Source organism: Corvus moneduloides, chromosome 3 (assembly GCF_009650955.1).
Source record: "Corvus moneduloides isolate bCorMon1 chromosome 3, bCorMon1.pri, whole genome shotgun sequence".
NCBI lineage: Eukaryota > Metazoa > Chordata > Aves > Passeriformes > Corvidae > Corvus > Corvus moneduloides.
Window position 1 is genome coordinate 95,564,244 of NC_045478.1, and position 134,260 is coordinate 95,698,503.

General features: G+C 38.4%; 5 protein-coding genes and 2 long non-coding RNA genes across 14 annotated transcripts in view; 4 read left to right on the forward strand and 3 right to left on the reverse strand.

Moving 5' to 3' along the window:
- Window positions 1-2,056: 2,056 nt before the first annotated feature.
- ABCG8 (ATP binding cassette subfamily G member 8) lies at window positions 2,057-15,157 on the reverse strand. The gene is made up of 13 exons (XM_032102851.1): window positions 14,851-15,157; window positions 13,392-13,496; window positions 12,485-12,641; window positions 10,388-10,626; window positions 9,847-9,979; window positions 8,514-8,783; window positions 6,536-6,701; window positions 6,355-6,447; window positions 5,835-6,034; window positions 5,649-5,725; window positions 4,043-4,310; window positions 3,390-3,517; window positions 2,057-2,917 (listed from the first exon to the last, which is right to left on the reverse strand). Exons 1-13 carry the CDS (start codon window positions 14,899-14,901, stop codon window positions 2,780-2,782), a joined length of 2,025 nt encoding a protein of 674 aa, XP_031958742.1. The 5' UTR covers window positions 14,902-15,157; the 3' UTR covers window positions 2,057-2,779.
- On the forward strand, window positions 3,759-12,112 carry LOC116441206. Its single transcript, XR_004238955.1, has 3 exons — window positions 3,759-3,945; window positions 5,284-5,336; window positions 11,915-12,112. It is a non-coding gene; the product is annotated as an uncharacterized LOC116441206 (long non-coding RNA).
- Window positions 15,158-15,177: 20 nt separating the features above from the next.
- ABCG5 (ATP binding cassette subfamily G member 5) lies at window positions 15,178-31,579 on the forward strand. The gene is made up of 13 exons (XM_032102852.1): window positions 15,178-15,488; window positions 16,103-16,224; window positions 16,673-16,809; window positions 17,012-17,110; window positions 18,053-18,185; window positions 19,524-19,663; window positions 20,928-21,057; window positions 23,605-23,818; window positions 24,068-24,273; window positions 25,094-25,232; window positions 28,195-28,380; window positions 30,010-30,122; window positions 31,259-31,579. The coding sequence occupies exons 1-13, from the start codon at window positions 15,367-15,369 to the stop codon at window positions 31,453-31,455; spliced, it is 1,938 nt and encodes a 645-aa protein (XP_031958743.1). The 5' UTR covers window positions 15,178-15,366; the 3' UTR covers window positions 31,456-31,579.
- A 1,478-nt stretch (window positions 31,580-33,057) lies between these two features.
- Window positions 33,058-53,397, reverse strand: DYNC2LI1 (dynein cytoplasmic 2 light intermediate chain 1). 3 transcript variants are annotated; one of them, XM_032102854.1, is made up of 13 exons: window positions 53,280-53,397; window positions 52,321-52,444; window positions 51,137-51,171; window positions 50,678-50,747; window positions 50,511-50,599; window positions 48,215-48,401; window positions 45,705-45,773; window positions 44,303-44,380; window positions 42,731-42,807; window positions 42,311-42,381; window positions 41,801-41,898; window positions 40,514-40,642; window positions 33,058-33,662 (listed from the first exon to the last, which is right to left on the reverse strand). In XM_032102854.1, exons 1-13 carry the CDS (start codon window positions 53,291-53,293, stop codon window positions 33,594-33,596), a joined length of 1,110 nt encoding a protein of 369 aa, XP_031958745.1. In that variant the 5' UTR covers window positions 53,294-53,397; the 3' UTR covers window positions 33,058-33,593. The 3 variants fall into 3 exon arrangements, with proteins under 3 accessions (XP_031958745.1, XP_031958746.1, XP_031958747.1); XM_032102855.1 differs by having other exon boundaries at window positions 40,550-40,642; window positions 53,280-53,393; XM_032102856.1 differs by lacking the exon at window positions 53,280-53,397 and adding an exon at window positions 52,749-52,834.
- Window positions 53,398-53,438: 41 nt separating this feature from the next.
- On the forward strand, window positions 53,439-57,295 carry LOC116441205. Its single transcript, XR_004238954.1, has 2 exons — window positions 53,439-53,781; window positions 56,061-57,295. It is a non-coding gene; the product is annotated as an uncharacterized LOC116441205 (long non-coding RNA).
- On the reverse strand, window positions 55,686-110,807 carry PLEKHH2 (pleckstrin homology, MyTH4 and FERM domain containing H2). 6 transcript variants are annotated; one of them, XM_032102844.1, is made up of 32 exons: window positions 110,728-110,795; window positions 110,287-110,422; window positions 109,733-109,848; window positions 106,307-106,436; window positions 91,926-91,988; window positions 90,763-90,912; window positions 90,240-90,323; window positions 88,691-88,772; window positions 86,803-86,985; window positions 84,465-85,462; window positions 83,377-83,452; window positions 82,825-82,919; window positions 82,030-82,174; window positions 79,751-79,887; window positions 78,543-78,653; window positions 78,198-78,284; window positions 77,517-77,675; window positions 77,178-77,258; window positions 74,831-75,010; window positions 73,926-74,034; window positions 73,711-73,823; window positions 71,428-71,607; window positions 70,446-70,543; window positions 69,796-69,973; window positions 67,981-68,136; window positions 66,505-66,602; window positions 65,984-66,125; window positions 65,106-65,251; window positions 63,410-63,539; window positions 62,422-62,508; window positions 60,606-60,743; window positions 55,686-59,375 (listed from the first exon to the last, which is right to left on the reverse strand). In XM_032102844.1, exons 3-32 carry the CDS (start codon window positions 109,759-109,761, stop codon window positions 59,193-59,195), a joined length of 4,548 nt encoding a protein of 1,515 aa, XP_031958735.1. In that variant the 5' UTR covers window positions 109,762-109,848; window positions 110,287-110,422; window positions 110,728-110,795; the 3' UTR covers window positions 55,686-59,192. The 6 variants fall into 6 exon arrangements, with proteins under 6 accessions (XP_031958735.1, XP_031958737.1, XP_031958736.1 ...); XM_032102846.1 differs by lacking the exon at window positions 109,733-109,848 and having other exon boundaries at window positions 110,330-110,422; XM_032102845.1 differs by lacking the exon at window positions 109,733-109,848.
- Window positions 110,808-118,746: 7,939 nt separating this feature from the next.
- THADA (THADA armadillo repeat containing) overlaps window positions 118,747-134,260 on the forward strand; it is a 161,268-nt gene continuing 145,754 nt past the window's right edge. Inside the window, 17 exon segments of the mRNA XM_032102842.1 lie at window positions 118,747-118,834; window positions 120,196-120,290; window positions 120,704-120,834; window positions 121,549-121,697; window positions 121,845-121,877; window positions 122,413-122,461; window positions 123,356-123,546; window positions 124,235-124,329; window positions 124,610-124,830; window positions 125,756-126,447; window positions 127,081-127,232; window positions 127,370-127,525; window positions 128,735-128,857; window positions 129,804-129,927; window positions 131,379-131,527; window positions 132,367-132,577; window positions 133,973-134,108. Of these exon segments, the coding sequence (XP_031958733.1) occupies window positions 118,762-118,834; window positions 120,196-120,290; window positions 120,704-120,834; window positions 121,549-121,697; window positions 121,845-121,877; window positions 122,413-122,461; window positions 123,356-123,546; window positions 124,235-124,329; window positions 124,610-124,830; window positions 125,756-126,447; window positions 127,081-127,232; window positions 127,370-127,525; window positions 128,735-128,857; window positions 129,804-129,927; window positions 131,379-131,527; window positions 132,367-132,577; window positions 133,973-134,108 (2,780 nt within the window). The 5' untranslated portion in view covers window positions 118,747-118,761.

The following is a 134,260-nucleotide window of genomic DNA, read 5'->3' on the forward strand; positions in this document are numbered from 1 at the left end:
AAGTCCATAACATTGTGCTGGCCCTGTGGAGTGGGCAGCACAGTGAGTTTTGGGCAGTGTCTTCCTTGTGTTGTTTAGTCTTGGTATTGAGATTGTCGTGGACTACAGCAACTCTGGTTATACTGATACAGGGAGTGCAGGCAGGAGGGCACAGTGCTGCTGGAACAGGGATACAGTCTAAGGAAAAGGAATGGCTACTCTCAAACTTGGAAAGCAAAGTTCAGTTATGACTTCTAGCCTTCATTGGAGCTCGTGGGAAGACTTCTATTGCCCCAGCAGCCATTTGCTTTTGCAGCAGCAGCTCCACTATGGAAGTGTGAGCAGAGGCCAAGGCATGCAGCATGACCTTCACTGGCTGAGGGGGGCTTCTTTAATAACTTGCATTATTTGCAACTGCCAGCAGTGCGAGTGGGGCAGGTTGTGTGTCATCCACCCACTCTTCCCTGAGCTCTTCTCTGTACACAGCCCCACGGATGCTATTGTTAGGCATGAACGCTAATTGCTGGTATTTCAAGGCTCCTACCTTCTTATTGCTAAAGCCTGTAACAATAATCACAGCCTATATTCCCCATCTCTCGGCATCAAGGAAACAAGATATGATCATAGGCAGTGTGCTAATGTAATTGTAGTATATAGAATATGAGCTTTCTCTATGTAAACAGAGGCCTGGCCACATCCTATGATAGCTCTTCCCGCACTCCGCACGCGGGTGTTCCTCAGCTCACCGCTCAAGTCCCCATTATGGATACATCCACCCTTGTCATAACACCACCTCTGAAACACTCACACCGTTTGGTCCTGCTGCATAATGGTAAGAGGGTGGAATATTAAATTGAAAAAGGCTGTTTAAGTAATGTCAGCAGCCTGACTAATTTCACAAAAGGAAGGAAATTCAAAGTTAAGGCTATGGTGTATTCTTATCTAGATGCCTGAAGATTTCTGTGCATGACAATATGCCCCTAAAATTCAGAGCTGTCCCTTATGTCTTTAATTTCTCCCATTGTGTCGCTCCTTTTTTTTTATTAAACATCAAAGTGAATTCACAACAGAGAGTCAGCCTAGAATTTAATCCTCTAAATACCTTGAAAATAGAGGTTTAGACTAGAAGTACCAATATATACCCTTAAAACTTCAGTGTAATATAAAAGAGATTCTAATCACAACAGATCATTACAAAGAAGAGTAAACCACTTTAAAAAAAATTAAGTGTCTTAAATATAATAAAAAGGAATAATTAAGAATCAAACAGGAAGCTGCTATTCTGACAATTTAATGATGCTGAATTGGACTGAAAGAATTGGCTTTGCCACTAAAAGGCAGTGAAAATCTGACAATTTCAAAATGGCACTAAGATCAGATCAAGTGGGTTTTTTTGAAATCAAATGCAGCAGAACCAGAAAGAAATGGTAGAATTCACCTTAGAAGAACCTTGGAGTGTTTTGGATTCCTACTGCTGCCTGGGGCTGAAGAACTTATTTTATCAGACCTGCTTAACATCTTTAGACCAGGGTCTTCCTGGGAATTTATTACCACATGGAACCTGTGGAAAATAATGTGACAGTCATAATTGCCAAATAGAATAACAAAACATGGTTGTTCTTTCATTCCTATTTCTTAAACCAAGAACAACCAAACCTCAGGATTTACATAACAGTATCTGGGAGCTGATTACACTAGGAGTTTTCCACTGTGTGCAACATGCAAATGAAAGTCAAGTAGACAATTTGCTTTGAGTTTCTGTATATAAGAATAGATAGGCATCTCAACGTTTAAAAGCAAGCAAGCTCATCTTACAAAATGCTCACAGCAACTGCACACATAATTTGTACATGCACTTACCATGACTCTGTGAATCATGGCCATTTATTTACTGATACTCATTTTCTGAGCATAACTAGGTGCACTATGACAAGCATTAATAGGTTGCATTGTTAGATTTTTAGTTCCTCAGGGGCGGGTTGGTGTCTTCTACATGAGAACTTTAGGAAGCAAACTTGGCAAATTGCTATAATTTGTATTGCAGTGGAGAAAGACGTCATTAATAGCAATCAGTTGGTATATTGTAAAAATAAATCCAAGAAGGTGAGACAATTTTATTTGTTACAAGATATCATCTCTACAGTGAGCAAATACCTGTTTTGGGCATCATCAGCATATTACTGGAACACAAGGGCAAAGCTTTAAAACACAGAAGTAAAGCTATAAAACACATAAGAAATTAGAACACAGAGTGGTTAACAATTGTGTTTTCCATCCTTGCATGTTCTCCTGAAGCACTTGTGAAATCTTCTGTGTTGCTTTCCTCTGTTCTTAACGTGTTAAATGTCACACATGCCACAGAAAGTAGTGGTTTGATCCTGCTCTCTTTTAGCCCTCTGAATTAAGTACGTGATCATTTTATGTTCAAACATCATGGACTAAAACATCAGCTATTATTAGAGTGCGATGGGTCCTTTTATACCGGTGGCCCATAGCTCAGACTGTTTCCAGATGTGCAGAACTCGTAAGCGGCTTGTCACTCATGAGACCCGTAGGTGAAGCAAACAAAAACCCCAAAGCCCACCCCGACCGCAATCCCAGGCTGCAGCTCCGGTCCGTGGCAGGCTCCCGCCCGCATCCCGACTCCTGGAGTTCTGCTGCCATCCTGTGGCAGCCGGGCTGCCGGCGCCCCCTGCTCCTGCCTCCTGCGCTGCTCCTGGGCGTTTGCGGGGCACCCACCGGGATCCTTGTTCCCCTGCCTTCCTGCAAGGGAGGCCGTTACCTGTTGCCTCCGCTGCTCTTACCAGTCTTGAGTTGATTTCTGCTTGATAAAGCGCAGGGATAAATAGTATAAAAGCAGGAAGCTGCAAATGATGCCAGTGACAACGAGGTAGCTCACGTAGAGAGGGTGAGAGTCCAGGTCCAGAGACTGAGTGATCTATAATGACCAATAACACAGAATTAGGAAAAGACACAAAATTTTCGTGCTGGATCTGTGAACTGTGTTTTATGTGTGAGCTTCCCTGGCCCTTGCTGCCTTTCCCGTTTTCCAGCTTAGGTGTAGCTTCCAAGGTGGTTTGATAGAGGGTTGCAGCTACTCTATTCCTATTTCAGAAGAACACATTTCAGCTTCTAAACAATTTCAGCAGGTGCATAGTTGGGGCTGGTGTAGAAAAGACTTGCCCTTTATTATTTTGGTTTTTTCTCTTCAACTAAAAGAAAGGCATAGAAGGAGTGACTGCTGTAAGGCCATCTTTAGGAACAAATTTACAACCAAGTGTAATGCAATTTCATGTGTTGATTTTGCAATTGCCAAATTTGTGGCCTACACCATCTATTGTATGACAGGCATATAAATAGCATTCCAATTGCTTATCAAATGTGCGCAACAATTTTTATTACTGACTTACAAGCTTCCCTGGTATTTGAAAAGTAGTGTTTCCAACAGTCATTTCATATGTGGTGTCAGTGAACTGAATTTGCATCATTCCTTGAAAATTCCATCTGAGGAAAGAGATCTTTGAAACCCAGAAAGGAACTGAAAAAGAAAATGAGGAAAATTGATGCACACACAAAACTTGAGACCTCGAATACTTGCTGTGCTGCTGCCAAATACAACAGGTTTGTCTCACTACTTGACAGCCAGAGGCTGTAAACATGTAACAATTTATTATTGGACAAAATGGCAGATATACTTTACATAGTTACGTGGAGACAGGAACTGAGGAGTTAGCTAATATCCATATCCATCAAACTCCCCCTGTCAACCAAGTCTTCCTGGAGCTCCATCTTCATCTTTTGAATACAATTCTTTTTACTGAAGAATTTAGCAACCACATAAGAATCAAGCCTTTTTCAAGTGCTTTTTTTGACCAAACTTCTTGTTGCCTCATTTTCAGGTGGAGAAACTGATGTAAAATGAATGACCTGACTGCACTGTCACCATCCAAGAAGATAATTACAAAGGTAAGAATAAAGCTGAGTTTTCCTGCACGTGACACACTGTCACTGATGAAAGCCATTGATGTTTCATTTTGGAGAAAAGGTGGCAGCTTTGTCTTACCTGTCCAGAGGCTGTCCAGGCTTATCACAAAACCACCACTCAGGTAGAATGATGTGAAGAGGACGTTGCCAAAGAAGGCCGAGAGCTGTAACGTCGGCAGCAGAGCTGCCACCCAAAGTGCCATGGCACGGGCACTGTACACAGCCAGCCACACTGACAGGAAGTTCAGCAGGAAATGTTCCAGCTCAGGAACAAGGTTTGCCAGCCAGTAGATGGGAACCCCATAAATGATAACAAAACCACAGTGTTCTGGGAGCTCCCCCAAAATCTGTTTGGGAAGATGAAAAAGAATATACAAAAAGAGAGAAAAAGGTGAATGATAATTACAAAAATACATGAGATGTGCCTTAATGTACTTATGGACTATTTATAAAAGCTATAGGAAATACTCCCTTAGAATGCAGTCATCTCCCTGTTAGGGGTTGTCAGTGACATGCAAAAGCAACCCACAACAGAAACAAATCCTTGCTAGTTTCTTCTCCAGTTGTGACAATGTCTATAGCTAATTGTTAAATGGAGAGTATTCTTGTTACAGATTAGATGTCTTGTTTTGTTACAGGTTTGGGAGCTTCTAAAAATGTAAGACGCTTTTGGTGAGAACTGGTGTGCTTGATAACAGCAGTACTGTTACTGACTCATGGCAATTGAATGTTTTGTCCCAATTTGGTTGAAAGTAGTGTGAGACCAAATTTGAGACAAATTTGGCTGTTGGTCCCTTCCCCACCTTGTCCCAAAGGCAGTCCAGTTAGCAACTTGATTAGTTGTAAAACAAAAGCATGACTGGGGTTTTCTCAAATATCTAAGGAGTATATGGAAAGTATTAGTTCCTCCAAACAGGGTTGCTACTATCCTCTAATACTAAGGTTGTAACAAATTACATCGATTTCTCTGTGAATAATGTGCAATCTTTGTGACACAATGCAAAGAATATTTTTCTCTGGCAACCACTAATAAGCATTTAAAACCTTGTGCAGAAATGGAAACCTAAATTACAGATGCCATGGCAGGCAGAACTCATCTAACATCACAGAGAAGGGATTATTCAAAACCCTTGTGAAAAAGCGAATGCAGTTTTTAAAAAGTTCTAAATTTAGTTCTAGAAACTGTGGCTCTTTGTGCATGTAACACATTTTTTAGCTCAGACCAATAAAGGCCCAACCAACTACTGGAAATATCACAGCGTTTTGTCATTTCTGTTTTACCTTTGCTTTAGCATTTGATACGAATGTTTTGTTTTACAGATCAAGATACGTAAGCAAACTTTCAGAGATGCTTCAGTGAATTAAATATGCAGGTATGTAAAACCGTCTAAACCCAGAAATCTGAGTCTGAGATTTCTCACATTTTGGCCAAAGAACCCAGTGAAAAGTTCTTCTTTGGCTTTTCTGGTGTGGGATCTCAGCCATGACTTATGGCAAAGATCTAAAGTAGTGTGAGGCTTAATCTATTAATACTAAGGAAGCAAGACTGATAGCCTTAGCTGGCACACACAAAAGAACAAAGTCTGATATGAATGTGATTATTTATACAACAAGGCTTTGGTTTGCTTGTGTTTTTTAATGTTCAAGACAGCTGTTTGTATTTCCTGGCAACAAAACCAAATTACCTTAGCAAAGAAGTATGGGCTAACAGTGTACATTCCACCTTCCAAGTCATGATAAAGCATTGCCCTTTCTGAATGACCTGCAGGGTAGGAACAAACACAATGGGTTGTATTATTAAGTTTAATTTTTTTCATAGATTTAAGAATTTTTTGATTCCTTATAGCATTTACAAGAAGACTGACACTTACATTTGGCAATAACATCCAAAATTACCGTGAATGGGATTAGGGCACCTATCATGTACAGCAGTGCTGTTGTGTCACGAATAGAGAGTCCGTTTTTTTCATGGCCATAGTACAAAAATCCAATTAATAATGACATAAAAAGGGCTCCAAATCCATGCATTAATAATGTTGAAAGATCTCTGAAGTCATTGGAGACTTGACGACTAGGAAAACAGCAATATTGACCGTGAGATATTATACTTACTAATGCCAGTTATATTCAGATACATAGCCCCAAACAGTGTTAAAAATCAATCCTTGGAACTTGCTGGCTTTGGCTAGGAGAGGGGTTGGGCTCCTTGTTTCTGTAAAGGATTTTACCTCATCAAACCTATGAAGCACCTATAGCCACAGAGTATTTCAGGTCTAAATTGCTGATAGGCTGAAGGAGGACAACTGGTGTGGGACATTCTGTGCTTCTTTCTGATGATTTGAAATATAAATGGGCATGATACATAACTGTTTATGCTGAAGATAAGTTTACCTTAATAATATAGTGAACTGCTTTAAGGCTCCTGGTAACTGATCACTTGAATGGTGAGGCATATTGATAGCCTCTTCTGAATTTAAATGGGCCCTGCCCAGAAGAAAAAGAGAGAAAAAAATAAATTAGCACAAGGTGTAGCTATTATTCCAGATCTTCTGTACGACACTTTTTTCTTTACCTCTGCTTGCTGACTGTGGTCTCAGCATTGTCTCCTTTAGTAGCTTTCCATAAGAAATCATCAAAATGTTTGACTTTTTCTAGGAACAAGTTGGCAAGAACATTTGCTCTTTTTTGGCTTTCCATCTCCTTTTCTGCAGTCTGTTTATCGATACTGGTTAAGTCAACTGCAAGACATTACTTGATGTGAGTCCATGTGCTATAGAAGAAATAACTTTATGATGTGTTCAGAATCAGGGATTTCATTGGGAGCAGACAGTACAACCTGTGTACATGCATTAACTTACAACAGTTCAAACTTTATCAGTTATTTTAGGTAATTAGAGATGAACAGATTGTTAATGTGTATGCTTCTTACCTAGTCACTCAATGAATCACTGAGAGATTACAAAATTGCTTATTATAATATTATAAACTACTATTTCAGATTTTTCTAAATTTCATAGTGCCTTGAGAGCAGTGCTGAGAAAAAATAGGCATGTAGGCATGTAGGCATTTACAGTGTTTTATGTGACTTTGACTTAAATCATGTTTTTCTTCATCTGTAAAATTATAGTTATTGTCTTACTTGTATCTTACAGAGGTGCCATAAACTTTACCTGATACTAAAAAGTCTAAAAGGGATATTATCTAAGGACAACATAGTCATACCAATAATAATTGGCTTAGCTTTTTTTGTTTTTTAATCTAAACTTACAATAGTATTTTCCCATGCTGACCTTCAGTGTAGATTGACAATATCTGATGTTTTACAGAAGCTTTCTGAGAGAACTATCACTGGCTGATCATGTCTGTTCAGCCACTCTTAGGAGGAGTCCATCAGAAATTCCTTGCAATCTGCCCTATATCTTCCCTTCTGCCCTGATCTCCTGTTTCTCTGTCAGACATACAGCCAGCACTTGTTTGTTTCCATCAGGTGCTCCCTCTTGCTGTGGATCCTCTGCCATCCTGTCCTATTTCCACATTCCTGCTGCCCCTATTTCCTTACTTTTCCTATAGGTACTGACTGTGCATACCATTCAATGATCTTCCACCTGCCTCTTTGCCCTCCCCACCTCCATGTCGCAGGGGTTTGTCTCTGTAACCAAGGGCTGTAGCTACAGGTTTTCCCAGGACTGCCTCTCATTCTCCATTCCCATACAGGGGTGCTGCAAGCCTTCCCCAAGGCTGTGCTTGGCTGAGGACTGCTCTGAACCTTGATGATGACAAAGGTCTTTTTGTGGGGCTTGACACCAAGGTTAACTTCTGTTTATCCCTGCAACAGCTGGCACTGCCTGCCACACAGGCACAGCTGAAGAGGTTACTCCAGAGCATTATGGTTGTCTGATGCCTGGCCAACTTGAGTGCAAAGACCTAAGGGCTGGAATTGAGCCAGCCTCTGTTAAGAGATTTCTGCCATCAGATTAACAGGGGCAGATTCCCTTTCCACGTTGCAAAAACCAGAAGATGAATGGATTTGAAACCACGTAAACTTTCTTGGAGGAGTAAAAAGATTGCTGATTTGGATTAGCTTTTTCTCCCTTCCAGTGTGCTCTGTAGGGCAGCACTCCTCTTTCCTATTACTTGTTCCAGGTTTGTCTGTGACTAGGGAAACTAGCCTCTACATTTTCTTAACTGAGAAATCAGAGAACTGTCTACAGAAAGCAGTTGTTCAGTTTACCTGTGTCTTTCCCACAGAAGAAGTTTCAACCAGATAAGACATGGGGATAATTATGCTAAATATGTGGACCAGTTACTGGATCTGGCAGGCTTAGAAGGAGCGTTTTTTAAAATTAACTTTGTCTCTACATCTTGTTTTTGTTGCATTTCCTGTACTGACAAATAAGGATCCTATAAAAACTGAACTTGCTGCAATATTGATTTGAGTTAGTCCTAAGGAATCCCTAAGACAGTTATGGTTAATAAAAATCAGTGTTAGCTAGACACTTATGAAAGCAAATGGTTTTATGACATTTTTTATGACAGTACTTGATACTGACCATAGAAATCCGCAGGATTGCTGTACCTTGGGCAGGGATAGCCTAGTTCTGTGAAATACTGGACCATGTCCTTAGCTGTTCCACAGTAGGCAGTGAGTCCAGAAGTCATCAGAAGAACCAGATCAAACAGCTGGAAGATATCTGACCGGGGCTGATGAAGTGAAAGAAGAACCAATCTGTTTCCTCTGGCCAGTCTGGACAATGTTATCACAAGGTTATGTGCAGTAAAACTGTCCAGTCCAGATGTGGGCTCATCAAGTATGAGTATTCCTGCCAAAGACAGTATTAGCTGTGGAAAGCAGCATGTTTGCTTTGGAAAGTATATTCTATGTGAAATGGTGCTAGTGCATGAAATTTCACTCATTATTTTTAAAGAAAACATAATTTTTTTTTTACTTCAGCACATCTATTCCGGAGCATCACTTCTTACAAAAGCAAAAAACTTCTGTTTTCCCCATAACTACAAAAATATAACTTTATACAAGCAAAAAGTTTTCAAATCCATTTCCTAGTGAAAAAACTGATGCGAAATCTTGTTCGACAAGAGGCTCAGTCAAGGTTAGCAGTGCTTTTGATATATATAAGATCAGAGAGGGGATTCCATCCTGCAAAATCAGCTGTGGATGTAGCCTCATGTTTTGCTTCTACTGAAGATAGTGGAAGTTTCTAGTTTACCTGCAACATGAACCAGCCATGTCAGTGAGTTGCACAAGACTGCAATGACTGACTATACAGTCAAGAAAAACACCTTTACTGTTAATACTGGACATGTAAATGGGGGCTGGGTCAGAGAAAAGGAAAACAATCTCCAGGTTAAAATAGGTCAGCAGCCTTCCAAAGTAACTTGTGGCATGTGGTCAGATAAAATCCAAACTCTTATACTGATATGCACAAATAAGAGCAACTTCAGGCAACCTTGAGTTATGTTTGTGGTGGTGGTTATTAGAGAGTGATGAGTGAAGGCTCCTGTGGAGCTCTGCCTTTGTCTGCCTCCACTTTTCCATTGGCAAAGGTGACTGAAGCAAAAGTGTGTCAACTGCTGAAACACTCTGTTTACAGAATTATTCCTGTAATAATTACAGTATTATCTGTGATCAGCACTGATTTCAATAGAAGCAAATGGACCAGCAGCCAGTCACTGACTGCTGTGGAGAGGCAGCCTCTGGCAGAGCGTGCTACAAGGCCTGTTAAGTGTCCCGAGTATGAACTCCTGAAGCTGCCCCAGGGGCAACTGAGTGTGTGGCTCTTCCCTGAAAGCTTCCATCTTCATGCAGTGCCCTGTTATGCCTGAGTGGTGTGTGGTGGGCCCCAGGAAGGTGTGGGTTCTGCTCACCCGGGTTCCAGAGCAGCTGCACGCCGATGCTCACCCTGCGCCTCTCTCCCCCGGAGACGCCCCGCAGGTACTCGTTCCCCACCCTGGTGTTGGCGCACTGCCGCAGGCGGAGCTCTGCTATCACATCTTCCACCTGCGGGGATCCAAGGGTGACAGGCGTCAAGCAAGAGTTCATTTGCACATCTGTGCAGACATAAAACTGAAAATAGGATTAATTTGGTTAAAATTCATCTGGATATTTCAGTGCTAGAGACACTTGAAAACAAATCTTGATTTTAGAGATAACATTAAAAAAGACTCAGCAATCAAAAATTTAGTTAGTCTTTCAGCCTCTGTAATGCTTTCTCTAGATTGTCATTTTTTTTGAGCTTTGGAACAATTGCTGGTTTCTATCTTGAAAGATGAAAAAGGTTTATAATTCATAATCTACATAAAAAAATGCCAGATTAGCTGTTCTGACTCCAAACACAGAGGATCTCTTGGATAATTCCTGTCAGACACATTTTTGACAACTTTATTTTTTTTCCAACAGCTTAATTACCCTTTTTTTCCTTTGTGAGTCTGAAAAAAACTTTGGAAGGCGCAGTTTGGCAACGAACAATAGTGTTTCTCTGACAGTCAGGTGGGGGAGCAGCCGGTCATCCTGCCGCACGTGTGCGATGCATTTCCTAACGAGCTGGGGAGTGCTGGGTTTGTTGTTGATCATGATTTGGCCAGACTTGATTTTGCCTCCATGATCCCGGCAGGTTATCACGTCAAGCAAGGATGTCTTTCCACCAGCTAGAAAAATAACAATTGAAAATTAATTTCCAAGGGATGGTTTTGAAAAGTGATCTTGTCACAGACAGAGAAGTTAAGGAAAAAAATATTCTTCACCAACCCATTCTGAAGTTTTCCCAAAGTCAAAGAGACAGGATCATCTTCAAAGAAAATAGTGACTATAAGCTCCTGTTCAGGAAATCTCTCTCCTCTGGAATGGAGTCTGTGATTTCAACCCTTGTCATTGCTCAGCAGAATTGGGTAGTTGGGCATTGAGGATGGCTTCATGAACACAAGAAGTGTCTCTTATCTCTTTGGTAAACTCTTTCAATTTTGAAACAGAGGTGAAAGGTGGTGTCCTGCCCTGGCTGAAGGGCTGACACTCAAATGTTCAGCAAGAGCTTTCTTTGTTGGAGGGATTTGTGAATTCAGAAACAGCAGCTGCATCAGCTGAATGACTTAGGCATTGAATGATTATACAGACAATAAGAACCCTAATCATGATTGAAATAAAAATTATTATGACTTAAATAAGACAAAAAGTCATTTAAATAATTAAGAAAAGCTGGCTCATACCCAGAGGTAAGAAAAGTAAAACAATGAAAACAAAACCTGATTTGGAGTTAAACAGCAAATGAATTTCTCCGTTTTGTTGTATGATTCTGTATGTAAACACACAGAACTCTCTTATGATTAGATGTCATTTATTTCTAGTCTCCCTGTTGAAAGATTAACTCCAGACTTGCTTCTTAATACATACATCTTAAAAAAGAAACCCATCCATCTGTAAACCACGTATTGCTCTGTTTAAGAGTGACATATTGATTGCCATTGACAATGTGAAACCCATCAACAGTTTAATCCATTTTACTAAGGCATTTGATGAAATAGATGATAAACAGCTTTTGAAAATAGTTTGACTAGTTTGCTGAAAGGGGTTTGTGCTCAGTATATGTTACCTTACAAAGATGCTATATCTATAACTCAGTATGTTATTTCATCACAAAGGTTTTCCTTTTATTATCAGGAGAATTTCTAAAGTACAGCTTCACTTACATTACGGATATGTGCTAAGGAAAAATTCCCATGGCAATAGGGAAGAAAACACTTTTTTTCGAAATAAAGTTAGAACTTCTTTGGCAAATATGCCTTGCCTTTGAGAGAGAGAGAGCATCTTCACTGAATCACTGAGCCAACCTGATGTGAGATTCTAGTGGAGACAGAGCATGCAGGTTTTTACCTCCCAAGTATGGTACTTTCTACTTCAGTTTAACAAATCCTATTTCTACTTCTTGTCCCCCTTGACCAGGCCCACCAGAAAATGGAAGAAAGAAGACAAACCCTGGTGTAATAAAGCAGTAACCCCAGACAGAAGAGGAACTATCTTCTTCTCTGTAAGTTTCTATTAATTAATGCAAATGCAATATTTTATCCTATTAGAATTGTTTCAGTCCAAAAGGAATTCCTGCTTATGGCTATGCAAGTTGGCACTGATCTTTCTTATGGGGTCTGGCCTCATTTGTTTGCTGTCTAAGTATGGTCTGCAGTTGGCCTGTTTTGAATCTGAGCCATGAAACTGATTCATGTCCAGCAGATCTAGGGCTGCAAAGCCACACTCGTAACAATACCCCACTACACCTCAGGAAACAAAGAGCAAATGTGTACAGGCCATAACAAAATCAGGTTTGAAAATAATTTACTTTTTTCCCCACCTAGTATCTTTCTTTGTTTCCTCATTCATCCTGTCACTTTAAAAATGTATTTTAGTTACAGAGCCAATAGTTTTTGTCCCAACTAGATTGTGACTGCAGAGTGCTGCTCTTGATTGTGTACATTTTATCTGAGAGCTGGTCATATAATGAAATGTGGTTGCTTTTACCAGTGCTTCCTATGATTGCTAGCATCTGACCACTTCGAACTTTTAGATTCAGATTTTGGATTATTGACACGTGGGAACGGGGATCTGATTTCCATGTCCATGGCATTTTCATCTGAGCGAGGTTCTCATACCAGGGAATCTGGGATGCTGTATTAACCTAACAAAGAAAGAAAGAAAGAAAGAAGTCCTTTCGATTCAAGCAATAAATTACTTAGCAACAAATACATTAAAAGTTACAAAGTTACAAGCAAAGTGTATATTAAAATATTATTGTTCATCTTCAGAAATGCATAGAAGGAAGTTATTTTGCAGCCACCTATGGTTTTCATGACTTGCTTCTTGTTCTGTTAATCACTAAAGCTACCTCTGTCCTTTGTTACTTTGGTAATTTATTGCCATTGTAAATTTTAAATGTTTCAAGCTTTAAATATAATTTGAAATTCCGTGTAACTGAAAATTGTGAAATCTTACTCAGATGCCATGGTGAGAAGGAGATGAAAAATTTCACTGGTTCCTTGCAATCCTCCTTGTTAGTCGTCATCTCTTTATCCCCTTCCACATACTCATTCTTGCCAGCAAGGGCTGCTTTCCTCCCCAGCTGAACAGAAAGTCCCTCAGCTCCAGCCCTCAGAGGAATAATTTTGCTCAAGACTGAAACAAACCAGAGCCTGGAAACAGATCTCTCTTCCTGTCTTATCCCTTAACTTTACTGGATGTATTTACAATACAGGGATTAGTCTGCTGTCAATATTGCAGCCAAGAGTGTGATTCTGCTCACAAACCGACTGTGCAACAGTTGTGTTAACTTTTTCAACTTTATCTATCTTTTAGAATGGCTTGGGTATAGAAACAGGCATTGCTGGATATGCTTCCTGCTGAAGGGAGGTGTATAAATGACAATTTTTACCTGGTAGTTGAGTTCCTTGACCTCCAGAACATTTGATTTTCCACTGTATGTGAAATATAGACTGTTATCTTCTTCAGAGTGAAAAATAGTATCCTGGGTCTTGGTCTGAAAAAGTTGTTTAGGTGGATTACAACAGTTAATTACAATAACTAAAGTGCTGCTAAAGTCCAAGTTTAGAAAAGATGAAGCGCAAAGGGAAATACATTTATGGGATGTAACAGGATTATTGATGAGTTACTGTAGTGCAAAAGTCTGAAGGGTTGAAATGAGTTATCAGTTATCTGTTAATCAGTGAGAAACGTACTTTGTTCTAGTGACGTGTGATAGTCAAACATGCTGTGTTGTGCTTTTCTAGTTGCTTTCAGTTTAAAAGGGAAAACTTTCAGAATGGAGGTAAATGTCATGCCACTACAAAGATATTGGACTCTTTTTTTTTTGAGGAAAAAAGATGTACTACTTCAGCAGTATTAGTCTACTGAATCAAAATGGTGCATATTGTAATTGATGAATTATGGCAGCTACAAATTAAGGTTCACTGGAATTATGTCCATTATTGAATTCCACACGGACTCCTCAACTTGGAGGCTTTATGAACAAATAGGTGTGCAGCCACTAGTGCAGTCTCTTTCTCCTCTTCAGTTAAAATAACAAGAGTCTACTTGGCTTGGTTAACCTCTTGCATACAGCTGCAATTACAAAGTCCTTGCTGAGGCAGCTTTCTGGCTTTGGGTTTAGCTCTGTGTGCATGCCTGCAGCTTTTCTTCCAGCCAGCCATATCTCTCCCACAACCCTGTGCTTTTCCTACTTGTCAGACTCATATGCTAGCCAAAGCAAACGTACCTGTTCCCTTTGTACCAGACCCTATCCATGCCTGTGGTATCTTTGGCAGGGGATGACCATGATCTTTGTGTGCACCTCCTGCCCTCTCAACAAACAAGGCTGATTAATTTTTTCAGTCTAGATATACAGCAGAAAGCAATATCACACCAAGCAGCCTGAAGAGCCACAAGAAAGCCCTCCAAACTACCCCTGCTGCCAAAGCACTCTGTGCCCTTCCTTATGCTGAACCTGATTTTTAAAAACAGGTGCTCCTCAGCAAATGTGGGGATCCAGTCTGAAGGCATATCCTGGGAAAGCCAGTCCAGGCCATGCTCAGGGGCTTTCTCCTCCATCCACACCCTTGGAGATCCTCTCTCAGGATCCACCATCGTACCACCTGAGCACGGCTTGCATGGCACCAGCCTCATGCCCAGAGTGGTCTGCTGGGGGGTGTGGATGCTTTCTGCTCCCCGTTTCAGAGCGGGAGGAGCTCAGGGCTCACTGTGACAGCCCGGAGGGCAGGATGGCTGCCTGCCTCTCCCAGCTCCCGGCCAACGCTGTAGCTGCGGGACAGCTGAACCCCTCGGGTCCCTCCCCACCCCACGCAGCTCTCACCCCCAGCCAAGCCCTGGCACATCACCTGGCTCCAGCTGGCGTCGTCCAGAGAGACATTTTCAGTGGTTTCCTTCATGGTGGTGGAAGGTCTTGCTCCCTGCAGTGGTTTGACTGTCTTCTCTATGAAAGGTGTGGAAATCCTTCTCCTCTTGGTTTGGAACGCAGTCCTTTCCAGGCACCCTCACCGCAGCACCATTTCTCCTGGCGAGCTGCGTCTCTGCAGCTGGCATGACCTCGTGGACAGGGAAATACTCCCCTCCTCTGGGACAGTGATAGCTCAGGCTAAAGGTACATCAGATAGCGGCTTCAGCTAATCACCGATCAGTTGTTCTCCGGAAAAAGAAAGAACAGGGAGCCTCTCCGTTTTCTTTGAGGTGGCAAGCGCCGAGGGCAGCGACCTGCTCTGATCCGGGACAGCGGGAGCTGCCCCTGCGCGGTGCCGGGGAAGGCATGGTGGTGGTGGCAGTGGCAGTGGCAGTGCCAGGCACCCGGCCAGCAGCGTGAGGGACGCAGGGGAGCTGCGGAGCCCCAGCACCCGAGGATGTCGGGCAGAGTGTCTCCCACCCTGGAGAAGAGCAGCAGCATCGGGCATACAGGCGAGGGGAAGGCTGTGGGGCAGGTCCGCGACAGCATCAGCGTCCAGGGTGTCTCCTACACCATCAGGTAGGGCTGGGAGGGCGGTGTGGAGGATCCCTGCTCCGACGGCAGGGGCTGCGGGAGCGGGCTGGCACCGCGGGCTGTGGGTTCGGCTGCAGCCCAGCATGGCGGGAGCGATGGTGCCAGGCCCCCTCATGGCGCCGGGCCCTGCACCTCAGGGCAGAGCCCTCCGGAGGCTCCCCGGATCTCCTTCCCACGTCTCTGAAGGACGTGCTTTAGAGGAGATTTCCGAACTTTGTGCCTTTTCCCACTGCCTTTCTTACTGGTGCTAGAGGGATAACACGAGGCTCTTAAGGAAAGGAACAGGTGGATTAATGGCTGGCAAACATCATCAGCAAATCCACAGTTCACGTTTGGCCTTTGGTGTAGCCCGAAAGCCTCTTAGCAATCATTCTGAAAAATGTGCTCAGACCTTGTTTTATCTTACAGAAAATGCCAAAGTTAAAGCCTGAGGAGGGGAAAGGCTAAGGGGGGAAAAAACTTTTATTTTTATTTTTCCATATTTTAAAATCCTTGCAGCTCCCATCCCACATACAAGTAGCTATAAACCATTCACTTGCTTTGTGCAAAATTTTTACGTATTCTCTCTCTATTTTTTTTATTGATGTTTGTTTCCCAAGAGAGCACGTTGGCCCATGGTGGAACTTTTCTTTATATTGTAAAAAATGGACCCGGCAAATACTTAAGGATGTTTCATTTCACATAGAGAGTGGCCAGATCATGGGGATTTTAGGAAATTCTGGTAAGTTGTTCCAGTACTTAAACAGAAATAAGATCAGAGTTAATACTGGTGACTTCCACCGTGACATGAATGTGACTGAGGTCTGTGTTTTAAGTAATGAAATTATGGCTGATTTTAGCTTCTGCTTTGTAAAAGTGGTGCATGGTTTTCAGAGTTGAGTCTTCTGTCATCTAACTAACAATTATAACTTCAATAACAGACACGGTTACTTCAAAACTCAAATGTTTCACTGCAAAGTGTGAATTTGTATTAATTAAATGCTAATTTGCATTCTAATTTTCCCATTTACTTTCCCTTAATTAGCTACATTTTCAGGGCCTATTATTTTAAAGTTATTGAGAAAAAAAAACAACTTTCTGCTTTTTATATGTGTCCATCCAAGTCAGGCTACCTCTCTTGGAATCGTAAAATTCATCTTGTCACATGATTAATTTCCTCTGTTTGAAAGGATCTGGGAAAACAACACTTCTGGATGCAATATCAGGAAGACTGGGACATAAAGACAGCTTCTGTGGTGAAGTGTATGTGAATGGCCGTCAGCTGAAGAGGGAACAGTTCAGAGATTGCTTCTCTTACGTGCCACAGGTTGATTTCTATATTTATTTTTTTGTGCTTCCTTTTGTGTAAAAAAAGTTGCTAGTGTAATGGAGTAGTGCAATGTGAATGTGAGTTTACTAGTAAGTTTGGGACAAACCAGTTAATATGAATGAATTAAGCTTGCATGAACAGGAACAAAGTTTTAATTACTACAGGACTAACTGCTTCTTCCTCTTCACTTGTTTTTCAGAGTGACATTTTGTTAAGCTTTCTCACCATACAGGAGACTTTGACCTACACGGCTTTACTAACTCTTACGAAATGCTCCAACAACTCCATCAAAAAGAAGGTCTGTATTTTACAGTCTTCCACCAGAAAGGCAGACAAGATGTCATGTAATGTTTTCACCAGCAGCACTTTCCATCCATGGCTGTTTTTTATGTTTATGAGGTTTTGCAAGGGGGGAGAGATCCTCCTGGTGAGGAGTAGGACACAAGCTCTCTGGTGGTCCCACCTCTTCAAGGGGTTTGTGCTGGTGCCCCAGGGCATCACCATTATGCTGGGACAAAACCCTTCCACCTGAAGCTGAAGCAGTTACTGCTGCAGGAGATGCTGCTCTTGGTATTGAGGTCAGTTGCCCTAACTCAGAGGGGAAAGACAGTTCTCTGGGGTATTTAGGGCCATGTGTGCTGGCAAGTCTCATGGACAGCAGAACTGATTTTGACACCACTCTGTCTCCTGTAGGACATCTCTCACTAACCACAGCAGCTCAAGAAAGCGCTGGTCTAATAAGCCCTCTACAAGCTATTTTCTTGATAAAATAGGTGTGTTTCAGATTTATTTAAAGGACTCTTTTTGAATTCTGTTGAAAGTAAAATTGGATATTCCTGGCCAGAGGATCTTGCTTTCTCTCTTCACCAATCTTCCACTCAGTACTTTGTAGTTTCCCAGAATTTATGTGCCCTCCTGCTCCCCAATTTTGGAAGCCAGAGCAGCACATTATGCTTCATACCTCAACTTCTAGTCCCACCTCTGAACTCTTCATCTCTAAATGTCAAGTGAAGCTAAAATTTACTCATGTCAGAATACATGAAAATGAAATTTAAAAAAGAATATATTAGAAATAATAAAATAGAAATTAGGCCAGATACCTTCCCACTAGAATAGATGCAGGCAGGGTATTTGTAAAGCTATAACGTAAAATTATGGGGGTTTTTCCCCTGTTTTTTACCATTGCACACAGGCTGGGTTGGACTGTGTTTAGTCTTTTGTAATTGTAATTATTTTTCAGGTAGATGCAGTTATGGCTGAGCTGAGTCTCAGCCACATTGCTGACAAAATAATTGGAAGCCGTAACATCGTAGGAATTTCTGGGGGTGAGAGGCGTCGCGTATCAGTTGCAGCCCAGCTTTTACAAGATCCCAGTAAGTACCATTGCATGGATTTCCAAAATAAAACAAGGCTGTGTCACTTCGTGCTCCTACCACAGACCTCCGTAAACCTCTTTAAAATACAAAAGCATTTGCATTCTTCAATTCAGCAGAAGCCAGTCTGGTGATGACAGAAAAAAATAAGCAGTAATTGAGGTCTGCCATTGATCTGTTAGTTGATCTTGGAAGGCAGACAATTTAAAAATCTTAGGGACTGAACATAGGTTTAAACTTGGATTTTTCCATTTTAACCCTTTCTGGGTTCACTCTTCCCAAATATTGGTTGTGGCCCATTAATTTATCATTTTTGAGTACGTTAGAGCCATACATGTGCAAGCACTGAGCCTTGTAGTGGAGTAGCTGCCATTGAGCTATGTATGTGTGAGTGCCTTGTATGTTCCAGAGCCAAAAAAATTCCAATGAAAGGAAATCAAAGCTGAGTAGCTATAGAAGGATTATCCATGGGAAAAAATCTGTCACTTTTGAGAGAGTTTCTTAAAGGTGGCAGAATCTCATGGAGTGAATGTACAGCACATATTTATTGGATGCTGGAGTCCTTGTAGCCATGTGGTTGTGCTACAACTGCTTATTAGGCAGGAAGGAGCTTAAATAGCACAGTGAGGTACATCACTGCTGCTGGTGACTCCTGGGGTGTGGTTACTGCTCAGAATGTCACTAAACTCTATAGTAAACACAGTAGTAATTACGTAGATAAAATTATGGTGAAAAGTCTCTTCCCCTTGCACCCTGATAAAGGTTGGACTGCCCTCTTCTGTGCTATGTCTCATCTATAAAAAATTAATGGATTTGATTATAAGTTTTTCCTTTTCATGTGCAATAAAATAATGAAGAAAATGCAGTAACTTCTTCTGCTTCAATCTTCAATCAATTTTAACAATTCTTGGTTTGTTCATGACAAATTCTCTGTGTATATATAAATTTAATTCAGAATATATAACTTCTAGCTAATTTTGTCACTTACATTTACAGTTATGTACATGCTGAAATTTATCATTATTATTCTTAGAAGCAGATGTATGCATCAAATCTATTTTGGTAATTTTCAGATTTCACCTGAATTTAGAAAAAGAAGTATTCTGCTCTGCAGTATTTTTTAATGTCCTTGTTCCTAGTCATTGAAACTGAACAACTGAAGCTATCTAAAACTGAAAGATCACGTCATGGCAATATCTGTGCATACTCTGCTTTACGTGTGGAACTTCACCTGTAAAATAATTTCTTATTATTTGCCAAATTAGCTTTAAAGGCAGAGGCTATGCCATTTGCTCCTCATTTACCTGAATCTTAAAGCTATTCCTTGTCATTTGACAGAGGTCATGCTACTTGATGAGCCAACGACAGGGCTGGACTGCCTGACTGCAAACCAGCTTGTCTTGCTTCTCTCAGAGCTTGCACACAGAGACAGGATTGTGATTCTTACAATTCACCAGCCTCGCTCAGAACTTTTCAGGGTATGTGATGCCTACTCACTATTGGCTTTACTACCAGACCTTTTAGTACCTAGGTTCTTTTCAGTATGGAAGTACAAGATCCAGTATAGCTTCTTCTTTGCCTTCCCTTTGCATAATTAGAGGCTTCTCTTGAACTTTGCAGCTCTGGCCTTGTGCCAGTCACAGGGCACTTTGGGACACACATTGCCCTGTGAAAATAGTATGGACTCTGACTGTGTGCCTAACCCTTGTGTTATGCAACTACCCAAACCAAAACCACTGGGAGAAGCCATGACAAGGCATGTGGATATACCTTGGTCATGTGGTGGGGCAGTCCTGCCTTGCAGGGTTTGTGCTGGGAAGAGCATTTCTCCCCTTCACATTACTGTTTCTCACTTTGCTCTTCTGACACATCCGTCACCTGCCACACAAATGCAAAACTCCTCTTCCCTGGCTGGCTGAATGGAATGCAAATGATTGTGGAGCCAGAGGGGAGCAACAGTGCTTTTCTGGACTGAAAGCAGCCCTGGTGTCTTGAGAACATGGACTGATCATAGCTGGTGGGAACTTTGCCCTGGCAGGTGTTCACCTGAAGAGCGGTGCTGTTAAAATCCTTAAGCACTTCAGGATAATCTTGCCAACAATTTGGGGGTTTTACAGACTGGGGCTATTAAGCACCGAAGGAGGTCAGTCAGTAAGTGAAGGTGCATTAAAGTGAAGTCAGAAGGCCACATTTCTTTGTATGAATTACCTCTGTATGCTGCTGTCATTGACAGTTTTGAGAACCACTAGAGCTTAAAGATGTGTCATTTTGCATAACCGCCAAAGAGAGGAGTGAAAGAAAGGACAAACTTCCTTTGAGAGAAAATATAGTAAGGAAGTTTGAGTATGTCAAAACTATTTTTCCCATCAGAGCATTTCTATTACCAAGACAGTAGATGTACTCAAGAATTAATGTACTCCTGATCTGATCTCTGTGGTGACCAGTGACAGGATCTGAGGGAATGGCCTGAAGTGTGACAGGAGAGGTTTAGGCTGGATATTAGAAAAAGATGGTTCACACAGAGGGTGGCTGGGAACAGGCTCCCAGGGAAGTGGCCACAACACCAAGTCTGACAGAGTTCAAGAAGCTTTTGGACAATGCTCTCAGGCACATGGTGTGATTCTTGGGGTGTCTTATGCAGGGCCAGGCGTTGGGCTCCATGATCCTGATGGATTCCTTCCAAGTCAGCATGTTCTGTGATTCTTAATACATACTGATAATATATTAATTTTCCCCCAACAGTTATTTGATAAAATAGCCATCATGAGCTTTGGAGAAATGGTTTTCTGTGGGAACCCTATGGAAATGATCACATTTTTTAGTGACTGTGGCTATTCTTGTCCTGAACAATCAAATCCTTTTGACTTCTATGGTAAGTTTGTCTAAGTTATTTTGGTAAAACAATTTGTTTTCTTCCCCAAGTTGAAGTTTTTCTAGAGATGGAAATGTGTTTGAATTCTGCTCCAACTTTTTAGTTATTTTCAGCTCAGAGAGAGGGCTGGCCCCATGTTACTCCCAATGACTCCATAAAACAGCCATATTTGCAGTAAAGGAGTAAACTACCAATAAAAAAAGAATCTCAACTTCATGAAACCTGTGGGTTCCTGATGGCATTTCCTTATGGCTTTGCACTGGATGTTGGAAAATTAATTTGATTCCAAAATTGTGGAAAATCCCATGCTCTTATGGACTCTGTGATGCCGAGCAACTGAAAAGAGTTGTTGCCTGGAAGGAAGGGTGTAGAACCAGTGTGGGATGAGGCATCAGTTTCTAGGAATTCTGAGTTTGAGGTTTCTGAAAGTTTGGGGAACTACTGGAACAGAATGGCTGCTTCTGGAGATGATGATAGCAAGCTGTTGGCATAAGCTGGAGAGTGCTGTTTTACCAATTCAGGATGGAAAAATAGGGTAAGCAAGAGACCTTGGAAATGAGGCTTGGTTTTGCTGCAGGACATCCATGTCCCTGATCCATGCAGGCACAGGTTTGAAGAGAATGTGGATGTGTTTGTATGTGTGCATACATGTGTACAGATATGCAGACATGTATATAATTCTGTTTAAATCCAACACGTAGGTAAATTTCTGGCAATACTAGCTGAGCACTAACCAGGGGATTTGACCAATCCAAAAATCTGCATTCAGAGCAGGCAGTGTTTTCCTATTGTCTAGATGGCATTCTAAACTCAGTGAGAATAGAGGATGGTTGTTGACATGAAGCTGGAATGGGATAAAGCTGAAAATACTGGTATGACAGTGAGGATAATTTTGTCTTCATGAATTTGAATAGTCTTGAAAAGCATAGATGATTTGAGATTTAGACCCACTTTTAAAAAAGCTTGGTAAAGAGAGTACTGCATTCTTCAAATGTCAACTTTTGAATGTGACAAGAAAGGGAAAAAACACAGTTTAGAGCAAAGAATCATCAGAATATTTAGTCTTTTGAAAATTGGTAGTTTATATTTTTTTGTGTGATTTGATGTGAATGAAGGGACAGATTCTGATACCATTTACACCAGCAGCAGAGGAAAATAGATCCTGTGTATTGAGTGTGGGTTATATTGTTGAAATGTCACATGTTTATGAAAAGTACTAATGCATGGTAGGCATTAGCTACTTGGTCTAGTTAGTAGTCAGTGTTACAGTTCTTTTAAAGAACACCCAGTTGCCATTTATTTCCTGTGTGACTTCCAGTAAGTCACACTGGCCAAGTTTGAAAAAGTGTTTCTGCATTTCAGATGTTCATATTTGTAAAAGCGAAGGCTTCGTTTTGGATATGTTTACCATTAAAGACAATTCTCCTGAATTCCAGCTTTTAGAACACCGCGGGACTATTCATAAGCTTAATTCAGGTTTTGAGGACAAATTAAGAATCTTGGGCGAGGCCTCCTTTTCTTTTGGTGAATTTGTATTTTGAAGTTGAACAGAACATTGCGAAACTGAAATCTAAGGATGAGAGAAATCTTAGGAATAAATAACTGATGAAGACATCTTACCAGATGTAGAAGAGTAATATAAAATTGTGTAAGAACAAATGTTCTTGAGAAGAAAAATCCAGTTTTCAATACCTTGGCTAATTCACTGCTGTTGGAGAAGAGGGAAATTTCTAAGGTGTTTTAGCACTATTACTGCATCTGTATGAGTTATAAAAATAGAACACACAAATTTCCCATCTGCCAACAGAAGAATTGCTGCTGCCAGGAGTATGTTTAGGTGGACTTATTAGAAAGGAACATTAACTCTGTGAAGTATTTCCTGAGTTCCATGGCAGTCAGTATTATTACCTTCAGCTTGGGCTGAGCCTGCTAGGGAAATTTGGCCAGCTAAACATTGTTGAACTACACATTAAAAGAGAAGTATGTCTGTGAAGGAGGTAGGTGAAACCCAGTGCAACAGTGCATTAACAGCTCAAGTAGAGAAGAGCAGTGTCTCTGCAGTGTGGGTTCACACTAACCAAAAAATAAAGCTCTGTAGTTATGCAGGAGCAGGCAGAGGACAAGGGGGAAGCCATGGAGCCATGTCTGAGCATTTTCCTGAAAACCTGAGAAATATGTGACCAGATAAGTCATCTCTTCATCTTCATAAACATACATCCTCTAGTGCTTTGTCTTGTTCTTCACAGCTCTGTGCTGTGAGAATGCTAAAGGTCTGACTAGCACAGTGCTCAGGCCTCGCATTTCCAGATCCAGGACCTGAACTGCAGGGTCCTACAGAGGTCACAAAGCACAGATTTCCTGTAGCTGTACAGTTCATTCGTGCTGCATCTAACAGAAGGGAGGAGTAAAAGAAACCTTGAATACTTTCAATGGACCATACCATCTTTGCACATTTTAGATTGGAGACAAGAAGATAGTTGCAAGGGGAAAAAAAGATATGAAGGGAAAATGATGTGTATATAGAGTAAAAACTTTGTCATTTTACAGTGGATCTGACATCTGTGGACACCCGAAGCAAGGAACGTGAACTTGAAACCTACAGTAGGGTTCAGGAAATTGTGTCAGCCTACAGAAACTCGGGGATCTTTAGCAAAGTACTGGCAGCTATTGAAAAAACAAAGTGTATGAAGGAGCTGCCACCAATACCATTCAAAAACAAAGACTTACCGAGTGGCTTTTACCAAATATTGATTCTTTTACGGTAAGACTTCTTTTCCTCCTTTTCTAAAGCAATTATTTTTTTCTTCTCCACTAATCTTTCAGGTTTCCCCTCCATGTACAGATGGACTTCCTTGATTATTTTGATCTCCCACTGTACTTGTCCCTGTCTTTTTTAATATATTAGCTCTTTGTGGACACTGTCTAAAATTTGTTCAAAGCTAAATACTCTACCAGCATGTGGTCAGTTGTAGCTAACAGGTTTTTTGTTGCTGCTTTGTTTCATTATCAGGAGAACAACAAGAAACTTCTTCAGAGATAAGATAGGCGTCATCATGCGTCTCCTCCAGAATCTGTTATTTGGCTTGTTTATAGCCTTTTTCCTTCTTCGACTGAGGAATGATGTGGCCCAGGGAGCCGTGCAGGACCGTGTGGGGCTTGTCTACCAGTGCGTGAGTGCCACCCCCTACACAGGGATGCTCAATGCTGTGGCCCTGTGTGAGTTCCTGTCCTGTCTTAAGTGCAGCAGCAGCTATTGCTACCACTCTGTCTTAAATGAGAAAAAGCGTTTTTTCGAAGATAGTAATTTAAAGGATCCTCACACTTCTCAGTAAGGTCAGAGTTGATACAGAAGCAAAAAATTCAGTGGAATTCAAGGGAATATGCCCTGATCCCTGCCTTTCTTTTTTACAGCTGGCCTGTCTATGAAGGCTTTATTCTAAACTGTGCAAAAGATTTGCCTGTGTCTATCATTTTATAGGCAAGACAAAGTCTAGGTCTAGTTAACATCCTAAGTGAGCTCAAAACCAAACTATGGAAAGGATGGAAATACAAAACAGCTTTGACAGCAATTAAGCATAATTGGATATATGAGTATATATGTGATGGGTTTTTTTTAAGGGTTTTTCTCTTACAGGTGCCATACTGAAAGCAACAGTAGTTTCTATCTAAAACAGCCCTAAAAACTGTTTTGCTCATGTAGGGAACATACACTGCTGTTATCAGCTTGAAATCAGAGCACCTCAATAAATTAGCCAGTGACAGAGGTTTTCTCATGTCTTTAATTTGTATATGCCAAAAGAGAAGGCTGTCCTGCCTGCTGCTAAGTTAGGCGTCTTTCATTAAGCTTACCAATGTTTGCAACCTGCAGGGAGCATGCTTTGCATTTGTAGTGGGGGAAAAAGCAATCAGAGTGGTTTAGGCAGAAAGTTTTTGATATATTCTCAAAGTTGTCTCTGTGCTTCGTGTCATTTCTGCTAGCAACAAGTCTTGATCTCTCTAATGGTAATTTAATTTATTTCTTATATATTTGATTCAGTCCCACCTCTACGTGCTATCAGTGACCAAGAAAGTAAAGATGGCTTGTATAAGAAATGGCAAATGCTTGTAGCCTATGTAGTACATTTCCTGCCTTTCAGTGTCCTCAGCGTGGCCATTTTCAGCACCTTTATATACTGGTAAGCATTTGGACCATCTTTTGGATTGTCATTTTCATTTTGTTTACCAATGTCAGTTACCATGTCAGCAAAAGGCCTCCTGGCATGACTTCCTGCTGTTGTCTCTCAAGATGGTAACACAGAAAGCCTAAGAAAAGATGACACAAATTTAGCCCTTCTCTTTCAAGCAGAGCTGAGAACACTTTCAGAGTAAGTAAATTACCAGTTCTCTAGGTAACTTAGGAAGTTTTAATGGACTTGGGGCAGTTACCATTCTTGTGCCACACTGAAAGCAGGAAGTGGCATTTTACATTGCATTTAGAAAGACAGAAAATATAAAAAAACCCCCAGAACCGAGGAAGTCACTTGTAGGTATGTGAGAGTAACAAAACTTTTATTTTCTGGGACATTGCAGTTTAGCTACAGCTTATGGAAGTGATGAGATCTGGATCCCTCTCTCATACCCTCCAGAGAAAGGCACAAATTTCTGTCCTTCAATCTTTTTCTTTTCTAATTATGAGAGATGTCTAGTGCACCAATAGTTTTCCTAGGACAGCTGCAATCAGTTGGCAGTCTGTAGTAAAATGTGTACAAGTGATGAGCAGGCTTGGTTTGTGTCCTGGATGCATGTTCTCTGAAGAGCTGTTCAAAAATGGTAGGTGGGATAGACCCTGGTAAAAAGTGCAGGAGGCATTCTGCTGTAGCTGTGCATGTTAGTGCTCTTACTTTCCAGTCAAATGGATGGAAAATGGATAAAGTAGAACTACACAAATTGCTTGGACTACTGAATCAGAATTTCAGCACAGGGACTTTTTTAATAGCATTTTACTCCCATCTAGAAAAACTTAGGCAGGAAAAAAAGATGACTATTCTCTTCTTCCTTCTGGTCTATAGTAGGCAATGAGGGGCAGTGCTCAGCATGTACTTAATTCTTTCTATTTGGAATCTCAATAACTTTCAGCCCCTAAAAAATGAAAAAAGAAGATCCCTGCTCTTCCAGGTGTAAGGACTTGTATGCATGGCCAGGTTTTTTTGTAGTTTGGGGTTGATATGAAAAGTAGCCACCTTTGCCTCCTTAGCTACCTGGGCTTTTATTTCTGCAAGCTGTCAGTGCTGCCTGCTTGAGGCAGGGCTCCCTGAAAAGTCTTTTTTTCACAGACAGACAGAAGTTACTCTTCCTCCCACAAAGTGCTGTGCTCACCTTCAGTTTGTGACTGCTGCCGAGAAAGCAGCTGTTTGGAAAGCAGCTTTCCAGGCTCAATGACACGCTCACTTCTTAGCAAGCAGGAAATCCATGTGGGCACAGACTTTGCCCATATGTGCTTTGGTTGGCTCAAACACAATCAACAATAAACAGTGTGGCTTCAGTTAATGGATAATATTTACAGATATTATCTTTCCAATATTGCGGTTGTTTGGAAGCCATCGGTGATGTGTCAAAGTGATTTCACAATGCTCTTAGATCTCTTAGGGCAAGCAGTTTCTGGATGAAATTTTGACAGTTGTATCTGTGCAGGACTGAACTTTCCTGGATGGACTAACTTTTTGAGAGGCTTTGACAGCCTCTGGCAAGTGTTCTTACAAGCCATTGCTCACAGAGTTTGTGTTTGTGGGGTCAGACAGTTGGGTCAGGCAGACCCAAACTCTTACCTGGTCAGACACAAGGCAGGTCTGGCCAAGATCAAAGAGAGCCTCTTTTACAATCAAGTAAATGTTCTGTCTGTGCAGATTTTCCTAGCTAAAGATACCTCTGGGAAATGTTCTGACACTTCACATTATGCTGTTGTTTTATTGCTGTAATATTCTCTCTTTGAGCTGGGTTTTTTCTTTTTTTAGGTTTTCTTCTGCTCTATTCCTACCCCAGATTTACTGGTCTGTGTCTCCCTACCTCTGTGTAAAGTATTAGAGCGGCTCAGAGAAGGTGATAGGTTTCTACTAGGACTTAGGAAAGCTGTTTTTTCTGCACCAATCAGTACTTAAAGGTTGTTAAATGCCTTCTAGCTCGCTGAGTGTTTAATACTGGAAGAGTCAATGTGCATCCATTTATTTATAAATTATTCTGGTGTTACCAAAAATGCTACAGAAAACCCTGTGAGAGAATTGATACTTCTATTTTAAGACCATATTTGAACATGGTGGATTAAAAAAAACCACATAGGGTCTTCCACTGAGCAACAAGAAAAAGAAAATTAAATGTTGAATTGCTGCTTGTCAGCTAAGCTAAGCATGCAGTCTGCACCTAGTGTGAGGCAATTTTGGTATGAGATATTTTGGAAAAAGAGTAATGTGTCACGATGTAATAAAAGGTTTTGTCATCTGTCACATACACTATAAGGCTGAATTTAGTTTGTCAAGCAATTGCTGGCTTTTCTTAAGTTTTTAATCTTTAGTACAGGTTGAGAGGACTCTTTTCCTTGGGTTAGCTAGGGGAAAACTGGGAACAGCATGTTGCATTAAAGAATGTAGGAGTATGGAGGAAATTGCATTGGTATGAATTACATGGGTGGTGAATTCAATTAGTTTTTAGTTTGAGTATATCCACACTTATGTTTGCTTGCACAGTATCAGAAGTGCAAAATCCCATCTGTTAATTACCTGCATAAAGATGTTCTTTAAATATGTGACTTACATGAATAACTCCCACTGCAAAGACTCTACAAGAAGCAGCATGTTAGTTTAAGAATTGAAAAGCCAAGCTGATTGTCTTGAACCAGCCTGGGTTTCTACAACGATTACATCTTTGCATAACCCTCTTCAGTCTAGATGGAGAAAACCTCATACATCTGCAGTTATATCACGATAGTAAGTGTATGTCCTTTGTGTTAAGATTCCAAACAATATACTAAGGATTAAGGCATAAACTCTCCACTTAATGAGCTATGTAACTGCAAAAAACCCAGATAGAAACAAAAGTAAAAGCCACTTTCCAAGTTTAATACCCAAACAATGTTTTTTAAATGTTCTTTTGCTCATCTTTGTACAGGACTACAGGGTTGTATCCTGATGCTTCCAGATTTGGAATTTTCTTTGCTGTTGTCCTAGCATCTCACATGATTGGTGAACTACTAACACTTGTTATACTTGGCGTGGTTCAAGACCCAAATGTAGTCCAAAGTGGCGTGGTGCTACTGAATTCAGCTGGTGTGATTGTGGGAACGGGACTGGTAAGGTAGGAAAAAAATCTTTGTTACAGTGTTGCTGTTAAAATGATCCAACTGTGGAAGAATTTTCTAGAACAGTTGGTATTGCAGAAGTCCAGTAGAGCACAGGTAGCAATGGAAAGCAAGTGCAGCTGTGCTCCTTCAGAGGCAGAACTACCTAATCTTGTGGACCTTGTACTAAACACACAAAACAGACACTTAATACCTTTAGATATCAACACAGATACTGAAGATTTCCCCCAGTTTTTGCAAATACATTAAAGATAAAACTAAACAATTCATATCTATCAGGTCATCTGAGTTCTTTTACTGGTGCTGACATTATGATGTGAAATGCTGTCCTCATTAAAGGGGCCTACCAAAAACCCCTGTTTTTTAGTACAGGTTTTAGTAACTGCTGGAAATTACCAGACAGTAAACACAGGTAATGCTGGTTTAAAAAAGTAGTTGCTCTCAACTATCTTATTGGTATTATTATCCAGTTTAGCCAGTAAACTTTTCAGTCACTTTTTCTACCCATGCAGACTGACCTATATAAAAATTAAAAAGTAGTGTAGTAAATATGCAGGAAAATTGTGATCCACTTGCTCTGTTACTATGCAAATAAATGGTTTTGCATTTTAATTGTGTGAAGTTTAAACAGTTTTCCTCTTGTATTTGTCAATAGTGAAATTACTGGGTTTTTTGAGGAACATACCAGAATAAATGTGTAATTGTTAAATAACATTCTGAAGACGTTGAGCAAGTAGGATATGCTTACCTGAGGCCCTCCCAATGATAATGAAGTAAGCCTAACAACAGATGGTGTTGTCCTCAAGAAAACCATATGAATCTTCACAAAGTTGATGGTGCTTTGTCTCTTTAAAGTAGATCTCAGCTCATACTTACAAAGTAAAGCTAGGTTCATGTCTAATTATTTGGTCCCTGCCTAATTTCAAGAAGATGTGTGTTTATAGTGACATTTACTCCTGCTACCATAGTCTAATGCCTTAATGATAACTTAAAAGCATTAGAGTGGTCTCTAACCATATTTTACAGCAGAGACATTGCTAATTAATATTATGAATCCTTTTGATTAATCTTCATAAGCAATGAAGGACATTAAAAATAGCATTGAGACTTGGGTTGCTGGGGTTTTTTCCTGTTGAATTTTTTTGTTGTTGTTTAATTGTAAGTCTTGAAGTATTTTGGATGCTGAAATTGCCCAGTCTTGTTGAATGTTTCTTCTCATTATTTTTGCTTCATTTTTGCTTTATTATTGCTGCAATGGATTTGATTTTGAAGATGGAGTGAGGGGTGGTGGTTTCTTACTTTGGAAGCGACACATTTTGGCAAGTAAGGTTTATACTGGGTGTTGTCATTTCCAGTTTATCACTGCCATGTGAACAGCACACAACCGTAGAATTCTTTGTGACTGTCCATAAACAAGTCCGGGCTGAATGTTATGACACTGTACCAAAGGCAGGGACAGCCTCCAGTGTCTCATCACTTAGCCCTAAAAATGGACTTTGTTTGAAAACCCTACAGGTAGAGACAAGAACTGTTTCTGTCACAGGTTAGATACAATGAGAGCTTGTTTTAATTTGGGGGCTCTTAGTATTTAGGAAAAACCAGCTTAACTTCTCTGTTTCTTTAAGGACCCTTGAAGAAATGCCAACACCTTTTAAACTACTCAGTTTTCTTACCTTTCAAAGATACAGCAGTGAAGTCCTTGTAGTCAATGAATTTTATGGCTTAAACTTCACATGTGGTAAGTGTTCTTAAAAAAAAGTCCATTATATGTAATTTTAATGAGATGTTGATACTTATTTTCCTTCTATGTACATGTATCCTGATGAAATAAAGATAACTTTTGAGTTGCTAAAAAGAATTTACTAATTAGTAAAGACTATAATGCCACATCAGCAAGCTAGAGCAGAATTTAAATCTTTTGTTCCAACCATTTCTCATTCTTCCAGTTCTTCATCTTCCTCTTTTTCACCTCTTCTCTTATCCCCCCTTTGGAGGCATTTTGGAAGCTAAGTTTATAACAGACTGGAAATTTTTTTTTGAGCATTGCTACACAAATTGCACAATCTAAGATCAAACATCAGTGCAGGGAGTATTGAGAGGTAACAAACAGCTCCAATACTATACAATAACAAACTCCTCCAATACTAGAGAGGCTTCAGTTCAAACATGTTTCCGTGGTACGTATTGAGCAGCTTGGGTCTGTCAGGTTGTGCTTTGCTGGTTGTGAGCAAGATAACCAGCAAAACAAGAGAATCAATCAGGTTGCCAGGGTTAGTAGCTAATATGCATTAGTAGGGCAAAATTTACAGCTTTGGTCCTACCTTAAGATATTTAGGGCTTCGTAGCCAGGTGTCTGTGCTCCTCTCCAAGGCTCCATATTTTTTATCCGTTAGTCTCTCCTGTACCTCTATTACAAGATCAACAACTGTTAGAAAATTAATCCATGCATTTATTACTACCAATAAACACCTCATTTTTAATGTGCCCTTCAGACAGTCACCATTTCTTGCATTTTGGAACCCTCAACACATATGAACACTCTTAAGTTTAGCACATGGGGCAACTTGCTTCTTGAGGCCCTCCGGATAATATGTCTGAAAAGCCATAAATCTTTGTTTGGCATGGACAAAAGAGAGAGCTCCTAGTGACCCTTTATTCTTCCCCTCAAAAAGTATGTCATGGATTAACTGCAGAAACATAGGGCTTGTCTGGTTTTATTCCAAAGTGATGAGAAATACTGCTGTGGGTATGGTTCTTCATGGAAATAATGTGAGGGAGAGGTGAGGTGTATTCAATGCATGAGCTACAGACTGGAGTCTGAATGTTAATTTTAGTGATTTACCTACTAAAGAAATTGTTTGTTTCTCTTGACAGGTGGAGCCAGCAGTTCCACTGCAAATAATGCTGCGTGCATTTTCTCCCAAGGCATCCAGTTCATTGAACAAAACTATCCCGGGGCACTGTCCCGGTTCACAATCGATCTCCTTGTACTCTATGCTTTTATACCAGTACTTGCCATTATTGCAATTCTAAGCTTCAAATTAAGAGAGAGAATTATTGACAGGCAATGAAAAAGTAGCAATTCCAACAATGCCTAATACTACACTTGTAATTTTATTATGCTCAAAGGCTTATATCGTTGGACTTTAGATAGAATTTAAGTGATGACATTAAATTAAGTGATGACATATAAAAACACATTCATCTTCTCATGTTTGTTTTCATCTTGGAAACCAGTGTTCTCCTAAGACTGTGAATGAGTCCTGATATTGGTATTCCCCACTCCTCTCCTCTGACTGATCTCCAGATCACCCATAATCAGCAGTATTTCATGTTTTAAAGGGCTTTCTGAATATAATTTAGTCAGCTGTTGCTGACAATTACTAACAACGTAGCAATGGTGCTCTAATTTTTCTCCGCTATTTTGTTTTTTACCCACTGCTGATAAGCAGAGGAGTACAACTGCTAGTAAATCCCATTTCTAGAATTCTATTTTCAGTCTTATGCCTTGTTTTGCTATCATTTTAGGAATTTGTAGAAAGGAAACAAACCAAATAAGTGTAAAGACAGAATCAAGACATCACTCCACTTTAATCTTGCATACACTATACAACTGATGAACAGGATCTTGAAGCAGTATCAAAGTTACCCAGCTTGTTTTTGCCTTGTAAATGATGCTAAATCAGTGAAGACAGTTAAGTTATTTATATCATTTCCTTCTTTTCATTGTCAAGTTCTAATCTTGTTTTGGAAGCAGTTTATGAATTACAAGGGGAAAAAAATGTTTGTTTAATAAAGTTTTGGTTTTATTTAATGTCAATTTAACTAGGGAAGAAGTATGCAAGTTGTTTGTCAGAAGCAATGCCATTTTCATCTTTGGAAATTATTCTCCTGGGCCTCTCAAAATTGAAAACATAATGGACATAGAACTCCTGAATATTGTATCTTATTTTCATGTTCAGTGAAGAAATTAGTTTTTGCAGAGAGATAGATTTCTCCAAGGAGGTAAGTATATTTGTATCTTAAAATTCTGTAATTATATAACTAGTTTTATATGATAGTTTTGGGATGAGGCACTTCATAACAAAGAACTTTACATCCAATCCTCAAGGTAATACAGTATTTCCACTTAAGTGTGAGGCCAAGAATTTTTCTAATATCTTTATGTAAAATACTCTGAGATACAAATATTGTATTGGAAAAACACCTGGTGAATAAATACATTAAAAATAACAAATACATTTAAATAGCTGGGAAGATACCACATTAGTTTGTGTCTCCCATTTTTATGTGCATGTAGGGTTGATTGGTTTGCCAAGTGACTGTTCAGACATTCACTCTCTGACAAGTCTGAGCTCTCAGGAGACACCTCTGGCTTTAATCTAGATTGCCTGGTGTGTTCTCAGAACACTCAGTGCATCTCACACTACTGAGGTGTGAAAGGACAAAAACCCATACCTAGCTGAGGCTAGGATTTCACAAGCTTAGGCGGAATGAATCAGTAATACTTGCAGCACTAACCAAGTATCTGTCAAATTAATTAGACTGACTTCCTAGCATTTGAATATATGACAGAAACATCCATCTTCCAAACTCTATGTGACACTATACATGGCAAGAAGTAACTCCTTTATTAAACTGTATGATTCTGAGACAGAAAGCACACTTCTGAATTCAGGTCAAAGATGGTTTTAACCCCACTTTATTTTGCCAGTTTTAGTTTTATTTATTTATTCAAATATATCAAGCAATTATGCAAGTATTTCTTAAGCTTTGGTTTTGAACTACAAAAAGATGCCTAGCACACTACATAGTTTTATATTCTGGGTGTAAAAAAACTTTTTTATATTTAAATACATGCTTAGGGTTAGAAGTATTCAAACATAAACCCAATAATGTGTTATAAAATAGGTAGGACTGACTAATGCCAGTCTTCATATACAAACTCATCTGAGAGCAATGTAGAATCCCTTTCTCCTCACTTTTTAAAACTCTTTGCCAGTGCCAAGATATTGCCAGTGCAAGTGCAAATTTGGACTGAGTGAATAAACAGTTCCTTTTATGAAAATTAACAACAGGGATGCTGAATAAATATTAACTTTGTAGTTTGATATTATATATTTTCAACTGCATCAGATGAGATTGCTAACGTAATGTAAAAATGATAAAAACAATTTAGTCAATTGTGTTAAACTGAAGACAGAGCAGTTCATGAATCGGAATCAAAATCCATTTCTTTCCAGGATTTAGAGACATTTCTTTTGTATTGTTCAAGTTCCTAAAAAAGAAACATAAATACATATTAAGCTAATCTTCTCATTACTAAAAGTTACAAGAAACTTCAGATATTTATTTGGTGAATGTATGTATGTACCAACACTTCTCACTACAGAAAAAATATATTTTTATATTTAACAAACTTGTCCTAAAAGTGCTATGAATTTTGCCACTTTGCTCTCACGTAGGGAACTACATTTTGCTGTACTTCAGATCAGCAGAGTGCTAGCAAGGTAGACAAATGAGCTCATCTCAGTTAAATGTGCTACTAGGAACAATGAAGCCTACAATAGAAGGTTCTAGCACCATTACAAACAACAGTTTGCTCTGCTGAATTTCATGTAGTGGTGTGTACTGTCAGGAGTGATTTCTGAAGATTTTTTCAGGAAAAAATATTAATTTAAGAAGCATTACAATTGCTTTATTTCAGCGTAAAGCTTCCACCAAATTTACAGGAAGATGATGCTCTAATGAGGTACTGTTAGACCAACCATGTACTGCTTGCAAGACAGAAAAAACCTCACCATGTCTTAGATCAGGAAAGAGGTGGACATAAACCAGTGCTTAGTATAAATGTAGCAAAGACCTTCAAAAGTGGACAGGTATTTTACAACTGTTATTTTGATTTTAATAGAGTGGCCTTCAGAGGGTAAGGAAGGTTTTGCTGTAGGCATGCAAGTACCAGAACTGACAAAAATAACAAAATTCACACCTGGTGAATTTAACATAAGTATTAACTATCAGTCCAGAGCACAGAGGGGAGAAGAAGAAAATAAAGGGTAAAACAACCAAGCAATCATTATTTTAAGACTGTTTGGAAATAATAAATGGAATTTCCTCTCAGGAAGTAACTTCAGCAGCTTTGTCAGAGGTGCAGAGTTTTCAGTAAGCACCCGAGCTGTATGAGAGCAGTGAGAAGATTTTTAGTTAGTGCACATTCTTCCTGATGCTTGTAGGAGTCTACTGTTAGAGTTAAGTAACTCCATAGGTGACTGACACACAACCTACTGTGCCTAGGCTAAATCCAGGAAGTTGCATTATTAGCTACAACTCCAGTACTGCTGAACTGTTCTAAGTTGGTCTTTAGTCAGTATTTTCACTCCCTCATTATTAATATAAAGTAATTATGATCTTGGAACATACTGAACTGTTGGAAACTTGCCAACAGTTAGGAAGAGAAAGAATACTGTGGTATTTTAAGGAGCACATGTAACCTGCTTTATGCAAAGTAATTTCTTAGATAGCCAGGTTTTACATGTAATGACAATACTGTCTGGGGGTCATGTCTACAGGTGTTGGCTAAATAATCAGCCTTGCAGATTTATCATCTGACTAAACTCTTTCAAGAAAGAGGCAGATAATTTAGCAGAATTAATTTTGCTCTAAGTTTAGCTACCCTAGGAGGCAACTCAGTGTAAAGGCAATTCAAAACAATACAAGAACGCAAACTGTCAAACCACAGCATATATGAAAGCTGTATAGCTACTCCACTACATACAGAAGTACAGAACAAAATTATAAGTATTATTTTGGAGGTGTATCTAGGTAAGGCTAACATTTAAACAATGAGAAATCAAAGAAAAAGAAAATTTGATTAAATGGGAGGATATTTGGGAAAAAATAATAGTTTAACAAATCTCAGTGATTCAGGAAGAAGAATGCTGTCAGGAAAGTACACTTACCTAGTTTATATGCAAAATAGAAAGTAAAATACATCCCTGTAAGTCAAAAATGCAATGCAAAATTCTTTCAAACACTACTTAAAGATCACTCCAGAGACCCTCTTGAAAAAGAGCCCCTTCCTGCTCATTAAGTTCTATACTGCAAACATGAGCAGAATTCTAGAATAGACTAATGATACAGTCAGCTAACAGATCATCTCTCCAAAGTGAAAGAACATAGTTCAAAAGAATATATCTCGAAGTACACCAAAATCTTCATGCTAGCATTATGCTACACTTGTTTTGTGGGTGCACATGTAGGGGGAAAAGATCAGATATACAAAGAAAAAATAATTGCAGTTTAAATGTGCTTTCCATGTGTTCTGAGTGCTTTAAATGTAATTAGTGCTAGCAACTTATCACAGATGTCTCAACACTGGCATAAAGTGGGTTTAAATTTTTTTTTAAACCTTAATGCTTCTGTACTTCTGTGTTTCTGTAAATTCTTCATCTGTCAAATGGGGAAGATCACACCTAATCTCATAAAGGGATTGGGAAGAAAGGCTTAACTAATGTTTGTGAGGCACTCAGATAAGATAACATTACCACGCACTCTCTGAGAAAAAAAAAATTAATACTTTTGTGTTCATTGAAGTGTCTGAATGGCAGGTTGAAAAATAAGGTACATAAAGAATAAGGATGATGAAAAGAAATACTGAACAATTGAATTGAGACATTGGCAAAATAGTATATGATCATGTAATTAAAGACAATACTATAATGTCTACAAACAAGAAGGAAAAATTAAGATTGTAGGAAAAGCCTTAATTGTTGCATTTTCTCTGTTCTGAGTGACTGATAGGACTTCAGCTTTCCTTTTCATGCAGTTTCTTACTGGAAGTGCCCTCAATCTGGAACATGGTGAGAGCAACCAAGTACTGAAACACTAATTAAAAATCTTAAGCACACAAACTTTAGTAGAAAATGTAATAACAGTGCTCTTATAATGCTCTTTAATTTGGTTTAAAAATGAATTTTTTTTTGCCCATTTGGACATGCTTTCATGTGAAAACAAGGAAGCTTATTCTTGGCAGCTGAGTAAATATCCTCAGTAACTTTTTCTCCACATTATGAAGACCAGCACATCTCCTTCTCTGGAGAAAATGAAAGGTGGTAGTGCTCTGTTCCCAGGTTAAGGTAGGTGCCTAGTATACTTCTCTGCCCAGTAACACTGGTGTGACCAAGGGGCTTCATGGCACAGTATGAAATCTTCTGTTTTGTGAAATGAGACTGGAATGGTCTCCCAAGTTCAGCAATATGTTCATGTCAGCAAAGTATGCTGAAAAAATATGGCTGTCATTCTGTTGGCAAACACAGTCCCCATGCCAGCTGATACCTGACATGGAGGTGACATTTGATGGTGGGTGACATGGTTGATCAGGTCACTGCAATTTTAGGGTGTCCTGGTTTGAGACAAATTCGGAGGAACGTCTGAAATGAACATCCTCTGATAAAAGGCAGGTTACACCCACCCCCCCCCCCCCCCGGTTCAGAAAGCATTTTCCTCGGAGGAAAGCGAGGAAAGAAAAGTTATTTATTTAATAAGTAAAGTGCATGCAGGCACAGAAAAAAGAATAATGCTAAATAATAAAACCTCTCGGTGTGGAGAGAACCTGGGTAGATTTCAGAGTCCTTTGTGGGAGGGGCTCTCTCCTCTCCAGAGCTGGGGTTTGGCGTGGGCCCCTCCGGGCCATGGTGTAGGGCCACCCAGTGATGTTCTGGTGTTGCTGAAGAGTCCAGAAGAGAAGAAGAGGATGCCAAAGTCCCAGGGCTCCGTACTTTAGCTAGTGAACAAGAAACCAGCTAAAAAGCAAAAGGAACGTAACTCTCTTCCCTGCTACAGAAGTGGAGCAACTGGGCAGAAGAAGCCAGTGAGCTCATCTGTGTTTTGAACACAGTGCCAAAAGAATTCCACCGGCTCTCCCTCCTCTCCCTTAGCTAGCTTTAAAGGCACAGAACTCATGTCTGGCATAGGGCAGGTGATAGGGAATACAGTTATATAGTCACCCCAAGACATAGGGGAAATGCAACTATTCTTCCCTGCGAGATGTAGAATCTTCTTGTGTTTATGACTTCTTAAAGTCTTAACAGCTACATCCCTGTCCGTTAAGATCTGCTTCCATGACTTCTTGTTAGCTGACACCAAATGGCACCAGGCATCTACTTTTTTAACTTTACTTCATGGCATGAGGCTTCAGCTAAAACTGGCACCAATCCCTGAAGTAATAGCTCTGTGTAACTAGGATCACTCAGTGTGAACTTTGGCACTGCGTGACTTCTGAAGTACCTGAGTAGGAGGCTCTCCAGGTCTTTGAGCTCAAGTTTAACTTTATCTGTTGCATCAATAAATGAAGCTGCACTCAAATGTCCAGATCAAAAAGTCCAAGCACATATTTTGAGTATTAGCAGTGAAGGCATAAGAGAAGACAAAGAAAAACCCTCAAAAAGACACCTCAGAGTACTTACACTTGTGGCAAAGAGCATTTCTAAAGGAAAGAGAACAGACATTCCCATGTGCCAGGCCACAAACAGTTAGAAGGAACTAAGGAAGAAGACTTTCATGCTCCCCATAGGTGCTCACAGATGCCGGTGGTATATGTGTAGCTCTAATCAGCAATATTATTCTAAAAGATCTCACTCTTATTCAAGTTATGTGTGTACCAAAAACCAAATTAAGGTGACCTGAAAGCATAAAAAGCCAAAAAACGACAGGGAATGGACAGAGGATGACAACTTTGCCATGTGGTTTATATATGAATAATCAACCAAAACCTAGACTTTAAGGCCTAATAAGTATGCAAAATGAGTATTTTTTTTAATCTTGAAAGCTTTGCAAAACCCACAAAATTCCAGTAATTCCTGGAGAAAATCTGCTAGTTAAGAATTACATTAGAAATGTAAATTTCAGTAGGGTCCCTGGTGCTGTATTCTCCACTACAGAGAATGAAAAAACAGTAAGCAATTCCAACAGCACCATTTGATATAAACCTGTACCATTGTCTGTGGGACAAGAACTAGGAAAATATTTCTGGAAAGACATAGTTGAGAAAGATGTGATCCATTTTGGAGAAAGGCACAGTGAGGAAAAGACAGCCTCTGAGAGCTTTCCAGAGCAAAAACATTTAGAAAGAGAGTGGTACATCTCATAGTTAACTCTGAAAATATGAAGGAGGCAAAATAATCTGGCTCAAAAGAAAACAGTTATGGCAGAATGCTGATGACCTGGACTCTAAAGTTCTACAGCCAAGAAGCATCTCAGATAAATGCTGGCTGACAGTACCCAAGAGTCAGCCAGGGACTTTCTTGAGTTTTATTTTTTTTTAATGTTTTCTTATTTTATACTCAATAATTCAGTCTTTTGCTCTGCTAAAATGCAGGCAAATCCTTCAACCAAAACTACAAAGTTGGAAATGATTTACTTAAACTTTGTATTGCCACAGTTATATATATAAATCTATCACAGCATTATCAAGCAGTCCTGACCAAGACTGAGTCAGTCAGGTATTGCTGGTTCTTCTGTCAGATGCAGTGACAGGGGCTGTGTTTTGCTTCCCTTGCTTGTTTTGTGCTTATTTTTCTTTTAAAGCTTATCTTTCAGATAAACAAGCGAACAGGCCATCACCTGGAGTCCAAAGTAACATTAATTAACCGAAAGTAACTGAGAAAAATGATAACATGAAAACATTCACTGTCATCATGTGAAACTTTGAATTTTGCATTACGTCCCATGATTTCATTAGCAACATGTTGCATATTGACCATCTTAATATACTGGTTCTCCTACACAAGAGATACCACGAGACTCTATAAAGAATGTCAGACTTATTTAAAGTGTTGCTTTAAAAATAAGATTTTTGTGCCACTTTCCATTAAACTGGAAAACAGAAAGACACTTCAAGAAACACTGCAACGAGAGAGTTCTTTTCTTTTAGATGTATATTTCTGTCTTGGTGCTTTAGGAAATAACTGCAGATAACAAAAGTAATTTTCTCTTTAATGCTCAAATTACTTTTAGTAGTCCAACAAAAAGAAGCTGTGCTGGTTTGCAATGCCCTTGAACAGATAAGATTCTAAAAGCCTTTCTCTTTTGTATAAAAACAGATAATGAATAATTTCCTGTATGATTTCATCAATGCATACCAGTATCTTCTTTTGCAACACATTACCATCTAAAAATAACAAACCTAGTACACTATATAGTTATTTTGAGATATGTAGCTATACCGAGTATGTTTGTTTTATAAATTCCAAAAGCAGCATGCTTTATAAATTTTAATGATTTCTAGGACTGCTCTTGATGTGACAGAAATTCAGAACTGATATCTACATAAATAGGTTATTACAGGTAATGTGCAAGTTCAAAGGCTGCAGGGGATTTTTGAAATTGCTTTATTCTTTGGATGAATCTTAGATTGAATGTAACAGACCCATACACGTATGATACTGATGAAGAGTGTTACATACTGATAGCTGTAAGGCAATGTTTTAACCTTCATCTAAGTTGGCACAGAATTTTTCTATAAAATTAATTCCCCACTAATCCAGAGAAAGGCAGAAACACTTCAAAATTAATAAGAAAAAATAAAAGATCCTTTCCCCACTAAAGATCTTTCCTGGAATTCAGGGGTTAAGCCACGTATCACTGTGTGTAACAATTCCATTCATTCTGTTTAAGATAAAATGTACATAGCCTGCAAATTCAAGTTAGAAATGTTATCATCTCAGTATCTTTCTAGTTAAATAAGTTTTGAAGGAGAAAGACAGAAGTAAACAGTCCCCACCCCAGACCTTCATATTGCTTCCAACACTTTCTGTTAGTCAACACTCAAATGAATTTGAGTACACAGTGAAGAAATGAGGAAATTACTGTCAAGAAAGCTTCAAAGTTTTGCTTCAAGATTATTTTAGTGAGGTAATTCTAGAAAACAGAGGGAAAATTTGAATTATTAATTTCTAAAGAGACTCAGAGCCTAAACTTTGAGATCCAACAATGGTCTACTGGCTTAGTATCTAGCGATGGAAAAAAACCTCAGCTACTAAACTGAAATCTAAAGCTGAAGTTATTTAAGGGCAAGAAGAGGAGGTACGAGTATATGCTATTAGTTCAGCAGTGTTGGTGGTTCTGGAATACCTGACTGTGAACAGCAGTTGGAGAGTTACCACACACCTGGTTTTTCTGAGCTCTCATGACATCAACTTCATACTCGGTGTATTGAATATCCTGTGCAGGGTCCTTGGTATCTTGTAAATCACAGAAACTCTAAAAGGAAAAAAGACAAAACCCCAAAAGATAGAATTTATCTTCTTTTAATAAGAAAAGGCCACACTAGAGAAGTGGAAGTATTTGCTTTTAATACAAATATATTAAAAGCTTTTATTTATGGAACAACTTTGTGCTACAGGACACAGATTAGCTGTTCTATCAGTAAAATGAAGATAAAGTAATAGTGCAGCTAGATTCAAGAGGGCAGAAAATATTCATATTTGGTAGTTGGTTATTATTCTTGAGCCTCAAAATGAAAATAGCCTTTCTGGTCTATGACATTTGGGCACAGTTGAGGTTGCCCTTGCAATACTCGTGACTAGAACTCAGTTCTGGTTATCAGAAGCATTATTTCAATAGCTGAGAAATTGATTACTATCTTTGCCAAATACCTGATTTTTCATTTCCTAACCTCGAGCGAACTATAACTTGAATTCCAAAGAAGCAAATACACTAATAGTAAGAAAAACTATCAAATAAGGAGGGCTTCTAAAAACATTGTCCTGCACATTTGTCCTTATTCGCATCAAATGGAAAGTAGCAAGAAGGCAATAATACCAGTGATGGAATAAAATAAAACAGAATTCTGCTTCTTAGATGAGGCAACAGAGAAAGAAATTTACAATGCATAAAAATGACTTCAAAGTTTAAAGCCTTTTTTGGAACCAAACCAGAAGACTGTGAATCTATGTGGCAAATGTTCAAATCTTTAATTAGACTGATACACTGATGAACAGCGATGGAGCTTGAAAGGTGAGGTGTAATTCATTTCTCCCGCTGTTTCAGGGGGAGTTCAGGAATTACTTGGAGGGGTGGGTGCAGGAGGCAATATTTGTTTATTGTGTTTTTAAACGCTATGAGGTAAACTAACATGAAAAATAACACTTCTGTATAGTTTCTGAGAAGTTTAGTCTTTATCATGTTGGGGCATATTATACTGAGAACAGCATCTTTCATAATTTCTAAATGTAGGAAGGTGACTGAAGATGTAGAAGCACCACTACATAAAAATCTATATCTTTTAAAAATGTATTAAAGAGAACTGCTAAGTGAGACTGAAATTCCAGTCAGTAGACTTGAAAGACAAAAATGAGTAGGGATATTGCTGCTATCCTGTGAGAAAAGCAGCTGTGTGCATGGCAGGTACATCCCTACCTTGGGAGGAAATGTTTTCTCAAATACTTTTTTCCATAGTTCCAAAGGCGTGGTGGCATGCATCTTTCCAAGATCACTGTCAGAGGCAGGTGGTGGTCCTGAGGATCACAGCACACATAAGATAAGTGTGTTGTCATAACAACATAAATCACAGAATAATTTTGCATAATGATCCATCTAATTTAGTATTTTACCTTCTACACTGAAAAGCTGCAACAAGTTTGAAAAACACATTGGTATCCTACGATGAAATGGGCTCCGAGCTTTTGTATATTTTATTTTCTTTCAGATTTAAGCTTATTGGTACTTTACTATTTTACATAGTCCAGAGACTTCACTGAACTACCTAACAAATCACAATAAATACTGAGTCATGATTTTAAAATCTATAAGCCATTTCCTTCAATGATCTGTTAAAACTGATACTGATGTGCTGTAATTCATTTATTTGCTTAAAGTGTTTCTCGAAACAATTAAGCAACAAACACAATGAACAGGAAATGTTCTAACCTATTTGGCTCATGGAATCCAGGCCTGCTGGAATAAAGAGAGGTTTGCTGGGATCCACTGATACAGACTTGCTAAGTAGAAAAAAAGAAAATATATCAAGTGAGCATTTAACAATCAACAAAAAATGACATTATTCTAGCCAAGACTAGAGTCTTACTGGGGTTTGCATATAAAGATATGTAAATAAAAAAGTACTCCATTCCAGTGGTAACCATATTTTAATTCATCAGTTTGAAGATCAAAACCAAGGAGTTACCACTGTCCTTAGAAGAGATAGGCAGCTGAGTCACAGGAGTCCAAATCCATGAACAAAAATCTTTCAGAGATCATATTTAAGAAAAGTTTTTATTATTAAAATACTTTTTATTAAGTAATTTTAGGCTCTGGGCAAGACATTTAATAGTTGAACAATAACGTTACCTTTTATCGTAGCCGAATGCCAAGTGATTAATAAGAGCACGGGCTTTCAGCAGGAGAGCCTCAGATTTACTGGTAAACTAAATGAATCAGAAAACAAAATATACATTATGAACTTCCACCATAGATATATTACATTTTGCCACCTACAAAGATGCAAGAGTCTTGCTAATTCCTGATCTCAATAGATTTGGTATATATGTTCACTGAATCCGTTAGAATAAAATGTCACATTCCCTTTCAAAAACATGAATGTATTTGTTACTGAATATATAGCTCAAGAAAGATTAAATTAAAAAGTAGCATAAATAAAGATTAAAGAATGAATTTTAAAATACTGATTGAAAACTTTTGAAATATGCACATTACCAGACACAAATCTTTTGCCCAAGACTAATGAGTTAAGATTTTAAATTACATTAAACATTATCCAGAATACCATGAACATTTAGAAAGGTAAGGAATAACTATGTAATTGTCATAAAAGTGGCTTCAAAGTGGCAGAATGGTACAGATTTGTCAGAAAGCAGTTCTCAAAATATATTCTCAAACTACATGCTTCTTCCTGTCTAAAGGCTTCTGTATCCTAACAGATTCATGTTTGAGAAAAAAGTCAGATCCCTGCTGTGGGAAATTAAGTTTCTCCCACTCATTTCAATGACAATCAGCATTCAGCAGCCAAAGAGTTTTATATTCTAGTTTTAATTTTTAATTACAATAATGCTTAAACACTTTAAAAACCTCAACCAAGACAGTTGTATTCTCAGTTAACAAAAGACAAATTCATGTGTCAGAGTGAAAAAGGTTTACATGGATGCAAAAGGATGTGCTGGGATTTTATAAAGATTTAAAGTAAACATAAGTTATTATGATAATCACTAAGCTACTATTAAAGATTATTTTTTACAGAAATGATGGTTGATACAATTAAACCCATATTCTGATGCACAGTGAGCCCAAGAGGCAGCATTTTTGGATTGTGAATCTCAGCATGCATTTTTGTCTACTCAAGAGGATGATCTGACAGACTAAAACAGATAATTCATTGTCCTCATGTTGGCATCTTTCTACCCACTTCTGTAAGGAAGCTCCTGTCCTTCAACACCCTAGGTGTAGTAATCTGGTATACATAAACTACTGTGAAAAGGAGCTCTTGTTTTTAAATCTACCAAAGCTGGGTCACTTGATGTTAAGTTCATGCTTCTACCAAAAGGGCCAGTTCTCTAATTCAATCTAAGGCAATCACTTTTGCCCATTCTCCTTTCTTGTACCAAAAAAAAATTTGCCCAAGATGCAGTAAACTCAATGCAGTAAACTAAGCTGGCTAACAGGTAACTATTTTAATTTGGTTTTTGTTGATACTAGGAACTGTGTAGTTTGTTCACAAGGCATGTCCATCCATCCCCTGCCAGTACTGTGACTTGTTCAACAGATAGCCTAATGAAGAAAGCTACTGTAAACCAATGAAATCCTATTTCCTCTAGGAGTTTTACATTACTATTTTTAAAAATATTGTTTTGTAACAGAAATAGTCTTCATCTTCTCTATCCTTAAGTAGAAAGTGAATATACACACCACTAATGATGCTCCGTAATAATGTGAAACGAATCGAAGTGTCTTGCTTATTATTTTCCTCATTTCAGAGTCAAACTCCTAAAAAAGTTGATATTGGAACATAGATGTAAGAAACAAAACCCAAAATATTACAGTTAGAACTTTTTTTATCTATAAACTGCAATGCACTTAAGCTACAATATATAAGGCTTTCAGCTGTCAGCCTAATTATATCTTAAGACACAATCAGTAACAGCCTACTCTGAAAAGAAATGTCACAATTTCTCTTTGTTTCTTTTTTACAGAGGGAGCCCAATTCAGGCAATATGTTAGTCCAGGAAGTTTTTTAATTGAGAACACACATTTAATTTTCAATTTATTTGTCTGATTTTGTTTTAAATTTTTAGAAGCAGAAAATCTGCCTTACTAGAAGAATAAGGATTTTTTCTTTTTGTGAAAATATTTAAACCTTTGGGCATATGCTGTCTAAGTTCTAATACCTGCAAGATTTGAAAGGTGCATCAAAATACCTTTTCATCCCTATTTCTTTAATCTAAGATCATACAGATGGCCTTCCCTGGATAAAATGGATAAAAACTTGGTCCCAGTGAAGTCTGAATGAGTCAATCCAGAGATGCCCAAAGGAATCAGGTTGGCATTTTGTCCTGATCATATGAGAGTCACTTAAGGAGGTCATGGCTCAGCACAAAGTTTCAGTATGAGAGAAGGCAAGTCTCTTATTAATAAAGAATTAAGTCACTCAAAGAGTCAGCCAGGTATCAGGGCACTGTGTAGCCATCCAGAGAAGCATGACTGCTAAAAATCAAATATGCTGTCCTAGTTTCTCATGATGAAGTGCTGTGAGTATCTTGGGTTTTTTATGTCCTGGGAGAGAATCCAGCAGTACTGTATTTCTTTCCTCCCTTCTGTAAAAGATGCAATTACTCACTTGTCTCTAGAAACTTGGGAAGTACTTTAAAAGAAGTTCCAGACTGAAATGAGAGTTTATTGTTTGTGCTGCCACCAAAGACTCTGCTCAGCTGACTTGAGATACACCCCTCTCGCACTGCCATAAACTTACAGCTGCTGTCACAAGGGACACATGGAGCTGGATTTCTCTCGTTATAAAAGGAAATCATCAACATGGTCTTTTCTTGCTTCCCTTTTTGGTCTGCAGCAACTTGTGTCTCAAGATTTTCTAAGTACATCTCAAAAATCATCAGTTTGGGGGTGTTTTGTGAAGGAATGACAGTATGCCTTCCTTAATGCTGTTGGATGGAAAGTTGTTGGGGTTTCTTTGTGGTAGAAGGCTGGCTGTCCAGACTTTAGTTCAAAAGATTGCTATTATGTTGTGAAATTTTAGTATATAGAATATTTACTGGGAGTATTTTAATTATAAAAAATGTACTTAAGTATTACTTACATGAAAAATATCGTATTTGCTTCCAATTATCACCAAGGGTATTGGAAAAGGGTCAACTAATGCATAGTCCTGTTAAAAAGATACAGGACAGGTTAAGAACTCTAAACAAACTGTAGAAGATTGCAACTGTTAAAGCAACTGAAAGGGGTTAAAATTAATTCACAGAAGACAAGGTTTTCCAAACCTTAAGGTACATGAACCAACTTTAATGCAATATCCATATTCTAGCATTTTCCCATTTTCTTCCTAAACGGTCAGGAAATAATCCCTCTGAGCAGTCAGAACACTTACTGGCATAAAAGGGCTCTTACACTATATATTCCAACATTAGATGGAAGAGAGGAAAAACGTTATGTATTCACAGAACACCTCCCAGACTAGATTAGTAGAACTGGCTTTTTGACACATTCACCTTCCTTGGATAAAATCTAAAAGAATACAGACAGAATCTCAAGAAAAATGAGTGGAATGATTTGCTTGTGTCACAAATTTGTCCTCCCCACATCATGTTTTCCCAAGACTTAGCAATATTTATTTGTGTATTTCAAGTGTTTGATATCAGAACAAAGAGGAAACAGCATCCAACAAACTTGAAAATGTGAATCAGTATCAATGAAGGAAAACAGGTCTGAAGAGTGTAGATTTTACTGCTGAATAGCTAACCTGTGATAAAAGTTTTAATAAGTAAATTACAAGAATCCTCAAGGGATCTGGAAGGTTTTCCTGTAGTCCATATGAAACAAGATAATCCCCTGATGTGTTCAGGCAATTATTTATTCAAGCTGCTTTGGCTGCAGCAGTGGAAGAGAGATGTGTTGTAGCAGAGGTTGGTCCAACTGCTCCCTCCTAACCCCAGTTATTTCACAGACAGCTTAAATGACAGAATGTTGACAGAAGCAGCACATACTGAAAATCCTCTACTTGGAGAGGAGAAATAATGGCTACGCTCATACACTGTCAAAGCAGAAGCTTTGAGCAAAACTACTGCAACTTAAAAGTGAGTATATAGAGTATAAAACTGAAGAAAATAGTTTTCATTTCATAACTAAGAGGAAGATTTGGGATAACATCAGAAACCTTAAAACTAGCATATTGAACCCTATTCATGTTTTGACTGTGGAGTTTATTTTTGACTATGGAGTACTTCAGATGCATCCAGCCTTTTTAAACAAGGTCTGCAACTGATATACTTTATCATCATAGCAAATAATTCTTTAGCCAGGACAATGACATTTATCTAATCCTTAAAAATATAAGTATTTAATTGATTGCTGTTTAGGATAAAAAAAGTTTAACCATTAAAAGGCACATAAAAATCTCCATAAACTGTCATTTAATTTGACTATAAAAGATGGTATTTTCTTCTACAAAATTGACACAATTTTTCTTTGAACAATGATGAAAGAAGAGAACCAAGCAGTAATATAGTATTTTATTTGCATTATTGATGTGTTTGATAACGGAAGCTAAACAGAAATTTTAGTTCAGAAGGTATAATTGTGTTTCCTACAGGGCAAGAATAACAAGCTTTCTTAACAATTAATAGCATTATTATTTTTCTTTATTGCAATAAGCTTGCAGTTTTCTGATATGTAAGCCCCTATATGTAAACTTGACACTGTGGTCATAATTTATTGCCAGATGTGCATGTAGGTGTTTTCTTTTTGTGAATTATCTTCTCTAAAAGTAAAAATCAAAATAATAATCCCAATATCAAACCCCATACTCTAAATCTATGGAGTGCTGCATATGTTGCTTTCTCATATATTTTGAGTTACTTTTAAATTTCTGAGCTCTACAAGCATTTGCTGTATTGAAGTATTTTACAGAAGTTACAGTAACTAGATTTACATGCCAGGTCTTTGAATTGTTGAATACTTATTTATGCATTATATACACACAACATTTGCAGAGGTTTAATGCACAATGACTTTTCATTTCTATTGCGCATAATCTGGTTTAGCTTTTACAGAGATTTAGTTAGCAATTATGTTTAAAGGACTGATGTTAACATTTCTGAAACTTTATAATTTAATTAGTTGTCAGATTATCAAAAGGCATTGAGTTTGTGATAGACATTTAAATAAATGCAAAGTATATAGTCATGTTGATGGCTGTTATAACTATATTCTTTGCTTAAATTTGTACCTTCAGCTAGTCTCTTGCTAGATGACTTTTGTACATTCTAGTTTTCATCTTCATTTTAAAAAGATGAGGGGGAAAAAAAGCAAACTGCTACTCTAAAACTATTTCTTTTGATTGGTGTAACATGCCATAACAATCACATTAGATATCTAACAAAAAGATGTAAGAAACCTTCTTTCCTTGTTTCTGCTCTTATTGAATTTTTATTAAATTGCTATAATTTTCCAGTGAACAGGTTCATCTACATCAAATGGATTTTCAGTCATGCATAAAAATCTAAAAGAGTTGTTTATGATTTTCAAAAGCATTATCTTTAACTGTATAAAGGCCTGTGACATCTGGAGAAAATATTAGAAATAACTTACGGGGTGATCCCTCTGCAGATCGTTCCACATCCTCTGTTTAATTTCAGCAGCTACTTCAGGGTTTGCCTTTTCTAGTTTGGTTAAAATTTTGTTCACGTGGTTCCTGGTGACCTGCAGAAGGCTCTCCATAGTAGTCCAGAGTTCATGAGGTTTGGAGAGATCCAATACCAGAACTACAGCAAACGACCTATTAAATAGGCATTATTTGGGCACGTATTTAGCGCATGAGGCAATCAGCATTTTCATACAAAACCATACCTGTAGTGCAAATGTGAACATGTAACTGCTAAGACAGAATTAAATGTGCCAGCAAAGCAAGATGGCTTTTAGGGATATTCTGCACTCTGAAGAAACCTTTCCCTTGTCTCTTGTTCAGAACTATTATTTTGGCAACTTTCCATCAAGCATTGTTTTTGGGGCCTGTCTTCAAAACAGTAAAATATGCAAATATCCTCAGCCCATGTAGCTCTTTCTTCCTGTATGACTGAGGATTTCTGCTGTCATGTATCCCTGCCATCTCATAAGTCTACAACCCCAGACCAAGCAATGTTAGCCAAAGGCTAAGATCTTTCCAACTATTACCGGTATTGGAAAGTTCCCTACTATCATTGTTCTTTTCTAATATGAAATGAAAAAAAACTGGTTAAGGACAATAATCTGTGTCATGGATTGTGACAGTTTGTTGGAACCTCAAATGAGTGCATGAGAAAAGTCTTCTGAAAGATAAATGGAAGATAAAAGAGTACTCATGACATCCTTAGCTACTACCAGACTTTTAAAGGTGGATTGTTGATGAGAAATGTTTTACATCTCTTTCTTGGTCCTCTTTCTAAAAGCCTGCCTCTTGAAACACCAACTGCATTAAAGTGCAGCTGTAAAGATCATTGCAAATGCAGTAATCTGAATGGATGCCATCATTCTATCACATTCCAGCCTGACTTGAAAAAGAGGATTCCAGACCAGAGTGGTATTACAAAAGCTACGAAGAAACAAAAGTGTTCAATTTCATTTTAAAATGCTGTGGGGAAAAAAATCTGGTGAAAAGTCTCCTGATAAATCTAGATATAGTTTATGGAACTTTTAAATAAGCAAATTGCTTGACTACAGTGATGAGAAAACCAAGAAAAAGCACTTAAATATAAGTTGAAATGGTAGAATTTTTACTAGCATGTTACAATATTGCCTTGTGAACAGAAGTGAATTGTTCTTACAGAACATTGCTATCCCAGCAAAGACTCTTAAGATTGTCCACATCAGAAAATCCCTTATCAGTAAAAAAAGAAGAAAAGACCGATGGAGGTAGAGCTCACTTAATTTAATTTTTAGTCAAGGGCTGAAAAATTACACTTAATCTTTTCTCTCCCAAGCTCTTCTAGAAACAGAGCTTCACATGCCATTAAGTGTTTTATTTTTATTCCTTCTGTCTTTGTCTCTCAGCAAATAATGGCATTATCTCAGTAGTCAAAACAGTAGCAAGTGTACCTGATAAAAATGATGTCCCCTCCTTTTTCTTCCCCACAGAAGTTAAAGCTCAATACCAATGAAATAGAGCAATATATCATAATACAAAACTTATATTTTGATCCTTTTCTCCCCTTTCAGCTCCTATCCTCCCTAACAAAAAAAACCATAAAAAAGCACCCCCTCTCACCTTGTCATTTCTTCATGCAACTTTTCATGCATTTCTTCTTCCTATGCTATCCATTACTTTAACGGATTTTTCTCACTACATTCTCTTAATTTTATCTAAATTCCTGTTTCCTTCTGTTTTCAAATAATTTCAATAGCTTTAGTCCCTCTTGGAAACATCATCTCTCTGTTGGGAAATGACCTTGTTATTAAAAGGTCATTTCCCCAAAATCCAGATATTTTTTTTGGTCACAATTTTTGGCCTTTTCACCCTAAAATACCTGTCACAGAAAGAGTATCTATGTTTGCACACAGAAGTAGGAAGCAAGATTTTACTTTTCATATGTCCCCAAGTCTGTTTTTTTGCTCTTTCACTGAGCATAAAGATACTATGACTTCTCTTTTTCTGTGTTTCTTGTTCTATCTAAGGCCAACTGACTTCCTCCACATTACTGCTTTGTTTTGTTGAGATTAGTTAGAACTTGTTTATTTAGGAGAGAAGCATGAAAAGGAAGGCCAAAGCAAAGCATTATGGTATTACGATGATTTTTAGCAAAACCCCATAAATTTTCTACCTTACACTTTGAAAGAGTTTTTAACAAAAAAAAAAAAAAAATTCTAGAAGGAAAGCTCAAATTAACTCTGGAATTGCAATATTTACACTTACCTTATGTTGTAGCTTGTGATTGGTATTCGAATGAGTTCCACTAATGAGGTTCCACCACCTAGTTCCCAAAAATGAGCTACATCTTTAGGCTGCAAAAGAGTTTCTTTACGTTATTTTTATGTGTGTGTGTACATATAAAGATATGGTAAATGATACTTTATACTCACTGTATTGTGTCTCCTTGCCCTCCTTCCAAAAGTATATTCCAAGGCTAATGTTGGCTTTGGAGACTCTTCCCTAAAGGAAAAGTAACTTAATTTTGTCAAGATCCTCTAAAGAAAGGAACTTAGTTCTACAGTTACTAAATGATACCTATCAGTCAGTTTGGAATTTGGCTTAGAGACAGCAGTACAGAGAGGACACTTTTAGACAGGAGGTGTCAGGTACTGAAGACAGGAGAAGCAGCAGCACCAGCCCAAAGAAATGGGTCATTTCAGCTGACATTGGAGAAGGACTGAAAGGGTCACTTGACAGGTTATAATGAAGGGAAGGAAGTTCATCCCTAAGTGATCAACCACTCACAGAACACACCTGCATACATATATTATGAATTATCACACAATGTGACTGTTTACGTCAAATTCCAATCTACAGCTGAAAACTGCTTTTAAATATTTAACACATACCTCTCAAGGCACCTCAGTATGATAGTGGTCTTTCCCTGGAAATTAAAAACAAAGAGGAACTCTACTGTTTTTAAAGCATAAAGTTGTATCACTAAGTCAAATTTATTTAACATTCCAATAATAGAGTACCAGAAAACTGCAAATGCATGTAACTGTTTGTAGCCTTATAGTGGAAACTTAAGTCCAATTTTCAATCAGAATCAAGTTACACTACCATTGTTATAAGTATAAACCAATAGACATGACAAATACAGAAACAGGAGCACTGTACTTAAAATTAGACATTAGTGATCAATTAGACCAACTCTTTTAAACTATTAAACAGTTTTAAATTATTAATAACACATTTATGTAACATGTGGTTTCCACTGGAATTAATTATTACTGTTGAGATGGAAACAAAGATTGCTTAAAATACAAATAAACACACAGAAAAAGATGTCTTTACTTTGTTAAAGTGCAGCCACTGAATACCATGCCACACTGAAGGGGCTAGCACTTCTTCACTTCTGTCCTTTCCTATCTCAAAAATCAGTGAACTTCTGGTAAATCTGGAAAGTCATTTTCTCTGGAAAAGGTATTTTGTGAATTTCTGATTAAGAGATCGCACTAACACCGATCCTTCTAAAATAAAAATTGTATTATTGAAAAATATGATTCATTTTGTCAAAAAGGCAGATATTTCCTTATTAACTTTACAAATAAATGCTAACAGAAGAAAAATATGTGACCAAGTTATGGGATAAGGAGTTAAAACAACCATAGGCATCTCAAATAATGAGTGTGCACTCCGTGATAAGGTATGTTCAAATGGGTCTGACATAATACAGACACAATTCACTGCAGCATGTCAAGGCCTCTATCTACAACAAAGCTGCTATCAGTGCACTTAAACTGGATTCCTACCAGTTAAACCTTTACAAGGGGAAATAATTAAAAGAGAGTAGCATGATTTCTGGCAGTTACTCTAAAAAAAAAAAGAAGCCAAACCTCAAAAAATTAGCACATCATTGAAACCTTAACCATAATTTGAATTTGCACTCTGGAATGTCAACTCTGTAAAATGAGACCATGAGATATGATGTCTTTAAAATTATGTGAACCTTAACATCTGAAAATATGAGATATTTTCCCTGACACAAATTATGTTTGAAAAGTGCAGAATTGTTCAGTATTTAGATTACCCCGTTTTTGTTGCCCATAAATAGTATTGATTTTTCCCAAACTTCCCCTGGCTTGACATCATCATCATTATCAGGGTTTTCTCTCTTCTTCACTTCGGCTATAGCAAGATCCCATAAAGTATCACTAGTTGGAAGAAAACAAAGTAAGAAGAGAATAATTAGAGAAAACACACACCTTAGACTATAATTCCTGAAAATATCTAAATTAAAGTTATTGCGGTGTAGATTATTATTATTTCACATCACCTGCTCTCTGCTTGTCGAAGTACTTCTAACCAGCTCAAGTGACATTGCTCAGGTAACCCCAGCAGCCATTTGCGGCACACACTGAGCACGTCCCAGCTGTGCAGCGGGAGGCTTTGCTTGGAGTACATTTAATCACAGAATCAATTAGGTGGGAAAAGACCCCTGAGATCATCGAGGCCAACCTGTGACCGAACGCCAAGTCCAGGCTTTCCTTAAACACCTCCGGGGACGGTCACTGCACCACCTCCCCGGGCAGCCCACTGCACTACTAAGACACCTTTACAAGGTTTCCCGGCGCGTCAGGCTTTCCGCAGGAGCCTGCGGGAGGCCGGCAGCCTCTGGAGCGGGCAGCTCCCAGCCGCCGGCAGCGGAGGAGCCGGGCACGGCTCGGTGGGCTCGGGAGGGCTCCGGACTGCGCTCTGTGTCCCGGGAAGCTGCTGCTCGGGGCATCGAGGGCTCTCCGTGCTCAGGTTCACTCGTGGTCACCTGCAGACCCGTTTATGTGGCGTCTCTTACAGAAGCACCGGCAAAGGACCAGGCGTGCCCCACCTGCCCTCGGCCCCACTCTCTTTAGGGGCAGAGGCCGTAATGGCCCGTTTTAAGCCCTCCTGCCCTCCCTCCCTCTTCCAGGCTGCCCTCCCCGGCCGCAGGCCCCTTCCCCCCGGGCAGCGGGAGCGATCCCCCATCACCAGCCCGGGCAGGGCTCCCGGTACCTGGCCTTGGGCATCGCGGCGCGACGCGGGCCTGGCTGCCCGTGGCCAAGGGAACGGCGCGGGGCACGCCGGGACCTGTAGTTCCGCGGTTGGGAGGCGCGGGCGGCCCCGGCCACAGCCCGGCCCCGGCCCCGCGCTCGGCCCAGCCCGCCCCGCCGCCGCCCGCAGAGGAAGGGCTCGTGTGGAGGTTGCACGGAGGGCCCCGCCCCGTCTCCTGCTCGTAGGCTCCGCGGCTGCCTCTGTTTTCAGGGATCCCCCGCCTCGGTCCCGGTGCAAGTGTGAGGGCCCTCGGGGGACCTCGACTGTAGCTCCTCTTGTGAAGGAACAAAATACTCCAGCTGTGGAGGAAGCCAGGGATAAGTAAACAACACCACCGGGAGTCTTACTTGACCTCGGCCTTAAGCACTGGCTCGTGGTCCCTCAGTGAGCTTTGTTACCAGCGGAGGGAGTGAAACGAGGCCTGAGTAGTTCGCACTCCCTGGGAACTGCTGTGTAACACAGAGTAAGTGTAGTTATTTTACAAAAATTATTGTGTAATTATTTTAGTCCAGCAGAGGGCAACGAGGGTGATTGAAAGACTGGAGCATCTCTCTTAGGAGGAAAGGCTGAGGGAGCTGGGCCTGTTCAGCCTCTAGAAGAGAGAGCTGAGAAGGGCCCTCATGTCTGTCAGTATCTGAAGAGAGGTGTCAGAGGATGGATCCGGGCTCTGCTCAGTGGTGCTGAGCAAAAGGACAAGAGACAATGGGCAGAAACTGATGCACAGAAGTTTCACCTGAACGTGAGGAAGAACTTCTTCACTGTGCAGGTGACCAAGCACTAGAACAGGTTGCCCGGAGAGGTTGTGGAGTCTCCCTCTCTGGAGGTATTCAGGAACCATCTGGACACAATCCTGTGCCATGTGCTCTAGGACGACCCTGCTTGAGCAGGGAGGGTGGACCAGAATACCCACTGTGGTGCCTTCCAACCTGACCCATTCTGGGATTCTGTGACTTTGGAGTTACAGGGGCATACAAATAAGACACTAACACACGGAGGCTCGATTATTTCAAGATTATCAAAAATCAAGTCCAAAAATACTGGGCTTGGATTAGAATGTAGGATTTAAAGGGTGCAGTAAAACAGCAGGATGACCCTGAGTATGAAAGGGGTATAGGATGTAGGTGAACCTAACAAGTCTAAAGTGTCCTACATCAGGGAAGTGACCCAGAATCCAGGACAGCAATTACAGCTATCTTCTGTAGCTGGGGAGCTGCTTTGCATCTTGAGAGAGTGGAGACAGAAAAACCTAACTGAAATCATTCAGTTACCTGTTTGATCAAAGCCAGGAAAGCAGCCTCATTCATAATGATTAACTCAGATTTAATTTTAACTGTTCCTTTTTCCTTACCCAAAGAAGGCTGATGTATCCTTCCACTGACCTTCAGTAATGTTCGTTCTTTAAATAAGATCTTTTTTTCTAAATTTAGCTTGCATAATCACTCAGTTTCTGTTTCAGAAGCCTTTATATGGCTATTTTTGTCTGGTTTTAATTACTCCCAGGTTTTTACATGCATATGCTAAAGAATTTGCTAACCTCCCATGGAAACCATGGTCTTGCTAATTAAAATCCAGAAAGAAACTTAATTATTTAGTGTTATACAGTGCAGGTCATGGTGATGTCTGCCTAACTGCATTTCTTTCATCAGTTTCAGTTCAACAGAACACTTCTGATTTTGGTATATATATGGAGCCAGTGCTGATCTGTAACCAGCAGCTAGAGGTAGTAAAACCCCTGGACAAAGCTGCTCTTGTTCTGCCAAAGAGAGCAAAACTATGGTAGGAAAAGCTCCTGGCACTATGACCTATGCAGGTATTACTGCAACAGCAGGAGTATAAAAAGGAAAGTATTTTTGCAGTGACTTACTCGCTGTCAGAGGTGGCAAATCTGGAAGATGCTTCAGTACAGATCTGAGCTGGGAAGCACAGCAAAATGGTGTACAGTTAGTAAATGTACTGAAGCCTAATCTGGAATTTAAATTGGAGTTTTTATATTTCAACTTTCTCAGTTTCTTTTGCCCTAATAAACTGTAAAAAAACCCCCAAAAACAACACATACGCAAAACTTCTTTTCCCCCTAATTCATTATTGCTAAGTTACTAATCACCTTAGTTAAAATTAAACTAATGGGTTGCACCAAGCTGTATGGACTATTAAAGTTCTACCTAAAGCTTTAAGTGGTGCATTCCTTTAGGCAAGAATGATTTTCTTCCTTCAGGAACAATTAAAACCTATGAAAACTGTGGTAGTCTGACAAGGAACTCCAACACCAAATACCTACCAGCCTCCTTTCATAGGGAAATACATGCTTTTATTTTAAATTTAAACAAAACTTAATTATAAAATAATAAAAACCATGAATTTTAAGGATTGTATTAAAACCTTAAAGCTTTATCATTTGCCAGTTGTGCTACAAATCGGTCTTGCTTGTTCTAGAAATCAGCTGTTCTTACTAATACTGCTGCTCAAAAATTGACAAGGCAAAGTGAAGTTCAAGTAATATATTAATTTACATTGCACTCCAAGTACTCTTTTCAAATCAGTGTCATTGTTTATACAGGCATTTACCAGTGATTTTTCAGTCATTGTCAAGTTCAGATTCATTGATCATTTACATGGATTGTTGATTCTGACCACTAGCTCAAAGCAAGCATGAAAGGTATTCTGAAGTTCATGGTAGAAGGTGAAGTCTCCTTGCATGGGCTAACATATTAATCCCATCCTACCAATATTTTTACAACCTAGGTTCTGCAAGCTTTGAGCATGGGAAGTTTTCCAGCAACAGTCCCACAAGTTGCTGCTCATTTGACAGCTCCCACAGTATTATCACTGCTGAGGTGAGAAAGGTCAGGTTCCTACCTGGGCTTTAGTCATGGATTAGGTAGCACAGTGTGAATTTCTTTGGTGGATGACTTGAGACTGAAATGTGGATCACTCATGAGGCTTGGGCTGGGTGGGGAAGGCAGAACAGATTACCTGCTTGGACTGTGAAATTTTCACCTTTGCTGCCTTGCATTGTGTGGTATTCTTTAAGTAGCTCTGGAGCTTGATTACCATGGAGCAAGGCCCTGAGATATGCAGAGCTGTGCTTGGAAGAGTGCTTGCATGTGAAAGAGACTCCACTTGTGACCCTGCTACCTTGAAGGGAAGTGTCTGCTGAGGTTACTGTCACTACAGAAACCTCACTCTTGCTAATCAAACCGGAAAGCATTGTTTAACACAGTGTTGTCACAGTAACTCAGAGTGCATTTATTTCATAAAAATTAACACAGCATTTCTGGTCCTGTGACTGTATGGGATTAATGGTGACCTACAATGACCAGCTAGCAGTAGTAAGTTTGGAAAGTCATGCCAAAAAAAGGGAACTAATGCATGGATTGCTTCTGATTACAATGATGTAGGGACATACTGCAGCCACAAGAGCTCAACACTGAAAAGCAAAGCAGTGTCTGGAGTTTCCTACCCAAAGGCAAGCAGGAAGGTCATACTCTGCTTGATAGATTGCACAGTGCTTTATAGAACAACTGTTTGTAATGTTGCTAATGAAAGTTGTTTCCAAATCTCCAAATCTCCAAATCTGCACATCAGTTGATTGTATTGTTTATCATGTCTCAAAATTCAACAAAGATTTAAAAAACTACATGAACAAGCTCATTAGCAAAATACTCCACTTTTTTTGCCTCCTAATAAGAGAAGCTGATCTGCCACATTCATTTGAAACTGGACAATTAGGAAAGACTACTAGCTGGATCATTCCGGGTTATCATAATTTCATGATTACAAGAAGACTTTTGTGTTTGTAAATGGAAGTTTTTAATCATATTTGAGAAGCTTTAGACTATGACCTAACTGATGCAGTAACATGTTTGAATTTGTAAACACCCTTCCCCCCTCATCTGAGAGTTAAGTATTCTGCTGATTGCAAAGGGGTGTTAATTCCTAAATGAATTTCACCATGGTATCTGTATCACTTGCCAAGGGGTGCAACTCAAGAAGTAATGCCGTTGGTCTCTTGTAGCTCCCAAGATGCTTCCCTGGATGATGACAGGAGACTGGCTGCCTAGGAGGAGGTAAAACCTCCTGCTGCTGGCCCTGCCTCATGGAAAGAGAAGGGTCTGGTGCCCCAACCACCACCAAAGGGTGGAAGTTACCAGGAAGCTCTTTCCACCTTGCAAAAGTGAAAGCATCTGGATATAGTATGTGTATTGTTTGGTTGTAATTTTCAAGAGAAAGTGTTGGCCCGTGCTACCATTCACCAAGTGGTGCTTGAGTCCTGTGAACTTCAGTAGCTGTGGCAAGACTTTGAGAGCTTTCTAAAGGAATCTGTTTATCAAGTCAGCTTGCCTGTTTGCCTTTCCACTTTTTAAGACCATGTTCTCTTCATGGCCTCTATCTCCCTTCCAATCTATTTTAATTCTTTAGGAGGATACTCCCTACTTTTAATAGGGGGCAAACAGCTGGAAATTCCTTTTCTCTCAATACAAGCATTTGAAATATTTAAAGAACATAAACCAGAGATTTTCCATTGAGGAATTACTTCAGTTTTAAGTAATAATGAAAACAAAAACCAATGAGGGCTGGCTGTAAGGGATTAATGATCCATGATCATTAGCATGAGCTGAAGTGGAAACTGAAATGTCCATAAATCAGTGATTTATGTTTGAGTACCTTCTTTATGGCTGGACCTAAATTATCTATTGGAATATGGTGCTGATCCATTTCAGAGCCTGCAAAAGTGATTTATTTGCAAAAAGAGGGGACTGGAAGAAAAACAAAGGATGTAATTTCTATATATTTGACCTATGTAGCACTGAGGCTTGCAGCTGAAAAAGGCAACTGGAAAGTGCTCCTAGGTCCAGTAGTGCAGATGCAGTATCATGTCTTCAGTGTGTAAGAACATTATATTAGTATTATAATAAGAAATGTATAGATACAAATGAAAAACAAGAAGTAAATACTATTCTGACTCAATGTATATACATTATACATATTGCACACGGATTTTAGGTCTCCAAGTTTACTCACAACATTTCAATCAATGGTTTTCTGTGTTATTCTTGTGTTTTGAATTGTGAGTCATTCTTGCCATCTGTATTATATTATTATTCTGGACTACAGGAGAAATTAGTTACAGAGTGTTGTTTAACGAAACTATACTAAATACAGTGCCTATCCAATTTGTATTTTTTCAAAAGGCTGGAGCAGAGAGGGTTTATTTAGAAATTTACCAGACCAAGGCTGAAGATTTGCCAAGTAAAGCAGCTGTATAACAAAGGCTAGAGTGTATAGTGAGAATACTCTTTAAATTTGTAGTAGTTACATGATGTCCTTATGTGCTTGGTTTTTTTCAAAGGAGAAACAATTATACACAATTTGTTCCTTTTAGTTCCATGACACTTGTATTGCAAATAGGGATGGTGCTGGAAGTGAAAAGTATTTTGTGTTTGACTGCTTTTCTAAACAAAAATTCCTTTTCAAAATGAAAGTTATACAACTGGTCTAATTTTGAAAAATAGAGATGATGAGTTGAAGACAGTTTGGTCCCTGAGTATATATCTAGAAAACTATAAAAATCTGTACAGTTGTTTCCAATGACACCTTTCTTCATCTTTATAAACAGATGTATTTTTTCTGAGCTGTAGGCACAAGCAACCCCCAGTAAACCATAACCCTTGAACTGACTCATCATCTTTCCAGTTCAGGCCAGAGCTTTAATTAAAGAGCTACTCCTGTTATATGCCACTGAAGCAAATGTAAACCTGTCCACCTTTCTTTTGTTTATGGAGCTGCTGATGCTCTACATCTTGTACGGCAGAAGATTTTCAATCCGTGTAGAAAACCTCTAGCAAGGACGCGTTATCATGAGACATAATCCTTTCATAACAAAGTGGGACATTTAGTTGGTCTGGTGGTTGCAAGAAGTGGCTGGCTCCCCATTTCCTTGAGTTTCTGTCCACTTTGAGGTGCCAGTAATGCTGGAGCAGAGAGATGATGAGCAGCTCCTTTCAGCTGATGAAAGTTGTTAATGTAGCTGGCAATCAGTAGAGTGATCTCAAGAATCTATAACAGGAACATACAAAACTCTTTGAAAAATACAGTGATGTGTTTTGACTGCTGAAAAAATAGCTAACTTTTTAGCAAGTGACAATCACCATCAACTGGATAAGTACTTGTACTTTAACAAATTAATGATGGGGGGAGAGGAGATAACTAATAAAGCTCTTTTTATTGCTCCTTGCAAATAATGTAATGTTATTCCCATCAGTATATATCAAAGATACTATGTCTTCCACAGTCTTAAATGATTCAGAGATGACTTCTTTAACTTTGAGAGATTTTGAAGTCCAGAATATGATGCTCTGAGAAGTTCTGCCAGAAAGTATCTAGTGCTCAGAGAACTCAAGGTGTAGGGTAGATGAAGGGAATAAAGACTTCTGTGAGGTTTTTATCATATTTTCTCTTTGCGACCCATACAAGCCTTGCTGAGACATTGAACAGGTTCCCCAGAGAAGCTGTGAATGCCCCATCATTGGAAGTGTTCAAGGCCAGCTTGGATGAAGTTTTGAGCAACCTCATCTAGTGGAAGGTGTCCCTGTCCAGGGCAGGGGGGTCAAAGCTAGGTGATCTTTAAGGTCCTTGCCAACCCAAACCCTTCTGTGATTCTGTAAGGGAACAATCTAATGGAAACTTCAACACATGTATTTTACTGTGCTTGTGTGTATGAAGAATCATGTTTTGACTCATATGTGCAATTTTGTATTGTTTCTTAAATTGTTCTGACAAACAGCAAAACCTCTGTTTCTTAAAAGAAATAATCAGTCTTACCAGTGAAGGAGAAAACCTAGATTTAAAAAGAATTTTTTTTAAACCAAAGGGAAAAATATCGTAAGATTTTTAAGAAGTGACTGATCTTTCAGTTCTTGTGTTCTACAATTTCCCTGTAGATCCCAAATGTACTTAAAAAAAATTATCTCTGGTGCTGATTAGGCAAACAGACTAAGTTTTAGGTACTGCATGTGATTTCTGTCCCTAACAGCCTTCTTTGTCCTTCTAAGAAAAATTTGGAATGTTATATAGACAGGGACATGAAAAGAACAGAAACACATCAGTACTGTCACAGTTAGCTCTAACATTAGTAATTATTTGCTCTCTAAAATCATCTGGCAAAAGTCAGTAATCTGGCAGGCTGGGATTAAAGAAGGTGTTTCATCTTTCACATCTGTTGGGGATTACCCACTAGAGATAGCACAAAAGCAGATGGTGGGAAACTGTTTCAGGAAATATACCAACCTTTGGTTTTGTCATGGCAAAAAGGTGTTTTTCAGTTGATTTGTCCTTTGTCTGAGCATTATTAACAACCAGCATAAAATCATCTTGATAGCCTCCGAAAGTCATCAGGCTCTTATATGTGTATGTAACTGTTAATCGCTGAAAAAAGGAAAATCCCAGAACAAAACACAAAGCTATTAAGCAGGACAATGCAAGAAAACCAGATTATGACAAATTCTTCTTTTAAAAATATAATTACACGTGTATTTTTCAATGGAGGTAGTGTCTTATGAAACTTGAAATTAACCGTGAATTTTGGGATAGCTTCATTTAGACCTTCATGATGAGGAACTTTCACTGTAGATGATAACTCTTCTAAGTGTGATCTCTGTTTCTATTCCAAACTAATTAGATGAAAGATGTAAGATTTCAACTCAAGCGTGTAATTCCATTTACCCAAATCTTGACTAACTTTGAGAGAAGTTAATCTTACTAATTCCATTTGAAATTGAAGCAGCGTCTAAATAAATTAAATGTCAGGGTATGAGACATCTGAAGGAATTTAACTCCAGGTATTCTTTTTGTGCAGTGTTGTGTTTTGCAAACAGGCAAATTAAATTCTGTTCTCTTTTTTTCACATCTCTGATGAAACATAAATGCTCTTCAAGGCTCCTCAGCTTTCCATCCCTCAGTTCTTACTGTTCAGTGTTTAACACCACAATAGTGGCCTTCAAGTTAAGATCAGCATTTAATTATTGTTACACCTCCTATTAATTTGCTGCAGATGTTTGCATTTAAAATTCATCATCAGACAACATTTGTACAATAACTTAGTGCCCTTCCTTAGTAAACCTCTTTTTGCCCCAGTTTTGAAATAGTATAATTTCTACCCCTTGCAACATCATTTCTGATACCTGTGGATCCTTCCTACAGAAAATCCCAATGTTCCCTGGAAACTGAGCATTCCTTGAATGTAAAGTAAGGCCTGCCAGTACTTAACCTAGCAATGCCCTACAGAAATGCCATAGCTCCAGGAGAGCTCTCTGCAGTCTGATGCAAGCACATTTTGCTTGTTCCCTGAGAGCTGCTGTTTGCTCTCCTCATGCTTTGTTTTATTATTTCTTTAACTGCAAAGAAATGTAATGAAAAGGCCCATATCAGCACAATTATAAAGCTGAGATTTTAATTTTCTGATATTCAATATTAGCACTTGCTAATAGCAGCATGCCATTCTTTTTTCTTTGCAGGATATAAATGAAAGCAGGGATCTTCTCAGGCACTGCTTTTTACACTGATTACGAGTCGTTTTCTGTGAAAACTTGTATTGCAAATCAAGAAAAATCTGAGCCTAAAATGACATAATTAAATAACACTGGGTTATATTACCTACTATTAAACAAAAATAATACAATGAAAATAACAATCTTTTAAAGTAACTGCTCTTTACAGAGTGTATGTATTATGAATAATACTGGAAAATTAAGTCTCCAGGAAAAGAAAATTAATGTTATTGTAATAACATTACAATAACTATGGATTTCCTGACATCTGAATGATTAAAACATTAACATTTCATTAAATGATATAAAAACTGTATCTGATAAACAAAAATAAATTCAGTGCAAAGAAGTCATTACTTGCTTCTATTATTAGTGCTACTGTAACGATGATAACATTAAAGCATTTTAAAAGGAATGAATTTTTGCTTTAAGAGAAGGACTAGATAACTTAGCATGGAAGGCTAATGCCCTCTTTTAGGTAGTATGGTGGTGAATCTCCCCATATAATTAGTACTAAAATATATCTTGACCAAACTTAAAACAGCAATTTCACTTACCATGGAGCTGTAATCCAAGATGCTTATGCCATCTTCATGGACAGCAAACCATATGAAGGACCTCTCAACTGAGGCTGTTTCTAGAGGCTACGAAGAGAAATGTTTTTTAGTTACTACTTCAAAATGAGAAAATATGTGAATAATTATTAATTCTCAGCTATTATAGACCTCTCTCCATCCACAGTTCTCACTTCAGTTCTCTCTCAGTGTAAATTTCAGTAAAGGAATTGAAATACCTGCCCAAAGCCATATAGGTGGCCAGTGGCAGAACGATGAACTAAACCTAATACACTTGAAACCTACCCTGATGCTTAGTCTAATAAAATATATAGTCTCGTTAATAAAATAGTCAGGTGTCTTGAAGTTTGTCTACTAGCTCATATATCTAAATACACAAAGAACAGAGGGCTGACAAGCGATTTTATATATAGATATATAGATATATATATATATATATGTATGTATACACACACACTCAGGGATTACCTAATAAAACTGAAGGCATGAGGTGACAGTTCTGCTTAACAGAGCTGTTATTTGAATCAAAGGAATTAAGATACCAGTGGTTAAGAGAAATTGAGAGAGGCTAGCACAGAAGGGAGTGCTCTAAATACCATTAACCACAATTAGTGCTTCTGCAAGGTTCAGCTTCCACAGCCAGTTAATGTTATCTTTTCAATGTTCTAGTAGTTATCAGGTAAAAGAGCCTAAACCCAAAAGGCTATCTCAAACTAAGATATAAGGAAATGGAAATATAGATTAATAATGTAAAACAAGCAGTAAGTGTATTGGAAAGTTACTATTATGATACGCTTAGTACTATGGCTATTATATTTCACAAGTGTATGACTTTAAAAAGTTAATAATTCGACAGGAGATTCAATCAGCTCATGTATTACACAGTTATTTTCAACAAAAAAATAGTACTATTTGCAAATTTCTATTTAAACCCCCCATCCCCCCAGTCAAACTAATTAAAATGTCTTACTTTTGCTGCAAACAGTTTAGCCCCAAAGAAAGGCCATTTCCTGGCCACGGTGAGATAAATGCGCACGCAGTCTGCGGCACTGTGCCCACGGAGAGCCATCCATCTCGTCGACAGTCGCTGGCAAAGCTGTCTGTTGAAATGAAGGATGGAATTTACTTATTGAAGGGAATTCCAATGTTTGCCCACAGCAAGTTTAATGAGCAACAGTTTAATGAGAATGCATTTCTTAAAACGATAATTTCAGTTAATACAATGACTAGCATTGATACAGTATTAAATAAATCCAAAATCACGTTGAGTATTTTAATGCACATAAAAATGATGAAGTATCTTCTAATTTCCACAACGTTATGATTAAATATTGCTGTAGCAGTTACAGCATAAAGGCAGAAAGTCTGGGGCAGCTTTTAACGTGTCTCTACAGAGAATCGATCTACCTTTATCAGTACTCAACAGCTATGTCAGTTGTCATTCCAAAAATCCATGCAGCTTAGCACATATCGTTACCTGTGGCTGGTAGGAGGTTTGGAAGACATGGCTTAGCACTATTCCCTTTTAGTGTGTCTGGGCACTGCTACCCAAAAGACTGCTCCTGATGCTCAATGTGTTCACAATGGGGCTTTTTTTCTCGTTCCTTTTGTGAGTTTGTGGCTCCTTGGTGAGCTGGTTCAATACTAGGGAAAAATTAATCCTCAAAAAAACCCCAGTCCAGAATACCTTTCTAGGACACTGAACTGCAGGGATGACTTACCCAGCAGCCATAAGGTTATTAGATGTAGCCCAAGAAGAGGGAGGGCTAATGTGTATTAAAGGGAGATCCATCACTTGCAGCTTTGGTCTTACTGTTTATGAAGTCAAACTGCACCCTAAGCAAAAAAAATACAGGCAACAGGGCAGGCATAGAGTGATTCTTCCCCTGCCACAGATCTCCAGCTCTGACAGCTGGTAGTGTAGGGACTACTTAAACATTTCAACAGGTGTTTCACTTTTCCTCCATGAGTTAATCTAATCTGAGACCTTCTATGATTTGTTCTTTGAAATTAATTGCATAAGTTTGAATGCCCCATTGTCTTCTGAGTATGTAATAGTGTTACTATGTGTATATAATAATAGCTTTGAATTTTCTCAGCCCTGTACTGAAGGACATTTCTGTGATGTTTGCTGGACTTCAAAACTGCTGTATCATTGACTTTGGATAATTTATTACACTGGTCTGCTCGTTTTCATGTCAGTAGGTGTTGCTTTAAATGCCTGGCAGGTTATTAATTTTAAATTAAGTGGTACCTTATTAGTAAGTCCACTAAGTTACACATTGCAAATTTGATTTGCTGCCAGAGATTGCACACTAGAATAACAAACAGACCATGTCCTCACCATATACTTCAGTAACTCTTTAGTCTGTGCACAGACCTAGTTTAGATTTGCTGAATAAGAAAAATAAGAATTTCAAAATCACTGGGTTTTGTAACACTATGTCGTAACTGCTACAGCTTTTGCTGGAATGGGTCATTAATGATGGTCCTTTGTTTAGATTAGAAACATGCAGAGGAAATGGGTTCTTTGGATTAGTGAGAAAATGAGTTTCAAACACAGGTTTAGGCAAACACAGCACAACAGTATGTTGTTCCCAATGACAATTTAAAACTTGTTTCACTCCTAGATCTTTAGTGAATACGAATCAAAAAGCCCATCTCACCTTAACTGTTCCTCTGAACAACCCTGCTTGTATCTCTTAGGGTAGAATCTCTCCAAGACTTGCTTTAGTGTTTGGTTGGACTTGGATTGGGAAGTGACTTGCCCTGCTGGAGTTGAGAAAGGCCGTTCAAAATCTCCAATTTCTACCTAAGGGGAAGTCCATGAAGAAGGTTTTTGTTACTCCAGAGTAATTTTCTAGCTCGGTATTATGGACTGTCTTTTAATCTGTCTTATCAAGTATAAATGAAACCAAATTTGTCAATTAATGTGTACTTTTCACTGATAAAAAAGTCACACAAGTGATTTTCTCTTTCTTATTGTCAACCATGGAAAAAAGTTAAATATCAAACAGAACTTGTACAAACATAATATTACTCCTGCTCTTAGATTGCTAAATCTCCAGCTGACACAATCAGTTTACATTTGTTAAATAACAACATCAAATAACGTTCTCAGAACCCTTCATTTGAGCTTTTAATTTTTTAAAAATAAAGCAGATCTTATCAAGACCATGTTTAGTAAAGGAGTCTTAGACTTTCACTGAACAGCTGTTACTTTGGAGAATTAACTTGCAGAAATCATGGAAGGAATAGTGAAAGAAGAAATGGTACATGATTTCATGATCTTTAATGCAAGAGGGCCTGGCTGTGTAAGATGGAAAGCACATTTAGCCATACTGATGCCAGCAGCAGCGTATGCTGTAAAGCATTTCCACTCCAGTCCAGAGCTGCCTTACACAAGGATTCCAGCCCAGTCTGTTTCCTGCACACTGATATGTAAAAGGTGGAGGTCAATTGAGTGTCAAGCAATCCTGGATCAGTTTGTTTAAGATTTTCTCCTGAAAAACTGCTGTGTGAGTCATTCATGCATAAAGATTACCTGAGCTAAAAGGGCTGTCAATTCCATTGCTAATTCTTTGTTTACAGGGAAAAGTCCATTGACTATTTGATCATTTGTCTGATACACTAGCAGCAGCTTCTCTCTGTCTGTCTCCCCATGAACTTGAACTGAAAAATAAAGCCTACAGAAAAGACAGAAAGTTATTAAATAAAGAAGATAGGGAAATGCATTAGCCCTGAGGATTAGCAGTATCTCCTCTGAATGTGACATGTTTATTTCAGTGTCAAAACACATTAGCAGAGCAACACTTGTACTTGAACCAGTGAGTAAATATTTAATGTCAGTCTTCTGACTTCAGTGGGGTTTTTTTGCAGCCCTGCTCACCTCTTAAGAATGGAAAAAAAAAGTAACTATATTAAAAAAAAATCCTCCGGTTATATGTCCATGTACTATTTTTGTTGCAAGCTTCAAGTCAGCCAGTGTTTCTCAGATGAAGAAGCTGCAGAAACTAAAAAACTAATTGTGGGACAAGGCAGAGATATTATACTTGCTAAACAAACCTGTTTTTGTAAGTAAGGCGGACAGTCCTTGTGCCTTCACATTTCCCAGGGTGTTGTTCTTTGGAGGCTTGCTCCCATTTTGAGATAATGTCACAGATCTAGAAGGAAAGCAATACAAAACTGATTTGGCATGTCTTCCTATGTGAAAACACCTCTGAATAGAGGTCAACTTATTTTGATATCCTCTACCTACCATCTATTAGAAACATAGCTTGAATTTTTAAACTCACTGAAGTATAACTTTACTTGCATTTCTTAGTCAAAGTGTTTAATTATTAACATTTTTGGTTTTTGTTTATCCTGCAACACATGCACTACCTCTGAAAATGAGCCGTAACATGGAAAGGCCAGGTACTTGATTTAGCAGCTGCCAGTGAACGTGTAATAATACAGAGTAAGTTGTTATATAATTAATCAAATGCCTTTGATCTCTGCCTTCTCCTTCTGCTGCATGCCCAAGTTTTTCAGGTCCTTTCTAGTAAGTGCTATAAAGTTGGCATGAAGTTTGTTATAAAATGCACCAAAAGAGGTTCACAACAAGCTGTGTAGGTGGGCAGATGGGGAGGAGGTGGAACAGAGATCCTACGACCCCAGCTGGGCTTCATGTCACCATTCCTTCATAAAAGAGCTTTCCTGGAAGAAGTAATATGAGTAGTTTCTAAAGCTACAGTTACCTAGAAAACAAGTACATCTTTTATAAATTTTGCTCTCCATATGGTAATTTTTCTGCTTGTGGTGACACTGCTTGTTTATCACTAAGGCCAGGTTGTACTATACCTTGTAACTCAAAAGTGCAGCTGTGAACATTGGTCAAAGGGTGCAAAAAGCTACTTGGTAGAAGTACAAAAAATTAATTATTCATTAGTTGCTAAAAGATTTGAAAAATATCTAATATTTTACTAAAGCACAGATTATATTGCATTTTGTCACTCTTTACTGCAAAGAATTTAATTCTAGCAATAGAGGGAGCTAAAATTCAGAATTCAGAACAAAGGCGAGCCAAAAATTGGAATTTCTTAAACTGAACCCTGAACCCTTAAATCGTTCTGTATTTAGAGAGGGAACCTTTTTTTTTTAATTTCCTAGGATGTCCATGCCAGAATCAATGACTTCTTGGACCTCACATGGCCATCTTCTGGAGCTATATCAAAAATGTTGACTGAAATCTCTAAATCCACGTTTGACTCTAATTGCTTTTTAGTTTCAAAGAACTGTAACAGCTTACTTTTTCTTTTTCAACCCAGCTGTTATTTTTCTGAATAATATGCGTCTCTTGGAGAAAGCTTTTAACTACAGTTCACTGAATGAATTTCAGCAATTGAAAAAGTGATTTTTTAAAAAAAATCTTTCACATTAAGAAAAAAAGACAGTTTTCAGCCTGAAAAATGTTTTCCTTCACATTGTCTGAAGAGAGCTCTGTCAAGTGAAAATACTTTGGTTTTTAATATGCAGAGCTCATTAAAGACTTCTGTTTACCTTGATGTTTCCTTGAAGACAGTGCTCTATATCCTTGCCAGAGGGATCATCAGAAAACAGTGCAAATCCTGACTGAGCTGGTTTCCTCATCCCTGTATCTTGGTTCAGGGTGTTCAGAAATTCCTCTACTGTGGTAGAAGCATCAAACCCAACAACCTAAAAAAGCAGCCAAAATGTATTTTGCTATCAACTCATACCCGTTCCTCCCTTAAACTTAAGATTTTGAAATGTAATACCTCTAGAATAACGGTGGGACTATAAGACCCATTCCATCTATTACTGTAATTGGAAATTAAAAATTGCCATAAAGATCCTGGAAAAGATTTCCACATGGGAAGTCAGTTTAGTGGAATCAGTTTCCTTGCACTTGCTACACTTGGAATTCTATTACAGAATTTATAGGACAGATTGCAGTCTAGTATCTGAGCTTTTTGTGACAAATACCACTTGAAAAGTGAAGATTATAATTTCCTGCACCTTCCAATATAGTGGAGAAGCAAATGAGATCAATTAATCATTTTTCATCATGTGCAGCTTCAGAGGGATATCAGATGGCAGATCTACACTGGCAGATCCAGAATATTTTATGAATGTTGCTTTCTCACTGTTACATAGGTCAGTAATTTGTATAATCTTCTAAGTTTTACTTCCCCAAGTCTGAACTTCTGTCTGCTGCCACTGGCATTGAAGCATTTTACCGTGAGATGGCAAATGGCTTCTTTACAGATCCCAGTGGCTGATGTTCACTTAAATCTGTATTGAGGGTTTTTTTGTGTATTTGACATGTTGAAAATGTTTTGGTAAAAAAAAAAAGTCTTGAAAATGGATCTTGAACTTCTGTTTGGTACTTTTCAGTGGCTGGCATTGAAATAAAAATCTGATTAATCTAGCTCAGAGATTAATACAAGAGTTTTTAGTACCACTATAATTGCTTATTTGCTGATCCCATTAAAATAATTTATGTATTTAATTACAATTTTCTTAGCCCCAGGATAGAACCATAGAATTTTGGGCAGTAAATAACTAATGAGCAGTTACTCATTTTCTTCTCCAAACTTCAATTTTCAAACCCTTTAGGATGATTTAAAGGATGTTGGTTTTTTTTCTGTTTTACTGGGCAAGCAGTAAGCAATTTAGAAACTTAGATGTGAAAAAATGCAGAGTTTTTCTGTGCCCTGAAATGAAAAATTTATTTGATATAGCTTTGATTTCATATAAAAAGTTGCTTTCTGTCTAGGAATACTATGAATTGTTAAAAGTCTTTTCAGCCATCTCTCACAGCTGGAAACACAAACCAGGATGTGAAGCAGCATGCTTGGAAGCCCATGGAATGTTTCCTACAGGCTTTGACTAATGACGTCCCAAAAGAATTAAGAACGGAGTCGTGTTTGTTCTGTAACAAATATGGTTCTCCTTCGGGACTGATAATAGGAGTTACAGCTGTGCTTCCAGACCTTCATTGAGATATTTAACTTCCAAGATGTCTGATGAAAGGAAGTGGAATTTAATGCTTTTCCTTTTCCTTCAGTCTAATTCATTCATCTGGTGGTTAGGTTAAATAAGAAAGAGTTTGGGCATTTTTCACTCTTAAGAGGTTTTACTTTTTTCTTTCTCTTAAAGATTTTCCCCCAAACCTTTCTCTTAGTTGATCAAATCAGATCACAAGTACTTTGTGCCTGCCATTGCTGGCACTGGCACAGGATGAAACTTGAGCCATGTTTACCTTTACCATTCTCTCTCTGATGTACTGCTTCATGTATGTGCTGACAGCAGGGGATTGTGAGAACTCAGATTTTGTGGCCTGCTTGACATTACCTGATATATACCATTCATGAAGTGAACTGGAATACTGAAGGGCAATGAATGGTGGTAGGGATTTCTCAGAAGAGTGGAAAGGATTTCCATTCTGGAAGGTCTGGCTTCTCGGTCTCCATTCTGCTGGGTACGTTCTACACAGCGCTGGCAATATATTGCATATTTCCCAAATTCAGTCCTGTGGCAAAAAGAGAAATAAGGCACTTCCTGGGGACTGATTGAAAGGGTAGTAAACGGTGAGTGAATATTTCTAGAGAGGCTAGATGGGAGGAGCACTCAGATTTCACTCTCTGAGATTTCCAACAAATTTTTTTGCACGTGGAATTAGGAAGATAATTAGTCTACTGAGACCAGCAGAACTGTGCCAAAGATGAACATGGCTCAGGGTGTGTTGTGTAACTGCCATATTTTGGTTTTCACAGTTTTGCAACATACACTCACAGTATGCACTGCAAAATATTTTTTTTAACAAAATTACAACTTTCCCAAGTGATGCACAGCAGTAACATGTACTACATTGTAGTAGCAATTCTACTCGAATTAATTAAAAAAATATATGTCAAAAGATCTGATATATTACAGGAAGGATTGAAAACGAAGATACTTCAGAAAGACCAGCTGACTGGCTGGGTAATAATATTCAGGCACACCTGGAATCTGCATTCTTCTTTAGGTGAAGTTTAAGAAGCCAAAGGAATGGGTGCTGGGGCAGAAAGAGTCCAACGCAGAGGGCCAAGAGCTGCAAGCCCTGAACAAAAGGAATACATTCACTGTTTTAAACATCCTACAACATAAAACTTCTTGCTGTGGCTGCTGGCCAGCAGTGCAGCTTACTGTGCCAAGTTGAGACTGCTGAAATAGGAATGAAACAAACAAAACACAGAGAAAAAGCTGAGTAAATAAGCACAGCACCTCATTGAAAGGCCCCAATGCTCTCTGTCTATTTACCTGTGTACAGCAAGTTTCTTTTGGGGCTGGAAGTGGGAAAGCAGCTCAGTTTGTATAAAAAGAAGTTAATACAAAGGAAAAAAAAAATAAGGCTGCAAGGCCAAGCACTGTGAAATGAGGAGCCTGTTCAATTTTAATTCATATTTGGATACCAGTGAATAGCTGGCAGTGGACAAAGGGAAGAATTTTAAGTATGTATTTATAATATAGCATGCAGGGTACATGCAGAGCAGCATGGCGCACAAGAGGTGACATCTGTCAGAAGTCCTGAGCCTTATCTGAGATTCCATTACATGGCACCACAGTTTTTCTTCACACTCATGCTACTGAGTCATCTGCCATGTGGTTTAGCCCACCAAGCTTCCTGAGGCAGCACCTCTCTTAGGAAAGAAGCAGTAAAAAAGAACTAGGTTTCATACATTCTTACTTGACACTTGATTTGAAGACAGCCCATTTTATGTCCACCCTTTACAAACAGCATGGGCAGAGATATACTCTACCACCAGGTACACATACTTTGTTGGAGGATAGCGTCAACTGTTTCAGGAAGACACAGCAGCAGTTAACTGGATCTTAACTAAGCAGATGCTACAGAAGAGAAGAGCCTCTTTACCATCCTAAACATTCTTTCCAGTTCCTTCATTGCTGCTGAAATCGATACCATTAAAATAAATACTGGGTTACCTGTATTGGTCCTGCCTGGTTTTGTGGATGTCGACGTCTGGTCTGTTTAATAAGTTGGCAACAGATCTCATTTTGAAGTTCAGGATGTGTGAGGCAGATCTGCAAAGCACTTTGGGCCAAAGATACATGGTAATCAATGGCAGGAGAGTCAACTGCAGCATTTATAAACAACTGGCAGGTCTAGATATAAAATAATAAGCAAGTGAGTTTATATACAACAAATATTTAAGATGTTCAGTATATCAAAGGTGTACTTTAATTGAAATAACAATTAGTAAGTTTACCAGTTTAGGAAAACCATTTTGCTGGTTCTGCAAAATGGGGTGAAAAGGGGCCAGAATGGATGAAAAGCTATACAGAGAGATGAGATAAAACACCTCCTACAATCCATGCTTTTCACTCTGTACCTAATGGAACTGTAACAGGAGTTGGAACAAATAGGCAGGTTTAAGGACAGGCTGAACACAGCTCACCCCTCTACAGGACTTGGAAAATCAAAGTCTACAGCTCTCAGTGCCAGACAATGTAAAATGCTTCTGTAAGTAGTGAGCACAACACGGCAGCATATACACAGAAAAAAAATCCATAACTCAGAGACATGGATTTACATCTTGGCTTTCCAGGGTATTTTTACTGTGGGTTAAGTATGACCTTTCCTATACCCAGTACTGTCTCAGGAAATCCAGATGTTACGCATTTGTTGTGCTGTGTTAGAAGAAAGCATATGTATCACTTGTTGCATTACCTGTGTACAACAGTTGAATTTTCAAGGAATATAAGCAAAAACACAAGAACTAGATGGAAGCCCAATCTATTTCTAGTCTATTTTTATCAGCAATGGAATAACTGAATCATGACTTGATCTGTTTCTAAATAAATTCCCCACCTGACTTCTAAGCTGATTTATACAAAGTTTCAATAAAGGTCATACAAGTAATCTTTTATTTATTTACTTCAGGCAAGTGTCTGTGATTTGAATTAGGTCTGAAAAGTGATTTCCAAGTAGATGTAAATTTGTTTTTATCAAAGAAGTACATTTCCTTGTAAATTTTCATGCTGCAAGATTGCAGAAAATAAGATGGATGTACTTCTTTGAAGTGCTTCAAACATTCCAGAGAAACAAGCTGGAAAGTTTGCCTCTAAGTGGCCGTGACTGAACATACAGTGCTTGTCTTGAATTCCTCTCTAGATCTGAACCACAACATCAAAATTCTCCAGATAGCTGATGCTTCAGGGAATTTGTTCTTTAGACTTGTGCAAGTTTTGTAGAGAAAGTTAATTTATCCAAGCTCCATGCCTTCCAACCTGTAATTTATTTCATAATGTACAGACAAAGAAACAGCAAAATTTTATTTTTGTCTCTGAAATAGACTTTATAGCCTGGAAGAAGGTTCATGGCATTGCAGCATACTCCCTCTCATAGGCATCAACTACCTATCTGGCCCTCAACTGGGAAAGCTGTGAGGCAGACAGAATTTCTCAAGAAACTAGCTGTGGCTCAGCGGTTATGAACCAGTATGTGTCATAAAGCATTTTTACTACACTGGGACATATATATATATATATATATGTATTTTTAAAGATCTGGGAGAATCTTTAAAAGTGAACTCAAAAAACTCTTGTGAAATACTTTTAGTAATTTTGCTATGGAATATTTTCTCCATTTATATTACTGAATAATTGGTCTTTTAAGAATAGCTACTTCATATGAAAATATTTTCTTTTTATTAAAAAGAGCAGTTTGAAATAATCCATGACTTCCTTAAACTTAAAATTTACTTTCTTTGTCTTCTGATTTTTAAAATATCTCCCAGATGATTTAAATGTATCTACAACAAAACTTTTGCCTACTATTTTTTTCCTGAATGTAATTGAAAAAATAGTATTTCAGATACAGTTTTCTGAATGCAGAGATCTGTCTATGCTGTTAGATTTTTTGGAGCTATGAACTTCAACGTAAAGTTATTATCACTCATGAGGGCCATGGATTTTTCTACTAACTGGCACTTCATCACTAACTTGTCAAATAAGAAGGAACAACAAAAGTTGAAGCCTAAACGGCTCCCTCACATCTCAAGGTCATCTTTACACTGGAAGTGATAGTCTTTGGTGACGTAATATGAGCACATTTTGCTGCTGTCCATTAGTTACCACTACTAAAGATAAACTTATCTTTTCTTTTTTCTTATCTGTTGAATATCTCTAGTAAGCCAACTAATAGCCATTCTTTAGCTAAGAGTTACAATAGTCAGTTAATAAAAAAGGCATCTGCTATGGTTTTACCTTAAATAATTTAATTGCTTCAGTTTGCAAGGCTTCTGATGGCAGTGTTGTAAGAGGGGAAGTAATTCCTTCTTTGCTGTGGCAAAGAGTAGGATGTCTCCAAATCTGAGAAGCTAAACAGATAAAATATATACATTTTGCAATTTATTCAGTTCATGAGTACATTTCGTAAATAAGCATCGGAAGATGAGTATGTGAAGTGAGAATAAACTTACTGGCATCACCTTCTACATTTAATAATTTGCCAAGAAGTTGTTCAAACTCAGATCCAACATTTACATTGGTACTTCCAGCTGCAACTGTCAGATGATAAAGCCACGTGTCCTAAAGCAGAAAAACATAGCAGCTCACTCGTTCCATGCTGGAAGGAGCTGCTTCATCAGGATTTTGCTCTCAACTTGAAACCCCACCATGCACTCCTTTTGAAGCCCAAAGGAGTTTGCCTTTGGTTGAATTAACACGTATTCATGGTCTCTAGGTTACAAATATTAAGCAAGAAAGATTGGACAAGGCTCTCTTCAAAAGTTTTTACCCTCAGAAATCATGTCTGATTATCAGGACATTCTTCCTTTCCTCTTCCAAAAGCTTACATAAGTAGTTTTTTTATCTCTGCCAGATCCTGCTAACCTGGGGATAAGGCCAGAAAGCAAAATGAGGTCTACAAGATTACTTGAGAACAATGAAGCAACAATAATAAAAATGGTTTTAACCCCACCTCTCATTGCTCCTTTACTACAGTAGGGCAAGTCTTTGCAATGTTAATCTTGTCAGTGAAATGGATACCAGTGCCCCGTAACCTCTGAGGAAGGTCAGCTACAGCTCTGTCTACAAGTTAGGGTATGTGAGCAAAATTCTCATTACAGCATATAAGATATTCTGCACCATCTACTTACGTAGGCAAGCCTGCACATTTTTGTCGTTTTTAACAAGGATTACCTATGCTAGCACTGATTTGCAGACAAACTGATTGATGGTAATAAAGCAGGACCTTCTCCTTATTATATCAAAATACAAGCCAGGTGACTTGTAGTCCTCCTTGTCCTCCTGAAGAAATATTTGTATCACAGCACCATACTCATAGATGTGTTACTGAAACTCAGTAACAATATCCATTTATTACCTTCTCGTGTTTAGATCCTATAAGAAGGTAAGTGGGTCCTTGGTCTTTGGGGTGGATAACAACAGTGTAATGGGTTGATAATAAACTGCGTCCACTGGCTTCATAATCTTCATCAGAATCACAGGATCTATCAACTTCTTCAACCTTTGCCTCAAAAAGCTTGATTTGACCAAGAGGAAACTAGAAGGAAACATCAAAAGTGGTGAGAGGGGTAATGTTTGTTTCAGTGCACACTGATTTTATACTACATACTATTATATTTATTATTATACACAATTTTTTCTTATTCTGCAAATAGAAATTAAAGCATGAACTGCCATCCATACCCATTTGTATTTATTCATTTTCAGTCCTGCCGAGGAATGTCAGATAAGCCAGATGTTGCAGAGAGCAAAAGGAGAATGATACGTGCCAAAGTCTGAAAATGAGATTTTAAAATATGCTTTTCCAGGTCTGCCTCTATACATAGCTAATGCAATAAATGTATGTTAGGGTGAGACAAGTCATTCTTCAGAGTTCCCAAACCTGGTTCCAATCAAAAATTTCCTGTGTCAAGCACAGAACTTTAATTATGATCTTGTTATTTTAGAGGACAGTAATGTATTGTTGATGTATTTGATTTGTTCGTACTCTAAACTCAAAAAGTTAATTTTTTGTATGATTGACCTAGGTGGTTTCTTTCTCCAGTCTGAGAGATCACAGAGCTTCAGTGTTGAGATGTTTATGTAGTTAGCACCATTTATCAGGAAATATTTTATCTAAAAAGCCATTCAGGAGGAAATTTTCACAGAAGTAATTATTTCATAGCCATTATCAACAGGAAGCCACAACAAACATAAATACTGAGATCTCTTCTCAACTGGGTGACAGGACTGACAGAGGCTGACTGGCTACTCTACACAAAGCTCCCTCCTTTCCCACAGCGCCACTGGTAAGGATTAAAGAATGAGGTGGTGATTCATATTTTCTGTAGTGCTTCTGAGGCATTCAACTTTTTGAGTAAGATAAGATTCTGAGAATCAAAAGATGTCGTTTCACATATAAGTAGTCAAATTTGATTTATTCACCCAAGTTTAACTAAAACACAGTTGGCTGACTTTTAAATTTAAATTCCATTTTGAAAGGATGTCAATTAAATGGACTCTATTATTGTATTAACCACTGCAGATTGTGTAATTTATTTCTGCGCAGACACCATCAGCTACAGAAAACATGATTTTAATTAGCGTATTGTTGAACATTAGAAATAAAGTAGCTTTGGAAAACTTCTCATATATATTCTGCTTACAAAAGCAAAATTCTCATTCTGTTACAAGTTAGCACATTAGTTTCAATTTTACTTTAAAAGGGCACCTAAACTTCTTCCAAATGTGAGGAAAATATTCACAAGAATCCAGCAAAATTCTTAACTAAAGAGCATGCTAAAATACCAAAATCTTCAGTGGTAAAATTGGGTAAATTCAGATATGTTAAACATAGAGATTTTTTCCCCAGGAGAAATTGTACATTAATTTTAATGTCTCTGTAGGATGAGCTAGAGATGAATACTCTACTCAGTTGATTCCCAAACCCTGTTTTATATTGTTTTTAGGAGCAATAAAAATAAAATGTTTTGATGGATGGTTACTGCTATCTTATTCATACAGTTCTAGAAATGGGGTTTAGTTGATGTTTAAAACTGCTATAAAAGGAAAGGACAACAAAGGGAATAACTGGCTCTATACAAAAGCTATGAGTTACTGGCTCCAGTGTGATTATCTTCTTAAAACAGAAGTACAAATATGAGAATTTCTGTTGATTTTTTTTATAATGGATCAGTGGACTGTTCCAAAATCTTATTTCTGACCTGCCTCCATTAAGAAGATGTTCCTCAATGACAAAATACAATGCCTTGGGAGCAAAGGGACAGGTGAAAATCATGTCTAGGAAGTGTCCTAGCTCTTGCAGCACTGTACAGGTACAGTGACATACCAAAGAACAGGATTTGGAAGTCAACTGAGGGAGAGAAAGAACATTTAAATTCTTGAAACTTGGAGTCACTGCCCACTGCAAGAGACATTAGAAAGGGTCTGCTTCCAGAACTACATGACAGCTGAGTCTTTTCTGATGCCTGTCAGAAAGGGACACCTGAACTCTCAGCAAATCTGTGTCTCCCTTCAGCTAGGGATAAGATGCACAGTATGTCCTGTAGAAAGAGACCAATGGGTGTGGTCTGGATTGCTGGCTATTAGATAGAATCTTCCAAGTTGACAATCTGTGTATAATACCAAGGCCAACTGTACCTTAATAGAGCTGTAGGTTACTGTTTAAAGTCTACATGCACTGAAGAAACAAGTAAGGGACCTACCTTGTCTTCTTGATTACGGAAGTAATACAGAATTTTTCCAACTAGGGTACACCAAACCCTTTTGGAATATCCATGTTTCACCTGTAATTACAGAACATTAGGAACAATGACAGCCAGAGAAATACAGACTATTTTCACCATCTCTGAACTTTGGTGATATTGGGAATGCATGCCTCGGTTCAAATTCCTATCCCCATTACTAGACATAAAATTAAAACTGTGTAATTCTATTAAGGGCATAAGAATCTCATCTAAGGGCTCATCTAAAGCACAGTAAGGCCAGTGTTAACCTAAACAGTGTTGGAATAAAGCAGACTGGGGGAAGAAGTGTTTTCCTACCTTTGTAAGTAATCCTTTCATGGTTGGCTTGATTTCAGACTGTACGAAGAGTGGGCTGGCAGCCTGTATTTTAAGAACATTCTGCAGTACTTTGATCCATTCCTCCAAGATGTTGGGGGAATCAGCAGTCAGGTAGTATGTTCGTTTCTCTGTGGTCAGCTGTGTAGTAACAAAGAGTCTTTAGCTTCAAGAACTTGACACATTCGACCTCACAGTGTGGGATTTGTAACATACACCACCCAATGTAGCTTCACAACTTCAGGGAATTTATTTTCTCCAAAGTACCTTTTATTAATGAAACATTCCATGACCAGGCAGAGCAGATAGACCCTTTCTAAGTCTTTATCTGAAAAGTTCCAGGATGGCAAGTTGAGAAAACTCAATTCTCCTTTCAGACAAATGAATTCTGTCAACCCCAGTGGCTGACCCCCAGACTGCTCTCTTTATTTCTATCTCATATGTGACGATCTAACCTTCATGGCAATACAAACAAGACTCCATGTAGGCCTTTTTATATTTTTTGTCACTGAAACAATTCTTTGGTTTCAAATGAAAGGCACTGATTATTTAATTCCAAGTCCACACTTGGACTTCCAGTGCAACAGGGACTGGAACAAAGGGTTGGCTTTGGGGATGGAGGGAATGCTGAAACTTTCAGCAATAGAAGAGAAAAGCAGGCACCTGAATTGTTTGTTTTCCATCACCTCTTTCAATGTGGCTGGATGCATTTAGCTCAATTTGATCTTGAGGCTTTCGAATGACATCACTCTGTAGGGAAAGAACGGGAGAAGAATATTTTAAATCTACCAACAAATAGCAATAAATTATTATAGGACTAATTTAAACATTAATCTTGATAAATACTTTCTACTTAGACATTGTGTACCTTGTAAACCTCTTGAGGAAGTGAGTACTGAATCACTCTAACAGCTCAGAAACCAGCAGTGCATTTTTTTTCCTTCTAGCAGCCTTAGATTCTCAGTAAACAATCGAATATAAAACAGCAGGTAAGTTACATGTACTTACTGGAGATTTGTAGTACAGCAATTCACCTCCTTTAAGTACAAACCACCGTCGTTTCCAGGTCTTTACTTTACCACCCATTTTTAACAGATACCCAGATTTTTCCAAAGGTTCCTGGTTGTTTAGAAGTTAGATAAAAAGTGGTTAGATACACATATATACATAGATACATAGATACACATACCTCTGCCCCTCAGAAATATATATAAATGCACACAGAGAGGGATATTAATGACTTAAAAGCATGCTAAATAATAATTACAGTATTTGATGAGACTTTTAATCCAAGGACAAAGATTTACAAGCATCAATTAAGACAAATGTCATGCACATGGGATTACTAATGAATATCCCTACTTACTGTTATAGTACATGAAGGAGAGTAAGTGCCCCGAACTATACAAAAGAATGAAGAATATGATGATTTCTGATTTTACTTTCTAGTTGTTTAATTAAACAAGGAACAGAATGAATAAAGAATAAATACATATTTTTTCCCAACTCCAGATCCTAACCTGGAGACCAGATATAAAGCACTAATTCTGGGCTCCTCACAGACAAACTTCTAGTGTGTACATCTGCGGAATAGAGTTCACAGTTTTGCTCTGTGAAGAAAGCTTAAAATAATCTTCATCAGCAGGTAGTCAATCCACTTGTATGTTACGACACTAACTACTAACACAAGCCATTAAAAAGCTCCTGGAGACTGACCAATACCTTGTAATGGTTTGGTTTCTTTGACCTGTCTTCACATGTTACTCTACTTTATATTTCTTTGATGTTTTCCCTGTATGAAGAAAGTGTAGAAACTTATTACTGCACATAGATTTCTACTGATGACTTCAGCTCCTTCTTGGAATGCCCTTCTATGTATCCAAATATTCAAATAATAATTTTAAACTGATTTTAGTATTTCATGTGCAATCTGATACCAGATCTGGTTCCAAGAAAGGAAGTCTCAAGGACTTTGAATTGTATTCTGGAGTGGTCAACCTATTTTTCTTTCATTATATAGAAAGCTTAGAATTATCTTCCACTTTCCTTCACTAATTATAATCTTACATGGCTAATGTTGGTATATTTTGCTGTTTGTACTCATAAGGCAGTCTGCGAGTCAGCAAGACTGAATGAAAAGATTTGGTAGCAGTCTTTGAACATAAATATACACACAGCACCTCAGGTGCACTTCTTCACAGAACTTCAGTACTCACATTTTTTCCATTATCACTAGATGAGGATGAGGTTTTAGGAACTTTCTGCTCTGGCTCTGAATAGTCTGTATCTACTGAATATGCATCTGGGGGAATAGCATAGTCACTTTCAGAGGTCACAGAAGACAGAGAAGCACCTGTGGTAAAAGAAAGAGAGTTCTTTACATATGTATTTTTGTTATATTAGAAACAACTGAGATCAGAATAGCCATGCAGTAAGAACATCTGAATAGAATCTCCAGGCAGACATTCCATCAGGAACCAAGGATTTTTTTAAAATATCAGCTCACTGAACTACTAGCACAGTGCAAGTTCTCATTTTATTCATAATTACACAGTTAAAGTCCCTTGTAAATGGAACAACAAAAAAATGTCTTATGTATATTATCACCTTCTGTTACATTACCACAGCTTTTTTAAGGAGGGAGTTAGTGCCATGAATCATACTCATTGTCTAGAAAAAGCCCCCAGGATCTTTAATTAAACTAAGCAACCTTCCCCCTGCACTTTCTCTCACTCACTGTAGCATCTGGATTTCTCATGCAACTGCTTGCATACTAAGAAGTCATACTCAGCATCTGCTTTGTGTTGAAACTGTAGGTGACTGTGTTTTGCAATTAGTATGAATTTGTATACTGAGGTTTTCTAAAAGTTTGAATTTCATATTTCAGGGGGTTTTAGGAGTTTATTAGCTTTAATCCTGAAAAAAAATGCACCCTGCTTTCAAGTCTAGTCAATCAGTAATAAAATCTCAAACTCCTCCCTCTTTCATTATAGAAATATTTTCATGCACGTAAATGTGTCCTTTTGTAAGGACTAGTGTTCAACTCTGCAAGGTTATACTCTCCAAAACTGAAATGAAAAGGCCTTTTTTCCTTTGTTTCAATAATTTCCCAACTCATTTGCCAATTTTATTCTTAAAAAAGGCTTTTCTCATTTATTGCTTTGGTAAGCCACCAAGGCTTTCAGAGTGGGTTCTTCTCTTCTCATGGTGGGTCTTTAATAACAAATTTGCAGCGAGCTAATCATGCTTCTGGTGAAATGTGTGACTGCCTAGATTTTTAAACAATGTGATCTCAACAAAGACACGTACATATGTGTTTTGTGGTTAAGAAAGGTTTCCACACACAAAACAGTGCAAGGACTATTTTATGGGAAGAAAGCACAAGCAAAAGGAATGGTTCCATTTTACAGACGCAGATAGAAATTGCAGGTGAAACCAGCTTTTAAATTACCCAGTTTAGCTTTCCTGTTGTGTAAGCACATAACATGAGATGTGTCTGAAGCCGTGGCACTGGTTTTTGCTCAGCAGGATGGAGCTGCTGGGAAGCAGGATCTATGGGGCCCTTTTCACACTAATGTGGCAAAACTACATCACTGGAAACTCCAGCTGTGGCTGCCACTGGAAAATGCCAAGTGGGACCAGTGGCTCTGTCAGCTTACTCCAGAGTCACTGAGCAGAGCTCCTGCTAACTGGGATTTTCACATGTATAAGAGAGACAATAATGTTATTTTGCATTTCTAAAGCAAAATATAGTGAAGGATCTTAACACTTGGCCTCACTGGGATCTTGGTCTCTCTTGGTTTACCCAGTGAAGCAATACTTGCAGTTATGTAACACTGATAATGTCACCTAATGAGGAAACACTGTATCTCTCAATACTATGAAACACATTATTTCCATTTTGCAGATGGAAAACACACAATCACCTAGAACTGTGAGATTTTTCTTCCACAAAACACAGGACATTACTGGATGCAAGTGTTTTAACTAAATCTTTGCACAGGACCTTGAGACAATCACTGTAAAAATGAAAGAAGTCTTTTATTGCATAAGGTGACAGAACCAAATAATTTATTGACGGAACATTTCCACTTGCTTTCTGATCACATGAAATTGTTTTACAAACTTCAATATATGTGTGGGGTTTTTCTGATGGCAGTTTTTTTTCTACTGTTAAAAGTCACAGGAAGTCCTTGGCATGACAGAGTATAGATAGAATGGTGCTTCTTGCTTTAAATGTACAACTCACTTTCCCCCCATGACAACAGCCAGCTACAAGGTTAATGCCTTAAAAAGATACCTATAATAACAGCAATAAAAAGAAAGCCATCTATAACAGCCCTTTCTCCTGCTTGAGTAACAGATCTAGGTTTTGAGAGCCTAGATTTTAGATGGCCACACTGTTTAAGAAGAAATCAATTCCTAAGAAGATCATGTAAACTGCCTAGTTTACCAAACATCCCAGAAGTTACTTGTTCTTACGGTTTTTGCCTACCTCGTTTCATAGCCCGAGGACTCCCTGGACCACTTCTGCTTCGAGAATCAGACTCGGAAGTCCTTGAGCTGGAGTGAGAGCTGTCTTCTTCCTCAGATCCTGATGACTCATCTAGAAATGGGCTGTTGCTTATTTGAGTTGCCTTCTGCAGAAATGAACACAACATTCTTTGGTACCTTGCATAAAGGGTATCAGTCATTTCCTTCATACTGTGGCAGGGCTCTGCTGGCTTCATAATACTCAAAGCTGTTCTTGCCTGGGTTGTGAGTTTTGGCACCCAAATGTTAACATAAAACCGAATTCCCTCTGCCCTCTGTATACTCAACCACACCCATACTTTAAAACAGAAACCTGAGGTAGCTCAAGGCATGGGTCTTTCCAAATCACAAAAGGCTGCCAGAAAACAAACAATGCTGTAATTACTGAGTGCTGGCTGTGTGACTAGAAACAGCTCTGGCACTGACACAAAGACATTTCTACACAGACACACACTTTTAATTATGACATTGAACACCATGTGGTTCTGTTAGTAATTAACAAGCCTTTGGAAAAAATCACCAAGGAACCTAAGAAGAATTGACCTAGGCTAGTAGCATTTTTCAAGCAGTATTTTTTTATTCCCCAGCTATTTGATATATCTGTTACTTCTGGGGGTCTGTGATCTCTATACATTAACTTACAACATATTTGGCATGGTAGTATCAAATGTGAAACAGCAAGTTCCTGGATGTGAAGCCTAATGATACTTAAAAATTTTCTTTAAACAGTAGAACAGTAAAACAGTAAAACAGTTACCCCTTTCAAAGTGGTGTAGACAGGAGTGGTCATGTTCTTATATATCAGAGATGTATATAATCCAGATATGGAGCATGAAGTTAGTGAAACAGCACCTAAAAAAGCAACATATTTTATAAATTACCTTCCTAATTCACCCCTCAATTAACAAATTCAAATTTAATATTTTTTTGTGTTGTATAACTGCTATAAAAAGCAAACTAACTCCTGAACAGTTTTGGATGTGAGATTTATAGCTTTTTGAAATTTACAATGCTTTTAAAAAGCATAAATAAAATTGCAGTCATTAACTTGCTAACCCTTTTAAAATGGGTACCTGGTATAGAATCTTCAAAGTAGTGAATTGCAAAGTAAACTGGAGTGAACAAAGTACAAATTCAGCAGAAAGTCAAGATGTAAGGTATCAGAAGACAATGGAAAGATAACCAGTGATCTAGGATTTAAATAGCTGGTAACTAAATGTTTATAAAAATATTTTCAAGGTCCTTGCTCACAAATCACCATAGGAAGAGAACTTTCATTGATGGGACAATGAACAACTAAACCACTTACTTTTATTAAGAGATTCCATGGTGAAAGCTTCAGACATCCTTAAACCAGATTTGGCTACAGCATAAATTCTGCTTTCCTATACAAGCAGAATGGATTTGATGGTAGATAATTAAAACACAACAATTACTTCTGTTTAGCTTCCTAGTCTTTGTGTTAGTGCAACTATGTGATAAAATGGTTCATAAAATGACATTATCAATAGCAACGGAAAAATGCATCCTTCTTTTCTATGCCATACACATCATAGCCATAGTCTTTTCCAACATTTTTCATACAATGCGTGCCCTGTAAGTAACTTATTCTTAAAAATACTATTATCAGGTGCCAAAAAAGCTATAGCAAGAATGTTTTTTAATGGAAGATTGTGTGTAAAGAACGGAGAAATGCCATTGGAAGACAACTTTTCAACCATTTTGTGTTAAAAGGCTACAATAAGAAAATGTATAATGCGAAAAGTTCACTAAAATACATACACAGAGAAGCTGTTACATCAATGTATTATTCATCTCTGAAAAATAATAGAGATTTAATAAATTAATTAATAAATCTCTGATACAGAAACCACAGAATCAGTGAATCTTGCCTCAGTTAATTTTGGATTTTGTGTAAGACATATTAATATCTATTTTAACATCCTGACTGATAGCTTTAAAATTTTACTTGGAAATGCGATCAATTACTTGTGTAACTTGTAGTTGTCTGCTCTCAACTTAATTGTCTAGATTGTGAGTGGTACAGTGCTTACAGCAAGGGCATTGACACCAGCATTCTTGGGCTGTGTTAGTGTTCAGCTAAATAAATACATGCAGTCACAAGCACTACATCCTTGGATACACTCAAAAGGATATACATAACTTAGATGAGACATGAAAAAAAGCTGGGTTTATCTATGAAATAGAGACCATGTTTTTCAATGGCAGGAATACTGTGCTTAAAATAAAACTTGGTTCTGAGTTTGTAGTCTTAGTTACAATAAAGCTAATGCCCTGTCTTGTCATTAAACAGAGAATAATTAAAATAGAGGCAACAAAAATCATAGAAGAGAGTGATGAAAAGAAAGTTTTGCCAGTAGGAAAAATATCTATTACCATGCTTACCCAGGAAGGAAATCGATGTAATGGAGGCGTTGGAGGTTTGTTGCTAGCACCCTTTTTTGTCGTATCACAGAGTTCCTGGGCTTCAGCATTTTGTGCTTCAGTGCAGTCATAGGTAAACGCTCCTTCATCACAGCCAATCTCCATTTTCTCTAAAATACCAGTATCTTCTCCATCCACCAGATCGATGTCTGTTTCCTGAGGTCTCCATGGACGGATCATGCTTATGGCATTTCTGTTCCTACCAAACATTCTGTCAGAACTCAGCTGGGGCTGGCTTAGGTGTTTCTTTGCTAATGCTGAATTTAGACTAAAGACATTAGGAGTCCGTAACCTTGGATGTGGCAAATTGGAGGGAAAATCTGATGGAGTTGTGCATTGAGAACCTGCAGAAGTTGCTAGAATTGGATGTTTGGGTGTCAGAGCAGGGGTTAAAATGGGACTTGGGGTATTTGCCTCACTGGATGAGGATGAATAATCTAGCCTCTGTGACTGAAATTTCTTATTCAGCTCATCCGAAGAACTATCTTGGTCTTTCTTTTTCCTTGTGAAGTCAGAGTGGCACTTTCCACCTGGATTGCTCAGTCCTTTTCTTTGGGACCCTTGCTGCCATGAGTATAGCTTCTTTTGCTGAGTCCTCTTAACATCAAAACTCTCTTCTTCAAATAGAGAACTACTGTCATCAGATGCTGTCAAATACATTTCACTTCCCACTCTACTGTACCTTGCATTCTCTTCGGATGTGTGGCTTGAAAGAGTCGATGCACACCTGGATTTCAGTCCTTTATTGTCTCCTCCATCCTCATCTGAGCTCCAGTCACTCCCAGTAGTGCATGAGTTCTTTGACATGTCACTGTCTATGTCTTTGGATGAGTAGCTTATTCTCACATTTTTGTTCTGCTCTGAACCAGAGGAACTTTGTTGCAATGACTTCTGACCTTTATTTGTCTCGTGTACAGGACCAGCAAAGGTAGTTTCCAGGATATCCTTCTCTAGAGGAGAAATATAATGAACATGAGAAAATTACTTTAGCAAACTTGACTGATAAATGGTTTTGTCATCATGCCTGTAAATAGTAAGTAGGTAATAATTTCAAATGAGTGAGTTTTTTAATATTGTAAGTAATAAACATTAAGAAAAAGATTATAAATTTTTTAATGTGACTGAATGCAAATTATGTTCACCAAAAAACTGTAATAAACATTACTCAAAGTTCTAGCTGATCTAAAAATGGCAATAAATATAAAGATAAGCAGACTGGAGCTTATCTCCAGTGTATGTGTGAAAACAAACAAACAAAACTAACAAAAAGCCAAATACTTAAGAGGGCATACAAATTTAGTTGCTTTACTAAATCTAAGGAAAATTAAAGTTTAATAAAAGCTTGTCAGAAAGTATTTTCATTAACAAATCAACTATTCTGAGCATTTCTACAGTGTTTATACACAGAAATTTATTCTGGAAGCTATTATTGTATTCCCAATGGTGAATGCTTAAGATGTACAAGAGAGACTAACGGAAAGTACTTCAGGAAAGACATTGTGTTAAAAATAGCTTTGTTTCTGCTCTTCACTTTTACCTGGTTTTGCAAGAGAGAGCTATAGCTTGCAACATGTTAGTGAGGCCTGCATGCTTCCAAATTAAATCAGATGCAAGAACTAGGGTTTTTCTACACAGACACTTGGAAAAGTCTATGTTAAATAGCTGTATGAAGTTAAAGTGGATTGAATATGACAAAGATTTTAATTTCACCCACATTAAAGTAATGAAGTCCCCAAAATTATCTGTTTTGATCTAGGCAAGCCGAAGGTTCTATTTCTTATCATTTCCCTTGAAAAGATCACTCTCACTACAATTCCCTCATCTATAAATATGGAAGTAATAATACATAGCCACTTGCATAATGAACTTGCTGTAATATAAATACACAAAATATTCATAGGATCTCTTTCAATTTCTTATTTTCAAAAGACCTCAGCTAACCATTTTGGGTACCATGATTAACTGTGGAGAAAATACTGAGGTCATAAGGGATTTGAGTACAAGGGATTCAAACGAAGGACCAGAGCAACAACAAACGTCACAACCATATCTTTCCTTCACAGCCAAAGCACCCAGGAGCCTCTGCAAGCTGTCAAATAATGTATTAGTGGTATTACAGAGACTGTAGTGCTCAACAGGATTTCTTCCTAGTAATAGAAGAGTAGCAGAGCAGAGGGAGACAGTACTGGGATGTACTTTGAAAACAGCTGGTTTGGATGCACTGACAGGGTTGTTGATTTTAGTTTTCTGCTTGTGTCAGAATAAAACGGCAGTATTGGTGACAAGGTACCTGGCATCTTTTTGCCTTCAGAGTAGTCTGACTCTTTAGATGAAGCCTTGCTTATTTCTTCAAGCTTAGGAGACGGTTGTGGACTTCTTGCTCTATTTGAAAAGCATCCAAAAGTCAAACTGCTTAGTCGCTGACACTCTCCAGGCTTTTGTGTTGAAGTAACAGATTTCTTGCCAGTAGCTTCTGAAGAACAGTAATTCAGAAATCTTGTGTTAGTGAGATACAACAAGCTATACTACTCTTCTCTTTACTCTGCCGTGAAAAGTTGTTTTTTTAAATGTAACTAAAATTTAGAAAAAAAAGATAATTAAAAATTTATTATAGGGATAAAAACCTACCTGATACCTCCCCATATCAAGAGAAACCCAGAGCAACATTTCTAGTTCTTAAAATTTGACTTTTTTTTAACAATAGAAAGAAAAAAATCTTGTAACAATTTCACAGTAGTAAGATATAAAACATGTTCTTAATGAAAACCCAGTAAAAATGCCTGATTTTATTCTGCTATGACTGCAATTAAACCTATGGGCTGTTCTAGGATATGTAATATGGGAAAGACTGTAGAACAATAGTATTAAAATATGTGAAGGCCTTCCCTTCAGATAAAAATATTAAGAGAATCTGTAACAGGTGCTTCAGCAAATACAGAAGAGTAAGTTACCAGGTTTAGAAGGTCTATATGGAGGAGGACTTCAAGAGAAAGTGAAAGCAGAAATTAATGAACTGCCTGGAACATGAAATCTGTCCATCCCTGTTCATAAAAATCCCTATGCTAGATCCGGGAACAAAAGGCCCTTACCCATAACTGTAAAATTGCTTATAACAGTACCAAGTGTTCATAATCTATAGCCTGTCACCAGCATGGACACTGCAAATAGTAATAAATTTCTTAATATTTTGGGGCGTATAAGTAACTGTGTATTGGAAACTACATGGTCTCAAAAAGCCTTTAAATAGATCTCTCAGAAGAGAATGACTAGAAGTGTATGGAATTGCTACTTATCAAAAGATAGCAAAGAAGCAAAACAATCCAGTTTCTTCATTAACAGAAAGGTGCATCTTAGTTTAAAAACTTCATATTGCATATGAATTTTTAAATGTTTGTATTTTCATATATTAAGCATACTATGTGTGTACACACACACACTTCTCTATGCACATTTCTGAATATTATCAAGAAATGAAGGCTAGGTAGCAAATTAACACAATTTGCAGGTGATAGTGAATTGTCAGATCAACCAAGCATGGAGAGGACGATGGGAACCTTCAGACAGACTTAAGAAAGTTTGTGAACAGGCAACATGGTGGTGAATAAAATTCAACTTTGATTAATGTGAAATTATGCTTCTTGGAGGGGATAGTCCTCTTTTCTTTATTTACACTTTATGATTTTTAAATTTACTATATCCATTGGGAGAGTGATACTCTGGTATGAATTAAGATTTTGGATCACTGTAGTCAAAGGCAGTAACTAAAAAGATCTGATTGGAATTCTGACTCCCAGCTGACCATTTGCTAGAAAAAGCAAACGCAGGCTGACATTCATGTATTTCTTAACAGTGCTGGGACCACCTATGCTATACAGAAGTGAAAGCAAAGATCTGTCATAAATCCAGTAAAATCTTTTTACTTGCAGAACCTCGTAAGTAACAGCGATGCGCGTTCACCCCACAAAAACCAGTTGTGCCTTGTCTGCACGTCTTTTCAGTATAAAACCAAGTGATTCCTTCCTAAAACCTTCATGTACAGTCATTCTGATGTCAGTTCATACTCTCTGAAATCTTTGTGATTTCACAGAATATCTTCATTCATGTAGATGCACACATTAATAGGGAATAGAAAGAAATATACCATTAGAGAGAAGCTTTCAGAAGATTTGTACATTTACCTTGCAGTTTAGATTGTACTGTTTTCATCTCTTTCGTTTGCTTTTGGTTGATCAAGCGAAGGTTCTGATTTTCCACCTCTAACTAAAAGCATATAAATGTAATCTCATCCATTGGTGAAACAAATCTTGAAGTCATTACATAAATGTGAAATGTGAATTTCTGCTTATCTAAGGATAGAGCTACTTCAAATAGTAAGCTCCTCTCTGCTACTTCTCTGAATACCAGTCTAGGCATCTCTTTATTCTGAGCTACTAAATTCCCCGCAATGATTATTTGCTCAATTCTGCCAAAATCATTCCCCCAACCAAGCAAATCCATGACTGCTTTAAAAATCCTTAATAAATAAAGAGAAAAATAGAACTGCACTGGCATTTTTAATAAAAGCAGAGGGCTAGAATTACAAACTTCTGTGCCACCTTGCAAACCCAAGAGCAAGCAGAGGAACCAGAGGGAATGATGGTTCTGATGCCTCCCTGCCATCCCACAGCAAAAGTTAAAACAAAAATAGGTGTCAGCAAACTTTATACAAAGCAAAAGTCTTTCTACAGGAAATAAAAAACCAGCGACCCATTGCTGTAGCCCACCAATGGGAGGTAAAAGATGCTGGTCCAAACTCCTGCTCCAGATTAGGCAAACAGATTTGAATCTGGATATCCCTTGTCACACAGAAGGGAGCCAGCAATTCCACTTCCCACTGAGTGACACTTAGTCACATCTGTAAAGCTAGCTTGAGATTTTCCATAAAGAGTAAGTAAATAGTTTGAGTCATACTTGATTTTGTCCAAACTTTTTCATGGTAATTTTAGCTAAATTTAATGGCATTTTTATTAAATTATTTCAAAATAATTTACTTTAGTCCTCACAGACTAAAAATAAGTATTTTATGTAAGTACCTTCTAGTTTCTTACTTCAAAAACAATAATTTAATTGTTTTTCAACTCGAGTATAACTTTCAGTTAACTACAAGAGAGTAAGATTTTAACTTTTACAGGCAACTTTAAATTCTACGCCCAGGGAGGAGAAAGCACAGCTGCACCCCAAAGCTGGCAGCCTTAGGCAGGGCAAAGACATGGTTATCTTACCACAGCAGGGGAAAAAAGGGAGACAACTGGTCTCTTGAAACTAGAGCTGGTGTCCCTGAAACTATTCATGACTAAGAGTAGTGTGGGCATTGTGAAATAAAAAATGATCAAGGCCTTTTTTCTGCCAGGCCCCAGCAGGCTTGGTCGGCTTTCTGGGGATTATTCACACTTTAGGCATCTGCTTGAATAAGCTCAGCTTGCGAGCTCTCTCAAGAAGGGGAGAAGTTGACCTTCCAGAGAGCAGTTCTGGGCCCTTTCTCCAGAAAGAGGATCCAGATCATACTGGCTGACCAAACCTGACATCAGAATTTAAGTGACATGGACACTCTGCTCTCTGTGCCCTTTTTTTCAAAATGGGAAGCATTTTTTTCACTATGGCACGCAGGCTTTTAACAGCCAAAAGGTCTAAGGGATATCCAGTCACACCATTATATTTTCTGTGTAAGTATTGTAGCAAGAGTTATACCTCATGAAGCTTGACTGTCACCCATTCTTTTATTTTAGCTGCTTTTTCTTCTATGATTTTTGCTTCTTGCAGTCTTATTTGCTTCTGGAAAAAATTGACATAAGCATATTTGTCACTGAGTAATATAATCTACCCGAATAGTATCTTCAGACACAATTCCTAAGATTGCTTGAAGTAATTCAGGCTCCTGGGTAATACATAGTGATTTTTAAAAAATGAGGAATAGGGCCTTCACAGAGGCTGCTATTCCTCTTTCCTCTAGGAAAAATGACAGCTCTTCAGGGGAGACAGTATCATCTTTTCCCTCTTGAAAGTCAGATGTTCTTTCAATGGAAGCCAGAGCGTAATTTGGAAAGGAATAAACATTATTCAAATTATGTACTTCCAGTGGGAACCTCTTTAATCAAACAACAGAAATAATGCTAAACTTTTCTGGTCCTCTATTGATCTAAATTTCCATTTACCCTTTGTATAATTAAGAAGGGAATTGATGTTTCTCTTCTGTAACACCATTATTTCTAACCTGTTCTTCAAGTTGTTGCTCCAATTTTTGTATTATATCATTTTTATCTTGTATCAGGATCTCCAGATCTTGACATCTCTTATACAACCTGGTTTCTGATTCACTTGTTTGAACATTTGCTGCTTTTAATTTCTCTTCCATGATCTGCACCTATTTGGAAAGTCAAATATAGAAGTTTAAGAAACATAATACTCCAAGTCAAAAGTAGTAATTTAATCACAAAATAGACTGTTCCACACTTAAGATTCAAGATAACCCTGCACAGTTTTGAAGCCTATTTAAGAAGAAACCCCACAGTTCATGATGTCTCCCTAGCACTTAATACCAACAGGCAAAACACTGAAAGATCTTACACAGATTTTGTTAGTATCTGTGAGAGGCTTCTGGTTTTGTAACACACAAGCTTTTAGAAACACCAGTATGGGAAGAATGCAATTTATCTACAAGGAGCTGTAAACAATGTTTTAATAAATAAACAATTGCACACTGTAAAAAAGCCCAGCAAATTATCAGTAGCATTCTAAAAAACTGCTTAAAAGCACTTGGCTTGTAGTCAGGAATGTTTTCTAACTCCAAATTAGTACGTGAACATTTTTAGTCTTATAATTTTCAGTTTCTATCTGTCTCGCAGTAAGATCTGAGGAGTGTTTCAGGAATAGCAGAGGTATGTTCATGAAATGTCTACAGTAGCTAAATCTGCCATTTGGAATCAAAAGGCAACTTTGGTTAAATATTTAGCCACTATCTCATTCTATAAATGATGTAATTTCTACAAGAGGAACAAACAACCCAGAACAGTTCTATTTCGAGACCGTATTGGGTAGCCTCATTTTATTTTCTTACAGATCTTCTAGAACAGGCCATTGTTTCCTCTCCCTTTTGCTTCCACATGCATCATGTATCAAAGACTCATGGTGCATCAATGAAGAAACTCATTACACGTATCTATTTTTGATTTGTGATGTTCGCTTTGACTTTATTGAACTTAACTGAGTAGTTAGCAAAGAAAGGTATCAGAACTCTCAGTTAAGATAAATCAACAGATGTTAAACTGTCTTCTCCAATTTTGGAAGTACTTAAGAATAAAGCAATTTTTTGAATTTCATTTCATTAAAGTACCATACATACACAGCTAGTGGAGATATTTTTCCAAGTGTTTATACCTGCTGAAACGCTCTCTCTGCTTGACGATCAGCATCTATAACTTGTTTCTCAAGCTGCTGCATCTGTAGATGTAACAAAACATACAGTTAAATGGCCATGCCTTCTGCCTCTCATCACAAAAACTCATTTTCAGGGTCTGTTTTGAAAAAGGAAAGGACACGTGGTGGCTGGGAGCATAAAAATAAGAGGATGAACAGTGTGTCAGACTGGGAAAAGAATTCACTATCATGACTGTATTAAAACATTGTAAAAACTCTTCAACAGAAAAAATATATACACCTTTTCTTCATAGTTAATTCTCTGGCTTCCATATGACACACTGCTTTTTCTCCCCTGCTACCAAGAGTAGAAATTCCTTTGACAATAGTCCTGAAACTTTCCTCATGTCCCTCCAAAAGAGGCAAGAGTAGAGGGTACTTGGCTGCTACTCCTTCTGAAGTTGACAAATTTAGCATTTTGAACAAATATGCCACAAGGACTGTCCCAGACTTCTCCACATGCTGCAGGATGTGGCAGAAGAGACATGGTGGCCTCAGATGCTCCACAGCAGCAGTGGGTGAAGACAAGAGACCAGTTTTCATGGCGAAGTGCAGGTCACTTCTGAGGGGGGCAGATTTCTTATTTTATATTGAAGCTTAATGAATCACAGGCTCAATCTTTGCCCAGGGCCTTGGAAAACCCCTGCATTTTACAGGATTTATTTTGAAGGCTTTCCCAACAATACAGAACAGAAGGGGCCAGAAAGAGATACTTTGTTTACACTTTGTTACATTTTGTTAAGAGCCCTGTAGTCTGATTTTGCTGAGTTTTTTTAAGAAGTAAACCCTGGTTTGAAGTAACACTTGGAAGTTCATAAGGTATTCCATGACTTAAGGACTTGGTGGTTCTTAGGAAATATCTAGATAGGACCTCAGTTCACCTGAAGAGAATGAAACATCAAATAATTAATATTGCCATACTCAGTATTCAGCTTGAAAATTGTTCTTAGAAAAGCATATGATGCAAATAATGCAAATGAAACCCATTTATTCCTTCTCCAGTTTACTGCATGGTTTTAAAATAACCAGTTTCATCCTTTCCTGTTTGTACTCAATTTCTGGTATGTTTCAGTTTCTTTTTCACTCTCCATCTCTTTTTTTCTCTTCCTAATTATGCTGCCAATCACATGAAACTTTTAGCACCATATCCATACAAGGACAGAGTCATCATTTTCTATCAATCAATAACTGAAAATGGAGACTATGAGACTTATGTTTCACTAACATAAAAAAAAAAAGCTGTAACTCATCTTCTAGTCCTTTCTCATACAATAGAAAACCCCAAAGTCTGCATCATAATAATACCACAACACTCCACTGATACAAGAGCAACAAACATTTCACAATCCACATGGTTATGGTCAGGTCCCCAGTGAGTTGTTTTGCAAGAACACTTTTAAGGATTTGATCTTCCCAGTCATTCATTTGCCAGATGGACAGGGAGATAAGCCTTCTTTGTTCCTCTCTGGTCACATGAATTTAATTTCATATTTAAATGACCTCATGTTAAGATTTTAACTTCGAGTTTAACTTTTGGAATTTTGACTTCTAAGGTTACTTTCCATCTGTCTTTTTGGTTTTACATTCAAACAGAAGTTTGGTTTGCAAGACTCACTTTAAAACAGTTTTTCAGACATTTATTTTTTAGTGAGTTGGGATTCGGAAATTGAGGTTATTTCTGAATATATGGTCAGCTAACATTCAGCTGTAGTAAAAGCACTGTGCTAAACATAATGGGAGTGCAGGTACTAATAATGAACTAATACTCTGTAATGTTCTGTCTCTATTTTATGAGAGAAACCTATTAATATTATGACAGAAATTAGAATATTATGACAGAAAACTTTAGATATTTTTATTGTGAAATTTACTGATAAGTAGCAAGTTGTTCATCCACTTTCACAGGCAATTTGCAAATGCATGGCAGCAACTGGCAATTTATTTATGTCCCATAAGTTCAGGTAATTTCATCTGTAAGGTAGTATCAGAAACCTGACAGATTTAGTAAATGGAATTAAAGCCTGAAAATGTTGCTTGCCAAGTTCACCCAGCTGCCACTGCAGCTCAACCAGCTCCAACCTGGCTTAAACCTGCAAACAGCTGGTCTCTGCAGCAGCATCTCATGATCACTGAGCCACTGTACAAGCATTAGGCAGTAGAGCTGCTCTTCTACACAACAGTTTGAGTCCTGGATCATCCAGTGCACTAAAGGCCCACGTTCCTTCCACAGCTGTGCACTGACCCTGCACAGTGCACCTCTTTCTGGGATATACACACTGTTATCCAGGACCAGGAACGTAGTAATATGTTCATGTAGACTACTGGGACAAAGAATATGATTTGAATAAAGCTGTTGCTAAGATTAACATAAAGCCAGGAGCCAAAGAAGCTGAGAGAATAACTACCAAGCAAAAGATCATTCAGAGGTTATAAAGGGAAGAACAAAGTTTAGTTTTGCCTCTTCAATAGTTAACTACTTCAGGGTGTGCTAAGAAGCTTTGTGTGGTCTCACAGTATGGATATGTCAATCAGCTTCCTGGCAACAACTAAATGTGAGATTTTAGTTGCAAAATTTCTAAAGGGTCTTCAGTTTCTTTTAGGAGACTCCTGTTAAAAAAAAGCAATCTATATTATTCAGCAAGGATGAAATATCATGGTTACCAAACATGAGCACTTCTATTAAAATTAAATTTGCCAGCGTTTCAATAATTTGATGCTACATAATAATTACTAAGTGAGTCCTGATTTTTCCTTTATTTAGAGTTTATATAGGTTTGTTTTTCAGGGTTTCCTGTAACAATAATGAAACTTAAAACAATGTTTTTGCCATTTGCCTAAATAATCTTTAAACAATCCACCAAATGGTTTTGCCTGAAAAATTAGATTTACATCTATACTCTGACTGCTTTGCTTCTTTATAAGCCTGTGAACTTAAACAGAAGAAACGACTGCCTTAGAATACTCTGAGGGCTATCGAACTTGTTGGGCAAAAGATTGGAACTATTTCTAAGGGAAGAATTTCTCTTCACAAACAAAACCTAACCTTAAACCTTTTTCTTAAGTAGTGAAAAGTTTCTCAACAACGATCACACCATTACTGGGAGAAGGTGGAAATATGGGACTGGTTGAATGGTTTAATCAAGTCATGCTTTGAACTCATCAAGAATGAAATGCAGTGCTAGATTTTTTTTACCCAGTGACTGTGAAGGCCATTTCAGACCATGGATTGATAGCTTAAGATCCTCAAATAAAAATTTTTTAAAAATCCTTAACCTGAGGATGGATGTGGCAGGTAATGTCAGCCATATCCATGTTTAGGGGCAAACATCAGATGCAGAAGAACTCTACCTATGGCAGCATCCTGAATATTGATGACCAACTCTGACTTTATAAAGAACAAGATTTGAAAAAAAGAAAAGTCTGTTGAACCAGACCTCTGTCCCACCAACTTTTCTGTATACACCTCAGCAAATTGCCAGCATCACTGGATCAACATGGGATGTATTTGCTGTTAGGTGAGACATTGCTCGAATGAACTACAGTCCGTAAAGGATCAACTGACATAAAGTTGGCTTCCCAGGAGAAACATGGAGAGCCATCATGTTTTTGATAACATTTGGCATGTGAAACATATTTAAGCTTAATTTTCTATCATGTCCTAAATGAGGTAACTTGAAATAATGGCCCAGTTCAACGAATCTCTTGTAAGGAATATTCTTGTCACCCACATTGGGTTGGTGCAAATTCAGTATGAATTCAGAGATATCTGGTCATAATCTATACTGGTTTTGATTTTACAGTCTTAAATATAAATATTTTGGCCCATGAACAAAAAATACATACATATTGACTGAACAACACAGGTACAGAAGAACAGATGCTACTTTAACCTGCACTTTCTCCTTCTGTCTTTAAGTGAAAAATCCTCTTACAATTTCCAGAAAACGGATCAGTGCATGCTGCGTCAATTACTGAATTATAGAAAACAGTTTCTATTGTTAGAAACAGATTTGGTTTTAAACCTAGTAAGGAAATAACCACTCTACATCTGAGACTCATCAAATTGAGCTATTTTTGTTCAAACAATGAACAGAGAAATGCCACATGTGAATAAATAGTGAATGCTTTGAAGAAACATGGCAGCAATAAAAACAGAGGTGTACTGCCTTGGAGGTCTGGACATTGAAGTACAACACACAGTCACTGGGAATTCTATACAATACAAAGGCAAATCATAAAGTGATTCCTTTTCAAAGGTCACCTGGAAATTTCTTGGCTGCATTCAGAAATGTTGAACATACATATTTTTGTGCAAGTAAAGAACTTTTCATTTGAGTAAAGCACATATTACGTGAAATCACCAAAGGGTATAAACTCAAAAGTCATCACTCACAAATTTAAAAAATATGCCTTTTGTATGTATATAAGTGTATATACACGTTCATTTCTATACAGAGAGATCATTATTCCTGTAGTGTGTACTAGAGAGAAATCACAGCACTAAAATGATAACTTTCCTGTTATTTGAAATAGCTATTTAATAATTTTAAAGGAAACATTTTATTTTAAAAATGAAAATTGTTGTAATTAGTTCCTTTTGAAATCTGAAAAATGTTTGTTATGTATAGGAAAACCCCCTATTTTTTATCCAAGCCAATTTTCAACATAACAATTTATCCCATTCATGTTTGAGATTTGCATTACAATCAGTGCATCATACAGTGTCTCCTAGTTTTTAATATTATAAACAACATGCTTGTATCACACAGACTTTTTGGAAATCTTTTTGAAATAAATATAGGAAAAAATACAACCATTAATGAACAAAAAGAAAAAGCATCACTTCTCTGGATGCCTTTCAAAGCATGTTGATAATAGGTCAAAGTTTTCAAAAAGGAAAAATGAGTTAAAACCTAATGTTTCTGCACAGTTTGTCTGCTGATGAAATGCAGGACTTCCAGTCATTTGAGAATGGTATGTTTAGAGTCTGTTGTTTTCCTTGCATTTCAATTTTTCTAATCTTCATCATCTGAAAAAAAAAGCCCTAACCATCTGTGGTTGAAAAATAATGTTCCCCATAAAAAAATAGTAAATCTGTCCATTTTTAGATACGGTGAACTACCAGTCCTCACACCACACAGGACTTACCAAAACCAGAGACATGGGTATGTGGTTGCTTCTATAAATAAAGAAATAGGAGAAGCAACTGAGGGATAAACACACCTACAACTGTCTTTCTGAGGTGCCAGTAGATATAAACAGGTGATGAATAAACATTGGCTGGCATTTAGAAGACACTCATTTTTCACATTGAGTAGAAAGGATTTTAGAACTGCCTTCTAATAGAAGCTATGAAGACAAAAGATCTGGTTGGTGTTTTTTTTATGTGATACTTGGTAAGTTTATAAATGGTTTGAAGAACATGCCTGCCAGCTATTCCACAGCACTACATCTGACCAAGATTTCCCCTTTTAATTCTCTATTCCTGTATTTAGACCCAAATATTTCAACAAATCTCTGCATTTCCAGAAGAAAAGTTAGTACTGCTTAAAAGCAAGTAATCTGCTTCTTGATGGCTTTGATGACCATCAGTTTTCATGTTTTACAATACACTGTGCCCAATCATATAAAGCCTTGCACACATTTGTTAGTTAAAAGCAATGGTCAAACTGTTCTGGAAGCGTGACTTACTCTTTTCACAGAGGTCTCTCTTCTGGTAGTTTAGCTTAGGAATATACAGGAATATTCCTCCTAGTTCTTTAACTCATTTATTATAAAGCTGACTAGGTATGTTCCATCCATACTTTTTAACATTATTCCTTCTGCCTTGACATTTCTCTTCTATATGTTATGTATTGTCCATATGGACAGTGCTAAATCTTTATAAACTACAACAAAATATGACCTGACTAATTAAGCCATACAGACAGAACACCTAAGGAAAAGAGATGTAAAATATACTAACATTTCATAGGAAAAATAAAGATACTTTGTAAAGAAGGAATGAGCACATGCCTTGGGGAAGAAATATTTTGTTCTTTATTGGCCGATTTTTTTATCCCAAAGGGAGTACAATAATTAGAGACACTTATCTTTAATAGAACAGCTTTGCATCTAACTTATTAGTAGAAATCCCTTTTGTTGTATAATCTAGGAAATGATTCTTCAGAGCCACCTGTACTTATAAAATTAAATATGCCTTCAGTGAAAAATGGATATTTTGGCACAATAACTTTTCCCTAGAACAAGATAAAACCTATAAAAATATGACTCAATTTTTCAGTCCTTGAAATGAAGATTTGCTTTCTGAAGCTAATCTTTTTGTCACAGATCTCCCCAAAAGGGCTAATGGTAAAGGCTAAGTCTCAATGGGGCTCAAATGTTCCTTAGGCTAATTATAGACCAAGTATATATTGTATATGAAATTTTATTGGTTTTTATTATTTCCTACATGAAAAAAAAAATCTTCAGATAAAGAATTGGTCACCTGGCTTAAATTCAGAAAGCTACAGCCTTGTATTTCCCTCAAATCCCACTTGAATGCTCACCTAGGTTATGACTACTGCAACACAGCTTAGTGCTCACAACCTGGCAGTTTGCAAGCTGCCACCTTCTAGAGCTCTCCCATGGTTTTTCTTCTCCCATTTTCTTCATTTTTAATAACAATTAACAAGTAAAAGGCTACAATTCTTCTCATGAACAAAGCACTGTCAACCATTCCTCTGCAAATTTGCCATCTCACCAATTCCTTTTTATTTTGTCTTTCTCTGTCACACAAATGTATGAAGCGTAAGAACAATTTCATTCTTTGATGTCAAAGTTACATCTCTGTGCACACACACAGAGACACATATCCACTTCTCCTGCTTCTCCTGCAGATGACCAGCACTTCTACAATCTGCATGTGTAGAATCACAATCCTGTTCACTTCTAACTACCCTCCTAGGTAGGCAAAAGGCACTTCTCAATTGCACACCTCTCTTTCTTCTCCTTTTTAGCAATTCAGCTCATTCATACAAACTGTGCTTAGTAGCCTTTCCTTGAAACAAAATGAAACCTCCAAAAATTACCAGTCTCTATTTGCTCAGTTTCCAAAATGAAAAACCAGGCTCAAAATTTCTATTGCTCTCCTTGATGAGACCAGTTTTACTGCTGAGTTATTTTACTTCTTTCAAGTTCTTTTCAATACTTAAACATGCTTTTAAGAATTATTTAGCTCAAAAGGTTTTCTAGTTGTCATTAAATGAGTGAAAAGTACATATGAAAAAACAATCTTTCACATCTCAGTTGAGTTCATTGTAGTAAAATTAATGATTTCTTTGGGAAACTATGTAACTTAAAGATACAAAACTGAGAAGCCCAGAGGGTGAACCCTTCCAGAACTGGTAGTCTAGGACAGCTGCCAGCAAACATACAGACTTAAAAAAGTTAAATTCCACAGTGGGATTCGAGGAGGCAGTGTAGTGAAGGACAATTGAGCAGCATGTAATGCTGGCTCAGTAACCATGCTTTTCCCAATGTCAGTCACAGAACTTTCCTAAGCCTGGTAGACACTAGGAAATTCCCTCTTTCTGGCAGTCATCTTTTCCAACTCAGATCTTGTCTTGATAGTTAAACTGCAGAGACACAATCAAATACAAATTAGGTAGATGACCACTCTTAGCACAGACATTCTCATAGCATTCAAAATCTTGAAAGGAGTGAAGATATTTTTCAGCGAGAGAGAAGGTACCAAAGCACTTTGGCAGGCAAGTAAAAAGAAGTCTCACATGGTGCTTAACATGAAAAAGACAAACATCTTGTTCATCTGCTTTGTTTTGTACTAATCACTGTACTGCAATTGTGGAAATTCTGCTGCCTCTGTCTCCCTGAATTGTGGCTTCTTATTAGAGCCACAACATGAGCATCCACCTGAAACAGGACGTGCCACTGCCTGAGAGGTGATGGCTTAAGAAACAAAGGTACCACTCACTGCCAACAGTTTAAAAAAAGAAAACTGAATTTATTAATGACATTAAAGGGTACAGGACACTTTGGAAACACATGGCAACGGAGCAAGAGATTCCAGAAATATATGTAGGGCAGCATATTGCACTTTAAAGACAAGACAACAGGTATTTAAAGCATGGAAGTACTGTCCCAAGCAATGAAAATTAAATGAGCAAAAAGAGTTCTCACCATGAAAAATGGAGAAAAAACATCTTGTAGCTCCTGTAAGTGAAATGCTAAACAAGTATTAGATTGGCTAAGGATCTGCACAGGTGTCTACCCACTATCACAGCTTCCACAACTTCCATCAACTTCCCCATCTCAGGTGAGCTGGAATAGAAGTGAATACCACCAGAGACGAGATATGAATCCTCTGGCCTCACAGCAAAGGCTGTGCTCTTCATGCCATTACCCAGCCAGGCCTCTACAAGAACAGCTAATTTATTGCTTCCTGAGTTCTCTTTTTTTTTTCCATTTTCAGCCTCCTTAGAAAGACTGTATTTTTAAGATATTCAAAAACAACAAAACAAAAAAAGCCCCACCGTTTTAACAAGGCATAGCATAAACTTAATAATAGACAAGGGATAAAAATGGAACTTTAAGAAACATGTGTAGATATTAAAAAGGTGTAAACAAACCTACAACTCTATTCATATAAACTTTTATTCTCCTGAACTCTCCTTGGTTTCTCCTGTTTGTACCTTCCTAATTGTAACTGAATTATTTTCCAGGATGAGAAGTTTTTTAAGAGCAATTAAAGACTGAAAAATAACCATCTGAATAATTTTGGTTCAATGGTATTCTGCTCCCCTTTACCCTTCATAGTCCTTTGATTGCAAATGGAAATACTCATTTTGCTTTTTTATGATTTTTATGTTGGCAGTCACTGCATAAGTCCAATGTCTTACTGACTTTTCCTCCAAAAACATTAAACATGAAATTGCCAAGCCAGAGATAACAAAACAGATTGCATCTGCTTCATTTTCCAATGTCAAATGATATACCATAAACAGGACTGTGAAATACAGTGGGTATTTATAATACCTGGATTTAGCTGTTGGTTTGTAAGACCAGGTCCAAAATGTGTTATGCTTTGGAATATACTGAAAAATAGTATTTGGCCTAAAAGTTGGTTATCATTCAATTTTCATAACCTGTACAAAAAGTATAAATAATATTGCATTTGTGATGTACACACTCATTGCCAGCTGAGCATGAATACAGACAATATCCAAGTGGAAGGTTAAAACAATGTACATATGAAAAGAATTCTCTCTCATAATCATTTATTTTTGTTGAAAATCACTTAAAGCGTAACACAGTGACCCTCAGCACTGCAGGAAACAAACTTGGAGACATTCATAGGAAGGCTGAGTATTACTGGACAGCCCATAACGCAACATTTGGGTCAGTGCCATATTCAGTCCTAATGGGGTCTGACAAAAAAGAGATCCAGTGGAGGCTGCCCAAGTGGGAATTTAACACAGCTATGTAGTTCTCCTACTAAAATGACTTTTTAGTGGTATGAAGAACATCAACTTTATACCTTACATTGCATGCGTATTCTAGGTGAAAAATGCACTTACTGTGGAAAGAACGAAGGTCACCAACTTTTCCTATTACTTGAAATGCCAGCTGGAAGCTAAACTTGCAGTACAAACATGTAATCTTTTACTCAGCAAAGGGGTTTTTTTGTAAAATCTTCACATACGTAAGACTCAAGCTGCATTAAAATACAGGCTTCTGCTTAAAGCTCAGTTTCACAGCCATCCTAAATTTGGCGTACCAGGATGCTTTCTAACATCATTCCTTAAATTCCTGTAAAGACCTCTCCCACTTACAGCAGCAGCTTCTGCTTAAAACTCCAACAAGGTCTCTTTCTTTGCATGTTAGATTTATAAATACAGACTCTTTACTTGGCAAAATGAAAAAATATTAAAAACAAATAAACAACAGGGAATGGATTAAGTTTTCTGAAAACACTGTATATTCCCTTGCTTCTCTCTCTTCTTCTCCTCAAGTTCAGTAAAAAAATTAAGCTCTGGTAGCTGTACTGCTGCAACACATTTACAATGCAAATTCCTCAACTGAGTTTCGAGGATGAGTACTTCCTAAACTTACAGGACACAGTAATTAGTTTGTTTTTCTGAATTAGAACACATCTGTTAGAATAATATACTCAAGACTTTTCATGTTAATTGTTCATTTATTTGCAGGGGTGCTATTAAATAAAATAACTTTGCAAAGGTATTTGATTTCTAGCGTACAAGAAAAGTGCTTCAGTTAATCCAGCCTGAATACATTTACGGACTCACACACATATTGGCATATTGTGGTCATACACAAATATTGGCAATGGATAGATTCAAGACAGCCTTTATGTAAATCTGGTTTTAGACAAAGCATACAACAAGTATAAAACCCATTGGCAGTTTCTGGTAAGTCATGCACACAGGGTAATAGGATGTAAACTCCTTCCCCTGATACACTGTCTTGAAGAGATACCTCTCAAACAGGCAGAGGAGGAAGGCTGGAGAATTACCATCAATCCATTTCTCTTGCCTTCCTGTACAGACTCCCTGTTTTTGTCACAGTATCATTCTTACTCTGTTTCCTACAACAATTACATAGTATAATACCCACAGGGTTTTACGTCTGTCACACCACAGTGCTGTGATTTTGTTGCTGTTTTGAAGTGGAACTGTCTGCTGCTACTGTTCAATGTTTTAGTACACATTTCATAGCATAGAGATGATTGCAAACAAAACCATAAATAAAGGCCTGTGCTAATCAAAGTAAGAGTGAGAATTATTCAGAGCTTTGCCAATTTGTTTCATTCTATAACAAGTAACAAATCTAGAAAGTACCTATAAAGACTGACATGGGCTACATTATTCTTTTGTCGTTAGTACCACTACCGGCCAACTGGGTCTTCATTATTCACTTTACTATTTCCTAAATATATTTTTGAATAACAATTCCATGCAGTTCAACTTCAAACTAGTGTGAGTGTATGTTTCCTTTAACCAATACTGAGAACTGTCTGTATAATTTCAAAAATTAAAACATGTGAAAAAAATAACTACTGGGTTATTAGCCAACAGCACCAACTCAGAAATACATACAAAGACTTTAGTGCCCATTTTGAATTGTGCAAGACTGCTTAATTTGCAGATGAATATGATCAAATTTTATTAAGCTGTGACCAGACTTTGATACATGTCCCAACTGAATTCCAGTTTATGAATGAAAGATTCATATTAAAAAGTCAAAGTGGCACAGTAAGGAGAAGGATCATTTTTCATGAAGTCTTCTAATGCACTGCTCTGGAGAGTATTATGTCAAATTATCCCAATGGAATACTTGTTGGACCTGTGGTCTTCAACAGAAAATGTTTCTCCCATGTATAACTTCTGTAAAGACTTTGCCTTTTCTAAAATTTCTGAGAAAGATAAGGCAAATGAAAACAAGAGAGCAGTAACATGGAAAGTTCTTAAGTTTTTTTATCTGTTTCACAGTCATATTTCTCACAGATGAGAATAATTTGCCTTTGAATATTTTCTTTCAGGCACAGCACTGAAGATTTGTGATTTCATCCCTCTTCTTCTGCTTGTTTTTATGTTTTTTATGTTGATATTTGAAATTATATGATTATGCATACATTTCTATTAATTTTAGAGGATATTTCTAGTTCAGTTAAGAGCCTGGAAATGCAAACTGTAAATGAACAAAGTGAAAAGTCAAATAGAAAGCACTCAAATTTATAAAATCTTTTTAAAATTCAGATAGTTTTGTGAAGTGCTGTTCATGAATCTTAACTTTTAGGTTGCCAAAACTACAGTCAGCAGCAGCCATGTAAAACTCGGTAGTTATGGCTGCTGGAAGGTTGCCTGGAAAGCCATGTCCAGAGTTTAGCCACATTCCATCCCGAAATGCAGTGATCCAGACAGGGTAAAGAGAGAACAGATATTTCTGATCTAACAGCTCTGACTGTGTAAGCATCCAGTGATCTGCTGAGTGCTACAGTAGCCAGGATTGTACTCTTGGATGGATGTTCTCCTCCAAGACTGACGATAATAACTTGCTCTTCTCTGAGCCTTGCTAACTACAATGAAAGACACAGGTAGTTTTCCTTTTTTAACTTTTTTTTTTCTTAATTCTTAAATGAAATGTCAAAACTTTTGCACAGCTCGTTGTTCTTCCCAACCCTCATATTCTGCAATACCACTTCAATGAGAGTTTGCCATACAGAAAAATTGCAGCATTAGGAAACAATTAAGAGTTTTCAACTACACTGCTTTCTAACTGCAATATTTTTAGTTATGCCAAAGTAGAACTATTTGGAGTAGTAACTGTAAAAATACAATTTCAGTGGAATTTGGTATTATTTGAAAAGTTTTTTATTATTATTTTATATTGCTGTAAATTTTCATGCCTACTTAATGAAAATATGTCTAATACAGAAAATACTAAATTTCTTTATTCCATTTTTTTTCCATCTCAAATTGAGGTTTCATGCCTCCATAGAACAGATAAGGCCATGAATAGATGAAACGAATAGTAATAAATTGCCAAATTTTATTCAGCCAAGAACTGGATGACATAATTGAACCAACTATTGATCTGCAAGTCTGATGTCTGTAGCAAGCAAATTAGTAGAAAATGTAACAGCAAAATTAGGGTGCACATGGATAAATATTATAGGTAAAGAAAGAGTTAAAGTGGCCCTTAAAAAGAGGGATGTTTGATTACAAAGCTGGTGAAGTTTTGAGCGGATCACCAAGGCTGAAAATAGGGAGGGTCTGGTTATTATAATTATTTGGATTTTGCAAAGTGTTTCAAGGAAATAAAGAGCCATGGGGTAAGAGGGAATGTCCCTCCATGAATTAAAAAAAGGGGTTAATAAAAATAGTGCATTATCAGTTACTTCCTACAGTGACCAGCAGCTATCAGGGGAGATCTGCAGAGTTCTGTTGAGGGCTCATTGCTATTCAAGGGAGACATTTGGTAATGGACACTGGGCAGTGAAGTGACAAAGTTTTCGGTATTTTGTTATTCAGGGGAAGAGAAGCTTTCTGACAAGCAAGATTTACAAGCAGGTCCTTACAAGACTTAGTGCATAGTCAATAAAATAATAGAAAACACATAATATAGAAAACTAAAGGACTTTGATTAAGATCCTGGAATTAAAATAGGTATCTCCATGAAAACATACTCAATTGTTAATTTTAATTTAGCTGTCAAATAAAACAATGTTAAGCATTATTAGGAAAGGACCGGAACACATCTGGAACTTTGTACATCATCCAGGGTTCTTTGTAAATACAAAGGTATCTGTTTCTTCCTGCTTTTATACTATTTAGCTCTTGCCCCCACTAAAACAGTAAAATGGGCATGATTCATAGAGGACTAATATGGAGATTAAATGTATTTATGGCTTCAAAGCGAGAATGGATAAATCCACAAAAGAGAAGCATTAACTTACATGTAAAAAGTAGAAGTATTTTCACTTACATACTATCAGTTTATCTGAATTTTACTTTTCTTTCGGGGGGAGCAATTGATGGAAAATTTAGCTCATAGAAGAGTTACTACAATGAAACATTTTAATTAGAAATTTGCTGAAGTGAGTCTTAATGATGACATAGTTCCAATAACTCTCTAAGATGTTTTGTCTCTTGTACTCTTTTAATTGCCTTGTTCTGTTAAAATGTTACCAGGTAAATAAAATGGTGGAGCTTTTATATTTCAAATATGGGCTCAATTATAACTGACTGTTGGGATACACATCTGAATATGCCAAGTGAAATGTTTCTCTTTTGGAAAATAAAGTAAAAATTTAAACAATATTTTTCAAATTAAATGGTACAATAATTTTCAACTTTCTGGGTCCAGAGACTCAGATGATGAGCCATAGTTGGAGATGTGTTCTCATAGGAAAATGAAGTCTGGTAAATTATATGATTCATTAAAGAACACTGGAGAAAATAATACTTTTGGATTTTCTCCGTGATGATTTCTGTGTCTTAAATCACATCTCAAATACATAATAAATGTGTTAAATATTTACTTCAGTGTTGTAAAAGTGATTACTGGATACATATTTTTCTCTGCAGGAGAGTTGCCAGTGTGCTCTCACTTGAAAACGAACATTTTTTCTGGCAATTCTGATGTGTAAAATTCTTTCACAGCATTAAAACATGTATGTTTTCCATATATTTTGTTGTAAAATGCTATTTTTCCCCTTCTGAAAAAATCTCAGTACTTGTAATCCCAAACCATAACATGGGATTGGCCCCCATAATAAAATAAAATAATTTATACATCATTAAAATTCATCTCATGAGACCTACCTTTTCTGCTAACAGCTCTCTGATCTTGCTTGCCTGGAGACGAAATTTCATTAACTGTGACTCCAAAGTTAAACATCTTTCCTTCCAGTTTACAGTACCTTCTGGCTCTGAAAGTTCAGCCATATTTATGCTGGAAAAAGAAAGGGAAAATGTCAAATTCAGTCTTTACTTAATGTCTGACTTTAATATACATACTAACCTATTTTATATAAATCTCAAGAATGCTCCCAAATTTTATCAGTTTCATAAAATTTAGTAAAAGTACACTAGTTTACAAAGGCCCTTATCATAACTATCAAATTCTGAAATCTGTGTTGATAATATTTAGGTTTATTGTATTTTAATTTCTTCAATTATCCTGTGGCTGCAATTATTTTTCCTTGATAGGCAGAGACATCTCTCATATTCTAATCTTCAGTTACTGCATATATCCTTTCTTACTCAGGAGAGTCTCGTAGGGAACTGAGCTTTTGCTTAGCAAAGGCCTTACATAGGTGTAACTGCCTGTGAGTTAGTAGCACATTTGGTTTTACACAAGTTTAATGTTTGGCAGACCACTCTTTTAAAAGTCTTTTAACATTCTTCTGCTTAATCAAAGTTCCTTTAAAACTCAATATTCTTAATGAGATGGAAGGGAGAGTTTCTGATTCCAAATGTAAAGGTGGGTGAGCAAATGGTCCCTAGTGGGCCCCCCCTCCCCCCCCAAAAAACCAATCCTTTTGCATTAGCTGTTGCAGATCTCAGGACATCCTGGTTCACGCATCTTTCAGTCTCAAATATGTGCTTTTATCCACATTTAACTGCTCATGCCTTCTGGAAACTAATCTCAGTGCCCTTCTGGACAAGCATTGCTGGAAAAATTATTCAGGATGAGAGCTTGCTCATCGTGGTTTGAGAAGCCAAAGAAAATCATCTGTGTGTAAGCAGAAGGACTGGGCTCTGTTGTATTCCAAGTATTTGTAGGCAGTTTAACAAAGAGTAACTGGATGGCTGAATGTAACCATTCAGTCCAAGAAGTTCCCTTGCTAAGTAAAGGCCTGGCCTTTACAGGATTCTGGACACTTAGGTTTGGCTTTGAAAATAAAGCCTGAATAGCTCCTAAGTATCCAATTCATCTCAGAAATAACAAACATGTAAAAAACACTATTCAGTGGAAGGCTGCTGGCAGATTACAACAAAGAAAAACTACAAGTCTGAAGATTATATTGCATGTTTGTCACCTGAACAGTGGGACACTGATGAGGAACAGCAAGCAGCTACTGTGATGAAGGAGGCTGATACAGGAAGATTATGGATAATACAGATCTCCACACTGCAAGTCCTGACACAGTTAGGATGGATGAGTAAGTGACACCACTGAGAACCCCCCTCCCATGACTATCCCAGGCCTCCAGAAGCCTAGCTTCAAGCACTTCCCTTCCTCCCTGCATTGGAACAGGCAGCCCCCCTTGAAACCCCTCAGCTGGAGGTGAAAGACCTATGAATTTATCTTCTCCACTGTTTTTGACAACGGGAAGAAAAAAGGAAAAGCACCACAAAACAGATCAAGTAATGAGCAGGATTCAAAAAAGTCCTTCACTTTGCTACAGTAATATTTGCTATTTCTCTTCTAAATTTCCCTTGTCTCACATAACTGTCAAGTTCATGATAACTAAACAGGTGAAAAACTCTTGCTCAAAACCTTCTTTCTTTTCTCATACGCTAAATTCCTTGTTTCTTTCATTCCATACCTCAACTTAGAAGGAAAACTAGGAAAGAAAAACTGAAGTTTGTAGGTTTTCACCACAATCACTTTTTTGCTTTTTCTTCCTTTTGGTCCTGCAGGCTAGACTTCAAGCTGCTAAGCCAGAGCTTACAACTATCCTTACTCAGGAATTTCCCACTCAGGAATCCCCATGGAATCGCTAGGACTTTAGTATATTATTAAAATAGTTTCCTAAGCCAATCCTACAACACCCACATTCTAAACACAAGCATTTCAACTGCAGTCCTCCTAGGTGACCGAGACATCTCTGGTGTCTTTTGCCATTCTCCCCCATCTTTTAAGCTTAGCAGAAAATTCCCTGGACTGTCAGGGAAGCAAGCTGCTCACCGCTGTCCTGTCCCTAATCCATGCTCCTCTCTGTTTATCCAGAATCCCCCTGTTCAAGGGGGAAAGGTGGCACTTCCAAGCAGCAACTTCTCCTACTTTAGAGGGAAAAAGTAGTTTCAGCTGCAGATTTATGAGGATTCTGCTCTCTTAAGTAATGAGGAGTGGCAACATACCATTAGACTATTTAGGATATTTTAGGTTTTTCCTTTTTAACTAATTGCAGCTACATGAAACAAAAATGGACAAGGCCAACATCTGGTTAACAGTGGGATTATTTCAGTGTTTGTGGCAGTGAAAACACAAACAGGTCAAGTAATGAAAGAATTTTTGCTTTTTGGTAGGGCGCAATATTACAGGGTGGAGTTAAAAATGTTTGTCTTTCAACAGACAAAACATTTGAGTAGCTGGATTTCTGGCAGTGAACAGTGTGTCCAGCCAAGGAGTTTCTCAATGTCCAAACTCATTAATATTCCACTACATAAACATTATGGATAAAAAGATTGAAAATAACTCTTTTTATTGTGGGTTGTTTGCTAGAGATTGTAATAATTTACTTCGTATCTTCCAACAAGCCAGTGGGTTCTGGAAATATTTACAGGCACATAATACACTGTTTACAATTGCAGAGTGAATGATCTTACTTAGAATCAATGACTTCCTGTTTCTTGTCTGATTCCCCAAGGGAGGATAAAAATGAGTTCATCTTCTCTTGGCTTAATAGAGTACTCTGAATCAGCACTCAAACCTACACAGAGTCCGCCCCTTCTTCCTGCTCCAGTTCCCACCGCAAAGCCCTCCGTTTTCCCTGAGTCTTAAAAAATTAAATCTTTTGAAAAGTAAACTTAAAAAGCACACATTAAAGCCTTAAGTTCTAATTATGTCATCAAAAATTAATTGAGACAAGTTTGACAAGTCTGGAAAGATTAAATTCGTCTTTTTCATTTTTTAAGTTTATAAACCTCTTTCTAGGCTTCAATAAGTCAGAATGTCACATTCTCCCCAAAGGGATTGATATAATTTCCTTTTCTTTGCCGTCTGCTTGGAAATTATCAAAATACATTTCAGAGGGGAGGGAACAATGTTCTAACTTTTTGAAGTATGTTAAAAAATTTACATATTCCTTATCACACTGTCAGTGTTTTTCTCTGTTTTTAACAAAATGCAGTGTTTAACTAAACGTTTCATATTCTGTCCGTATGTTCTGGATGTCCTTTCTCTGCTAGAGAAAGCTTGGTAAGTTCTTCTGTTTCAATAGGCGTGGGTTTGTGCAGTACATAGTGGATTCCCTTCACCATCCTAAAATGTTTACTGGCTTAAATGCATTTGGACCATACCTCTTGAATTTCAAGTCCCTTTCTTCCATCTTTTCACCCAAACTCGGCACTTACAAATATTTTTGCTGCCATAAAGATTGGACTGGAGAAGGAAAATGATGAGACACAAAGTGGACCTGTTTAGGAATCAAGGAAGTCATTCTCAGGTTTGTTGCTGGCCAAGGCCCTTACTCACCTCCGAACACTGGTAACTTTATTATCCATTTGACTCATTTTGCATAATTCTGTGCTCTGACAAACTGCTGCCTGAGCTATTTAAAACTTCCATCAAAATCTGATTTACAAATGCATTTTCTGCTGCTTCCTAGGTATTGATGAGGTTGTTCCCATGAAGTGACACAGTCAGTCAGTGCTCACCCACTCCAGCCCTGGGTGCAGACCCCCACAATCCCCCAATTTCAGGGGCCAGGCTGCCCCCTTCCAGCTCATTAATCCTGCTCTGTTTCCCAGTGTCAGATATGTGCAGCAAACAAGATAACAGCACGCAACATCATTTTACGTCCTTTTCCTGATGACAGAATTTTTAAGTCGCAGTGTGATACCACACTACGTACCGATTTAATTTCTCGAAATTCTGAAAGCTGGCCGTGTAGGTACCTCAAAAGTATCGCAATCTTGCACGTTTGTCTGGGAGTTGTGTTCTTCTCGCTCTTCTATTTTTGGGAGGACGGCAGGGAAGCGGCAGCGGCACTGCCAACGGGACGAGAGGAGCCTTACGGGACCTTACCGGACCTCGGGCACGCCAGTCCCCAGTCACGGGGACCCCGCCTGGGGACAGCCCGGGGTCCTGCCGTGACCCGACACCCCGCGGTGACCTGACACAGCATCACCCTCCGCCACCCGCCGCCCGCCGGTGTCACCCGGGGGGCACCGCTCCGGCTGTCCCGCCGCGCCCCCGCCGCCGGGAGCGACACCCGCCGGGAAGGGCCGGGGGCGGCCCGGGCGCGGCCCCGCTCGCGAAGGGAGGGAAGGGGGCAAGGAAAGCGAGGTCAAACCTGGCCGGCCGTGGCTCGCCGCGCCGGGCGCCGTCCGGGCTGTGGGCGCTGCCCGCGCCCCTCGGCGCCCGCCCCACCATCCCCGCGGCGAGCGGCGCGGCCGCCTGAGCGACGGCCGAGGCGGCCACTGAGCAGCGGGGCCGCCCCCGGCGGGGCGCCCGGGCGGGGCTTGCGCGGCTCTGCGGCCCCGGCCGGCGGCGGGAGGAGCGGCCCGCAGCCGGGGGCCCTTCCCGGGCTGGCTGTGCCGGAGGAGTGCGCTCCCGGGGCCGGCGCCTCTCCCGCCTGCTCCGGCCCCGACGGCGTCCAGGGCAGGGGGCGCCCCGACGGGGGGCGATGGAACCCGGCTGCAGGGCTTCGAGGGCAAGGCTGGCGGAGGGGTCGCAGGAAGAGACGGCCTGCCTACACTCCTTTCCCATCGCAGTTTTTAAAGTTCCTTTGTGAATTAGGACTTTTTCCTCTTAGTTTCGGAGACGATGTTAGGAAGAAGCATCCGCTTACTCTGCAGTTGCTCGGCTCCAACATTGGAGCTTACTGTAATTTGAATTACACGTCTTGTGAAAGGTCATTTGTCAAGTACAAACCGGAGGGTTGGAACCGTGCGGTCCCCGGGGCAATGCTGGGGATATTACGGGCTAAATGGATCTCGCTGAGCTGCCCTGTCCGATAGGTAACAACGCACTTTGTATTTGAGTTCCAGCAGGGATAAAGCAGCAGGTGCATGTGCTGCTGAGTCGTGCAGGCAGGAGGCTCTTGGTCCCCTCCGGCTGAAAAGAGCTGAGAGTACATCTCAGGTAACCAGCCGCCTCTGTGTCTTCTAAAAGACTGACTGAAGTATTACAAAGTATTTGCAAGAAGTAATTAGTATGTTGTCTGGCACGTAGAGCAATCTTCCTCATACACATGTTGATTTGGACTGAGATTTAGGGATTGTATTTTGTTTAGATTATGATTTATAGAGGCAAAATGTTTCACAGACTCTTCTGGTGCATAAACGAACCACACTGCACCATTCCTCTGGTGGTTATTTATAATGTAGGTGTGCAGAGTAGACTACTTCTTCACATTCATCTGTGAGTCATTTAAAGCGCAGTTTTTTCTTTCGAAAAAAATTTTTAAAGGTTTTAGAAGCTCAAATATTCCCCATCTGGTTATACACACGATTTCATTTTTTCCTATTCAGTTCAGTACAGGCTCCAATTTTCCACCCGCTTGCAGTGACCTTAGAGTATCCAAACCACTGAAACTGTTTCATTTGATGGTACTTTCCTAAGTGTTTTATGTATGTTTTTAACACTGGTCGCTGAAAAGAGTGTTAAAAACATGATCGGTTTTATAGCAATTGTTTTCCACCCGATACCTCCTGTTTGGAGTGTTCAAGCTACATTAAAAACCCGTAAGTTGAAAAAAAGCCTTTGTTTTGATTACCAGATTTAGCCAAAAGAATCAAAATCATCGCTTGATTCCTAACGAGAGCAAAGCCTGCTCGGTCATTGAGTGTTTCTTTCAGTTTGTTTAGTGGATTGACATTTTCACTGCCCTCTAAGTAATAAAAATGCTCTACAGTCATGGAGCTCTCGATACTGATACATAAAGAAGCTTGGAAAAATATTCTGGAAGAAGGAATGGGGATATTCAGGATTTTCTCTCAACTGCCCTTAGCTGTGAAGTATGTAGAGGTGGCTAGAATGTGTGTTCCATTACTGAAGGAAATAGAATTACAAGTAGAACAGCTGGGGATGCATAGAAAAAAATACAAAAATACAAAATACAACTTTGTTTTGTAAATAGAAAGCAAGGGGGAAAGCCATAAATCTTCAGGCAAAGACACAGAAAACTATTGTACATGTCAGCACAGACTCAGGAAGAGAGTTCTTCCTCCTTGCTGTTGTTGCTGATGGAAGTTACATGCAAGCACTAATAAATCTGCAAATATTCCTGACAGGATGTGCAGAAAATGCAAAACTGATACACTGTACATTGTAGAAGCAAACTGCAAGAGTGGGTATTTGCACTTTGGAGTGATCATTTGCTAGCTAGCTCCCTGCAGAAGTGAACCAAAGTCAGAACATTATGAACTATTTCTCTCTATAATGTGAATTCTAAATATTAGCCTCCATGTGGGCTGAAGATGTTCCTGATTTTTTACTGTCTGTAATTGACTTAATACAAGAAAGTAAGTTCTAAGTTCCTGGTTGTCTTGTTAAACAATAACCTCATTTGTTAAAAAGTATCATGAACATTGTATTGCAAAATGTCTACTCTGGAGTGTGGAAGCTAATATAAAAAATGCCACCAGCTTCATTCCAGAGATGATTGAGTTGTCATCAAATCTGCAACTAGAATGTAAAATTTTGGGTTGATGAGACTTTCCTGCGTATGTAGAACATCATTCTGATGTGCTGGATCAGGACCTTACCCCATCATGACAAAAGGAGCTTTTTCTGGTCCTTTCTCACATAGATAAATATTGCAACCATTTAAGTTTAGGTATTTCAGATTGGTATGTGTGTCTACAGTTGGAGATATATGCCAGGAAACATCTCTGATTCTAAAATCATAGATCCTACGGTGTCTTCTGTAAGTTTGTTTTTGTGTGGATTCTTTGAAAGGATGACATATATATTTATTTGAGACTTTCAATAGAGAAAAAAGTTCCCATTTTTTAGTTGCAATTACAAAACTGTGATAGAAATAAATACATCAGGTGATGTTCAAATTAAAATATATCTTGATCTTTCTTGACAGAAAACTTTTATGGTATTATTTAAGTGGAGGAGAAGAAGGGAAAAAGATCATTACTGTTCAATTATTATTATAATGAGATGACTTAAAGTGTTGCTGTTTCAAGGCTATGACTTGTCTTTCCATTACAGAAAAATGGCGTTTATCTAAATAACATCTAGTATTTGTGCTTTGGTTCCTTTGAAAGGAAGAATCTGGAGTTACTTCAATTACTAATAAAGGCTTTTTCTACTTAGGAAAACTCCAGTTTATGAGAAGGTCCATGGCTTCCCTTTTAACAGCTCAACCTCTTTTTAATTATCTGGCGCCACAGAGTGGCAAAATTCTATATTGCTCTAAATAATCAATTCCTGAGAGTTTTCAAATGATGATATAATCATCTCCATCTGAAAGACACATAAAATATAAAACATTCTACTTACTGGCACAGACATAGCTCAAGAGGACTAAAATGTACAGCTTAAACATTAAAGTTTCCAACAGTGTGGGTTAAAAATTATTTCCTTTGAGGACAATTTTCACTGGTGGATGTTGATTTGTCAAAACTATAAAGTCTATGAGCATAAACCCAGTGCTTAGGAAAAAAAACTTCTGATGAATTGCAGAAATATGTTGAGACATCCCAGTAAAAATGGCTGTACCTGGTCAGCCAGTCTGGTATCCAGTCACTTGACTGTTGTCCTCAGACAGTGCTCAGGGAAGCGTCATTACCCCAGAATACTGTCCCAGTCACTAGAGGTTCATGAATGTTTTGAGCCAGAAATTTTATGGTTTGAAAATTTTCTTACTGTTTTTTTTTCCTCTCATGATTTAGTCCAGTTACTTTTGAAGAAACATAATTTTCAAGATCCAAAATGTCCTAAGATGATGACCTCTGTAGTTCAAATAATTCATTTAGTTTTGGACATGCCACCTGCTTGTTTCACTTGATGCCCCTAAAGTTTTGCAGAGACAATGAAAAATGTTAGAAATTTCTGTCATATTCCATTTTCTCTTTCAGAGTGAAGTTACCAATTCACTTTAATGGTTTCACAGATGCCCCTCTCTACCTTTGGCCATTCTTCATAACCTATCTCACACCTCTGGCAGTCCTACCACATTCTGCACACTGTTTGAGGTGTAGGTCTATTTATGCAGCAACATAGCAATGCTTGGTTTTTATTCTCTCCCTAGCAATTTCTAATGCTATGTGGCTTTTTTGGTCTCTGGCAGGATCTGTGGCACACAGCAGAGCACAGCACAGCCACAGCATCAGTAATTCAAGGGTCTGTTTCTCCTCACCAGCAGATGAGGAATTATGAAAACAGAGTGACTTTACCTTTTTAAGGTAGTTAAGCCTCATAACCCCTGCCTGGTGAGTGGTGGTGTGTGAGCTACTTCTGAGTAAGGTATTTTGAGTACTTGGTGCTCTTAGAGAACAGAGCAACTGACATGTGTGGGTGTTGCATCTTATAATTTAATTTCTTTAGATGCCTCTTTGCTTTCATTGCACTACAAAATGTGGATTCTTCAGGTGTTACCTGACAGCTCCCTGGCACTGATGTTTCCCCTAACTGGAAAAACCTGGGGAGAGTAAAGCTCTTTTGGAAATGAAAAAGTTACTGGAAATGGTGTTACAGAAAATGAGCTGGAATACATAGAGCTGGAACTGTGGAAATGTTTCTTGAAACTGGCCAGTCTGTAGAAAGAGGATCACACTGAATTTAAAATATGTAGGTATTGAACTGGTTTGAGGGAGCTGGAGACTTTGCTTGCACTAAGTGAGGATGAGGATAATTGTCTTATTTGTCTGGAAGGTTAAATCACTTAAGAGCATTCAGTGTCCCTTTAAGCTGAAGCTAATCCAGCATTTAGAATAGGTCACTGGGACAGGTAGTGCCAAATAACTGTGTCAGTTTCCTAGAAATGGCTGAACGCAAACCAGGGAAAATTCAGTGAACCAACAGCAAAAAACTCAAATTACTTTCTTTATATGTTTGTATGTGATTAAACCTTTTCTAAATTCCTTTGGCCATTACCATGTCAGAAGTCAGAAGGTGCTGTGAACCATCAGTGCTAAAGAGGGATCCAGAAGTTTGTTGTAAGTCCTGAGCAGACCCTAATGGCTTCTGGCTGCTTTAGATTGTTAAGAAAATCACTGTTGGGTGAAAGTCAATTGGCAAGGAATGTGTTTTGTTACATTTTCCACTTTTTCCTTTCCACTGTTGCTCTTAAATACTTATGGAAGCATGACTGCTATGTTGAGCTATATTGAGCTGCCCTTTTACAATAGTCACTTTTGCAATAAGCATTTTCACAATGAGTGCAAGATTCCTCCTCTGCTAGATACAACTCACAGACTTGGGAAAGGCTGTCCCCATTTGATAATCTATCACTTGCAAATTATGTACTTATTACATACATTATATTCACGTGGGACCTGGGAGGATTGTGAAAGGTACAGAACATATATGTTGAAACCTTAAAAACAATCTGCTCTGGCTAAAAATCATAGAATTATAGAATGGTTTGGGTTGGAAGGGACCTTAAAGATTATCTCCTTCCACCCCCTCTGCTGTGGGCAAGGACACTTTCCACTAGACCAGGCTGCTCAGAGCCCCATCCAACCTCTCCTTGAACACTTCCAGGGATGAGGCATCCACAGCTTCTCTGAGCAACCTGTTACAGTGCTTTTCCACCCTCACAGGGAAGAATTTCTTCCTAACATCTAATCTAAACCTATTCTCTTTTAGTTTGAATCCATTCCCCCTTGTCCTGTCACTACAAACTCTTGTAAATACTCTCCCTCCATCTTTCTTGTAGGCTCCCTTCAGATACTTGAAAATTTACTAATGTATAAATGCTTACATTAAAAAAAAAAAAAAAGCTGGGTTTGGTTCACAATTTTACAATTTTAGAAAATGTGAAAGTGGTGGCAAATTAGGGACTGCTGGAAAGGATCAAGAGATATGGTTATGAGGAAAAAAATGGAGCACACTTTTCAAATTAATTTTATTGGATTTTTGTGAGGTGTTTAGTCAAGCCTCTTTCTGCTCCTTAGAAAAAGGGTTTGTGACTAGAGCAACTTGATTTGCATTGGATGCGAATTAGCATTTGTTTCCTCTGGCTCTGAAATGTAGTTGGCCCTGGAGGGAGGCTGACCAGTCACTGTGTGCAGCAAGGGCGCCTGACAGATTAGGCTCCGAAAGACACAGCATCCATTTGAATCTGCTGAGGACATTCAGGAACTGAGGAGACAGAGTAACTACTCGGTGAGAAACACAAACTAAGGCCATCATGGGATGCATCAAAGTTACCCCCAATTTTTTCCGAAGTTGAGAGTACATTTAAAATAAAGAAAGATAGTTGTGCTTTACAAAGGCCAGTGACTCTGGAGTGAGTCCAGAGAAGGGCAATGGTACTAGTAAAGGGTCTGGAGCACACGTCCTATGAGGAGCAGCTGAGGGAGACAAGGTTGTTTACCCAGGAGGAAAGGGAGACTCGGGTGACATTTTCACTCTCTACAACTGCCTGAAAGGAGGCTGTAGCCAGGTGGGGGCTGGCCCCTTCTCCCAGGCAAATAAAGACAGGACAAGAGGACGCACAGCCTTAAGCTTTACCGGGGAGGTTTAGATTGGACATTAGGAAAAATTTCTTCACAGAAAAGGAGATTAGACACATTGGGATGGGCTGCCCGGGGAGGTGGTGGACTCGCCATCCCTGGAGGTGTTTTAAGGAAAGACCGGACGTGGCACTCGGTGTTCTGGTCTATTTACATGGTGGCGTTCGGTCACAGGTTGGAGGCGATGATCTCAGAGGGCTTTTCCAGCCTAATTGATTCCGTGCTTCAGTGACTGGCGTTGGTTCATCTTTTAGTTAAGACAAGTGTTTGCCAAGGAAACGCGGCAGTCGCTGCGGCCCCGGCGCTCAGCAGGACGGGGACCAGCAGCTCGCCGAGCGCTCCGAGCGCCGGCGCGGTTCCGGCGTCAGGCGCCTCTGCAGGGCCGGGCCGGGCCGGGCCGGGGGCGGGGAGCGCCGCGGTTGGCGGCGGCCGGCACGTGGTGGGGCGGGGCGCGGGCACCGGGAAAGGACGCGGCGCCGCGGGTGAGGGTCCGCTCGGGTAGGGAGCGAGCGATGGATGTTGCTTCGGTGCTTTCTTTGCTCGTTGCTGTGGTGCTCTGGTTGCAGTCGCTTCACCAGGCGGGTGCTCTGGGCCCGCGCTGCCGCCGGGGCGGGGGAGGCCCCGGGTGGGTGCCGAAGGCGGCGTGGCCCGGCCCGGGGTCCGGCCGAGCGCTCGGTGCCGCTGTGGGCGCGGGGTTGTTGGGGCAGGGAGGGCGCGGAGCACTCGCGGGGCCCGGCGGCCGCCGCCCCTGAGGCACGGGCGGGCCGGCGCTCGTCTGCTCGTGACCGCCCGGAGGCGCTGAGGGCGGCCGCGTTGGGTGCTGCAGCTGGGACGGGATAAGGGATCTGGAGAGCTTACCAGAGTGTGTGAATACGGGGAGAGGAGGCGCAGACAAGGTGCGTCCAGGCTCTCTTCCGTGGTGCCCGGTGTTAGGATAGGGGGCCATGGGTGCAGACTGAAACACGGGACGGTCTCTTGAGACCATCAGAAGCACCAGATGGGGAGTGAAAGTGCCCGAGCACTGGCGCAGGTGCTCCAGAGAGGCTGTGGAGTCTCCATGCTTGGAAACATTCAGAAGATATCTGGATATGGGTAGCTGGTTCCAGGTGGCCTGGCTTTAGGAGGAGATTGGTCCAGATGACCTCCGAAGGCCCCTTCCGACCTCGGCCGTTCCATGATAATGAGCTTGAAGTCAGTGAAACTGTAGTGCGTATTAAATCACCACTGCCGTTCGAAAAAGAACTTGCTATTTGTATAATAGCAAAGCCGTTTGATTTGCTGCACAGTTCTTACCTGACCTTAATACAAGTTGAATGAGTTTAGAACAGTAAAACTGAGCAAGGGAAGTTTTGTGGCATTAATTCCATGCTTTTGTATGATGTTTCCAAACGGTGATGAGACAGGTTCATACAGCAATTCCCCTCTTCTATTACTTCCATTTTGTATCACGAATTTTGGGTGAATTTTGGATGAACTACTGGAAATAGTTGAAGTTCATAAGGTTAAAGAGAGCTATTTACTTGAAAAAAATTGCACAGATAATGCAACAAACATTTCAAGACAGTAGGACAGTGAAAAGACCATTATTGTAGGAAGTGTTTGTAATTATGTTTTTAAAACCATGTGACCTGTTTGTTTTGGTTTTTTTGTTTTGTTTGTTTTTTTTAGCAGGCGTTTCTTAATCAGCTAAAATGGTTTTGAAGAAGAAGGAAATTCAGGTGGATGCATTCTTTCTTGATCATCATCAGCTTGAAAAACTTCAGAGTATGTTGGGGTTTTTTTTCTGAACTAATGTGTGATTTCTCTTGCCTTTGACTAGCTGCTGAAATTGATCTGGTTTTTTGCTTGTTATGTTTTATTTCTAGTGGTTTTGCTTTGTGAGTTTTATGTGTGTTTGCTCTGCTGTGATTTGTTTTTATTTTATAGTGACAATGACTTCTTACCTCGGCAGAGTTAAAAAAAACCTTTAGAGCATTGTGGCTTTGGTTTGAAAACTCTTTACTTTGTTTATCTTTGGTCTGAAGGTAGTAGAAGGTCCTACTTGTGATTCTACTGGCAGGCCTGTAATTCAGTGATATCTGATGTTTTAGCCTTAATATGTGGGATAACACTGAATTGCCAAGAATCACAGAATGATTGAGGTTGGAAGGGTTCTCTGGAGGTCATTTTCTCAGGCTTTGTGTTTTCTGTAGTTAGCTTGTTTTAAAGCTACTGTTCAAATGGTGTTTTCTTTTGCGAGGAATTTTTTTTGATTGTTTGATGAGAGAAACTTCCAGTGATATTTATTGTAAAAAAACCCAAACTAAATAATACAAGATTTGTATGCTAAAGTTACTTTGAGGTAGCACTGGTGAGGTCCCACCTGGAGTGCTGCATCCAGTTCTTGGCTCCCCTGTACAAGAGTAATATGGACATGTTGGACAGACTCCACCTAAGGGCTAAGATGGTGAAGGGCCTGGAGCATCCCTCCTGTGAGGAAAGGCTAAGAGAGCTGGGTCTCCTTGGCCTGGTGAAGAGAAGGCTCAGGGGCTCTTAGCAATGTGTAAAAAATACCTGAAGGGAGGACATAAGGGAGGCAGAGCCAGTATTTTTTCTTTGCTGAGCAGTGATAGGATAGGAAGGCATGGGCACAAACTGAAACACAAAAGATTCCCTCTAAACATCTTTTTTAATGTGAAGGGAAACACTTTTTTAATGTGAGGGTGACTGAGGACTGGCACAGCTTTCATAGGGAAGTCAGGGAGTCTCCAGCCTTGGACGTACTCAGAAGCCACCTGGCCATGATCCTGGGCAGCCAGCTCCAGGTGACCCTACTTGAACAGTGGAGTTGGACCAGATGGTCCCTTCCAACTCAGCCATGCTGTGATTTTTTGCAAGTGGTCTTCCTACTGCAGATGAGGCCTGCTATTGTGTTCCAGTGAAGCTGATTTTTTTCATTTGTTAGGAAAAAAAAGTTGTGTTAAGGTGTTGTAAGGTGATTTAAGGGTTTGTGGCACTAATGGGTTTACTCTAACTGGAAAAACCCCTAAGGATTTAGCAGTCGTTTCTTCTTATTGTATATCAGGTATTATTTATACTGCTTATTGTAATTACTTCATAAAAAGATCCTCTTCTTCCAAATGTAGGGTTTTCAACGACTGAAGAGCAAAATCTGGCATCTCTGCTTCTGCACTGTGCCCAGCTGAGAAATGGCATCCAGCAGATCCAGTGTATTAAACAGGTAAGGTTTCACTGTTGTTAGTGTGGTTTTTGGTAACTGACAGTGTGTCCTGCGCACTGTTAATGGCAAATACAGCTCTAAAATAAACTTTCAATGCTTTGTACATTCCTGGAAACACAGGAAAAGCAGTTGTTACTGCTGCACGTGCATCAGGTAGAAATGTAGTCATAGTACTTAAATTAGCAAGGGCCACAGTTACTGAAAATGGTGGAAGGCAAGTGATACCAAGTTTTCTATTTTGTATGTATGTTTTTTGATTTTAGAGGTGTTCCTGAAACATTTAAAACTTGAAACTCAAGGAGAAATGGTGGAGAACAGTTTTTCAGCATATGCTTGGATTAGACGGAAATGTGCCACCGTTGAAGATGGTATATCCAGAGGTTTTTGTTCATCATGTGTTCTTTTGATTATAGATTATGCCATTGGTGAAGCAGATGGATCAGAACTCTGCAGGTGATCCCATGGTTAAAGCTTGTTTGGACGTTTTGGGAGAGACGTATTTTTCATTAAGTGTGAAGAATCCTTTGAAGAAAGTATTAGCAAGGTAAAAAATTGAGTAGTAAGCCTTTATTTTTTTCTAAATGCTTTCCTTACCTACAAGTCAGTAATTTGTCATTCACTACAAACTGCTGTAACTTAATTCTAAAAATTTGCAGTATTAATATGTGTCTTAACCGTAAATAATACATCATCAGATCAGTATCTTCCATGTGAAGCATTATTTTGATCTCTTTCATTATTGGAAAGACAACATAGTGTGTAATTAGCAGTTTGAACTTTAAAATCCAATGTCAGAATAGAAATTTAAAATACAAAATTTCAGCTTTGTCAGGAGAAGATAGTTCAGAGGAACCCTATCTAAACTGCGGTTTCTTGTGCCTGTTTTTATTGCAATAAATTTTTTCTATTGCACAATTACTGCTGTATTTCTTTAGTGAATTTATTATAGCCTTAGCATTTTTTAAGATCTGGTGCTTAGCTGCCTTCCTTTCTTTGTCTGAAAGCAGTCAATGTTGTCCGGAGATGCAGGGCTTCCATCCTGTATTTGGTTGTGGCCACCCCAAAGCTGTGCTCCCCTTTGACAGGTTTTCTAGCTGCAAACTGAGAACCTGCATGTTAATTTTAAAACAGATGATGTTTTCATGTGGGAAGAAACATCCATCTGTGTATTGGAGTTTTAGCTGACATGGATTTTGTGCAGTGGATGTTCAACACCTCAGTAAAAGCAAACTAAATGTGCTGTTTCTTCCTGTTGCAGTTCACTGAATGGTCTTCCTGGACATTTGATGGTGTCAGCTGTGCAAAGCTTTGTGTGCTGCCTTCGGGAAGAACTGAAAACCACAGATGTGTATTTGTACAGAAAAGTACTGGACAACCTTGCTTCCTGTATGGAGGACTTCAGCTTAGGTACAGTGGCACTGAGTGTCTTCTGGTTAAACTTGCTCAGCACTGGTTTGCACCTCGGTGCCACACCTGATAGTAATGTTTGCAGTTGCAGGAAATAGATAGTGCTGGCAAGTATTCAGTACTTAAAATGTATTTTCTTTCCTCTAGGTAGAGCCTGTATTAAGAACCTGTTTGAAGAAGGTAAAGTCATATTTCTAGTAAATAAACTCCACTGCACGTTTTTGGGGGAGAGGGGTGTGTGAAGAAGTGATTTGAAGTAGGCATGAATATCTGTCAGGTCTGATTTCTTCCTGGTTAATTTTCAGTACACTAGTATCCTCATGTGGTACTTTTTTGTGAAAGACAAGACTGTGATTTATACCTTTAATTTCCAGGGGTCAGTTTTGCTTTATTGGGCAACCCCCGATATAAATCTTGAGTACCAGTGAGTGATTCTGAGTACCAGGGAGAATGAATCTATCACAGGATTGGGCCAAGTGGGTTGGAAACTTGTTGTGTACTGGGTTTTTGCAAAACAACTTGCGATTTTGTTCTAGCGTTGCTTGTTTTTGTCTGTACTGAAATACCAGTTTAATTTGTTGGTGGAATGGAAGTCACCACTGTATGGGTACTATTCATTGCAGCTGGGTGTGATATGTATGTGTGATTGCTTTGCTGGAAATTTTCTGTTCCATTTCTCTTGTAAGTAAATTCATACCATGATTATTTTCACTAGTTCTTCAGTTTCTGCAGAAGTTGCTGCTTGACATACAGGAAGAAAACAGGCAAGTAAATTCAATAGAAGCTCTATTTTATCTGGTTTTATTTCACTCTTGCAAGATAATTTGGTTTGGTTTAAAATATCACTTTGATAGCTATGCATTGATGAAAGATGGGAATATCATTTTACAGTGATGCAGATTTTAAATAAAAACTGATCAGTTTCTTTTGTGGCAATATGGTAATATAAGAGAGGTAAGACACTGATACTGTTAGAGCTACTACTTCTAAGGGAGGCCTTTGAGTTGGAATTTTGCTATCTGAATTGTGACTAAACAGTGTAATTAATAGATGTAAAATTCAGGTGGAGTAAAACTCCTTCATGTTCCATGACTGTTTAGTTCAGATTGATATACCTGACATTTTCCAGCATCTCATAAAGTGAGGCTTCTTCACTGTGGTCTCTTATTGTGTACCCAGAGGAGAGGGGTACTTAATGAAGTGTTTTGTACACTGAAAGTTTAGATATTTTCTGTCTTCTTGTTAAAGTCAGATCATAGAAATATGCTTTGTACGTGGAGGAACTACTTAAAAAAAATTTAAAAGGAGGAAAAAAAAAAAGAAAGAAAAGAGCAGCACTGTGTTCTGTTGGCCTTTTTGGAAAGCTTTTGGAAAAGTTCAGCTCTGCTCAGGCAGAATCATATGATTGAAAGTTTGTCACAGGACCCTGCAGAATTTGTCACTTTTGTTTGTTTACTTCATTTGAACAGACTACCCTTGAGTCTGCTCCTTGTTTTCTTGTGTTTACATATCTGATCAACTCAAGCAGTAAGTTAGTTTTTACCATTAATTCTATCTAAAGTTGACAGAATATGGTTTTCTGGGGATGGTGAAGAATGGTTTTAATTTCTTTTTTGTGTGCTTGCTTGTCTTCCCTCCCCCTTCCCCCCCACCCCCAGAAAGAATCATGGAAATCGTATTGTTCAGACTCAGCTGATGCATGATTTACTGATAGCCATTAAAGTTTCAATGATGCTTATACAGAAATTGCAAGAAAATATCCAGGGGAGCCTTTGGAAACACAATGAATCTTTTGTTTGGCAAAGTATGTGTAGTTTACTGAAAAGTTCCACAAACTTCCTAATGGATGGTAAGTTTAGTAACATTCAAGCCCTAATATTTTTATTAACTTTTTGTCTTTGTAGTAAACAACCTCTATGTATAAAAACTTAGTTTAGCTTGCATGGAAATTGAGCTATTGAGATTAGTGGGAGTGGGAGCAGTAGTTGTTTTTTTGGCGAGCCGTGATTTGTGGATTGCAGTTTTAGAGTGTGCAGTTTTAGAGTGTACAGTTTAACTTGTCACACTACAAAAACTGAGGTTAATGCTGTTATTAATAATTCAGAAACTAACAGAAATGCTTTTGAGAGTCACCAAATGTCTGTGCCTACCAGAAATATCTACACCTCTATGAAATATGCTGTCAGAACTATTTATGGGCACACCATAACTAATAGTGGTTTCTTCTCATACAGACATTTTTGTACAGAAGAATTTAACACACGTCAGTAGGCTCTGCCACAGCCCTCCTTGCCTTGGTGGGCAGTCCTGTGTTTTCTTCTGTTAAAGGTTTTAGCAGTTTCTTATTACACTGGAGGATAAAGTTGTTAATATTTGCTATGTAGGTGGACACTACAGATTTGTGATTATACACAAAAATGCTAAAAGTATGCTAAAAGTAGTTTAGCAAAATCCAATACCATCTTTTATAATTTTGATACATAGTTCTAGCACACAGTGTTTCCTGCATTCTAATGTAAAATATTTTTGCTGTGTAGCAACACTCCTGCAGACTGTTCAGACTACCTCAGGACTGGCTGTTATTCTGTTTATCAGAGCTATGTATGAACCAGTTGAGGAATTACCTTCACTGGTAAGTGCATTTCTTGGCTGAAGACTGCAATGTCTTGGTGCTATCACTGTTGTCTGGAGGTTTTGCTGATACCGATGCCAAGGCTTGCCAGCCTCTCTATCAGTCCTTAGCTGGAGTATGATCCTTTCTTCTCTCTTTGCTGTATGATGTCATAAGGCTTGGATTTTGAATTTTAGAAACTACTATTCACAAGAAATCTCTTCAAATCTTCTAAGATATGCACAAAATAGCTTTTCTGCTGTGCTGAAATGCTGTAATGGGTGTGCTTTTGGTGTTCCAGATCAGTGACTTGCTCCTTGGGACAATGGAGCACTCACCTGTGCCAGCGTGGTTTGTGAGGAACTGTGGGGCTCTGTGCACAGCAGAGCTCCCGGACTCGGTCCTGCTCTTCCTTTGCCATGGAGCACTGGCTATGCTGGATTGGAAGAATGGCAGCATGGGTGAAAATGGAGAGAAACTGTTATTAGATATTGCATCAGTCTTGTTGTCTTTGAGTTCAGAGTAAGTTTGTGTTTTGTGTTGTTTTGTGTTTGGGAGGAGAGGTTTATCTTTTTAATTCTATTTTTGCATGACCCCTGTGGTCTTGGTGGAGTATCTCTGATGTTGTCACTGTAATGATACTAGGTTTTGCCACAGATCATGCAATCTTTTTAATATGTTCATAAAAACTCTGTAAATTCGAAAAATATAATGATGTTGCATAAGTTTCAATTTTTTCTTGCATGCTAAAATTTTGTTTTCTAACATGAATGGGATAAATTTATCAATTCCTTTATGGTAAGGTATGTCAGTATCAGTTCCTACGTAGAGAGATAAGCTTCAGTTTCAGGACTTTCTTCTCCTTCTGAAAGTTCAGAAGAAAGCAAAGTGGGCCAGTGACTGGAATACTTGAAGTAAGATGAGTTTCAGGTTTTTTTTCTGGTGGCAAGCATTGGCTGCTTGCATCTAACAGCCCACCAGCACAATTGGATTGGAGATTAAAACATGTGTTCAGTTCAACCTTTGATTGTGCCTTGGAGATCAGTTTTGTGGTTTTGTTTTTGTACATAGGATACTCAGTTCTGATGGTTTTATATGTCAAGGAAAAGTTTTCCTTACGTTTTCAAGACGCATGCAACAACATAAAGCTGCTTAAATGTTAGCAGGTGCATAGTAATTTTTATTCTTTTGTTGTATTTTTGTGGGGCTTGTATGATTTCTTTTCCCCTTTGTTAGGGGGTTTAGCTGCAACCACTTAATAGCACATCTGGTAACTAAGCAGTTCTGTGTTCATTCCTTTTCCTCCATGAATGGCTTGTGTCTCCTAACCTGTTTTCATGTAAGGTAAATGAATGTGATGAATAGTTATTCTGAAATACAAAATTTGTTTTTGTAAAAATTGATTAATGAAAAGAATGAACTTTTTTGTGTTTGTTCTTTTTAAAAGGTTAAAAGAATCCAGTGTGGCAACATCTTTGTCTAGAATCCTTGCTATTTGGACTAATTCAGCACTGGCTGCCCTTGTTTCAGGCTCTCCAGATCTAAAAATCAAACTTAATGGGAACTCTGATATAACTGGGAAGCTGCTGGAATACATTTATACACACTGGGATCACCCTCTGGATGCTATTAGACACCAAACCAAATTGATTTTTAAGAATCTTCTTCGGATACACCAAACCACCATTGCTGGATCCAATGGAAAATCAGACCCATTCTTTGCAAGGCTGATAAAGCATTTACTAAGCTTGGATTGGCATGTAAAAGGGAAATATGCTTCTCTTGGTTGTCTGGTGGAGTGTGTGGGCACTGAAAATATATTGCAGTTGGACAGGACAATTCCAGTACAAATCCTGGATGTGATGAATGATCAGTCTCTAGCACCTTATGCTAGTGATCTTCTGGAAGCCATGTTTACAAATCACAAGGCCCATTTTACTTTAAGTTTTCAGGAAGGCACCTGGATTGACCAGTGGCACGACCTCTGGGTTTCTCCTCTTCTGGTAATACTGTGTGAAGGGAACCATGACCAAACTACTTATATAATAGATTATTATTTACCAAAATTGCTCAAGTGTAACCCTGACAGTCTGAGCTACATGATTAGAATTCTTCAGGCCTCTGCAGATGCTAATCTGGGTAAGAAAATAAACTTTCTATTTGTAATTATGATTGGATTTAAAAAAAAAATCTTAGCCATGTGATTTCTGGTCTGTTACTATTGTTAGAATTAATTTGGGAGAAAAATTCCAGATGGTTGTTATTGCTATTAGTATTTTAAGGTGAAAGTAATAATAATCATAAGTGTGTCATCATGCCATGAGCAAAATAATTAGTATTCCTTCTGTGAGTGCCTTATGGTTCTCTTTACATGCCAGGGTTTGTTACATTTCTGTATTTTTTACTACTATTTTTTATTTCTTACACAGGTGTGGCCAGTAACAGATTGTTTTTCTTGTAAATACGTGGATACGAGAGTTATGATTCACCTGTAGTTTTGAAGTAGTTTAGTGTGACTCTAATGGCTTGTGAGACCTCATAAGGTCTTTTTTTCATATGACATGTTTGAGATGAAGCTTTTTGAGAACCAGGTGACTTAGAACTAGTTTAATCTATAGCAGCACTGTCTCTTAGGATTTATGGAGTAGAAATAAAAGGGGGGTGAGGGTGGGTCATGTGGTAAAAGTATTGGGAGTTTCTGGCAAGCTTTGCAAATAGTACATTACTTGTGTTAATCAAACAGTAATTATTACTGGTTTTCATTTTCTTCAGGCTCTTGCAGTACTAGAGGAGCTCTTGGAGCATTAATGGCATGCTTGAGAACTGCCAGGGCTCATGGACACCTGGAACTTTCAAATATCTTGAGCAGTGGTCTTGTATCCACTGAGTGTATAAAACAGGGTCTAGTTCATCAGCACAACCAGGTAAAGGGACAGCCTTTTATGTGTCCTTTGAATTAGAACAATTTGATCCTGATTACTGTGTTAGCATTGTATTAAAACAAAGGTGTCATCATAGGTGTCAGTAAATCCTTTGTGGTTAACTTTTAAATATCTTTCAGGTTTGCATTGATGCTTTAGGTTTACTGTGTGAAACCCATCGTACTACAGAAATTGTGTCTCTGGAAGAAATGCAACTAACTCAGTTTTTTATGATGTACAACCTGAACAGCCAATCTCCTTCCGTAAGGCAACAGATCGTTTCTCTGCTGAGAAAGGTAACTTCAAGCTATGAGCAATGTCTAATGTGCCTCTTAAGTTAGTTACAACACCCTTTAAGAAAAAAAAAAGAGTATGTTATGAAGTTGCTCATTGGAAAGAGAAGAAGCTCTGAGACCAGGACTATGCTGTGTGTATTACCCAGCTAAATGGTGTTAAATCATCACAGGCAAGGATGGCTTAAACAAAGAATTCAGTGGCAGAGGCACAGTAACGTGGCCATGGGTGGTGGTGGTGGGTGTTGCTTGACCTGTCAGCACCTGCACACTTTGCCAGTAGCAAAGCAATGCACCCTGGAGTCAGCAATGAACCTGGTGCTGCCTTTGCTGGGGCCTAAGGTTGTGCTTACACAGATTTGTCACACCTCAAGCAAATTCAGTCACTTGGTCATCCTCAGAAACCCAACCTGGAAAACAAAGTAGAGGAATATTAAGTGAACAGCTTGACATGTGGCTGTGCCATTACAGCCTGGGGGGAATGAGTGTCCGTGTGGTGGAAGTTGTCAAGGTCACATGTAGCTCATGGTAGAAGCACGGGGATAAAATGAGGAAACCATGTTTGTATAAAGAATATCTTGGAAGATGTTTATGGCAAAAGAAGGTAGTGTGGAAGGAGAAAATTATTAATTTGAGATGGGGGAAAAATGAGGGAGTCAGTTTGACAAAAACAAAAGAGAAATCCCAGCTCTTCCCTTTCTTACTTGGTGCAGACTGAGGAACATGAGATGGAAAAATCATGCTGGTGGGAGCGTGATAAGAAAGGAAATATTACTTGTGGGTGGTCAAAGGGGTGGAGGAAGCACTTTTGAAGTGAGTCAAACTCTTTAAGAGACACTGAGGCTGTAGAAATGATCTGCACTTTTTAACATTTTTTATTTTTAAATTTTTTATCTGAGTTTTATTTACAGATGAACACAGTTCCACAGAAAATGAGTTGGGAGGAGAAGGCTAGGCATGAATTTAAGGAGGGAGATGGAAGAAGGTGTTGGAGGTGTAGAGAGAGGAGAGAAAAAATTGGTCACAAGAGAGATGGGAAGGAAAACCTTGGGTTTGGAGTGGAGAGGGAAGGATCTGTTCTGTGTTAGGCTGTATGCAAACTTCCTAAAAATTATAAGCAATGTGATTTGGAAAATAAGCTGAAAATCTGCCTTTCCCTTAATTTGCTGTCAATGATTCTTGTCTCATGTATGTTTTGCTTTGTTTTAAAAGTTATTTTGCAGGATACATGAAAGTTCTCAAGTGCTTTATAAAATGGAGCAAAATAAAACCAAGCAAGTGTTAGTTGAGAACTCAACTCACATGCCTCCTTTGAGGATTTTGCAGCAATATAAAGTAAGTAGACTGCTAGAGATGCAGGTGATAGAGGTGGGAGAGCGTTTCTGAGAGTTCATTGTTCCTGAACACCACTGGGCAAGTTAGGCTGTGTGTGTGTATTAGGCAAAAGTGCAGTGCAGAAGAAAAAAACCTGTGAAGCCAAACTTTGCTGAGGAGCTTGTCCACTGTGATGCACTTGGTGCAGTGAATTTTGACTAACTACACTGTTGTTGATGAACTGAATGCCCACTGGTATTTGGAGGGTGTCTTTAAGGTCAATGTTGTTGAAAACCAATAAAGGTTATTTTCTGAGGGATTGCTCTATGATATGCATTGAAACAGCAGTAAGTGAGGAATGGCTGGAGATGTTTTGATGACTCTCAATCAAAAAAAAAAAAAAAATTGGGTAAATGTCCTGTCATCTCTTGGCCATTTAGCAGCAAACTTTAAATGGTGCATGTTACTTGGACTTGAAATAGAGATGAGTTGAGCTTCAGTCTTTTTCTAGGTCTCTAGAATAATCAGTGAGTGAGAGAATGAATGACATGATCTTTAGCATGAAGACATCTTTTGTATCTGTCCTTTTTTAAGCCAATCTGAGCCTTTTTTAAGGCTCACATTGTCAGTTTCTTTGCGCCGATTCCTTGAGTTCTGCTTTTCTCGGTCAGCTGGTTTTCAAGATTTGAAACAATGGCCATCTTTTTGTGGGGATGGGGAAGGGAAATTGTTATGTTTAGAAGCCCAAATGATTGTCCACCCTTCACTGTACTCTAAGAAGCAAGAAACTGTCTGTACTATGAATGTCGGCCTCCTGTTTTTCCAAAATTAATTGTAAGGTCCTAATTTTTGGGGTAAAGCAGAGTGTCCTGAATTCAGTTACTTAGGCTTTTGTTTGTAGGGCAGCAAGTAAACTGTCTTAATTTTTTTTGTGTGTTCTTCCCCCCCCCCCCCCCCCCCCCCCCAGGATTTCATGTCATCTCTGTGTACCAGACTTTTTGGGGTATTGTTTCCTGGTTCATCACACCCAACCAGGTTTTCTGCACTAAGTATTTTGGAATCAATAGCAGAAATATTTTCTGCTCCAAAAGGTGAGAAGCCTGATTTATAGACTTTTATGGACTGTAGGCATGGGAGGTGTTGAATTGAAGAAGTATCTTTTATGCCAACTACTCAGTTTCTGTCAAAGGGTATTCTTAGTCCTTAATTTCTATGGCATTTCCTGGGTTGCTTTTGTTTTACCTCAAGGGAGGATAGGAAGTTTTATTGGAAAAAGGAATATTGCAGTAAATGCAAATAATTATGGCCTGTTGCATTTCTTCTATAAATTTGGATTTTATTGAATAGTCTGTTTTTTAGCAAGGTTTATTTTTGTTATTATGAGAAACTTCTGGACAAATTTCAATGTATTTGATAACTTTGCTCCTTTGTCCTGTACAAATATCTTCATAGTTTGAAATGCTGAATTCACAAAAACTCTTGATTAAAAAATATTGCATATCCTTATCATATTATGCTAAATAAAAAACCAGTTTTATTGCCAGTTAATGATGATGTGCTGCTGTTATTTTGAATTTTCTTCATTATTTTATAACAACCTTAATTCAAGAAGTATTTGTTAGTGCCTTGGAGTATTGATGATCCTGCTAAATCTTGTCTCTGGATCATATGGCCAACATAAAAATATGTTTTCAGTCCTAGATTGTAGCATTTTTCTTTAAAGAAATGAATTGTCTAAGATTAAAGTTGATTTTGAGAGGGAATAAAAAAATGCCACCTTGCTAAATCATTTCTCAAAACCACGTGATAAATGATGAACACATTAATGTTATTATTATGAGTATGTAGCATATTGTTTCTGCTTTAGCATATTGTTTCTGCTTTTTTTAAAAATAGAAAGTTACTCTGAGTTGTTATAATAGCAGTTAAGGATTTTACAAATTAAACATAACTTCTATAAAGGCAATTCAGCTTTTGTGTTCTGTGCTGTAGTGTGGTGCAGTTGTTTATATCCTAAAATTTTTCTCTTCTTTACAGCATTAGGTCCAGTCACCAGAATTCACAACTCATTTACATCTAAATTAAAACCAAAAGAAATTGTAATGGCTTACGTTTTCAGGGATTATTCCTATGTAAAATAACTCAAAACACCAAGCACCAAAATGCACTGAAGCTTTTAACCTCTTTTTTGAAAGGAATTATTTTCTAATATTACATACTTACAGGAAAAGAATTTTTAAGCAAAACGAAATAAAAATTATTTTCAATGCTGAATTTAATGGGAGTAAATGGGATTCTGTTTTTGGCAATAAGTTATTTTCTGTATTACTAAGTAATTTTTTGGATAAGGAGTCATAACAGTATTTTAATTCATAACAGTAAACATGGTATTTTAAGTCCTATTAAGAGAAATAATATTAAATAATAATTTAGCTGAAATTTTAATGCTTCTTTTAGTATAGCAAAGCAGAATGTGAAGACAGTGATTATTCTGGAAAGAGTTACAGCAAAACTTATCTAAGGCATTAATTTCTTTGAGCAGGCCAGGCACAAGTTTTTCAGTTGGATCAGGAGATGGATTCTGCTCGTGTCCATACTTTGATCCAGTGTTTCGCCAGTACTTTTGAGGAAGTAAAAATTCTGGCATTTAGGCTTTTGATGAAGCTGCGTGATGTTGCATTGAATTTACAGGTACGAACTTGAAGAGTTTAAAGGGAGTAACTTTGTGGAAGATGAATGTTCTGTAGTATACCAGGTGCTTGGGTTAGGTACACAGCACGATTCCTAAACCTTAGAAGCCGGTCCAAGTTGCCTGCAGTAGAGTTAATCACTAGCACCTTCTTTGTATTTTTATACAGCTTCTGCCCTTACCTAAGGAGGCTTGTTGCACTAGTGGGTGAAGGGGTTTGGGAAGTTTGTTGGGTATGATGATGAACTATCAGAGAAATAGTTAATGCAAGCTCTTTGCTTAGCTGTGACTTCCCTGTGGAAATGATTGAGGCATTTTGACTTGGTTATTCTTGGACTTTTAAAAATGTCAGCTCCCTGTTTCCTTTCATTTCTGATTGATCTCAGATTTCATTATCTGATTGGTTTTTTTTATTTCTCACAAATTTTGCCCTTTGACTTGATGCTGATTTGTCTGTAGTAACTTCAGGAGAAACTATTTTTAATTTAATTAGTACACGTGAACAAATACTGCTTCCAAGTAAACTTTGCTTCTCTTTAATGTCCATTGGAAGATAAAACACAGTATTTTGAAAAAGAAAAATTTTCCTGTGAAGTGCAGTGTGATTGAATACTGCTTTATAAATGGCTGTCTCCATCCTCAATGTCTATGTAATTGTATCCTTGCTAAATACATGCACATGCATGTTTTGAGTGTAAGGCTGTCAGTGCACAAAATAAGTGTTCCATAAGAAATATGTACCAGCAGACTTAATGAAAAGCAGGCTCTCAGGTTCCTGGGTTAAATCAATCTGGAAGCTCAATAAAATGAGCAATATTACTGCTTTGGTTTTTTTTTTCAGGATTCTGAAAATCTAGATCTCCTATTCCAAGCAGCAATGGATCTCAGCACAAGTACCAAGCCATATGATTGTGTCACCGCTTCGTATTTGTTGAACTTTTTAGTGTATCATGAAGGACTGCAGAACAGTTGTTTGGGAAAATGGCTTGAACATAACCCCCAGATGGATGAAAACACATCAGTGAGTACAGTGGAGAAGAACACTTTGGCAGGTAAGATTTGGGGGGAAAAGTTTTTTTATATTTGTTGAAAGTTTGCTGCTTTTCCATAAGGCTCTTGGTAGGAGGTTTAGTAAGAGATGTTTATTTCTAACAGGATTTTAAGTATATTTGTTCTGGTGTTAAGAAGCCAGGTTCTTTAGTAAGATCTTAATCTAGTCCTGTTTGTGTTGAGGGTGTTGAATATTCTAAAAGATGGCTTTTGTTATTATTTTGACCAGTGACATTTGAAAGTGCTATGGAGGCCCAAGTAGTGAGCCTGGTGAAGCTGAGTGCACCAAGTGCAGGGGAGGACCCTCTGCTTCCCCTAAGAGCTCACTCACGCAGGGGGAAGGCAGCTGTAGGCGGTCTGCGTGTGTTTCAGTACTTGATGTTTGCAGTGCTGCCCCTTGGAGCTTTGTTCTCTTGGACCCATTTTTCTGGGTGATTTGCAGTCTTGTGAATACACATTCACAGGAATGAGGCTTTGCTCACATGTGGAATATTTTTGTTTGGTTTAGTGCCCCGGATGAAAGATGACAGGGCTCTAGATCTGGTGGGTGTGGCAAATTCATTACTCAAGCTTCTTCTAACTTTCGTAGTTTTCAGTAAAACTAAAATACTTAAATTCGTTATTTGTAAAAAACCACTTTATATAATTTGTAGTAAACGCGCTATTTTTGGTATAGTTTTTTGTGCCGTTTTTGGTTTCTCTGCAGATTCCTGTTAATACTTTCTTTATATGCAGTGAAATAATGATTTTGAGACATGGCTGTGGTTGCCATAAGTGAAGGAAACGTGGATAACCTCATGGCTCATTGCTCTGGGGTATCTGCTGCTGTTGGTGATCCATGGTTCCTTGTTAGGGTCTTTAATTTGTTCTGATTCTGGCACTGAGATGTCACAAGGTATAAATAGGATTAAAATAGGCACGTGTATCCTTGAAAATTGGTCAGGTTTTTTAGTGGAAAACATAAGGTTCAAATATTTAATCATGAACTTTTGATCTTTAATATTCTGCTGTACTCATCATTGTATTGATGTGGCTGGAAGGGTGAAGTCTGACTTGCAGTAGGTGGTAGGTAACTCCTTGTGTCTTCATCATGAGCTGTGGGATTGTCTCTGAGCAAACCCGGATCTGGGTTGTGCTTTTCACAGCTGCCATTTGATTCAGAGAGACAGATTAAATTGACTATAACAAATATTGCTGGAGTTTAGGTAACTGAAAATCAGGGGTAACATACATTTCAATGACAAAAGAGGGAAAAGTATAATAAAGGAAATTGCTGTGCATATTCCACTGAATTGTTGTGTAAACAGGTTTTATTCCTGTTTCTTAAAGCAGATTTTTTTCTTAGAAAATACAATATATGAATGTACAATGCAAATCTGTGCTTTAAAATGTTTTAGTTATGAAGCTCTTGTTGGTGAATGTTGAAGAAGAAATACTCCAAGCCAAGAAGTGTCTGCTTCAGGCAGCAGCATCATTCCCCATGTATGGGAGAGTGCACTGTATAACTGGGGCTTTGAAGCAATTACCCTTCAAGTAAGTAAAAATACTAAATAGGAAGTTGTAACTCCATATTTAAGTGCAGTGGGAGAGCTATTCAGGAGAACAGAAAAGCATGCAGTATTATTTATAAGGAAATCCAGTACCTGTGGCCTTTAGAACTCTTCCTGGCTGCTGCAGTGTTTGGT

Excerpts from the sequence above, each read along its gene's own strand:
- ABCG8 (XM_032102851.1), bottom strand. The coding sequence starts at position 14,901 with ATGAAGGAAACCACTGAAAATGTCTCTCTGGACGACGCCAGCTGGAGC. Across the intron at positions 12,642-13,391 it reads TCAAGGAACTCAACTACCAG|GTTAATACAGCATCCCAGAT; the intron begins GTAAAAATTGTC and ends TTTCTTTGTTAG. Across the intron at positions 6,702-8,513 it reads CAATCCTGCGGATTTCTATG|TTGACTTAACCAGTATCGAT; the intron begins GTCAGTATCAAG and ends AATGTCTTGCAG.
- ABCG5 (XM_032102852.1), top strand. The coding sequence starts at position 15,367 with ATGTCGGGCAGAGTGTCTCCCACCCTGGAGAAGAGCAGCAGCATCGGG. Across the intron at positions 15,489-16,102 it reads GGTGTCTCCTACACCATCAG|AGAGCACGTTGGCCCATGGT; the intron begins GTAGGGCTGGGA and ends TTGTTTCCCAAG. Across the intron at positions 16,225-16,672 it reads GGGGATTTTAGGAAATTCTG|GATCTGGGAAAACAACACTT; the intron begins GTAAGTTGTTCC and ends TCTGTTTGAAAG.
- DYNC2LI1 (XM_032102854.1), bottom strand. Across the intron at positions 50,748-51,136 it reads ATACTGAGGTGCCTTGAGAG|GGAAGAGTCTCCAAAGCCAA; the intron begins GTATGTGTTAAA and ends CTTTTCCTTTAG. Across the intron at positions 42,382-42,730 it reads GCATTCGGCTACGATAAAAG|CAAGTCTGTATCAGTGGATC; the intron begins GTAACGTTATTG and ends TTTTCTACTTAG.
- PLEKHH2 (XM_032102843.1), bottom strand. The coding sequence starts at position 110,807 with ATGGTGGGGCGGGCGCCGAGGGGCGCGGGCAGCGCCCACAGCCCGGAC. Across the intron at positions 106,437-110,727 it reads GGCGAGCCACGGCCGGCCAG|CATAAATATGGCTGAACTTT; the intron begins GTTTGACCTCGC and ends TTCTTTTTCCAG. Across the intron at positions 83,453-84,473 it reads TACATCGATTTCCTTCCTGG|GAAAGCAGAATTTATGCTGT; the intron begins GTAAGCATGGTA and ends CTGCTTGTATAG.